This window comes from Apus apus, chromosome 7 (genome assembly GCF_020740795.1).
Source record: "Apus apus isolate bApuApu2 chromosome 7, bApuApu2.pri.cur, whole genome shotgun sequence".
NCBI classification, from domain to species: domain Eukaryota; kingdom Metazoa; phylum Chordata; class Aves; order Apodiformes; family Apodidae; genus Apus; species Apus apus.
In genome coordinates this window covers 2,667,592-2,807,614 of record NC_067288.1, presented here as the reverse complement: position 1 = coordinate 2,807,614, position 140,023 = coordinate 2,667,592, and the positions used below count along the sequence as shown (strand labels likewise).

Here is a 140,023-nt window from a genome sequence, read left to right as displayed (position 1 = left end):
CAATTTCTCTGGCTTTTTCATAGATCAATGGGAAATCTGTCCAACTGTTTGACAAACAAAGCATCCTGATAACACCTCATCAAGTAATCATAGAATCTCAGAATCACAGAATCATTAAGATTCTCCCCCCAGCTTTCCTGTAGGCCCCTTTCAAGTACTGGAAGGTGCTATAAGGTCTCCCCAGAGAGACCATATGGAAGAATTTCTCAACCTAGAATCTGTATTGTGACTACACTCAAAAAACAGGTTTGTTGGTTTGTTTTTTTCCAACAATCAAAACACAAGCAAAATCCTGGGTTACTTAATTTATAATTTTTCCTTATAATCTTTCCTGTCCTAAAATTTAAACTGGTCACCTTATCTGTGACATGTAACTGTTCCTTGTTTGTAATTCACTTTACAGATTGCTTCCTGCTGTGGGAAAAACCTGTCTCTCATGCTTCTAACACAACTAATGAGGGGACTACTCAAATTCAAAAGGGAGCTATACCCAGCCTAAGAGTCATCAGGAGGAGAGAACCCACATTTCAGGAAGATGTGAGTAGGGAGAGCATAGGAAAACTGCTGAAATGAAGAGACAGGTGTCAGGAGGAGGATGAATGTCATTAACCAGTTTAGTCAAATGGATGGGTCAGCATGTATGTCAAGGTTATACAAAGACCATGAAATATGAAGGCTGACAGCTGGCTTTCCCCACTCTATGGCATTTACAGCTTATTCTTGACTCAACAGTCTCCTGCTTTATTCAAGATGGATGATATTCCAAGCCAGCGAGCATTTGTCTTTCATTTTCTCTGGTTTTTACCTCTGTCCAATCCAAACAATTGCAATATATTTACATATATAGATGTTTTTGGTTGCTTTTTGTTGGGTTTTTTTAATAACATTTTTGCCTTCTCTTCAATATTGATTGGAAACAGGCTGACAGAGTTTTTGATGAGTTAACAATGAAATATATTTTGTTCAGTTTTATGAGCTAGTTAGTTACACTTGGTAAGCCTGTGAAGATAATCAAATCAGGTCCAGATTTTTCCCATATGCAAGCACTGCCTTTAATGCCAGTACCACATCCTTCTCAGCAGTGTCCAGTGAAAGAGCTGTGAGCAAACTCATGAAAATCATTAGATTCCATTGCTGCCATTTCATTTTATATCCCCAAGGAGAATGCATATATGAGGACAGCATATTTCTATCATACGTATGTATATATGTTCTGAGCTTCACAAACTGAAGACACAATAGCCCGAATGGAGACTATTATACAGGAGAATAAAGCAAACCTCTCTCATTTACTGTACACAGATGGTTTCCTGAAACCTGAGCACACAAATGTCTGGTTCTGATCATTCACCCATGTCAGAGTGTGCAAACCAGGCTTTATCCAGGAAACGATGAGCATAACCCCAAGAAATTTATCAGTGTTACTTACCTACAAATAGAGCCAACAGAGTAAAAATGTTGTAGAGGAGACACAGATATGAACTGCCCCTTCCTTCCATTGGGCTGGGAGAAGTCAGGAGCAAAAATGCTTGACTGCATCCTGAAAAAGGGGACAAGAAAGGTCCCAGGACAGTCACCCTGCAGATCTGGAAAAGGACTTTTGAGCACTGCTGTGATTCCAGGAAGGCACTGAAAGAATAATCTCTCTGAAAGGAGGAGAAGTGAAAGGTAAATCATCAAAAGACTATGACAGCAGGATACTGTGCATCAGCATTGTTTAGAAAGCAGCTGGTGTGTTTTGAAAGTTAAAGGACTCCAAAAGCCTTGGAGAGGATCATGTTGTGGCCAGGAAGACAAAGTGACAAAAGAGAGGGACGAGCAGAAAGTGCAGAGCAGCAGGTGGCACGTGACAAGAATACAACACCAAGTGTCCCACTGCAGGATGAGGCACCACATCTACATGCAAACCTCACTGACAAGGACAACATCCTTCTTCTCACCTATGTCTGCAAAAACAAGGAGCAGGTTCAGTGACATAAACTGTTATGACATAAACCATTTCACCTCAATAGTGACACAAACAGCTACTTTCATGAGCTAGACCTCCACCAAAGCCAAACAAAACTGCATTTTCTTTTAGAGAGAAAGCAAGGCAGCAAATCATGCAGGTGCTTTAGATGACCAGATAGTTTGCAGTGCTGCAGATAAATCCATGACAAAAGCAAAAAAGCAATGGCAAAACATAATGAGTGAGGTGGAAGAGGAAGCATGTGAGCATAAGCCACCCAAACAATGCAGAATTACCTTGGACACCTTAATGTTCTCACATCAGGGATGCAGTATAACAACTTTGTCCTACCTGAAAGAGAGACATAGAAGCATGTACAAAGTACAGATAATCACACTCTTGGACAGCAAAGCTCACACTTTGCCCTTGACATAGGAACCCAGCTAACAAAACAAGATTACTGCTGAAGAACATCACTTTTCCAGATTTTGAAAATTTCTTCAAAGTTTGAAAGATTCAGTGTTGGAAGGAGATGAGGCCTTTCTGTCAGTAAACAGGGCTTAACCTTCACCTCAGCCTCATGAAGTGCTGAAGGCTGGCAATGATACCAGTGCAAATCTTGGATCCCAATTTAGTTGGGGTGTACACAAAGAAAATACATCATTTGTAGCTGCTGTTTGACATATCTTTTTGCTAACCTCTATTTACATGTTTTTCATCTAACATATTGATCTAAACTCATATCTGTCAGAGTAACAGCAGGTACCAATTTGACCAGTTTCATTAAATGTTAACCCCTATTCTCAGCAGTCAGTGACTCCCTCATACAAGAACTAAATCATCTTTGGCAGCTCTTACTGTTTTAGTCCCATACCCTCTTTAATTGCCACATCCAGGTCACCAGCACATACCTAAAGAAAAACAGTAATAAATAAACATCATTAGTGCAAATGATTCTGGAGAGAGCAAACACTGAAGAATGAGTAGTGGTGGAGATGTTAGTTAAGACTGTCTGGCCTTCATGATTGGATATTATGCAGTTTCTAGTTGTAATTATTTTCCTTGGCCATTTAATCTACTGCCTGTTTTAACTGCTGTGACTACCGGCACATGAGGTGAGGGGGCCTAATTCTCAACTCCTCTAATACTGCAAAAATAGAAATTACAGAGCTGAAATGCAAAAATATCCAGCATCACTTAGTGGCCCTCTGCATGTTAGAGATCCAGGCCATTACACCTTTGTGGACATGCCATCGGGGTCTCACCAGCTTGCATTTTCAAACACATTCAATTTAACTTCCACATTGTAAAGTTTACCCCATCTAAAATTCACATAATAAGTGGATATCTAGTACAAAGAACAAGTCTGTAGTGAGTTGAGGTGCTATAGCACCCAACAAATATCATCTTCAACAAGATTCAGCGAAGTTTCCAGTATTTTTATATTTTTGGCTTTCTTAAGGCAACTCACACTGAGACCTTCTGACTCAGAAGACATAAAATAGGCCTGTCTCTCCTCTTTTTTGTTTATCTATCTATCTATCTATCTATCTATCTATCTATCTATCTATCTATCTATCTATCTATCTATCTATCTATCTGTCTGTCTGTCTGTCTGTCTGTCTGTCTGTCTGTCTGTCTGTCTATCTATCTATCTATCTATCTATCTATCTATCTATTACTGTGGTTTTTAGGGTTATTACCCTAAAATCCTAAAGAAGCAAAGTTTATGCAATCTGTCTGTCTGTCTCCTTTCTGCTCCATCCTGGGCCATTTCTGAACTCATTAACTTACTTGAACCCAACAAATCCAGCTGAGAAATGAACAGAGGTCACCAACATGCTAGGCCCCTGCTAGCTGCTGGCAAATCAGCAGATCAATAGAAACAGAAGAAAGTGCCCCCCACTAAGGAAAATTTGTCAGTGCAGCTGATCTGGGCTAGTTGCCCACCAGCTGGTCAGGTTATCAGCCAGCTCCTTTTCCTGCCCAGCTAACAGAGAACTGAGAGACTGGAACAGAGAGGAGCAGCTCAGAGGTGGTATTGGGGGTGAGATGATAAGCAATGCCAAAAAAAACCAGCCAGCAGTAACCTGCAGGCAAAGAGGTGCAGATAAACAGGACAGCCATAAGACACGGAACCCTGTGGCACTTTACAGACATCAGGAGGCCTCCTGCCCATCAAACATGGTTTCCTACCGAGGTCTCCAAGATGACAGACAGTTTGGGTACAGCAGAATGCCCTGCATGCCCAGCAAGAATTTAATTTGGATCATCATGAGTCAATCTACCTGCCAATGAAACAGAAATGGAAGTGAAGCTGGTTTTCATTATGCTGTTCGTTATCAGAAGCATCATAAATTTATCACTGGATGGAAGATTTAAACCTGAGCCTTCTGTTTTTAAACTCCACTCTGAATAGACAGACAAGGGAAAAATACTTATTTTTAGATAGAAAGAGAAAGGGAAACAGACCGAAAAAGGAGTGAAGACTGGGGAAAAAAATCTCTGAAAGTGAGGTGATAATTTAACTCACTTCGAGGCTGGACAAGACAGTTGAGGAAAGGTTGGTGTAACAGTGTTGTGAAGGTCTGACTTTCACATGAGGAAACATTCCAAACTCAGGACCTAAATCCTTGCTAAACTTTATGGCCTGGTGGCAGAATGCCAAATACCAGGGCTCTGCGCTGGAGCTGTGAGCCAGTGTTCCTGCAGTACTAGATATCCCAAACTCATGTGTTAAATGAATTGAGATGGTTAAATATGGAGGCAAGTGATGGTACAACAGCCCACATGTAAATTGTTCTTGTGGATGTGTCGATTAGCAGTTGTGGAGGGCATTCTGCTTCTTCCTTCACTTCTTATTTTTAAGATCTTAAGACTGCAGAAGAACTTCAAGTCTCTGGCTGCTTAAGGACCATGTGACTCCTCTGGACTTTGAACTCAGATAAACTTCTTACTGAATGAAGTCATGTGTAAAATGCTTTCCAACAGAGATTATTTTGAACCAAGCTGTACTAAGAAATGCAACAGAATTTCAACACTCCTATTCCAGCAGTGAAAAAAAAAAAAGAACCATTCTTGTACTGAGTGCAGTGCTTGGGGGGAAGCACCAGATCCCCCACATGAACAAAACTGCACTTGTACTAGATTATGGAAGTAGATCATGGTTTAGTTCAAGGAATTAAAAAAATTGTCATACTTCCATATAATCACAAGTCAGAAAAAACAGGTTTTGCCTAATTGGTGTATGCATAAATCTCAGCATCCCATGTTTTAATCAGTAAAACCAGTACCAGCTCCAAACTGGCCATGTTGGCATGGATCAGAATTTCTATATTTTTAGCCTGAAGAGATATCAGGTTTTAGCTAATATTTGGATTTTTAAATGCCTGATCATGATGCTTTTTTTTTCCCCTAGGAGCAGAACATATGGCTTGTATCTTGGCTAACTTCCAACCTCAGTAATTAAGTACTGGCTACAGGAGCTTCTCTTGCAGTTTTAACTGGATAAAACATTCCTCTCCAGTCCCTCCTGTGAACATTTATACCTTGATGTGAAGCACTGTCAAACAGCTACTGCCCTCTGTTCCAAAGATGTCTGCATTTTAGTAGTAAGTGAAAAAAAAAAAGAAATCTTAAAATTATAATTATATCCCTGTCCCCTCCAAAATTAAATGTTAAAATTTTAAATACAACTGTGGGGGATATGGATCTCTTTCATTCCTTAAGACATTTTGAATTCCCAGTCCTACCCATTAGTCATGATCTACTGTATCAGGCTGATGTTTTAATGCAATCAAATTGATAAATTAAGATGATATTTTTCCTAGCAACTTCAAGTGTTAAAAGCCCTACTCTTTGGTCCATACAGCATCTTAAAAATCAAGCATTTCTTCTGAGGGTGTGGAATGGCCTCTGGGCTCAGAAAGGGCTGGGTGTTGAAAAAGATTCATATCAGAGAAGATCTGGACAATCTCGCTCAAAAACATGGGACAACCTGACAAAGCAAAAGAACCATTCGGATATCTTGCTTTTATACCAGGGCATTTACTCTTTTGATTGGTGTGTTGTGTTTTAAGGATAAAGAGAATCAACAGAATGAGCTGTACATCATCACACAACACTGCAGTCCACCATGTACCCTGGAGATCTCATAGAATCGTGGAATCATTAAGGTTGGAAGGGACCTCAAAGATCACCAAGCTCCAACCCCCCTGCCATGAGCAGGGAACCACTAGATCAGGTTGCACAAAATCTCATCCAACCTGGCCTTAAAAACCTCCAGGGATGGGGCATCAATGACCTCCCTGGGCAACCCATTCCAGTTCCTCACCACCCTCATAGCGAAGAATTTCTTCCTAATATCTGACCTGAATCTCCCCTCTCTCAGTTTAAAACCATTACCCCTTGTCCTATCACTGTCTTCTCTGATGAAAAGCCCCTCCCCAGCTTTCCTGGAGCCCCTTTCAAGTACTCAAAGCACTTTATAACTGATTAGTGCCAAAAAGGGAGTACAGGAGACAAGCATCAGGAGAGCCATCTTGTAATGAAATACAGAACCAAACTAGCCACCTGATCAGGTAAAATTCTTCCCCAGCCCCCAAACCAGAATTGCAGACACTGAAATCAAGATGAAAATTCCCAGAAGGAAGAAGTCATTTGGAGTACCTTAAGTTTTTAATTCCCAGCCTGAAATGATCTGAATTCCAAATTTCCCATTTATATAAACTATTCACTTGAGCTAAAGTCTGCAACATTTACTACCTCTGCAGCTACACCAGGATCACTGTGACAAATTAGGCTCTCTGAAAGCCAGAAGCTACTTCAACAATTTCCCCTGCACAGGAAGTAGCAGAAATAGCAGGGAAAAAAGCCAGTTAGACCAGTCTATATTTTAACCACTTGATCAGATTTATAGACTACTTTGAAGATGACAAATGCTACTGAGCTGTTCAGCATCACTAAATAGTTCTGCCAGAGAACAGAATTTTTTCTGCAAGAGAGCTGAATGATAAGTGGTCCTATTAGCTGCTCAATACATACATGTATACATACACATGCAACCATATGTGTGTGCCTGTATACATCAGTTTAAGAGATTTTGTGTAATACATTGCTCCTTTTTCTTTCTACTTCAGAAAAAAATCGTTGGGAAAAAAAAAGAAAGTTAAAAAAAAAAAAAAGGAAGAAGAACCAACTTTCTGCTTTCTCATAAACCAGAAATGGGTCCATTCTGAGAGTATGATGAGTGGTCAGTTTTCTTCCATTTTGCTCAACTTGTCCTTCTTGTAAACATCCTTCCTCTTTGCACCCCCAAGTGACCAGTCAGAGGACTGGTGTAGGTAGAAGATGAGAAACGTCTGACATTTATATTCGCAGATTCATTGGGATTCTGCTCCCTGGTCCTCTCTGCTGGTCAGAGCTGGCAGAGGACTGGGACTGATGGGGAGGCTGGAGCCTGCAGGGGCAGAGCTCTGGCCGAGGAGCCAAAGGCTCGTGCAGAGCACACAGAAACACGCTGGGGTTGTGGGAATGCTCTTCCAACTCATCCATAAAACTGGGTAGTTTGTGATTTGACTCCCATCCTGTAAGGATATGACACTGAATTGAAAAGACTGAACATTTGCTGGGTTTTCATCAGGCCAAATGAGGCAGGCAGGCAGGCAGGCAGGCAGGCAGGCAGGCAGGCAGGCAGGCAGGCAGGCAGGCAGGCAGGCAGGCAGGCAGGAAGGAAGGAAGGAAGGAAGGAAGGAAGGAAGGAAGGAAGGAAGGAAGGAAGGAAGGAAGGAAGGAAGGAAGGAAGGAAGGAAGGAAAAGAGAAAGAGAGAGAGAAAGAGAGAGAGAGAGAGAAAGAAAGAGAGAAAGAGAGAAAGGCAGGCAGGCAGAAAGAAGGAAAGAAAGAAGGAAAGAAGGAAAGAAAGAAGGAAAGAAAGAAGGAAAGAAGGAAAGAAGGAAGGAAAGAAGGAAAGAAAGAAGGAAAGAAGGAAAGAAGGAAAGAAGGAAAGAAGGAAAGAAGGAAAGAAGGAAAGAAGGAAAGAAGGAAAGAAGGAAAGAAGGAAAGAAGGAAAGAAGGAAAGAAGGAAAGAAGGAAAGAAGGAAAGAAGGAAAGAAGGAAAGAAGGAAAGAAGGAAAGAAAGAAAGAAAGAAAGAAAGAAAGAAAGAAAGAAAGAAAGAAAGAAAGAAAGAAAGAAAGAAAGAAAGAAAGAAAGAAAGAAAGAAAGAAAGAAAGAAAGAGAGAAAGAGAGAAAGAGAGAAAGAGAGAAAGAGAGAAAGAGAGAAAGAGAGAAAGAGAGAAAGGAAGGAAGGAAGGAAGGAAGGAAGGAAGGAAGGAAGGAAGGAAGGAAGGAAGGAAGGAAGGAAGGAAGGAAGGAAGGAAGGAAGGAAGGAAGGAAGGAAGGAAGGAAGGAAGGAAGGAAGGAAGGAAGGAAGGAAGGAAGGAAGGAAGGAAGGAAGAGAAAAGTATTTTTTATAAGACATTAAAAAAAAATATATAAAATTTTAAGTGTCCCTGGGGACATCCCTTTAAACACACCGCGACAAGGTTCAAGCCATTGCCTCCACCAACAGCATAAAACGGGCTCCATCTCTGGTAGGCAACATTGCCATCATGCGGCCATTCCAGATCTGCAAAAATGCCAATTGTGACAGAAGAGATAGGAACCTCACCCCAAATTTGAACCTTTAAAACTTGTTTTTAATAATATTGGCAACCTACAGGAGGACTGGCAAGGCAGTGATAACTCTGTCATAACAACCCTCCACAAAGAAAAACACTCCCTTCTTCAGACCTGCTCTTTTTTTTGTCAGGTAGCAAATGCATTTTTCATTTTTTGAGACACACGGCCGCCACAACTATGTTGCAATGCACAGGATAGTGTACAACTGAACATCAAAAATGTACAGAAACATCCAAAATGACAAATGGAGTATTCTCGGGGTCAGGAAGCCAATCTTCAGCAGTAATCTGAATGAGAACAGCACAATGGCCTGGACCAGGAAAGAGCTCCAACACGGAAAAATACATGGAAGTTGGCATACAGTCAGGAGTAGAAACAAAGCAAATTAATCAAATCAGTCATTTAAGAAGAAAATGAAGTACTGACAGCCAGAGGGCAAAACAACATGCAATGCAGAAGCAAGCTCTCATAAAATATGCAGATGGAAAAGTTGTGCATAGTCAGAAAAGCAGCAACAGAATTAAACCAGATCCAGGGAAGATTATCAGTGGCTCAATTAGAGCAGCAATAAAGAATCATAATTATCTGCTTAAGTCAAAAGTTGTGCATCTACACAGAACTTTGCACCCATCTGGAATCCTGCCGAAGCAAGGCAGAGATGATTTATGACATTACTCACGACATGGCAGTCGGCCACGTGCCTCAGTGGGGGACACACATCCTTCTTAATGAAGGGACAACCTTGTTGCCTGTGAATGACAGAAGAAGCTGGAACCAAATTTAGTAACATACCAGTTAAAAGAGCACCCGTCTTTCGGCTATAAAGACCTTGTATCAAAACAGCACTAAAGGTACAAGAGAAACTTAATAAATAGGAAACAAATATTGACAGGGAAAGAACAGAAGCTTCACCACCACAGGTGGCTGGCAGTACAAAAGAACTAATCCTATTTATTTTCTTGTTTCCTAGGACTTGGCACCTGTAAACACCTAGAGGAGCCCGCCTGCCATCACCATGACAGCAGGAGCAAAGACTCTGCACTTAGGAAAGAGCCTTCTGCAGCTCAGCTGCCAAAAGCAGGGAAGAAATAGTCACTTTCTTCTGCACCACCTCATTTTGACAAGAAAGCTTGCAATATTCACTTCAGTGGAAACTCTGAACCAATCCTAAAAAGCCACTGAAGGAAATGGATGGTAATTATACTCTTTCATCATCATTATTATTATTATTATTATTATTATTATTATTATTATTATTATTATTATTATTATTATTATTATGTGGTGTTTACTTGTTTGTTTTGCCAGACTGGATAAGGTCACCTGCTTATCTGTTCCTGAAAAGCATCAGTGGTTTTGTTATTTAGTTTCTCCTGTCTAGGGTAAGAGAGCAGAAGCCAGAGGAATATTTTTCTCTGGCATTTTTAGCAAAAAGGCTACTTTGTGAAAAGTAAAAATGCTCCCAGGCTGCAAGAGAGCTTTGTTCTCCATGTCATCAACCAAGTTTCTATACCCCACTGCAAGTTTTGGTACATTTTCTAAGAGACTATCCCCCCATTATTTTTGCAGGTTAAATGCAAAAGAAATTGAAGGGTTTAATTAAAATGTTGCTTTCCTTTTTCATTCAGGACTGCCAGCTACATAGCACAAAACAGAGATTTTTCAACAGACCATGAATCCAGGACAGAAAACAATTTTCCAAGAATACCTGACAAATCAGGGGACTGTGGTGAAGCCCTATTGCTGGCAGAAACAAAACCACCTGTGTGCCAATTGTCCTTTCCATATACGGACTGGTGAAGAAGCCAGAGTCCCTTATGAAGAGTTTTGCAGGGTCTTTGGCTTCCCGGGCAGATTGACAGCAACACTCAAAACCAAACACCTTCTCTTCTATGAACTGAGGAGTTTCTCAGGGGGTTTAGTCCAAAAAGGCCGTGCTACAAACTGTACTGCCCGAGACAGCCATCCAGAATCGATGCTGTTTGAGGTGGGTGGATATCTGGATGCAGTTATAGATGCTTATGAAAGCATCAGGTGCATCATCCTCTATTCAAGTTACTCTCCTTGTAACGAGGCTTACCACTGCTGCATAACTAAAATCTACCGTTTATTGCTGAAGTATCCAGAACTTACCCTCTGCATCTATTTCTCTCAGCTTTATCATGCTGAGGATGGTTTCCCCACTGCTGCATGGAACAAGGCAGCTTTGCAGAGCCTCTCCAGCCTGTGGCCTCGGGTGACTCTGCAGAGACTGCCCAGCAGGACACAGCATTACCTCCTCTGCAATTTTGTGTATGGCATCCCAGGGTCAACCCTTTATCACCCAACTCTGCTGTCAAGAACCTCAGTGGATCGACAAAATCCACATCAAACTAATAATTTAAGGGGAATGAAACCCTATTTCAGGAATGTCTTCCCACAGGCAGTGGAGGGAAAGGCTGCTGTGCTGCAGAACTTGGAGATCTTTACTTCTCCTAGCCTGGCCTCCCAACAGCCTTTTGAAGTGACCATGAGCAGTCAGCTCCCTCCCATGTCTCAAAGCCACTTGGTGTTTTTGCCCAGCACATTCCTGCCCTTTCAGAGGAAGCACCTATACCCCAGACCTCAAAATATTGTAAGGCATTTAAAAATGCCAAAGGAACAACCTAGCGAAACTCGTAATTCTGGAACGTTTCCGAGTGGCAGGCACCTGATCTGAAGATGATACAAACCAAACTGCTTTCAGGCTGTAGAACTGAGATCACAGGTGGCCTGAAACACCACCACCACCAGTAAAACTGCCTCCTGCAAAAGTTAGACCACAGAATAACTGTGGGTCTCAAATAACTGACTTTGAAGATAATGTGCTTTCATTAGATATGCTGCTTAGAGACAGGGTTTAGTGGTGGACTTGGCAGTGTGCTAGGTTAACTGTTGGATGAGATGGTCTTAAAGGCCTTTTCCAACCAAAACCATTCTATGATTCCATCCATAGCAGTAAACTCAAAACCTCAGTATCTCCTGATTATCTCCTGAAATTATTTGTTACCCTTAAGCCAAATCCTACTCAAAAATATATATATATAAACCATCCACAAGCTACAACCACAACTGTAGCAGGATTGTTCCTTCCCAGCTGAGGCAGCTCTGGTGAAAGACATGACATGGTCTAAATTAATCCTCTGCTGAGAAGGTGGTTATGCAGGTAAAGCTGAGGTATGAGCAATGTTTTTGCTGCAGCTATTTCCTTAATAATGGGTGTGTGTGGGTGTGTGTGTGGTGATATACACATATGTGTGTGTGTTTTGTTTGAGTTTTTTTTCTAGGGCTGCTGGAGGAACCTCCCAAATCCGTGTGATTTTCTAGTTAGTGAGTCTGTAATACGACAATATAGATGAGACAGGTGTACACTGTCCAAGCATAACTGGGGAAAAAAAAATAATAATCCTGCCATTTAGAGAAGAGTTTTCGCATTGTGATTTAGCGTAATAACCAATAATAGTATGTTATTATGCTAAACGCTTTTAAAGGTGAAGTCGAGAACATGTCCCACAGCAAACGGGGGGTCCCTTCCCAGGTAACGTTGGCCGTGACCTAAACACACTCGCTGGTTGTGTAGAAGCCAGTGTTTCTGCTCTCTTTTTTTGCTCCTTTTGCGGTCAGAGCTACTCTGTATTGGGGTAAAAAGAGGCTGCTTCGTTTCTGCTCTCTTTTTTGCTCCTTTTGGGGTCAGAGCTACTCGGGATGGGGGCAAAAAGAGGCTGCTCCCCAGCGCGTCCCTCAGCACCCCGCACCGCGGCAGGGATGACCCCGCCGGTGGCAGCTGAAAGGTGGGCGGTGTGAGCTGCAGGCTGCGCCCCCCATCCCGCTCCGTGCCCCCCGCAAGCCTGCCAGGGGGCCGGACACGCTCCCTGCCTGCCTCGTACCCGTCGGAGAACGGAAAAACGGCCGATCCTGAGCATGGCGCGCAGCCGCGGGGTCCGCCCGCTCCCGGGGTCGGGCATGTCAGCGCAGCACCTCCGGGTCTGTCTGTCACGGGGGCACAACAGCCGCGCTGCTCCGGGTCTGTCAGGGGAGCGAACAGCCGCGCTGCGCCGGGTCTGTCCGTCAGGGGAGCGAACAGCCGCGCTGCTCCGGGTCTGTCAGGGGAGCGAACGGCCGCGCTGCTCCGGGTCTGTCAGGGGAGCGAACAGCCGCGCTGCTCCGGGTCTGTCAGGGGAGCGAACAGCCGCGCTGCTCCGGGTCTGTCCGTCAGGGGAGCGAACAGCCGCGCTGCTCCGGGTCTGTCAGGGGAGCGAACGGCCGCGCTGCTCCGGGTCTGTCCGTCAGGGGAGCGAACAGCCGCGCTGCTCCGGGTCTGTCCGTCAGGGGAGCGAACAGCCGCGCTGCTCCGGGTCTGTCAGGGGAGCGAACAGCCGCGCTGCGCCGGGTCTGTCAGGGGAGCGAACAGCCGCGCTGCTCCGGGTCTGTCTGTCAGGGGAGCGAACAGCCGCGCTGCTCCGGGTCTGTCAGGGCAGCGCCCAGCCGCGCAGTCCCACAGGGGGCTGCCCGGGCCAGGGGAGCGCCCCGCGGCGCCGGCTCTCTCCCAGGACCACCTCGCTCTCTCCAAGGACCACCTCTTTCTCTCCCAGCACCGCCTCTCCTCTCCCAGCACCGCCTCTCCTCTCCCAGCACCGCCTCTCTCCCCTCCTCTCCGCTCTCTCCTCAGCGGCCGCTCCCGCCCAACGCCCGCTCTCTAACGGCCGCCGCGCGCGCCCCGCCCCGCCTCTCCCGCCGCGCCTGCGCGCCCCGGCCCCGCCCTCCCCTGAGCGGCCCCTGCGCATGCGCGGCGGGGCGGGCGGGGCGGCGGCGGCGGCGGCGGGGCCGGGATGGCGAAGCACACGGTGTCCTCGGCCCGGTTCCGCCGGGTGGACGTGGACGAGTACGACGAGAACAAGTTCGTGGACGAGGAGGAAGGCGGCGACGGGCAAGCGGGGCCCGATGAAGGGGAGGTGGATTCGTGCCTGCGGCAATATCCTTCCGCCGGGGCGGGGAGCGGCGGGGCGGCCTTGTATGGGAACATAGGGCGTGGGGACATGGCCCGGGCGTGGGGACATGATATCCGTGTGTCGGGACATGATATCCGTGCGTGGGGACATGGCCCGTGCGTGGGGACATGATATCTGTGCTTGGGGACATGATCGGTGCGTGGGGACATGATATCCGTGCGTGGGGACATGATATCCGTGCGTGGGGACATGATCCGTGCGTGGGGAGATGGCCCGTGCGTGGGGACATGATCATCCGTGCGTGGGGACATGATACCCGTGCGTGGGGACATGATCATCCGTGTGTGGGGACTTGATATCCGTGTGTGGGGACATGACTCGTGCGTGGGGACATGATATCCGTGCGTGGGGACATGGCCCGTGTGTGGGGACATGATATCCGTGTGTCGGGACATGGCCCGTGCGTGGGGCTGCCGGGGAACCGAGAGGGGAGAGCCGGCCGGGCTGGCGGTGGGAAGGGAAGGGGCTGCGGGAGGAGGGGAAGGGGCTGCGGGAGGACGGGAAGGGGCCGCCGCTTCCTCCCTTTCCCGGCAGAGGCCGCAGGGTCCCGGGGCTGGACTCCCTGCTCCTGATCAGGGAGGGAAAGGGAGGAAGAAGGGGTTTCCCGTGGCGGACGGAAAGGCACCGTGTGGCCGCTCCCGGTGCCGGCTTCCCCCTGCGGCTGACCCCGCAGTAGCGCTTCCTCCCCCCGTGCCTGCTCGTAAGGGCTAGAAATGGCAGAAGTGTGGGGGAACAGCTTCTTTTACTTGGATCCTCATTCAGCAAAAGGCCTGAGGAGTGTTCTCCAGCGCTGGAGCTTGCAGTTGGTGCTGCTCCTTCCTCAGAGGGCCTGCGTATTGATTGCTGCCTTACAGTGTAACCTGTGCTGTCGCTGAGGGAGTAGTTGCATCCACTGAAGCTTGAGTATTTTTAGTCACTGACATGCCAGCTGCACAGATCACTGTTCTGGAGCTGGTTCTCTTGCTTTCCAAATATTTGGTACCTGGTCCTTAACTGTCTGGCACAGGGAACATGATGGCTGCACTACAGGCAGCTCTGAAGAACCCTCCCATCAACACAAAGAACCAGGCAGTGAAGGTGAGACAGTAACAAACCCACCCCAGGGTTACTCCTCAAAAATCCTTTCCTGTTTCTATAACCCCTACCCCATCAGCCCTGCCAGGTGCACCTTGAGGAAGCCAAGGTTTTAGGGTATTCCCTGATGCTGAAACACCCATGACCTGCAGTGCTTGAATCTTGTTCAAAATGCTGTAGTTGGGGTGTCACCCATCCAGGTACCTTTAACTTGGTGGTAGGTGTGTGTTTCTCCTGCCTGCCTTGGCTGTAGACTGCATGCCCTGGCAGCAGCAGGTAGATGTAGGCAGCACTGAACCATCAAGGAGCCACAGCTGCAGCAGTCACCTCTGACTAAAGAAGCTCTGCTAGCACCCCTAGACCCTGAACCTGCAAAAAAAGGGAGAACTGATGGTTATCACAGCCAAGCTAAATGAAGCCATTAATCCACACTCCCCCAGTGGCAGAAGACAGGAGCCTGCTGCATCTATTTCTGAATCTCCCCAGAATAAACCTTGAATGGATCACAACTGCAGCGAGGTTCCCCCTGTGGGGGGAACAGGCAGATAGGGTAGGATGTGGAACTGCCCTGAGGGTGAGCACCTGCAGAGGTTTTTTTTTGCCCTAGCCCAGGGCTTTGAGATCCAGCTGGTGTTTGTTACAGCTAGTGCTGTATAAAACACTGAACAGTCTGGTCTTCCTACTACTGACTTAGATAAATACAGAAATAATTGAAGTATTCAAGAATACACTTTGAAGGCAGGGGAACTGCAGAGGGCAGAGTGAATTTTAATGTTTGCCTTAATTTTTAGTTGATCTCATGAAACTTTTATTTTTTTACCTATAGTTCTTCATGTGAGCCAAGCAGCTATGGGATATTAAATTGAACAAGAAAACATAATTTCTGAAGAAGGAAGCTGCTTGGCTTATTTCTATAGTGGAATTATTCAAGAGTGCAACATATGGGAGACCTTTTTCTTTTATCTTCCCTCAGTTAGTATTGGATGAACAGGAAGAGCTGCTTTTTGCTAATTACATGACTAATCTGCTGCTGTAATCATGCCACACACATTCCTGGGCCTGAAATGATATCCAGATCAACCTGCAAATGGTTACTAATGCAGTGTTGCCAGTTTGCATCTCATGGGCCTGGGACAGAAGTTGACTGGACTGAAAACATGTGGCTTCCAGCAGTCACCTCTTCCAGGCTGGCCAGTGGCATTTTCCTGGAATATAATAATTGTACCCCCGTTACACAGTACAGAGGCATGGAAACACTGGTGAAAAGGGAGGCCAGTCAGTTCTTAAAATTCTTTTGGAACATGCCAGACCTTCAGTTTCAACATGAAAGTTTAGTATTTAGCTACAATCTCATTGAATAGGTGGAGAATTGCAAACACAAGCAGAGGCAGAAAACCCTGAGCAGGACAGAAGCATTAAACTCTCTCACATTGTTTATAACTGGGAGGCTGTGTATGTTGCCACAAACCCTTTTCACAAACTGCCCTGTTCAGACATATTTTAGAATTGTTGAGGAGAAGAAAATTCTAGTTTTGTCAGTTGAAGGAATGATTAATGTTTGAATGCACCTCATGCAAGAACAAACTGATCTCTGTTGTCCTTATTTGTTGGCAGGACCGTGCAGAAAGCATTGTCCTGAAGGTCCTCATCTCTTTCAAAGCCAACGATATTGAGAAGGCAGTGCAGTCCCTGGACAAGAATGGTGTTGACCTGCTGATGAAGTACATCTACAAAGGCTTTGAGAGCCCCTCTGACAACAGCAGTGCTGTGCTGCTGCAGTGGCACGAGAAGGTAACGGGTTCCTGGGGCTGGGGCACGTTCACTGAGCCTGCTGAGAGCCACCTCTGCCTGTTCAGACTGAAATGGGAGGAGGGTACAGTCCTGCCTGCTGCTTCTGATTCCTTGGGTAAAGATTCTCCAGTCAAAATTTGGTTTTATCTTAGACTGAGGCAAACAAAATGGTTCAGTCCAGGGATCCAAGCAGAGGGAAATAGAAATTCCTTCCCAGACAGAAGCAGCGTGAGCAAGTTGGTTACGCAGGGGTTGAAGTGAAGGTGATTCTCCTTCCCTGGCACCTCGAGAGCCAGTTTTCCCTCTGGCAGGGAGATGCTCCCTTGACATAGAGAGTTGGGAAACATTTCCACCGAGTCATCTCAGCCTGTAGCGACCTCTGCCTGCTGTTAATTGCCGTGTCTCTCTCCCCAGGCCCTGGCTGCTGGCGGGGTGGGCTCCATTGTCCGCGTTTTGACTGCCAGGAAGACGGTTTAAGCCCAGCAGCGGGTGGTTTGTCTGCCACCCACGGCAGGGAGTGCTGGTACAAAACCCAACCACCAGATGCCGTGGCTGCCCCGTGGGCAGCACCTGTCTCTCCCAGCTTGCCTTCTTGCAGCTTCTTTCCTACCTGACGAATAATGCATATCGTGTCTTCTTTTGTTCAATTCTGGAAAATGATGAAGGTGCAATGTTACTTCTAACAGGAATATTTGGTACTTGTGAACGTTTCAGTGACAGGTATAACGACACATACAGCTTCATGTTTAGGATGATTTGCATTTGTGTATAATTATGGCAGATTTTGACCTGACTTTCTGAGCAAGTGCTGAGGGACATAGGGCAATGTCTTAATTCTTTTTGCTAGCCAAGCAGTGCTTTGATATAAGATCTATATTTAAGAAGTGGGGCAGCTATCCTATAGGTAACTGGACCATGTTTCCTTTGGTCAACCTCTGAACCTGCATCCGGGAACAGGACAGAAAGGAAAAGCTCCCTTCCAACCCCCATTATCATTCCAGAGAGCTGGGTTTTTAATTCCTGAACCTCACATCTCACAGCCTGTTCTGGTTCCTTGTGATTGGTCCAGTGCTGGGACCACAGAGGGATGAAATCATCCATCATGCAGTTGGGATGGCAGAATTTAAAAGGTTGATGGTCCATTTACACTGGAGCCCAGCCCAGTGATCTCTTCTTATCTGGGGGAGAAAAGATGCTGGAGCAGAAAAAGCAGCTTTCACACATCAAATCACCTTCCAGCAACTTGAAAGGGATTTGATTTTTGTCAAGCACAACAAAGCAGCTGCCTGGCAGCACCTAAGAAACGCACACTGGTATCCACACCAAACTTCCAAAGCTCCCATATTTTTGTGTTCTAGATCTACAGGGTCTCAAAGGATACCAGACAGTTCACATTCCTGTTGTGTTGTGCCACAGTGTGTCAGCTGGTGGGTGAAACAGCTTCCAAAATAAAGAGGAGGAATTCTAAAGGAATTAGGAAAAGCCCAGGGCACCCCAGATCAGCATTGAAGGTTTAGGACCAGGACTAAAATACATGTCTTTTACACTTACCATTTTACTGCAGCTCAGTTGTGTAAAACTGTTGGGGAACTTGTGAAATCTTTGCTGGTTTTTGATATCTGCTTTTTTTGTAATAATAATAAAAGACCAGACAATAAATTGTCACTGAATATTTACTCACTGCCTGAGCTATTTCATAGCAGGCTGCTGTTCAAGGACGGACAAGAATAAAAAAGCAAGCCCTAAAACTTCTCCCCTCCATTATTTTTCTCTATAGCTTTGCTTTCTAGCAGTGATTTGTACCATATTTTGCCACATGTGTAATGGCAAATCCAACTAGAAAATCTGGGATCATTACAAGGTGTTTTAAACAAGAAGAAATGTTCCAGACTAGGGCGACTAGAAACGTCTCTGCCTATAATTGTAGCCAGGGAGTGAGATCTTCACAACCATTAATGTTAGAGGCTTCCTCAAGAACAAAAGGAGGAAAAGGGTCGTGGCTTAGCAGGGTGGTTGTGTGGAGCAACACTCCTGATTTCACACTTCATCTGCCCAGCTCCAAGAGGTTAAACATTTAGTCATGGATACAGTCCTGGGCCTGACCTACGGGTGGGAGGAGACAACATCGCTACCGCAGGTGTGCTCAGCTTGGACTTCTGAAGGGTCTGAGCCTACAGAAACCTGTTGCTGAGTCTTCTAACATCTGCAGGACATCTGTTCATTACCCAGGTCATCACTTTGGAGCTAATGCCTTCAGGCAGCTCAAACCAAAGCCTTCCTGCTGCACCCGCCTTCACTCAGGGATCAGAAGACAGCTCCAGCAACAGCCTTTTGTTCTTCCATCCCTCCTCCTTCCTCAGTTTCCCCAGGACAGTCCAAGGCCTGCACAGCCACAGCTGCCACGTGTTGCAGATGCAGGCAGCCCAGCCTTGCAGGTTGTGCCTTTCCCAGCAGGGCAGTGCAGCCCTGTCCCCCAGCCTGTCCCACCCCATCACCCACTCCCCCTCAGAGGGCACAGCACCCCAGGGCCTCAACACCACCAGCAACTAGTGTGGTTACCCCACAACCATTTGGTGCCCTCCCTCCCTAGGCTGCTTTTCCTTGCTTAATTTCTTCTCCAGAACACAGGGCACAGCAGGGGGCACTGGGCACATGCAGCACAAGACCTGGCTCTGCTGCAAAACCCACAGAAAAAATGCCAGTTTTGACCCTGGGTACACCCAGGAGCCTCACCCTCCTGGCCACGTGCAGTGATGCCTCTGTCCCAACAGCTCTCCCAGGGGCTGTCTTCGGCCTCTCCCTTCCATTCATCCAAATTTGGTTAAGTCACCAACCCATCCTCAGTTTAAAAAGTAATAAAAAAGCTGTAATGCCAGGTAAGTGAAAAAATGTTTTCCAAAACGACTCATGTCAAAGCAGGTTGGCTGCCTCACAGAATGCTGGAGGTTGGAAGTGACCTCGAAAGATCCTCTAGGTGGCATTAAATAAATGAAGGCAACAAGAGGAGGAATCTTGGAGGTTCTCCAGTTTCCCCTCATGCTGGGCTATGATGTATTTAGAATAGATATGGACCTGCACCCATCCACCAATGCAGGGGTAGCAGTGGAAGTTCTGCAGGCAGGCACTTCTCTGGTAACTGATTGACAGGAAGGTTAAAAGGTAATTAGCTGAAAAAAAAGGAAAAAAGAAGTAGTTTACCTCTTTCCTCCAAATCCCACCTTGCTTGATTTTGTGGACCATACAAATATAAAGGCAGGGAGCAAGTCCCAGCTGTGCTGAGCAGCGACTGGTGCTTGGCTGCTGTGCTCTTCTGTGGGGGCCACCACTGGCTGAGTGAGTCCAGAGCAGCAGGAAATCCTCAGGCACCAACTCCACAGGAGGAGGCACAAGCTCTGGGACAGCAGAGGAGCTGTTAAGACACCTGTAGTGCCATTATCACTCCAGAATGAAGAGGAAAACAGAGAAAGACGGGCGGGAAAGAAAAAAAGTTCCTCGACAATTTCATTTTGCAAAACACATTTCCCTTCCTGTGATGCCTTCAATGAAAAATAACTGCAGACTGGAGCTCACTGAAGGGGAAGGGGGTTTGCAGAGCTCTGTGAGGAAGGCTCAAGTGCTTCCTGAGGGTGGCTTGCAAACCTCCCACCTCTGCCTTTGGCCAGAGCATGTGGCAAAAGCACCTTATCAGTCACATCCTGCTTTTGCAAGAGCCCAGAGAAACTGCTGCCCTCCCTCTGCCCACAGCTGCAGCCCCTGCCAAGCCCTGGGCTGCCAGTCATCCTCCACTTGGCCAGAAAGAGTTCCCACCAGCTCCTGCCTTGCTCCCTGCCACCGTTTGGGGAGTGAGCAAAACAAATAATCAGGTCCTGTGCAGACAAGAGTGACTCTTGGGGAAGGTGCTGGACACACTGTCTTGTCCACTCCTCCTGCATTACAGATCTCCTCCCAAACAAGGTAAATCCCCCTGGTCTTTCCTCACACGTAATGTTTTCCAGTGCCTGCATCAACCTTTTTCTAGGTCTCCTCTCCAGAAATTATGATAAACTTGTGCATGTTGTTGCTGTACAAACTGGAAGTGGTCTGCTGCACCATAAGCTGGATTTTGGGCATTTCTATGTATTTCTTACCCAACTCTTGACTCGGATTTCAAGAATCTCCTACAGGAGGTGTCACCATCTCTGTTACTCACTTCCTCTTGGACTTCATTGTATAAGAAACTACTACATCAGCTTGGTAAGAGAAAGGGGAACAAGAGACAGGCTAGAAGGGCTGTATTTGTCACAGCTTTGAAACTGCTTGAAGGTTCTATTAAAAACAATGCCACAGAGTGGTAGCTGCTGTGTTTGCTGTGCTTGCACCTTCCAGATCCCATCCTTCCATGAAAAGCAAGGAAAAAAATCCCAACACTTGCCATGGGTGATCCTGCATCCTCCTTTAAGTTCCTTTATACAGTTTTGGGATCAACCTGACTCAGCGCTGGGCCAGTTCAGGTAACTAAGTGAGCAGAAAAATATCCCTACCCCAGGATGAACCATTTCCTCTCCTTCTGCACCGCTCTTGGGCTGTACTTCACCCTCCCTTGTGGCAGAGCAGGCAGGCAGGGTATCTCTGGCCCAGCAGCAGGCCAGGAGATGCCTGCAGGAACCATTCCACAGCTGCCTCTGTCGAGGACCACGCTTTGGAGGGCACAAGAGGCCCAGCTGCCGTGCTCACCCTGGGGCTTTGCAACCCTACATTTGACCTGGCCAACGGGCCAGCTCACCAAACCCGTGGCTCTTCAGGAAAAACCCAGAGGAGCACAACCCGAAGCGGTGAGGAGCTGCAGAGGAGCCGCTGCGCGGCTGGCGTGCAAAGCCCGGGAGGAGCAGCCTCAGCCCCACTTCCCCATCCCAGGGCCGCGTTTCTCTGACGCCGCTGGGGCCACTTCCTGCCAGGTTTGCAGCACAGGCAGCAGAGGAGGCAGAAGCAGAAGGGAGCAAGACAAGAGGCCGAGCGAGGAAGGACGAGGAGAGGGGCAAGACCCACCAGGTGTCCCCGACCACGCCATGTCCCTGGTGGAGACGATCCGACTGTGGCAAGAGGGGGTGTGTGCAGCGGATGGGAAGGATTGGAGAGCAGCCCTGGAGGCCTTCCTGGCTGTCCAGAACCCCCCTGCCAAGATCTGCTTCAACATCGGCTGCATCCACCTGGTGCTGGGGCAGCTGGCCGAGGCAGAGGAGGTAAGGAGCAGCCCCCGGGGTCACCGTCCCGCCCGCACCACCCGTTTGCCCACTGACCGTGGCGGGGAGGGAGGAATTAAGGGTGCAGCCTGACCGAGGGAAGGAGTCAGGGCCTTGTAAAGCTGGGATGAAGGGGGACAGCCCTGGGCTGCTCCTGCTGAACGGGTTTGCCCCGTGAGTCAGAGGGAGGCAGCAGCAGAGGCTGCTCCCCCTGCCTCCGAGCGGGGACTGCAGAGGCGCTGAGCTGCAGCCACAGGGCGTGGAGTCATTTTGATTAGACAAGATCTTTAAGATCATCAAGCCCAACTGTCAACCCAGCGCTGCCAGGGCCACCACTGACCCATGTCCCTCAGCACCACACCTACACATCTGTGGAATCCCCGCAGGGATGGGGACTCCACCCCTGCCCTGGGCAGCCTGGGCCAGGTCCTGACAGCCCTTTGGGTGAATAAATCGTTCCTAATATCCAATCTGAACCTCCCCTAGCACAACTTGAGGCCACTTGTTCTTGTTCTGTTGTTTGTTACTGGGGAGACTGACCCCTCCTCTCTCCCACCCGCCTTCAGGGAATTGCAGAGACTTATTAAAGGTCTCCCCTAAGCTTCCTTTTCTTGCCAGTTCCTTCAGACACTGATGGTTTCAGGTCAAAAAAATCAGGATCCTGGGACAGGCTCCACCACCCAGTGCCACAGGGAGCCACTGCCCATCTTAGGCCCCTTGGCTAAAGCAGGACAGGCAATAACTGCTCCACAGCCTCAATTCTTTCAAGGTCTTCCATTCTCACCCCCTTCCTGTCCCCCTCCTACCTCCACGCAGGCGTTCACCCGGAGCATTGGCTGTGACAAGCACCTGGCAGTGGCTTATTTCCAGCGGGGGACGGTGTTTTACCGGAGGCAGAAGTGAGTGGAGGGCTTTAACATTTCTCTTTTGCTGCTCGTGGAGGTGCCAGCCTTCACCTGAGGATGGCCCCAGGTGGGTTGGGGCCCCAGGGGCCAAATCACAACCCCTCGAGGTAAAAGAGAGTGACGTTCTCGGGGTTAACACCAGCCTTGGAGCATCTCTCCTCCCCCTGTGGTGTCTGAAAACCCTCAGAAGAGACCCAACTGAACTCGGTTTAAGTCCAGACACAAGGGGTACTGAGCAGGCAGATTGCCACCACCAGGTGGTGACACCTTTGTCCTCTGGTCCACAGCCATGAAAAGGCAGTCAAGGATTTCAAAGAGGCACTGGCCCAGCTGCGAGGGAACCAGCTCATCGACTACAAGATCCTGGGGCTGCGATACAGGCTCTTTGCTTGCGAGGTGAGAAACCCTTGGCTGGCAGGTCTGATCCCACGAGGCTGTTCATCATCTCCAGAAACCCAGGCAGAGGACGGCAGAGGTCTCTTCATGCCTTGTGAAGAAACAAGCCAGCAGGTGCAAGCGCTCCGTGCAGGGTCACCACCTTGCTGTCCTCTCCTGCACCCCTGCTCCTGGCAGGGTCCAGCTGCTCCAAGAGCTGGTTCTCCTGCTCTCGTTCCTCTGGCAGATACTCTACAACATCGCGCTGGTGCACGCCACGATGCAGGACTGGGGGAAAGCTGAGGAGCACCTGACTCTGGCCATGAGCATGAAGACTGAGCCCCAGCACAACAAGATCGACAGGGCAATGGAAGCCATCCTGGTAAGGAGGGGCAGGTCTCACAGCTGCTGTCTTTGTTCACAGCAGCCCCACGGGGAGGGAGAAAAATCCCAGCGACAGAGAAACCGCCTGTTAGCTGCGGTGTTAGAAGAAAAATGCAGTGGGTTGAGCAAAATGGGGGTGTCACGTGGAGAGAGGGGCTGGTGGGAAGAGCTTTGCATCACTGGGGAGGCAGGGACAGACAGATTGGGTTAAAATGGATCGCTTCAGGGTCCATCTAATCGGGCTGTCATGGGGGTGTTTGACTCTGTGGAGTGAGACCTTAACCTCAGAGGCAGAAGGAAGGAGACGTGAAGCAGTCCCTGCTCTCACCTCTGAAGAAGGCTGTGACTTCTATGTGCTACAGAAGCAGAAGCTCTGCGAGCTGGTGGCCATTCCCGCTGGGAAGCTGTTTAGACCAAATGAAAAGCAAGTGGCTCAGCTGGAGAAGAAGGACTACCTGGGCAAGGCTATGGTAGGAAAGAAGTATCTTATTGATTCAGGCCAAGCCTGTGGGTTGAGGAGAGCTGCTGATCACCCCTCTGAGCTGCTGCTGGGTGGGTACCCAGAGATACGGAACTGGCCCGTGTCTCAGGGATCCCCCCTGGGTGGAAGGGATGGCACGTGGGGTCTCACGGGGAACAGGCCACCTGCAGGAGCAGAGGAACTAAAAGCATGTTTCTGCAGAGCGTGGCCTCTTTTCACTTTCTCTCCTTAGCCAGACATGAGGGACAGTCAGTCAGCTGGAAAGGTCCCACTGGAGCTTCAACTTGAGCCAGCATTTGATCAGGGGGAGGAAGAGAAGCTGTTTAAAAATTGGCACCCAGAAATTACCTCCAGTTCTTCCCCTGCTCCGTTTGAAAGGGGCTTTTCAGCTCAGATAAGTGAGCACACTTTTCTCCCATGAGTGTCCAAAGTCCAAGCTCAGGGATATCACCCTCTGGAAAGTGACCCACGGGCCGTGCATGCACTGGGGAATCAGACAACTGAGAGCCAAACAGCTCCCCAAGTTTCAGGTGATCCCCAGAAACTTGCACACAAACATTTATGAGCTTCCTAAATGATGCTTAAAGTCACCTACAGGAGGTAAGGTCTCCAGCTGGCCATTTTGACTCCCTTCAACATTTGTGATTAAAAGATAAAGGGAAACTCTTCTGCAGGTAGAGTCATTGTGACCTAAATGTTGGGCTAAGACCTTGCCAGGGATGAGAGGTGAGCTTCAGTGCCAGAAGCACTCACAGCCTGTCGTCAAAGATGCTTAGCCTGAAACCACAGCCCCTCTTGAACCCAAGGCACGCCTCAGAGCTTGGCTTGGCCCACAGCAACAGAGGGTTGACAGGTGTCTAAGGGAGGTCTACGAGCACCAAGTCACAACCTGCCTGTCTTTGGACATAGGTGGTGGCATCCGTGGTGGACAAGGACAGTTTTTCAGGATTTGCTCCACTCCAGCCACAGGTAAGTCACCACCAATGAACAGCCTCCTCAGGAAAAGTTCAGGAGGGTGTGGGGATTGGGTACAGTCCTGCAGCTCACCAAGGGCTCTGGCTCATGGTGGGGAACAAACAGCAGCATTGCCACTGTGACCCTCCCACTCTGGCTGTGGGGAGGAGGCAGACCCTGCCCACACATCTCAGCTGCTCTGACCATCATCAGGCAGTGCAGCCCAAACCCACCTATGGCTGTGGTTGAGGTTAAGCCGGTTCCCTGAACAGGGAAGTAGTGGCCTGGTGACACATCCTCTGCCCCTGCCATTGCTGTGGGGTGGTGGCTTTCAGCAGGCACTGGTCACAGACCCTCTCTGTAGGATTCAGGTTCATTCTTCATCTCCGGGTTCATCTGCCCAAGCACGAGTGGAGAAGCAAGAGCAGTTCTGCTTTCATTCTCCATCCTCCTCACAGTTCCCAGAGCCCTTCACAGTTTCCCTGCTGCTTCCCTGATGATGATGTAGCAGCATCTTTCCATCTCTAAAGGCACCTGAGAGTTTTAGCTGGAGCTTTTCAAGGGAATACAAGGACATGGAGCTGCTGCAACCTACAGCACTGTTAGTCAAACTAAAATACACTTGTCTTAACGTAGCCAAGTGTTGACACCTAGAGTCAGGTCTATCTCAAGTAGCTTCTTCAAAGGGTTGATAAAATTCACCAGAGACCTTAAATGAGGAGAGACCACAAAGCACCACAATGGCAGGTAGGGATTTTACAGGCACGAGACAGAGAAGACACAGGGAAGCACAACTTGCTGCTTCAACTGATCTCAAATCCCTGATCTCAACACTCTTGAGCTGAAACCAAAATCCCGGGTGTGAAGAATCCCTGAAAACCAGCGGCTGGGAAGAATTTACACACTGCTCGTTCGAGGGAGCAAAGCCAGGGATATTCCTCAGGGCACTTTTGGCAGCTGTTTTATGGATCAGGGTGGCAGGGAGATGAAAACCCACCACAGCTGCCTGCAAAGCCCCAAAATGCTCCCTTCAGATTCCAAACACCTGACCTGGTGCCAGCACAGGGAGGGAGGAACTGTGTAGGAGTGAAAGCTGTAGGACATTTCTGCAAAGTAACCAAAATCCTCCAGATTACTGATAAATTTCTTTTTGTCTTCTTGTTGGTAGGCCTCTGATCCTCCACCCAGGCCTAAGACCCCAGAAATCCTGAGGTGAGTTGGGTGAAGAATGGACAACACCACTAACCCTGGTCCAAGCTCGTCCTGGACTGTCACAGACAACTCTCCAGGTGGCACCCAAAACTCTGGTGGGGGGAAATTGGGGGGGTGGCAGGGAACAGATTGTAGAGGCAGAGGTCTGGGTTCTCCCTATCAAGTAAAGAAGCAGTATCACCCACCTTCCTGCCCCGGCCACTGCTCCCACCCCAGGGCCCTTGAAGGGCAGCCACACCGTGTCCTGTACGAGTTCATCCCCGAGACCGATGAGGAGCTGCCGGTCCTGCCAGGAAACATTGTCTTTGTCTTGAAGAAAGAGAAGGACAACTGGGCTACAGTGATGTTCAATGGAAAGGTACCAAGGGTGTGCTTGGCAAGAGGAGGTGGACAATGGGGTGGATGCTGTGAGGTTCTGCAGAGAATCAGCAGCTAAATGAGTTTCTGACTTAAGTCACAGAATCGTAGAATGCCAGGTTGGAAGGGAGCCCAGGAATCACCTGGTCCAGCCTTTCTAGATAATAATAATATAGGCTAAATTAGATGGCCCAGCACCCTGTCAAGCTGAGTCTTTAAACTGTCCAATGCAGGGGAATCCACTTCCCTTGGGACATTATTCCAATGTCTAACTGTTCTTATGGTGAACATTTTTTTCCTGGAGTCCACCTGGAATGTCTCCAGGAGTAACCTGTACCCATTACCCCTTCTCTTTTCCCTGTGACTCCTTGTAAAAAGGGAGTCTCCATCTTCTTGGTAAGTCCCTTATGTCCACCCTGGCTTAGGCCACAGGGTTCAGTGAAACCCACCCAACCTGCAGCAACCAACCTTCAAGCCTCAGGCACTCACCTGGCTTCAGGGCAAGAGGAGGACAAGCTCAGCTGCATCCCCCAGGGGCAGGTTGCTTCCTTGCCAAGCAATCCCCACTCCTCTCCTTCCCCTGCAGAAAGGGATCGTCCCCTGCAACTTCCTCGAGCCTGTGGAGCTCCAGAACAAGCTGCACGTTCAGGTGAGGAGGCCCAGGAGGAGATAGTGTCCTGGGGAGAGAAGATCCCCACACATTCACCCACCACCTATTCTGGGTCTTCAAGTAGGACCCACACCTGCAACTCCCTTCCTCTCATAATGCTGGGGTGGGTTCTTCTGGCTCATGGTCACCCTCACACGAGCTGAAGGACCTGCAAAACCAGTGTCCCGGGCTCCCTCAGGAAGGGTGGGATTGACAGCACCACCTTCTTCCCATCGGCACAGGAAGAAATCCCTGCTGAAGCTGAGATCCCAGAGCCACCCAGCTCCACCGCTCCCGAGAAGCCGCGGCGGCCACCACCAGGTCAGTGAGGGAGCTGGAGGGACAGGGGTGCCTGAGGGGCAAAACCCCCAGCAGCAAGTCTGAGGGGGCCTGCTCAGTGCTGTGTCCTCACGCTTTGAGACCAGGGCTAGAGCTCATCTCCACCTCGGTCCTGAGCCTCTTTGCAATCAAGGATGGAGAAGAGCGAAAGCAGGAGGCAGAGATGGCACCTGCAGTGCTGAGGATGGAGTAAAATGGAGCCCACGGGTCCCTGAGGAAGCAAATCCCTCTTAATTAGCACAGCACTAATGGGAAAAAAGGCTTGGGGATAGGAACAGGGCAAGTGACCCAGCTTGTCCAACTCTTGGAGTAGAAGGTTCCTTAGAGGCCTCTCCTAGAGCAGGGCCCTTGCGATGGTTTCAGTGCTGCTGCAGGCTGGGCTAGGTGTGAAGGAGCTGTGGTTGCCCTGGGAAGGGGATTCCTGGCCCAGTGCCACCCAGTGTCACAGGCCTGGGGCAGGCTTGGTGGCACTTGGGCCACCACATGGCCCCAGGGGAGTTGGTGCAGGGTGCTGGGAAGCTGGAACAGGGCTGCAGGGGTGCTCAGGGACTCAGGCTGACATGGTGGTTGAAAGCCAAGAAGCACACACATTTCAGCAAGATGAAACCAGGAGCCAAGGGGAAGCAGGTGGACAAGCAATTGCCCAACCCCTCTGAGTGGGCTCGAGCCAGGGTCTGGTGGGGAAGGGTGGACCAGGTGACTGCTAATGACAGGACAGGGCTGATGTCCCAAGCACACATTGGCTTTCAGTGGTCAAGTTGGTAGAGAAGATGGCTGTGGCTCATGAGAGTTAAGGGCAAACATCTCAGGGACCCTTAGAGCATCTTCATGGCACCAAAAGCCACTGCAGCTCCAGCAGTGGGACTGCACCCAGGAGCGTAGCTCTGTCCCTTCCCATAATGAGCACAGGTTTGTCAAAGCACTGACAAAAGACACAACAGATCTTTGTGATGGGGCTTCATCAAACCTGCATCCCATCACACTACCTGGAGGTCTGAACTTAGCTTCCTGACCCCAGGAGGACAAGAATCACCTCCAGTTTTCAGTGTGGATCTGGGAGACCAGAAGAGCAAAGACACTAAAAATCCACTCGGAAAATCACCCCAACTCCTAAAGCTCCTGTGCTGACAAGAGGGAAGGGGCAGAGCCCAAACCTCTGCTTGGTGTGGTTACAGCTAAACCTTAGGGATGAATCCTATCACAATGGATGCTGCCTCCATTCAAGGGTCCACCACTGGTGCCAGGGCTGGTCACTAGGTAATGACAGAGGTGAAGGAGAAGAGCTGCAGGAGATCTGAATGCATATTTAGGCCCAGAGCAGCAATGCTGACCCCGTCCCACCTGCTGAGCCACCTCTTTCTTCCTCCACAGACTATACTCCTGCTACTGCAACGCAGCCCAGAGAAACAGAGAAGGTAACATCTTGCAAATCCCAAGATCCATGTTACAAACCCCATGTTACATGGCACATGGAAAGGTGCTGGCATGACCAGCAAGCATGCCAGCCCAGGAAGAGTTTCAGGTTTTCATCACCCAAGAGCCTCTCCAAAGCAGGATGGGAGTCAGAGGGGCCAGCAGGTCATCCAGACCCAGCTGGGTGACTCAGGCTTGTTGGCCGTCAGCAGAACCCTTGTGCAACTCACATGGCACTTGTGAAGGGAGAAACAGGAGAGAGCTTGGCTGTTACACACCCACTTGTGGGCAGGGGCAGTGAATCAGAAGGTCACACTGGGCAGAGAGATGGGAAAACATGACAATCCAAACTCAGAAACTAAGAATGAGGGGGTTGATACACCTTGGATTTGGTCACCAAAAGCTACAGTTGGGCTGTGAAGTGCCTAATCTGCTCCTGTGCTCCCTCCTGGGACAGGGCTGCCAACCAGCCACACAGCCAGCCATAGCTTGGGTGGCCCGACCACTGAGCTGCCCTGAGGGAAATGTCAAAGGCTGGATAGGCTAGCACAGATTTTTCCCTGACCAGCAGCTCAGATCTAATTCAAACAACTGCCATTTCCATGTCCTGGTCCTTTTCCCTGCCCTCTCCAAGCCACACAAGCTCTCACACCCAGTTTACCCCCCGCAGGAGGCTGAAGCAGCCATCTCCAGTCCCCATGTCCTCAAGGTACATTACAAATACACAGTGGCCCTGCAAGTCAAGCCAGGCCTCTCCTACATGGAGCTTCTGGACCTGGTTTGCAAGAAGCTGGAACTCCAGCCCGAGCACACAGAGCTGAGGTGAGGCATCACCCACTGCCAGCACTAGGAGCCATGTTTCTGGGGCTCCCACCCTTACCCCATGTTCTCGGCACACCCAGGTACAAGCCTGCAGAGAGCCAGGAGCTGGTGGCCCTGAGCACAGAGAACCTGGATGCAGCCTGGAGCCAGAGCAAGGACAACTGCCTGACAGTCTGGTGTGACATCACGGAGGTCAGTGACAGCGAGCAGTGATGGCCACCTCTTCTGCCCACTCCTGGCAAGGAACCTAAGCAGACCTTGCCTTTGCTCTCCTTGCCAGAAGCCCAGCCCAGGCTTTCAGAGCCAGCCAGCAACCTCTTGAAAGGCAGAGGAGCCAAGGGGGGAGGAGAGGAGATGCAGAGCTTAGAATCAAAGAATCAATTTGGTTAGAAAAGACCTTTAAGATCACCAAGTCAAACTGCCAACCCAGCCCTGCCAGGGCCACCACTAAACCATGTCCCTCAGCACCACATCTAAAGGGCTTTTAAACACCTCCCAGGGATGGTGACTCCACCACTGCCCTGGGCAGCCTGGGCCAGAGCTTGACATCCCTCTGGGTGAAGAAACTGTTCCCAATATCCAACCTAAACCTCCTCTGACACAACTTGAGACAGTTCCTTCTTGATCTATCATTTGTTCCCTGTCACTCCAGCCTCCTTTCAGGGAGTTGTGGAGAGGGAAAAGGTCTCCCCTCAGCCTCCTTTCCTCCAGGCTGAACACCCCCAGTTCCCTTCAGCCACTCCTTGCAAGACTTGTTCTCCAAGAGCTAGTCTCTCTTATGCAGGTACAAAGGAACAGGAGAAGTAAAGAGGTGTCCTCACCAGCTTATCTCCTGCCCTAGGGAGAGGGCTTTTTGCTGGAAAACAAGCCAGAGGAGCCGCCGCAGGAGGCAACGCTGGAGGAGACAGGACCAACCCAAGTCATAGCACAGTACAATTACAAAGCCACCCAACCTGAAGACCTGGAGTTTCAGGCAGGAGATGTGATACTTGTTTTATCCAAAGGTAATGGTGCTCCTCTGGTGACAGGGGAGGGACCTCCCAGCTCTGGTGAAAGCAGGGGCCTGACCTCAAGGTGCCCAGTGCTTGCAGCAGCTGCAGCCCAGTGGTAGTTGTGGCTTCTCAGCATCTGCCCAGTCAGCCCCAAAACTTTTGCTGAAAGGACAACCTGAGGGCCCATCCAAGATTTGCCTTCCTACATGCTGTTAAGAGCTGTGTCACCAGGCTTCCAGTTTCCAAATTCACAGGGCAAATGTGCTCCATTCCCATAAAGAGCAATAAAAAAATAAGTATCCAGCCTAGTGAGGTGTTTCCACCCTCAGCTGTGCAGGCACGTGATGAAGGGAGGGTTGGCAGCTCACCAGCCAGGTCTACAGAGCCACAAGACAAGAAGGACCCAACATCTGCAAGATTGCTTTCCACAAGTGCCTCCTGCCCCTGCAATTGCCACACTCACTTTGTTTCCACTACCTGGTATTCAAGGCAGCTTCTGAGCCCCTTGGTTTCTGTTTCGATCTACTTCCCTCAACCTGGCTTGGCATTCTTCCTTACCTTACAACTTTGCTCTCTGCCTCATTCCCCCTCAGCCCCTTTTTCCCCCACATCCCACTCTCTACCAGGCTTTGACATAGAAAGTTCTCAGCAGAACACCTGCAAATGGTGATCTTGGGCCTGCCTGTAGCACGTGGAGATCATTATGTTCCTGTACATCCCAAGGGTGACAAAAATTGTGTCAATTTTACCTTCCAGTGAATGAAGACTGGTTAGAAGGTCAGTGCAATGGGAAGATTGGCATCTTCCCATCTGCTTTCGTTCAGAAGTCAAACACTAAAGACCTGGAGATGTGATTTCAGAAGAGTTTAAGGTCGTGGACACGGAAAGAAATGAAGAATTCAACTGCTGCAATTAAAAAGTTTCCATAATAATCACTGCACTGGAAAAAGGACTTAAAATAGTACGTCTACTTGTATTAAAAGCTTTATCTTCTATTTTACCCTTTGCACTGCTCTCTAAAACAGGTACTGATTAAAAAGTTGCTAACTGTCTTCCTGTTAAGCTTATATTCAGTCCTAAAAGCTCTGCTTACCAACAGATCTGCTGGCAATAGCTCTGCCTCACCTTCACCCTGCCCTCAGTGATGCTTTTCTACAGAGAAGCCAGGGGCTGGGAAAACCCAGGAGTGGGTGGTGCCACTTGCACTGCCAGCCCTGCTGACAGAGCCAGGAGAGGAACAGGCACTCAGGAAGCTGTAAGACCAGGAAGGGCTGAATTTCCACGAGGTTAAACAAGACACGTTGTGCGGCCTCGCCCGGCTCCGATGGACAATGCTCTTCAAACCCACCCACCAGTACAAACACACATACTCTTCACCTTTTGGAGCTGCATCTCAAAGCTTTTTCTCAGCAGTCAGAGGAGACAGGAAGTTAGAAAGACACTCAGCAGGTCACACAGCAACGCAGTGGTCACCTCTGTCAAAGCCTACACCAATGTTGATGCCCTCTTCCCTATCCAAGAGGTTTGGGCCCCCCTGCCTCTGGCACTGCTCTCAAACCATCTCCCCCTCCCTGGCTGCTGGCAGCTGCTCCTTCTGGCATTTTAAAATGGTCTGCCCTGCTCCATCCTCGACACACACAAGCTGGAGCTTGAGCCAGACACCTACAGTTATTTGCTTCAAAGAGGCCAAGGGCAGCAGTTTTCCCACTTCTGCTCCTATCAGGCAAGTTCTGCAGAAGCCTGCTCTCCCAACAACCTAAACCTCACTTGTTTTTGAAGGAACTTGTTGTTTGGACCCAATAAAAATCCATCCTTTAAAAAACAGCGCATCTCCGTGGTTTTCTTTTGACGGATTTGGAAAGATGCTGCTGAGACACCAGATGCCAAGAGCCAACATCCTGATCTGCAGGCAGGTTGGGGTCAGAAGGTTCCATCTCCTCCAGCTCCCCTTGCCTGTGCCCTGCCAGGCTCAGGTACCCCAGCCCCCAACAGAGGCAGAGCTTTGCAAGCTCCTCACCTCCCAGGGTTTGGCTTCCCTAGGTAAAACACATGGCACAAAACCACACATCCAACTACCTGCACTGAGCCCAAGCCAGAGCCTCTTGACTTATTATGTTCTCTTTCAAACAGAAAACCAAACCAACTTCAAACCTTCTGACTTCTCCAGAAAAATAATGCATTTTCAAAAGCTGGCGGCCAAGTGACACAGGAAGTAAACGCGACACACAGACCTGGATGGAGAGAACATGGTTTAATTAAAGGCAAAGCTGATTTCAGCAGCTGCAGTTCTTGCACAGACAGACAAAAAACACAAAAAAAGCTTACGACACAAACCAGTTTCTGTTGGAGGCCCCTTCCCTCACTCCCCCGGGGCATCGGAGGGTGGGAGGGGAGTCCCAGCCCGGAGTCGGAGGCGTTCCCGAGGCCGGATGCTCATGCACAAGTGGAAGGGTGCAGCTGGGACCCTGGCACTGCCGGGAGCGAGATCTGGGGGGGCTCAAACACTGGAATGTCGCAGCTGCCTGGGGGCACAGCTCGAGAGACAAACCGGGAGGGCTGGGGGAAGTACAGAGGGGCTTGGTTCATCTTGCCGCTGGGTGGGAACGTCGCTTTTTGGACTTCTTTAAAAGGAAACAGAGCCTTGAAATGCAACAAAGAAGAGGGATGTTGCTAAGGTGGAGACTGCGGGGGAGCTGCTTGTACCCCCAAAGGAGGACTGGGTCTCCTCTGTCTTCCCTTTTTGTGTTCTCTGGGGCTGCCCAGACTCCAGTGTCACCTCGGCTCCTGTGTGTGCTTTGCTCTGCCGCTGATCTCCAGCTCAGAGATCCTGAATCATCACACAAACCCCTACTGCTAAACACAGCAAATGGACATTGAGATTGTTTCTGTAACTTCCCTGGGAAACCTAACAAAACTCGTCCTTTTCTCTTAACGAAGCTTCCAGTCTTCCTTCCCCCTAATAAATAGCAAATAAAACCTTTTCCTCTTCCCTTCTGCACCTTTGCATCTATGAACAGCGCTACGCTCTTCTCCCGTCTGTGGGTGACACACGTGTACCCACGGGTGCTTCCAACTTCACTCCAGAACTGGAAGTTTGGGGCTGCAGCTGGGGGCAGGGAGGGGACAGGTTTCTGCAGAGTGGCTGCATGCCCGGGGAGGGGTGTGTACACTCCCCACAGCCCAGGCAGACTGTCGGTGTTACCCAGCCCTGCTGGACCCCTGATTCTTTTCTGCAAGATGTTGCACGTTGGAGATGAAACTACCAGCGTCCAGCGAAGATGGGAGGATGGAGAGAGAAAGAAAGAAAAAAAAAAAAACAAAACCCCAAACAAAAACCATTGAAAGCTTTCTACCTACCTATTAAAATGAGTCAGGCTGTGAATGCACAGACTAGCCTGGCCTTGGAGGGGCTAGCCACTATGCTACAGTAAAAGTACAGGAATCAAACATTAATTTAAAACCCCATAGCAGTTTACTTGCTCGTCCAGCAGAGCGCTGCGATGCCCCGCACCACCCGTTACAGCTCAAACACCTACTGAGAGGAGGGCATTTCATGCTGGAGTCTCTAACCCACCCACCGGCTGGCCAAAGCCTTTGGGTGCAAGGTGAAGTGGTGCCAAGTGCCAGACTCTCCTTCATGAAACTCGTTTGCTAGCCCAGGAGATCGAGCCCCACCTTGTCACCAACCACCTCTGACCAGAGCAGCACCTGGGGCTTTCATTGCTACACACTGACTACGAAGCACGTCTGTGTACGGAAGAATTCAGTGTGATCTTACTACTGAGATAGTAATAAAGATGTTTAGGAGTAATTTCAACTACATTCTCAGTCAGCGAAGCAATCATTAATGGATTCCTATTTTATCTCCCCAAAGAGAGGAAAAGGATTGAGAAGTTCTCATTGGCTTCTCCCATCTGCCCTTCGTTCTCAGCTTTTGCTTCCCATGTGGCTGGGGACATGCACGATGGAGAAGGTGAGAGGCGGTGATATCGGGTTACTGAGTGAGACAAGCAGCAGTTCCTCTCTCCCTCCAGAGGGCCCAGGGATGGGAGAGTTCCTGATGTTGTTTTCTTGCACTGCGGACGTTTTTTGTGCACACTCAGTGGGTTGGTGGAGCACTTACACCCTCCTGACAGCAAGGAACAGAAGAGAGGGCTGCCACCTGCACAGGACCGTGTGGGCCAGTCCTGCAAACCCAACATGCCATGGTTTATGGAGCCTTCGTTTGCAAGGGTTGCCACCTCTGTCTCAATGCGGCGGGTTCATGGTGCCTTGTCCACGTTGCTGCTTCTGCTTCTGCTGCATTAACAGCTGCTCCAGGGCTGAGGGTCCAGGGTGCATCATGGAACTGGACCAGATGGACTAGAAACAAACAACCAACACTAGCACCTCCTTGTGTCAGACAGCCCCCCTCTTATTGATAAGAAACCACAGGCAGTTTTTCAATAATCTCCCTCTTTGTCTCTCATACCTGGCCTATCATGAAAGTTAACCAGATTTCAAAGGTGCCCTTCTTAAGAGAGGCTCCCCAGAAGAAGCTTCTCCTCCAGAATCATCATTACCATAAAAATTCATCCCACCTTCACAGTTACTAATTTTAGACTACTCAAAGCAAATGTTATCGTTTCTTCCAGTTCTGCCAGCCTGGTCTTGTTCTGCAAAAAATTCTAGAACAGCAAGATCTGGAAAACCAACACCTACCAGCACTGGTCACCCCTCCCACACTGCCTGTGCCAGAGAACCTGCAGGAAAAACCTTCCCCTTCTGACACTGAACTAACTCTCTGACTCTTGCAATAGGGTAACGCCCATCACCAGATCTTCTGGCCCCACAGACAAGGACTCATTCCTGGGCTCAGTTCAGTCAAACATACCTTCAGGCTCTCCATAAGCACAGCGGAGGAGTCCTCCATAGTGGGGGGACCTTGGGCTGCCCAGGTGCCACTGGGAGTGCTGGACTGGTGCCAGCTGCTCTCCGAAGACGACGATGTTGCTGGGAGATAGTCCAGACCAAACCCTCCCATTGCTAGAACACGAGAAGGACAAGTTCAAAGGAACATTGCAAAACCACCACGGAACAAACACCAACAACTCACTCCACACAAGCTGGGCAGGCAGCACTTGCCTGGCTTATCTGTTTTCCAGCGGTCTGCGACTCTCCTGTCTCTGCTGTCCGGGGTCCCAATAGGTCCAAAGTTGGAGAAGGGAACAGAGTTGTGGTTATGGGTTGGAGGGGAGCTCGGCAAGCTGCTGGGGTTGGAGGAGTGAGGAGACTGGCTGGCTGGTGTTGAGTGATCTAATGATTACAAGGCAAGAGGAAAAAGGTCAACAGCAACGGCAGGAGCCTCCCAAGTTTAAATGTCATGGTGCTGCTACAAATTCTGCCAAAAACCCAGTTTTTGGTCAGTTTTTATTCCCTCCGTTATATGAGATTAATGCTTAAGTTTTGAATGAAAACTGGTGTGCTATACAAGACAGAAGGATTGTGTTTAATGCACACATGTGCTTACCAGAAAAGCAAAACCCAGGAAACCTCAAGAGGGCTGGCTAGCCAAAGCCATTTTCCCCATGTTTCTTGAAGAACTTTGCTCAAACTAAAAAAAAAAACCCCACAATACATGTTCTGTCTCCAAGCTTGGCAAGCCAATTAAAAAAAAAGTTCAGCCTCAAAGAGTTTGCAAGTTTACCACTTGAACTCTCAAGTCTGTGAATGTTTTACACTTCTGTGAGTTTTCAAGCAATTCAGACCAGAACCCAAGAGTGAACCATTGAGGAGAATGAGGATGGAGAAGCCTGTCTGTGGGCAGGAGAGAATGATGGCTGGAGACAGCCCAGCAGAGCCAGGTGGCAGGAGATGATGCAGTCTCAGATGAGGAGGTGAAGGGAGAGAAAGTGGAAACCATGTGAGCCATGAATTCTGCTAGAATAAAAGCACTTGGCAACTCCTTCCTTTTCACTCACAACCGTTATTCCTGGTCAGTTGCTAAAGTCTCAGTATGACCAAAATTCTGACCTGGTGCAGATGTTGCTTAAAATCCACTCAGCTCTTAGATTAAACTAATTCCTCCCCTCATGCTCTTCTGGGTTTTTAGTGAGAGTAAAATCATGACATAGTAGTTATGGTTTATGCCTTTTAGATAATTACTAAGGAAAAAGCTGCTTTGCTTTTCAGCTGCTGAACAGTAAAAAAACCCAAACAAAACAAGAAACCAAAACACAGATAACCCAAAAAAAACACCTGTTGTCTTTTTTTCCTTCACACTCCTCAGTCATGTAATTTCTTTCTCTTTCAAATATCTACACTATGAAATCCAGTTCTTCCTGCTTTTTCCAAAGAAGCAACACAAAATATATGGATGTTTGAGCTAAAGCCCTACTCCCAAATATGCTTGTTAGGAATCTACCTTAAAGAGCTTTCAGGATTTAACACCTCCTACAACTTTTATCCTGCTCAACTAATTAAAATCCAGGCTCTTACACTATAATAATTACAGAATTCCCTCATACTTCTGAGGACAAGAAAAACAAACTAAACCTCCAGAGACCTTGTCAAGCAGGTTTTTGTTTTGTAATTTCCAGTTATATTTAACTTGCTGTAGGTTCAGTATTAACTGAAATCTTCTTAAATCATTAGACAAAACCAAAACAAACCACACCAGGATTACCTGAGCTGGCTGGAAGGGATGGAGACCACGGAGTCCCTTCAAAGAGAGAATATAGTGAAGTCTCCTGATGGGCAACTGAAGGGCTGACTTCTGTTTTTGTGCTGGTATTCATGTTTTTCCCATAAACCTCATTGAACATGCTGTTATTTGGATATCTTTCCTGGAATAAAAACAAAATTAAAGACATTAGATATTGGATTTATTTCAAACACTGGGACTGTATAAAGCAAACAAACAATTACAGACACAAATATTTTCCTAACTCCTTTTCAATCCCCAGCCCCCTCTTCTTTGACCATTTTATTTGAGATTAAATCCATCACACTGAATAAGGACAGATTTCTCCTGGCTGGACTACAAAGCCTTCACAAGAACTTTACATTCCAACTACCAAAGAAAACTGGATCAAGACCCTGCTCAGTTCTTTGGAAGAGAATGGGTAATCCAGTGGTCAGGAACAATAACCTACATGATTCTACTAAAAGCAAGGGACCCATGAACTCAGCAAGATTCAACAGCACATGTGCAGAACCACGTTTAGGATTAACTTTGTGGGAAAACAACTGATAAAGGCAAAGATAATCTCACTGATACAGACTGAGTTTAGGCACATGGATTCCTTGCAGGTCTACCATTGGTTTGAACTAAAGGATATCCCCCATATTTCTGTCACATTCCTTAGTTTCATGGCTGCAGATTCTGGTCCTCACTTACCTGATTAAGAGAAAAGCCACTGAGGGAGAGGAAAGACGATGACTGAGACATCAATTCTGATGGTTTTTCCAGCAGAGACTTCTTCAAAAACCGAAAAGGGGAAAAAGAGCAGTTAGTGTTCAGTTTTGCAGGAGGGAATTACACTATCAGAAACTGCCAAGGTGGTTTTGATCACATTTAAAACCTTCCTTGTAAAACCACCTCCAGCACCATGGAGGATGGGGGGGGAAAAACTAACAAATGCAGAAAATCAGCAGTTTCCCTACTAACAGTAGCTAATATCTAAAAATCAACAACCATGACAGCTGAGAGCCTCAGGCAAATCCCCTGCCAGAATAGCTTTTCAAATCCTAATACTCTGATACATCTACAGGGGAGATTCCTGCCAAAAAATCTCTATAGTTGTGTACAATCTTGTACAAATGAGACAGGATCCATCCCAGTGATCAGAGGATTCCTCCAAACATTATGAGACTCTTGTATGTTGCTACTGACAAGAGTATTTATCAGTTCTAAGAGCATCTCTGCTGTATAGATATTCTTAGACAGCAAGAGTAGCCAACTGCTGTGATGTTTTAACTGGGTTCAACAGTCCAAGTTTCATTTAGCCCTCTCTCATTTTCATTATAAACTACTACAGAGAGGAAGGGAAAAAAAAATCCCAGTGTTTAAAACAGAGGTCCCAAAACTCCCCTGGGAAGTTAAGATATTACTATGTTAAGGTGTTATGGACCATGACCTTTTCCATTGTCTATACCCCCTCTCGTGCAGCTGTTATTTTCAATACAATTTTTCCCAGCTTTTGCTTCAGTTCTTATGATTAAGCAAGGCAAAGTAGTGTCTCTGAAACGAGCCTATTTAGAGAATAAACAGGATCTGTTATCACCGATACATAACCCAAAACAAAACTATAAACCTCAGCTGGTGGACAATGAACACCACCAAATTTAGGATCTGGATCACCAAGCCACAGAGCTGGTGAAGCCACAAATGAAAACTGTGAGTGATCCAAAATGAGTGCTGCAGCCTTGTTCCAAATAACAGCTCTTCTGCACTCACACTGGCTCAGCATGACACATGTTCTTAAAATTAGTCGTTCAAACAACAAAAACCTGAACTAGCATCCCTCTCTCTTTAACATGGTCTCAGTATCTGGAATATCTCTGCTTTTATCCTGTGAACTGAAGATAAACAGGCTCCTTTTCTTGGCAAGTGGCTCTCAGCTTGCTAGATTTTCAAAGTGACAACTCATTATGTTGAAAGGACTTTTTAGAAGGCAAACAAAATCCATGCTTTGCATATCCATACAGCTTGCACAGAGAAGAATTTCCTTCCATTTGTCAGCAGAAAGCAACTGCAAGAGCTTCAAAGGAAACTACTGAAGAAGCAGCTATTAGTTTCTTAGCAAAGGTATGTAAAAGGAGACAGAAAGAGGTGTCTATTTTGCTGCTGGCTGCTCGGGATGGCATGTCAAATAACTAAGGAATAGACTTAACCAGAGACTTTGAGCACTCATAAATAACTCTTTCCTGTTACCACTACAAATCTGAAATAGTATTTAATGAACATGCTTGCAGCCATACTGGAAAGGCATGCTGCATTTTCAGAGGCAACTTACACATTCAGGAGCTCTAAGACCCTCCAGCTATTGAACTAGGAAGGTTTTAATACATGAATATAGATAGAAATCTCTCTCATCGACTGTAAAAAAATTACTATTATTTCTATAGGAGATTATTATTATTTAGCCAGTTGAGTAAAACTTTCTTCCAAGGTCATTTGGCTCTTCTAGAATCTCTTCAGCACTTAGTAGGACAGTTTCCCCCATCTTAATGTAATTTTCATACGTAAGTGATAATAAGCCCCACTTGTTCTGATAACTTCCCACAGCTGAATCTGTGCTCCCCTGTCCCCTTTTTACTCAGCCCATCCAACTGCAGAAGAGCAAGTGCACTCAACGATGCATCAGTGTCACTCCTGTAGTTTGTACTGATAAAAAGCCCACTAATTGATTTCTGAACAAATTAGCAGGCCTGGATTTAAGTTGAGAGCTGTACCATGGGCCTTCAGCTGGTCAGAGCTCTCACACGAAGCCTGGCTTAAGGGTGAGGCAGGGAAGTGGACAGAGGGATGGGGAAAGGAATTTCACATTTCTTATCATTTCACAGAAGAGTGGGATGCCAGTTAAGAGTGAGAAGCAGCAGAATTATGTCAAATACATACAAAGAGGCTTCGTCCAGGAAGAGAGGCGAGAGGCCCCAGCAGAGCTGGGTAAAGATCAGGAGGATTAGAGAAAATCAGCTCTTCCTCCTCCTCCAAGGCAGCCAGACTCTTTAACAGGTCCGGAGGAAGCAGAGGGGAGCTCTTGGGGTCCTAGTGACAGAAATGAGCACAGTGAGACAACAGAAGGCAGAAAGGGCAACAGCCAGAGGCAGTGAGGAGAGGCCAAGTGACTGCAGGACGAGAGAAGAGAGCGTGAGAGAAAGGCAGAAGGCAGCATGCAGGGGTGCCAGGTGAGGACGCAGTGCACAGGGTGTTGAGCTGCACAGAAAGTGCTGAGCAGAAAACAGAGCCAGCCACCTGGCCCAACGTGTTCTGGGAGGAGCAGGGACAGGCAGACAGTTTTAGTGGAGCGTGGGCTTCCCGCTGCATCCATGCAAAACACTGAACCTGTTTTCACATTCAGGGAACACAAAATCTTACAATTATCATTCTTCTATAGCTGGACCAGTGGGTAATTTAGGTTTCAAGTAAAATTCCGGTTGCATCTTCTTCCCTCCTCTATTTCTGGAGTTTAAATCCCACAAGACTGATTGCTATTCCTAATGGCTCCTAGTCCAATGTGCAGCTGACCAGACCACTGGGCCAAAAAACCCTGCAACGTGCTGGTCAAACCTGACATCTCAAATTTTGAGAGAGGGGCTTAAAACACAAGCATCATGGGCACAGCTTCTGTCCGTGCTGCACTAAGGCAAGGTCTCCCTTTTAGGGATGAGAACAAGGCTTTGACCCTGTCTCTATCTGAAAACCACAACCTGCCATCTGGGAAGAGACAGACTCCTATATATTGCCTGGCTTTTTTTCTGAAGGAAAAAGCCAGGTGATCTGAGCTGACCTCCTGAAAATCCTGTGTGTTTACAGAGGCATAGCTGACCAAAGGTTTAAAGAGGCCTCTGTTTAAGTTTCCTTATAAACATCACCAAAAGCACTCACGGACAACTCCAGGACTGTTAATAAATAACAAAGACTGCTGGTTTTATACACAGCAACACCAAGCACCACTGTGTGAGTAGAAGCAGAGTGTTCCATTAGCACAACCCGCAGCTAAGGAAGTTGTTCAGTGCTCTCACAGTGCAGTGGAATTTGCAAGAAAAACCAAACAAAAATCATTCAAGACAAGACTGCAACTATCATCCTCAACTCCCACCTTCAACCTGGCTACTGCAGCCTCAGCCACTCAAAATGCTACATGGGTGTTGCTGAGAGTTCATCTAAAGGGTAACGTAATAATTCAGCTGCAATTACTGGATGGCTTTTATGGCTTTCAATTGCCAGAGAAGAACTTTCTCCAAAACTATCAGCTGCCACGACCTGACAGACCCAGTGCAGAGATCAGTGTCACATCTACAAGGAGCAAGACTCACACCTCCTTGATACCAAATCTTCAAGAGCCAGATCCCACAACCAACTACAGTGGCAAATCCAGCACCGTTTGCTGGAATCCCATTTTACCAATAACCAGGACCTACAGGGCACTCCTGAACTGGGGAAAACTTCCTAGAGTTGTCAGGAATATCAGAGCCTCGCTGGTTTTCACCGCTTACAAGATGGATCTTTACCTCAAAGGTCATCCTGGAGACAGCATCCTGCTCTGGGCGGAAGACTCCTTGCCGCTTTCCCCTGCGGTCCACGTTGGACTGCTGTGCCATCACCCTAGTGTCACCCATGCTGTAGGCAGAGTCCCAGTAATATTCTGGCACCTTGACTTCTGAGGGGTTCTGGTTATATGGCTCCATTGGGAAAGGCTTCATTTTTTTCTCCAGAGGTTGCTGTTGCATCACAGGGGGCTGTAACGACTGTTCAAATAATTTTAGAGGGTCCTGGGCCTGCAGGTAATAGGGCTGCTTGACAGGCATGATCTTCCCCAGCGAGCCTTGGACTTGAGGTGGGCTCCAGAGCTGCTTTGATGAGTCTGTCTGGGGATACTGAGGCAGAGACAGGTGATTTCAGCAGGGGGTATGAAGAATTAATACTAACCGAGTGCCTAACTCCATTCACATTGTCCATCTGGTTCCCCTGTGACAGGCAGGTCACAAACAGTCTGATTTGCTGCGTTAGTCACCCAAAATTCACAGTCTGGATATGCAGCTCATGCTCCCTAGAGTATTACACCACTAGCACAAGCAGAGAAGCCTAAGAGAGAAACACCTGAAATACCACCTCTGTATCTCATCTATTAACAGAAACAACACAAAACACATTCCAGGAGACACTAAGATCCTCTTAGGTAAGAATTATGTGTTTGTAGCAACTAAACATCAGCTCTCTTTCAAATCTGCCCAGAATTTCACAGATAAAAGACTCCACACTAAGGTCTTGAACAACAGTTTTTAAAAGGTAATCCAGGAATGCTGCCATTGATTTTTGGACCTGTTGGAAAGAGTCCAGAGGAGGCCATGAAGATGATCAGGGGGCTGGAGCACCTCTGCTATGGAGACAGGCTGAGACCTGGGGTTGCCTGGAGGAGAAAAGGCTCTAGGAAGACCTTAGAGCAGCTTCCAGTACCTGAGGGGGCAACAGGAAAACTGGGGAGGAACCTTTTACAAGGGCATAGAGTGACAGAACAAGGGGGAATGGCTTTAAATGGAAAGAGGGGAGATTTAGATGAGATATTAGGAAGAAATTCCTCACTGTGAAGGTGCTGAGACACTGGCCCAGGTTGCCCAGGGAAGCTGTGGCTGCCCCATCCCTGCCAGTGTTCAAGGGCAGGTTGGATGGGGCTTGGAGCAACCTCGTCTAGTGGGAGGTGTCCCTGCCCATGGCAGGAGGGCTGGATCTAGATGATCTTTAAGGTCCTTTCCAACCCAAAGCAGTCTGTGATACTATGATATTTTGAAATGAAGCTTAGCACACTGCATGAGTCAAGTTTACCTGCTGGAATCCGGAGTGGTGTGGCGGGCTCTTCCCCAACCCCTGCACGGCTTTCGTCGGGGACTGTTGCTGCTGTTGCTGGGCCAGAGCTTGGACCTGTAACTGGCTTGTGGACTGTGCTGTTGCCTGAGCTGGTAAAGATGAGAGGGGTTGCTGGGAAGGAGGTGGTGTTTGCTGAGGTCCCTGGGTCATTGGCCCTGGTCCAGAGGGCCGTTGCTGGCTGTAAGGAATGTGGGATTGTTTCCCACCTTGCACCTGGTTTCCTGCGGGCGAGTGAGCTGTGGGCTGGAGGAAGGCTCCTGGGACAGAAACACCACCTGGGAAGGTGTATCCTGTGCTCATGGAGAAAGCCACAGGAGGGGGGACGACGTAGGCTGGAGGTGGAAACCCTGGCAAAGATAAAAATGCACCTTTCATCAAAATTTGGCAAAGCACGAAGCTCCTTCAAGAAAACAGGTAGTGTAGGGTTCTGGTTGGTTGGGGTTTTTTCCTGTTTTGCTCATTTAGACCACAAGGACAGGAGGCACCAAACAGTTTCTATACATGCACCATAAGGTCCTCTCTCACCTTTGCATGTATGTGGCTGCCATCAAAGGGTTATTCAGGGTTTTTTCTAGAGTTTTCTTACGATATTGCAGGCACTGAGAACAGTCAGCCAGGGCAGCATCTGGCAGGGTTCTATGCTTCCCAACACACACATGCACCTCAATCTCCCAGCTTTCTTTTCCCCCAGGACCTTTTTCCTTAACTGGGGTTTTTGATGCTTCACTCCCCAAGTTCCTCTCCCTCCAACACAGGCATTTTCAGGGACTAAACTTCTAGACAGAAGCAAACATTAAGTCTGTTGCCTCCTCCCAGGAGATCACTAGTCTCAGGATCAATTCAGAGAGAGACAGATGGTCAGCAAACAAATCCTCCTATCTGCAAGATCAATTTCTCTCCTGTAGCTGTTACTGAAAAGCCAGGTTTGGAAGGCAGGCTTTAATTCTTGGTCTCACAGGCCAGGTTTTTTGCTGATTTTTGGACAGGGAAGGTGTCCCTCTGTCTTACATTGAGCAACTACACCTAACAGCTGCAGGGAAGACACAGCTTCCAGCTATTTTGTGAGCAAACACAGCGAGGTGTGACAGGAACACTCCACAACAAAACAGGAACACGCAGCACAACAAAAACAGCAAGCATGACCACATGAATTACAGCTTGAAACATGAGCACCACCACAAAACAAAGTGAGCTTTAAAGAAGAAAGCAGTGTGATTGATCCTCTGTAATGGAGTCCTGTGCACAGAGAACACTTCCTCCTCAGCTAGCAGAAGACTGTCATGTTTTCACTAGCTACAGAAACAGCCTACTGTGAGGTTCCTTGATCTCACACCCACTAACCAAGAAGGAAGGTGGCAGATTTCATGACAGACCTAGATCCCAAAGCATAAGGAATTTTATTTATCTCTTTTCAGTTCAACTATGGCCCTTCTTTGCCACTTGGGAAGATTCTCAACGTGAGAAAGCATGTTCATTAAATCAGCTCCTACCTCCAGAGGCTGCAACAACCACTATTACAGGGTTTCCTTTGCAGTCTGCAGCAAAGCACACTTCAAAAGAGCAATGCAAATTACCTGGCCGGCTAGGAAGGGGAGGGAAGGCTCCTGGGTGATGAATGGGGATGAACTGAGAACTGCTGGCCTGACTGGGAGTCTGAGTTACAGGTGTTTTCCTGGCTTCAGACACCGGAGTCTTCCTCATCTCCGTCTGGGATTTCACCTAATGCAAAAGAAAGCAAGAAGAAATTGGGTAACTTTTCCTGTGACCACCCACATGATGTCTCAAGCTAAAAAAACGAACTCCCAGATTGTTTGAGAGATTTTCTTTTTTCCCCTAAATAACTGGGAGAGTTCTGGGACACAGGAATGCAGTTCCCTCCTCACTGACCTGCGTCAGGTTGCCCTGCCTGTCCTCAGGCACTCCTTGCCTCCCAAAAGCACTCAAAGGATATCGACCTTGAAGACTGCAACAGGCACCTTCTCTAGCAAGAGAGTGGGAAGTGAACATGCTCCTATCCTCAGACCATACAAAAAACTTACCAGGCTGCTAACCTGCCAGTGCCTTAGAAACAAAACAAAACGTGCAGATGCTATTACACTTCTCCTAGGGCACTGCTTCAACCTCACTCGTGCTACTTACCTGCAGCACCTTAAAAAACAAACCCTACCACGTTCTTCCTAGGGAACTCTTTCAGCCTAATCCACGTGGTGATGCAGATCCCAAACTCCTGCATACCACAAAATTCTTTTGATCAAGAGCATACAAGACAAATAGCAGAAGTGCTTTAACCTGTTTCAGTTTACTGTGTAACTGCTGTATGTGCTGTTAAAAGAGCTGCACCAGTTAAAGGCAGAGAGAAGAATGTAATGTAATGTTTACCTGATTCTGAGTCTGCTGCAGTCTGGGTCTTCCTGGAGAGGAAGACAGAGGGGAAGACTACTTTCCCTTTCTGTTCAGCTCAGCAGAACTGCCTGGAATGCAAGATGGAGCAGGCAGGAAAAAGACAGCAAGCAAGGAACCTGGGCAATACAGAAAGGACCCAGGAGCAGACCTGATGCCAAGCTTCAAAGGTGATTGAAAGAAAGGGACCAAATAAAAAAAATCCAAACCAAACAAACCAAAACTGTGCAAGGTTTATTTCAACATTTAGTGCTGCTGAGTTAGCAGGAGTTAGAGAGCAGCGTTTTTTCTGCCAAAATCAGGTAATCTTAAGTTTGTTTTCAAATAATTCTGACTTTCCCCATTTAGAAATTATGGGAGTGTAGTTAATTTTTTGTGTTTAATTAAAAAAAAGTAGATTGTAAGACTGGAAGGTTTGGGTGTATTTTTGATGTCCCAGTAGAAATCGTGAGAGAACTCCACCTCAAGGTCTGGCTGATGCTAAGTACCATGAATGATGCTCATGCTGCATCTGCTCACTCCCCACCTTCACCCTTCATCACATTCTGTATATTCAGCTTACATTGTGCTGTCCCTTTTCTCTCCACAATGAGCCAGACATTTTTAGAACCCATACTGAGAGCTATGCACTCTTTCATATCCATGTCAGAAAATTCAAAGACACCTGTCCTGCCATGGGATCTCAAACTATGACCTTTAGTCCATCATAAACACAAAGCTGCTATAACACTTTTCAAAAGTTGGCTTCCAAAAGACACCCCTCCCCCCCATGAATTATAGTTAATTTTAACAGCTAAATAACTAAACTTGATTAATCAAGACAGACAAATTTCAGTTGCTTCCCTGCTCCTACCTGCCCTTGCCTCAGAAGTGTCAATGCCACCAAATCTCTGATGCCCCAGTGGTCTCGAGGGCTCCCACACGATGCTTGGGAGAGGCACCATTTCATGACAGAGACTTCTTGAGAGTTCATTACACCTCAAGCAAACCTGCATGGAACCTTCCCAGCACCTAAAGTTATCTTCCCTGAAGAGCAGAGATTCAACCTATATCACACTTCCACGATCCTGTCTGAGTGTGCAAGTTATTCACTTACCTGCAAAACTGGACTGATTACTTTTGTATAACATTCTTCACGTTTTTGCTAAGTAGGAGTTGCAATATTTGCAGCATTTAAGCTTTTGAAGGCAACGAGCTACAGACAAGATAAAGCCTGAATTTTCAAGGAAGGCTAAAGCAGAGGGCTAACAGACCACCAGGGAAGTGCAAAACCAACCCTGGTTTCTCCTCTGTAAGCAAATCTTCCCCATCTTCCGGAGCAGGTCTGGATAAATAACCCCAAACTATATAAGACAAAAGGCATTTCATTGCAATAGCTGCCCTAAGAAATACAGCTGATAAAACTAAGAAATAAAATATAATTTCTGTTCAACAGATGAAGAGTGACCAATGCATCAGAACAGGTTCTGCTACAAGCTGGGTTTGAAATCAGTTTTTCCCAGGTTTATTATTTCTGAAGACTAAGACAAGCAAATTTCTGATAAATCAGGTGGGTTAAAATTAAAATATCTTCCCTATGGAAAAATCTACACATACTTCTCAGAGATCTGGTGGCCTTTATCAGCCTCAAGTCCTTATTTTGCAACCTAGGGACACGAACACTGAAACTGGCAGTTATGCTCAGGCCTGCAACCACACTCCAGACATGTTCAACAAATATGTAAGAAACTTGCTATGCTAACTCATCTACCTAAGTTATTTTTCAGATACCAGACTCTTCTTTGGTGACCCATGAATGATTGCCACATGGCTTCTGTAGACCATTTCCCTTTGTCCCCCTTGGTAGGACCCCTTGCACAACCAACTGAATGGTACTACCAGTTCAGACCTTCCCTTTCATAATGATGATGCTTAGCAGCAACTAATAAGGAGAACCAGAAAAATAATTCAAGGGTCTTAACAGCACAAGCCAGAAAGACTGAAAGAGCTGGTTTGTCCAGCCCAGGGAAAACAGACCTCAATTACACAGGCCTTCAGAGCCACTGCAAAGAGGAAGGCTTAAGTTATTTTGCAGACCTGTCTTGGGAAGCAGTAATAGGCTTAGACAGAGGCAAGGGAGATAAAAGTACATTAGGAAATAATTTCCACTTGCAAGAATGGTGAAGAACTGACACAGTTTCTCCAGGGAAATAATAGAGTCTTCATCACCATCATTAAATAGCTCCAGACATCATCAGGGAATGATTGAGATGCAGCCAAACTATCCAGGCACAGGTCAGATCAACCCTGAAACTCTACACCCTTATTTACAACAACTCAATGGAAGCCAGAGCAGTAAATTCACTATCAACTTACGATGGGAGCATTTTTGTACACAATGCTCACAGAAATAGGGGGGAAAAAGCATGCCTCCAAAATATGACTGAGAAAAGAGCAGCTCATACGAGAACCAACAATTCTGAGAGACTGAGTACAAAATCATAGCTTAAGTGCAGTGTGGCTTTCCTCTCTTCCATGGAGCCCCACCTGACTGCATGCACAGTACAGAGAATCTAATTCCACATAATCAACCCTGTGGCTTTTGTGATCGGTTTAATTTATTGAATGTGCACAAGTCAAGTGAACCAAAAATACAGAGTACCCACTTCCTTCGCAACAGACCTCAGCATGGGTGAGAGCATGACCATGACCTGGCCATGGGAACTGCCTTGGCAGCCTGTATAATTTGTGGAAAAACAGCTAGAGGCCTGTTTTTAACTATCCTAAGCACATTAACAAAATACCCTGTCGGTGCTCCCTATCTTTTCTCCCCAACAAACTGAGAGAGCATCAAGGAAAAGGGCAGAGACCCAAATATGACTAATACCTGGTCTTTGAGACAGATGTGCACTAGCTGTACCTGCAGGGCCCACAGTGAGTCCTTGACTCTGCTGTGCTCCCCACGAGCAGTGACTGCCCTGACACCAACATGGTGCTGCCTAAGCCACAGCATCCCTTTGATCTAAAGGCTTACCTGAACTGCCACGTTCTGCTTTCCTGCTTCCTGCATCTTGTCCAAGCTGCATTTCTTGATCTCTGTCTTTCTTTTATTGTTATCCTTCTTCCCATCATTCTTACTGGCTACTATTCCTTTGATATAGTCCCTTCTTTCCCTGCCTACGTCTTTAGGGGGATAGATTCGCCCTTGCTCTCTGTTCAGTTCCCGTGGCTTGATGTTCTCTTTGAAAGTGACCATTGGTTTTTCTCCCGTGTCACAGTTGCTGTTGAGGCTTCTGCCAGAGCACAGAACTGATTTGAGTCCAGGGCTCCCATCAGTAGATAGAGGTTCTGCAATAGATGTTTCTTGCAAGGTGAGACTCTCTTTGGCTTCACTAGGGTCCTCTAGCAACAATTCCGGGATTTCCGTCAGAAACAACAGCTTTCCTACCTCATTTTCACACTGAATCAACCTGAAGATAAAAGACAGAAAGGAATTGAAAAGCAAGTAGGAATAGTCTCTCACAGGGTAACCCCCTTCCCCAGATTAGAAAAGCAGAAAGCCACCATATGCACCACCCTGCCTCACCTCACCCCAGCAACAAGATGTTACATCCCATCTCCCAGCTAAGGGCATCCTCCAGCACAACCTAAGCTCACGTGCTAACACTCTTGATGCCACTTCAAATACTGTTTCCACTTGGCTGTGCTGCAGTATCCCCAAAAAGGCCTCATCAAACACGCTGCTCTGCTCCAAAGACATTCCCTATCACAATTAGGCTCTGACCAGTGGCATGCTGACCCACAGAACAGGTCATCAGCACTGTCAGCATCAGGCATTCACATGATACCTAACTGCTGTGTCAAACAGTGAGAAAAACACAGCCCAGCTCTGGCACTCATGTCACCTCAGCTTACAGCAGCAAATGAAACACCCAGGTGCTGCTGGCAGTCACCTTGGCTGGTTATCAGCAATCCATTTGCCTGTGAAGATCAGACGTTGTTCCCGTATCCGACGCTGCTGCCCTTCCTTGTCTCCTGTAATCGCCTGGTGGCCTTTGGAAAAATCCAAGTTCCTAGTGTTGACAAAGGAGAGGGAATGATATTAATTAGACAGCCTCTGCAACCTTGTGTTTCTTTAGAAATACAACTGGGGCAGCATTACTCTATCACAAGCTGTGAAATTTCACCTGATCCCACTCAAAACCTGGCTGTCTGATTTTCAGGTGCAACATGCATCTGTATTGAAGAGGTTTGGGGATTTTTGAACAAAAAGACAACAGCTCAGCTGTCTGATAGCTGAAAAATCACAAAAATAAGTGAATCCACTTAATATTGTCCATATTTGTGCATGATGCTGAGTACACAGTAAAAAACAGTATAAAAACCAAAGTAACACCACATGAAGCAGTTTTCATTGAAAAGCATTCCCTTCTTCACTACTTTTTTTTTTTCCCCTTTCAGTTTACAGAATAAAAACAAAGAAGTCATAATCAATATGATAAGCTCAGGACTTTTCCCAGAGTTTTACTGGAGATTTAACTAAATGGAGACTCAAGGCCTGTGCTGCCTATTACAGGTCTTACTCAAAGATACCAACATCAACCCATCCAGCAGTAAGCACGCAGAAAATAAGCTATTGGAGAGGTCAGTGTCTATCAGAGTAGTGACATCAGCAAGAGTACAGCTCCTTCAGCTATCACCCACCTGAATGAGGGCCTCAGAGCCAAGAATCCTTGCAACTCAAATTCTTCTGGAAGGGGGGTTGCTGGTGAACAGACAAGAAACAGCGTAAGGAAAGCATGAACACATTAAGCACAGCACCATAAGGAGACACCTCAGCAAGGTCACTACCTAGCAAAGCCTTTTATTAAATGTGCTCAATTGTACTGGGCCACCCTGCAATCTGAGGAGCTCAGGAATGATAAAGTACAGCAAAGTCTGCTCGGCATGAGAAAGGAGCATTTGCAAATTATTCATACACACTAACGCTAGAAGACAATTTGTTCCCTATTTGCTCTTCAATTACAACTCCCCATAATGCCAGAAAACCTCCATGCCTTGTTCCCAGTTTTGTACAGCACAGACTACAAGTGTCCTTACCATTATTACTGGATAGATCTTCTTCATGAGGCTGGAAGCTGTTTAGAAGAGAAATCAGCCAGGGCCATATGCTTCAAATCAGAAAACAGACAAATTGTAAGTGAAAACTACAGAACATGGAATCTCTCCACCTTACCAAAAAAACATTGAACTCTGTTACACAGGCATGGCTTCTATTAATCCTCTGATTCCCAAGAAGAGCTACAGCTTCTCTCAAGTGTCAGGGAAAAGATCACTTTCTTGAAAACTTCATGGGTTTAAAAATCCAATCTAAGTTACCAAAGAAGCCAGGCTCTCACAGCATGGTGAATTTAAATAGACAAACCTACTGCAAATGTCCAGAGCTCCTGTTTGCAATTCACATTTTCCAGTCCCAAACTGCCTGCTCTCAAAGCCACAGTAAATTAATCAGCTGGGAAGCAAAGCAATTTATCAAAATACAGCTGTGCAGAAGTACTTCTGTTCTGTGAACATCAACACTGTACTGTAGCACTGGAACCAAGAAGGTACCAAGAAGGTCTGAGCAAGGGTTGCACTAAGACTCTTAAACCAGAGGTTAACTGGCAGTCTCCCCACCTTGCACTAGCAATAGCAGTACAAGCAACAACTGGAAATTCTTAACAAAGCCCTGAGGCAAAGAATTTTTAAAATCACAAAGATCACTGCACAGGTGGTTAATATTAACTGCCATCAACTATCTGCTTCCTCCTATTTTTTTAGAAGCTCCAACCCAAAAGTCTAAGCATCCAGGTTTGGCTTTAGTGACAGGCATGAAACCCAGACACAGAGTCCTTGGAGGCACCAGGTTAACTATTTGAAGGAGCCCACTGTGCTCAGTGGCAGGAAAATGAATCTCCACCCTCCCTCAGCAAGGCTTGCAGCCATCAGTCAGCACCTGGACTGGAAAATGCAACATGCACCCAAAAGCCTGAGGTCAGCCACTTCCCTGCACAGCCGCAGGGACTGGAAACATGATGTTTATGCTTATTCTCTACACTTCACTGAGCTCCTCCCCACCAGTGAGTGACACGGAACAGGAGGAGAAAAGTGAGAGTGCAACTGTGTTGCAACCTGCAGTGACCTGCAATCTTCCTGTAAACATTTGAAATAATGGATTTCATAATAAGAGATCTCGAAGCAAGACAGTGATGCAGTGACACATGTTACAACCTAAACCTAATGTGGTTTCCACAGGGCAGGTTTGGAAAACTCATTTCTAGAGAACACACAGTAGTAGTGACATATATATATATAGACACTTCTGTCCTCAGTTCTTGTCTTCAGATTCATCTACTTTTCTTGGTAAACATATTTCATTCCTACTTCAGATGCTTGTTCAGTTTGGGGTAGGATTAATTATCCACAGGAAAATGATAAGCATGGAGTGGGGACAACTGAAAGTTTAAAAAGGAGTACGGGGTTATTTCCTGAACCAAGTCCACCATTAAGTATGGACTCAGAGTAAGGAAAATTTTTCAATATAAAACAGACATCAGGTTATTAAACAGAGGTTGATAAAAGCACACGTGTGTGTTTATGTAGTCTGCAAAAAATGTCAGAAATAAAAACTCTCATTCTACAAGTATTTGGGAAGTTATCTCAACTTTTTAGAGCTGACAAATGTAAAGGCTACTAACTAATGCTCATTTTGACACATCTAAGTGGTACTTAGCCTTCTTTTCAAGTCCAGCTATGAATTTTACAGCTGTTTGCTGCCCAATTCACAACTCTGTAGGATGAGTACCTAAGAACACCACTGTATCACTTCACAGGTACAAACACCAGGCATGTTCTTTCAAGAGATCCTGATAGAGTAGGTCCTTCTGCCCATAAAGCTAACTCAGAATATATATTCACACCTGAAGATCCATTTTGTTACTCTATGCATAAAGTACCACCTGCATCTCCTCTCTGCAAGGACTACTCTGTATCAAGTAGTAATCTTCCCTATTAAAATACTGGTATAAAGTCTTCCTTCAAAACATGCATACATATTACCCTCTCAAACCAATTTGTGAGCTCTTCTTTTCCTTAACCTTGTTTTCAGGAACTCAGGAATTGAAATTCCCAAAGCTCCAGGGCATTAGGTTTTGCACATGTTTGAGCAAATCTTCCTACTCATTTAGCAAAGGGAGGTTCCAGGGATCCCTGCTCCTGATCCATCAACATACAGAAAAGACAAGCCTTGGCTAGAATCACATCTTACAGCACACTGTGCCAAAAGAGCTGAAACCACCACGGAACATTGCACAAGGTCAGCTGAGCACACTGGTTTAAAACTGATTTCCTTACAGTGGCCATCCTAGGAAAAATACTCATCCAACTATGTCAGCAACAGTCACTCCGGTCTGAAAAAATGTCTTACAGGTCAGAAACACCTTACTGGCTTGCTATCATTCATGAAAAGTTAACAGGCTACATAAAAAGTTGGCAAGTTTTGAAATATCTAAGCCTAAACTTGTAAGAGTAGAGGCAGAAATGAAAACTCAGAGCAACAGCCCAGAACAATAATGCCTATGCTGACATTTAAAGACCTCCTCTACTAAATTTAATATAATTCCATAATGTTAATAATATGGATGATGAGCCAGGAAAACTATTCCAGCACTGCCCAAGAGATGGCCTAATGCATGAAATTAAGGCAAGTGTTCTGAGACTCAACAAGTCTCAGAAATCATTACAATAGATTAAACTAAGGGCACAATAAGTAGTTCTGATCAAGTCAGACACTAAAGCTGCTACATGCAAACCCAAAGCAAATTAAAACAGTGAATTTCCCCATGTAGCCCAAAAATCTCATGTTTGGCTTTATTAACTTTTCAGCACATATATTCTCTATCATTTTGATGTCTGTAATAATGAGTTATACAATCACTTTTCCCATTACTAATTTGCATATCATCAGTTCTTATTACTTTATGCAATTAAATGTATCAAAACCAAAGATGAACACTCACTACCGTCTCTCATCAACCACCGCCTCCTGGAAAACACTGGGCCTAAGTTTCAGCCAGTCCATTGAAACCTTCACAGCTGGAAGAGGATATGCAGCCCCAGAGTCCTCCTGGTAGTCATTTTGTAAAGGACACTTGCACAGAACTCCAAGAAAGGACACTAGGAAACAGAGAAAAAAAAAAACCACAAAGCCAAAACCAAATGATGTGGGAACGACACTAAGTTGGCCAAACAACGTCATCAAACACACATCCCACCCATAAGACCTTATTTCTAAGAGCCAGCTCTTTAGAACAAAGCAGCCCAATTACCTAAACTTAAAAAAAAAATAAATCACCAACAGATCATCTTTTTTCAATAGTTTTCTACCATGAAGCAGAACTTTGGTGGCTTTTTCATCCCCCTCTCCTTTTGTTAGTGTCATGGCAAATGATTTTGGTAAGTTAACAAAACCTGGTGAGACACACCAATAACAAAAATATTCATTGATTTATTTAATTAGAGCTATCTGCACTTTAGAGGGCACACAAGCTGAGGAATAGTAACCACACCAGCATGACCAGGGTGCTTTCAAATCAGCTCCAGGCTGGAACCTGCAGAAATTCAGTTCATAAATGTAGGTGTTTATGAACAAGGCCAAGCTGATCAAGCTGGATCAAGTTAAGCAAATCAGCATTATGTGGCTGGAGTATAAAATGTTCTGCACTCCCACTCATTTTCTAGTTGATATTATCAAAAGCACAGAAGCAGTTTTGCTCCTAGTTCAGCTAACTTCAATTTCAGTCCTGTCAAATCAGACATAGCTCCATTCAAAACAACTCCAAACACACTATGGTCAACTGCAGAGCAGTCCCCCCAGCAGGGTAGTACCCTCTGCTAAATTGGATCCAAAATTAAAATGTTCCTTCAGAACCAGGAAGAAGGTGCAAAGTTCTGTAAAACTTCAAACAGAACAGGTCCAGGGCACAGAAATCCAGTGCTAGTAAGCACTGCTAGACATAAATGATCCCACACAACCACATTCCCTCTCAACTTCCTCCCACACTGCCTATCTGCATCACTTCCCTCTCACACAGCCATTAAGCCAGACACTGGCAGCAAATTACTAATGGATTCCGTAGAAGACCAGAAAATAAACACAAAAATCAATTTCCTTTCATACTTACTGAAGAGAGCCAGTAACTGTGTCCAGCAGAGCTGCTCATCCTGGCTGTAGCTGTGCTGCTCCGTTTCGTTGCTGAAGTCTCGTAGGTGATGTAGTTGAAAGAGATTGATGACAGTTATATGTACTAACTGCTGAGAATTGAAGGCCTTTTGGAATAACAACCTCTGCAACAAAGACACAAACACAGAGCATGTATTTTTATATGGTGAAGCACACACGTGAATGGATTAGCTGCTCCTTCACTGCTTGACTAATGCTTCTGCCCCTAAGGCAACACTCACGCAGAGACCCCTGTTAGCACAGCCCTGGGCTTCCCAGGAGGGCACGGGCAGGTGCCCACTGTTAAGCCCAAGGTTTTTTCTCATACACCAACCCCCCATGCACAACAAATCAACACCCTCTTGGCTTCCTTACAGAGCCAGTGTGACTCTACTGGGCCATGACAGCACCACAAGGATCACAGAGGCATGTACAGCCACTGCATTTCTCAGTCTTGCGAAGAAAGAGCATGGAGAAGGTGACACCTTAAAAAAAAAAACCTGGAAAATTTGAATACTGTGTGGTTATGTATTAAAGGCTACTTCCACATCCGACTTCATGGGTCATGGAATGCCACTGTGGACTAAAACAGGGCGAGCTATTTACAAATGCATTTCAGTAACTATGCTGTAAAAGCCACCTTTCTCAGAACAGGGAGAGAAACCTTGATGCTTTTTTCAGAGCATTGTTAAAAAAGAAAAGATATCCCAAACCACAAGCAGCTTATCATCACACACATCAGACAGGGAGGCAAGTGCATTAATCAAAAGCATTGGGAAAAGGTTTGAGCTCCATGTTCAACCTTGACTTTTAGTTACAGGCATGAAGCACTACAGAGCCAACAGCTAGAAGTGGCAGAGTCCTGAGCAGCAGAATCGCGGGCCTGGCTGCACACCCTGAACCCTACCACTCTCTCCTCATTCCCAGGAAACATCAGCCACACAGTTCAAATTATTATCCACCATACTGCCACTTGCACATCCACCTTTCACCCGTTCAAGTCAGAAGAGCTGCTCTCTAGTAAATTAAGCCTCATATTGCATAATACATAAACAAAAAAGTAACCAAAGCTACAAAGCAGGGCTTAGTCAGCTCTCTTTAAACACACTGGATCAGTTCAGAAAAATAAGACTGTTCCACATGCCTGAGCAATGCCTATAATTATTGATGATAAGCATGGAAAGAGCAGTACTTGTTCAACAGCCAACATCACACACAGAAAGATACAATTATTCACTTTTGAAACAATGTTACTTTAGTTCACTGTGTTCAAGCAGCTCACTTCCAAACATACAATTCACAAGTTGGGGGGGGGGGTTTGTTTGCTTATTTGTTTTACTTGAAGGAATGTTTGGACCTAGCTCTAGCAACCCAATTCAATGCAAAAATGCAAATAAGGACTGTAAAGAATATTTGTGATTCCTTAGATTTCTAGGATCACCTCCCCCTTCTTAATTTGGAAAAGCATCTACTACACTTGCTCTGTTGAAGGTGTCCATACTACCTTGCTTATTCTTCAGTGAAGATGCTGAAGCAGAGCAGTTCCCAGAGAGCAGGTAACAGCCACTATGAATGCTCACTTCAAAACCATACTACTTTATATAAACATCTTAAATAACTCTCTTTGTTTCAATCTTTGCTACATTATCCAACTTAATGAGCTGGCTACATAATTAATGAGCACTCCTGGATTTTCCAGAGGAAACGTGCTCTGAATAGTTCTAGTCTATACACAAATTAAGGTTGTAAGGAACACTGTTTTTAAAAGGCAAACCACTGACAGGAGAAGCAAGCTGTCTGAGGAAGATTAAAAGTAGTCTTAATAACCAGTGGGAGTGAATGAATGCCATCCAAAATTGAAGCTCTCATAGTTCATCACATAACTAAGCCAAACCTTCACAGATGAATCAAGTGTTTTTCGCAGGTATCCAAGAATCATCCAGGTTAAAGAGCAGAAAATCAACTGTAGTCACTGATTTCTCCTGCATTTCCACCAGTAACACAGCAAATATCAAATGGCAAAAAAAATCCTACTCTGTGCAGAAGTCAACAGAACTATCCAGTGTTAGCTGAGATGCAAACCTTCCATTACTCAAGCTTCATCAAGTCATGGGAAAAAGTTATTACTGGACTGTAATTTCAGAACTCAGCTGCTAAAAATACTCTCCTCAATACACTAATTAATTTATTGTTAGAACTAACCTTGAACTGCTCTTCCAGCTTTTCTCGAAGAGGGCTCAGCTTCTCCAGGCTCTTACTCAGGTACACATGGCCATGGAATTTAATAAATGCCTTGATGAAGTCAGACACGCTCCATCGAGTCTTCACCTCATCACGACTGCATTTGGAACAGAAATACACAACTTCAGGCTTTGGAATTAGACACAGCTGCACAGAACATCACAAATGTGCTCCGTGGAGTTCAAGAAAGGAGGAATGTCCATGCAAAGCTACTTTTTCACATTGGCACGATATACTTATCTCCTGCAATCCCCACTCACACTCCAGAGCATCCCAGACACAAACTATTCTTTGTTCCCTACACGTGTAAGGATGTTCTGACTTGAAGGGGGTCAAGGAACTTCCGTTTCTACTAGCAAATATCAATAACTTGTGGAATAGGAGGTACATCTGGAAGAAGTCTTTTCCATCTTATCCAAGCAGAAATACATCATGCTTAGCCTTACCTTTCCAGTGCTTTAGAAAGTGCTTTTTGTAGGTTAGTGGAGGCAGCTGGGAAAGGAAACTTCACAGCAATGCTTCTGCAGTAGTAGAAAATTGTGGTCAAGTGGTCTCCTTTGGAGGAAGCTAGAATAGCCAACTGATTATAAGGCTGACCTGAGGGAAAAAAAGACAAGTTGTCTAACTAGTTGTCATGGAGTAAAGCTTGCTAGATTTCAGAATAAGTATGGTTATCTTAAAAGGGAGCACAAAGTCCTAGATCTTCAACTGACAAGATTCAGATTCACATGTTGAGCCTTTTACTCCAGCCTCATATCAGCAGAACTCAAAGGAAAAAGCTTTGAAATTTGTGGTGTAGGTGTTTGGTGGGGTTTTGTTGGTTTTTGTTTGTTTGTTTGTTTTGGTGTGGGGTTTTTCAATAGAGTCTAAGATTTTTCTCTAAATAAGAAGACACAGTCAACACAAGGCTTTCACCACCAACATTTATCTTCATCTGTTTGGACAAAATCCAGCCCAGTTTTACCTCATGAGGCAAATCTAACTGTCAACAGTTGTTCATATTTTTTACCTGCAGAGTATAAGTTTCTACAGTTATGGATAATTTTTCAGTTAGAAAATAACAGGCTGCTGGAACCAGATATTCAATTTTGCAAGCAGGCTCAAAAGTTACATATCCTTCTCTCAACATCCCTGTGTTTTGGACCACTGTAAGCTTACAGCTAAAAAACTAGATTCCTGAACTAAAGAAGCTCTTAACCTGCATGAGCAACATGAAAAATTCCATTTTAGCTACTAAACTTAACCAACTGGCATGTGAAGAAACAAATTGTTCTTTATAATGTATGAATGTCATACAGTATGACATAGCAATAGTGAAGCCTTGGAGGGAAGTATTCCCTTCTTTGTTTTTAAATCTACACAGAAAGGAGACAAGTGACACGAATCAGGCCAACAGCTTTTTTACATACATCACATAACTGACTTACCAACAGGTCAGGCTTGATTGTTTGGGGTATTTGGGGAGGGAGGTGTCTATAAAACTGCAAGTCCCCAGTTGTCACACAAGAGAAACAATACCTTAGATGTTCCTTTGGGATTATGGGCCTAGAAGGTATCCCAGACTCACCATTAGAAGGGACAAGCTGAGCTGCGTGTCTGTAGTAAGACTCTGCCTGGCTGGTCTGATTCCTATAGCGAGCTAAGAAAACAACAACAACAAAACAACACAACAAAAAATTTAAACTCTCCCATACTTATTTTAATACAACCCAGTTTACCTGAAGAACACTTCATTATCATTTTAGAAACGAGCATCAGGAGAACATCAAATTACACCAAGCAAATAAAAGATTCAAAAACGTTGAATGTTCAGGTGTTGTTTTTTCCTTAGATCCCATTGTCACAGCTTATCAATTTGTATGTAGAACAATGTTGTGCCAATAGCACCACATCCAGAGAGCTACAAATATCGTTCACACTTCTTTGCACAATCAGCAACTAAATCTACTTTTAGGTTATTATAAAAGCAATTGCAGATTCCAATGAAGAAAGGACCTTCTACAACACGTAGTTGTGCTCTGATCAACAAAGAAATTAACTCATTGAACTTACTGTGAAAAAAGAAACCTCACTTATGAAAGGCTGGATTTCTAGGTATTGCCTTTGTATACAAGATTGAAAAGCAATGTTCTGAAACAGAGAAGCATGCCAGCCTGCTGCAAAAGCTTTCATCATAGCCACCATTTTCAACATTTCACTGTGCCTACCAGCTACAGCATGATTAGCAGGCTGGAAGACAGACTCTAGCAAATCACTAGAAAGCTAGTGATTAACTGTCTCCATGCATTAATGTGTAACACACATTAGAAAAGTCTAACAGCTTTGCCTTCCAAACCCTTCCCCCTGCAGCAACCACCAAACATACCATCAGCCACTAGCTACTAATTTGGAGCACACATGGCCCGAGGTATGTACAGATCCCTCTTCATGAGGGCTGAACACAGGTAGAACTCTGTGTCCCACCTCTTTTTTCCTTCAAAAACTCACCAATATCTCCAAGGTGGACAAGGCAGTGCTGGCAGATGTAAGAGCAGGAGCTAGACTGCGGCTTCACTATGGCGCTGGTGTGCGTCTGTTTATTGCTAATGATTCCCAGTTGGGAAGACTTTACACGACATGGCAAGTCTACATTAAAAACTGTGCACAATTCCTGTAATAACTGGAAAAACAGGTCTAGTTTAGTGGCAGCTAGAGACAGTAATCAGGAAAGCATTGAAACAACAGGCAGAACTTAACAGAGCGTCACTTGGAGGCACAAAGTACCCCAATATGTTTGAAGTGAACAGGCCCGGGTTACTGAAAGTGAGAATTTAAATTATGTTCTCCCTACAGAAGTCACTGAGCTCCATGCTGCATTTTTCTGCCCAGAACCATGAAGAGAAGCTTGACTTCTGTAAGAAAGAAACCAGTACACAGCTCAAATCCCATTACACTTAAATTACCAAGCATGCATCTGTGGAGACTCACTATCAGAGTCTGGGCTTTGTGGTTTTGTTTTGGGGTTGGTTTTTATGTTTAGTTTTTTAAGTAGGACACTCAAGAGGAATACAGTCCTTTTCATACATTTATGAAATGAGACCATTCTGAAAAATAATAGAAAGGAATGCCACTCATCCTCCAAATAAGTTTGTTCCAACATCAGAAGCAGCACTACCCTGACTTAAACTTTAGAGAGAAGCCAGCACAAAGCCCAGTTTGTAAGCAAAGCAAGGCTAACAGTTTGGTGGCTGAGTTGTCAGGAAATGTGTGCTAAGCTAAGAGTGAGACTCTTTCAAAGAAGAGGATCAAATATCTCGAAAGCTAATTCAAGACAAACCTGAACTCTGCCATTCTAATGAGGGCTTTTGAAGTTTTTCCTAATGAACTGCAGCAAATATTCCGGGAAGTCACAGTCACCACGCAGAGATGAAAAGTGTCTGTTCTACTGTGTTACAGGCTTCAAAATGCAAGTAAGAATTGACAGACTCTGTCCCAGGTGGGAACAACCTCAGTCTCCAAATAAAACAGACCTGCAGCAGGGTTCCACTTCCAGACAAAGGTATCTAGAAACTCAGGGCTGATAGAAATGCACTCTGTCAATGGCTGAACATGCACTGCAGTGCTTTTGCTTGCTGCAGAAAAAAGCTTGTGTTACACCTCCCTTTTTGCTCTGTCTTTTATAAAGTAGATAAAAATCCCCAAACAAGAGGGATCTCCCAGATGAAAGCTGGATACAAGAGAGAAACTTGACATCTTCCAACGTGCTGAATTATGAGAATTCATGCTCTCTTTCAAAGGTGTCACTTCCACAGGCCTCACACTTGGAGAGCAGCTACCTTGCCAGGGCAAAATCTTTACACTCAAAATGGGACAATTAACAGCACAGTGAACAGAGGAAGATGACCCAGTTTGTGATTTCATCCACAAAAGGAGCAAAATTCCCTGATACACTGCAGGGAAGAAGAAGGCTTTTGGAGGACAAACTGTGGACCATGGTAGAAAACCCTTGGCAACTATTGCACAGCCTGTCAAACTCACTGCTTTGAATAAGCTTTCAAAAAGAAAAAAAAAAAAAAAACAAAACAAAACACAGCAAGCAAAAAACCTCAAAGGCCAAGGAAAAAAAAATAAAATCACAGATTCTGGAAGAACCTGGGGTTGCCTTGAAGAAGTTCAGAATCAAACTAGGAGCTGATACAGTAAGAATGCAGTATTGTGTATGTGTGCTGCAACCCAAAGCCAGAGCAAACTAGCCATGATAAAAAATTTAGGCAAATCACTATTTTAAAGAGAGGTTTCAGCAGTGACAATGTTGCTGCAGCAAAAACCAAATGGGGAGAAAAGAAAAAAGGCAAATTATCTTTCTTAAGGTCATTATGACTCACTGACCCTGATACTCCATAATCTACAAGCTGAAATCTAACCTTGGAAAGAGTACAGGCAAAAGAACTCTCAGTGAGGAACAAATAAGTGAATAGGAATCAATTAACTGAAAACCTCACAAAAGATACTTAGCTCAAGAGCACTCAACAGTAGTTTTGCTTAAGGGGAAGAAAAGTTCCTATAACTGAAGCTTGTGATTCTGAGTAATTGTTGACAAAAATAGAGAATTAAGACTAAAGATGTGCTTGTAAGTCTGGGAATCTTGATCAAAACACCAGGAAGACATTATGTGTTGTAAATGCTACATAATACTCTTGGGCACAATCACCCTACTTAAATGCACAGTGGTGGTGGGCACTAAGTTAGAAAAAAAATCAGAAAAAAAGCTGGTTTTCAGATGTGTATGTAAGTATGTACATAGACAGTTCTTGGAAAGCTCAATGCTCAGCATCAGCATTAGGAGTTACAAGGACAGGACATAGAACCAAGCACAAAACATGAAGGCATCACACACATTCTCAGTGCATCTGCACTTTGGAATTTTGCACATATTTCTGTTCTTCAGTAACTGGAGCCAAGAACAAAACTGATTATCTTTGCTTATCCTTTGCTATATAGGGGAAGTCTTGTGTTTTTCAAAATGAGAAAGATTTATGACAATGGCCCAGAAATGCATATATTGTAATGAGAAGATGAATGGGAATTTTTTGAGAAGTAGCAGAAAAAAAAATAGCTATTAGTACATTGAAATCATCAGTCAACAGGTTTATCTGGCTTAGGGTTTTGAGTGTCATTGTTTCTCTTAGACATTACAATTAAAATACAGAATTCTTCACCACAGATCACTGCAGAGACCAAAGTAAATGGCTTCAATTGACACTGGGGAGGCAATTAAGACTTCCTAATAGCTAGATGGTTCAGACACAAATGAGCTCAAGAAGGCAACAAACGTGCAGCCAGAAAGCAAGAGAAGCAAGAAGAAGAAGCAAGGAAGTACCATTCTACATTTTCCTGCTGCTTAATTCTCTGATCAGCCACAGCAGACTACTGTAAGAGGTAAAATATGGGGCTAAATGGACCTTTGATCCTACCCAAAGTAATGCAATGGATTTTAGACTTTCAAGCACATTCTATTAGAAGGGAACTTAAACTTTTGCCATGGTTTTACAGAGCACCAAAATAACTACCAGATTCACAGAAATGTCAAGATGACTGGAGGCTGTGGCTGATGGAAGGAAGGTACACAGCCAGCTTTCCTGCTGAAAGCACCACTGCTTGATCTAGAACAGCAATAGCTTCCTAACCAAAGGGAAATGAACAGCTTTTACCCACTTAAAACTGACCCTCCCACCTTTCCTCAAGGAGATTACATGCTGGTATGATATTAGAGCTCATCTCATGAGCAGCTGCTGAAGCAGCACAGGAGATTTGACAGCCGAAGCTTTGCAAAGAAACCACGCACAAGCAGCCTAAGGCTGAAGCATGTTTGCTTCCAGACCATGCCAATATGCCACAGCCAACATGTTTTTTTGCAACTCACCTGTGTGTAGAAGCCACTAGCTGCCTCTAAGAACAGAGAAAGGTTGGCCTGAACTTCGCTCCGATTTGGATTTGCTCTGTTTTTCGCCTGACCCTGTAGCGTCGTGATCTGATTTTTAAAGGCATGATTCCAACTGAAAAGAAGAGTTTCCCTTTTTACTTTAGAAGCATCTTATGCAGGTGGCATAAGTAACAGGAAAGAACTGTTTAATGACATAGCTTCAGACATGGAAATGAAGAATATTCAAATTCAGACAGCATTCAGATTAGAAATAATGCTAAACACAGAAGAACTACCTTTTCTCACCTCTGGTACCGAGTGAAACAGCTCCTGATACTATATAGCTAAAACTGTAACAACACTAATATTTGCTTGTAATTGTTGCTTTAGGCAGCACAGTGCTTGGTCCCTCCCTGAAACAGGATAAGGGGTGTAGAAATCAGGGTTAAAAATCATTCAAAACTGGAGGCGTAGCCAGGACAACTCAGCCAGCCTACTCCTCTTGCTTCCCTAGTGCTGGAAAAACTACATGCTTCTCTGAACTAAACCTGTTACAACTTATGTCTGCGTCTTAAATAACAGGGAATGGACTCAGGGCATGGAGAAAACCCAACAGAATTTCCCCTGATTCTTAACTTGCCTTGAGCACCCCATAAAATTCTCCTCCCTCTGCCCAGCCCTACCTGAGAGGGCTTGAAGTGAGGGCTTTTAGCAGCTACTCAGCTCCTGCCAGACCTCACTCAAAGCTCCAGCTGGTTATATCAGGCAAATTTCCTCCTTTCTGGAAACTCCAAACTTCAGCACTTCCCTGACAGCACAGCAGACTGATGTTCCCCAGCTCTTTCCCTTCCATCTGGCTCACCTCCTGCATGACATGACTGCTACTAAACTGCCAGAGGTAAAATCCTAACCTACTGAATGCTCTTCATGGGTCTGTGGTGCACTCTCATGTTTCACCCCCAGCACAGCTCACATTTTAAAGAAAGTAAGACAACAATTTCATAGGATTCAAATGCTTTTCTGGAAGTCTCACAGTTTGCTGCTCATCAGTCCAGATTATTTATATACATACAAATTTATTGAAGTACTTACAGGTCTTGCTCCACTTTTTTATCTAAAGCATATTCCAAATCAGTCACTAGCATTTTCTGATACAAGTCCTGGAGAGCCTGTCTGGATGTCCAGACTTCTGCTGGACCCAGCTTCGAATCTGTGCAAGAAAAATAGAGAATAAAGACACATCAGTTTTTGAAATACTCAAACGTACAGACTTACAAATTAACTGACTTTTTACTCATTTACCAAATGAAAGAACACAACAAAGTGTAAGATATCCAATGCTGAACACCCTCTTTTATTGCAAATTTATCAGAACAGTGAAATACAACAACTAGAGAGGGATCTGGGATTAATCGATCAGTTTCCTACAACACCAGAACTACACATGAGCAAATTCAGCAGCTGGCTCAAGTTAAAAAACCAAAACAGATACAAGGAGGTGATTCTCCATAAGTCATTAAGCTGCAGAGCTTCTTGACATTGGATGAATTTTGAAAAATTTCCAGAGTAGCCAAAAAAAATGAGCAGAAAAGAAATCCATCAAGGGATGCTAAATCAGACAGGCCGTGGAGCCAGTGCTGTTGGTATCTAGGAGAACACCGTGGGCAAGCCCTACTGCATGCTGGCCACTTTCTAACTCTGGTAGCCACCCACTTCCCACCAGGAAGGGTGAAGGTTTGGACTGCTCCCTGCTACCCAGAGTCACAGAGTGCCATTTCCCACGCCTCGCTGGGGCTGCAGGAGAGGGAGGGATGGGCCTCACCCCAGGGGCACCATCCTGCTGATGGGGCAGCCACTCCTGCTGGGGCAGAGGGATTCAGGCAGCTAAAATGTTCCTACAGGGACTACACCAACCTGCTTCGTGTACTAACCCAAGGCAGTAAGCAGGGCTGAGCACAGGTTCATTAGGGAAGCTGCTTGTTCTGCGTGGCTGATACGTGAATATGAAACATTTCCATTTGCAGTAAATACATACAGCTTAAAACAGCTTGTAGGACTTCAGAGCATCTATGGACTGCACTTCCATAACACATGTGGTAGCATTCAGATCAACATTTCTATCAGCCAGGTTTCCCAAAGCAGTCAGATCCCTGCTAATCCCAAGTAAAGCAGTTCCTGTTGTAGTCTGGAGAGGAGTCTCTTTCTCATCCCCAAAAGGAGAACACAATGGGAAAGCAGTAGGAGTGTGACCTCCAGTGCTTTAAAACACCCAAACTCAACTTTAAAAAATACATGTATTTTAGATACAGGAAAGAGGGGCAACTTGTTACAATGCTACTTATTTATATACAGAGGACAAACCTTAACATAGCATCACACACTTTCCAGGGAATTCTTAGGAACAATAAGCCTAAGAAACACATAATAGGAAAACAAAAATAGGAATCAAGTATTAACAACTAGATCAACTGTATAATAATGGCAATTACCTGTCATGTCAGCCTTCAGGACTTCTGCCTGCCTGTAAAAAAAGAAATACAACAATAAATTAGAAACAGACTGATCAAAGTAACTGAATTATGCTAAAGCACATTCATGCAACAGTGAGTACAGAAAGAAGAGCCAGCTCCACGGAGGCTGCCTACAACTTCCATGCAGTACAGATTTAAGCAACTGTTCAACAGAATTATTTCCTCTAATTCATACCATAACAAAAGTCAACTACTTACTTTCCCTGCTTGGCTTAAGCCTCTTTCAGAAAACATACAAAATAAAAAATGTTTGTGCTGTATTTTAAGCTGTACCTGGCAGTAGTGTCCTGCCAACATCTGTGATACCTGCTTACCTGTGAATTTGATATTAACCTTAAGTTGTCACACCTGAAATGTGGTAGCCAACACAGTCAGAGCAAAGCAAACTCCCACCAGTGCCTGTCACCACGTTGCTACAAGCCCTCCTGCCCCTCCGTGCTGCACTAGCTTTCCCTGAAAAGAGGCAAGGAAAGGATTATGGTTTCCCCATAATCCCCAGTTACCTCTCTTCCTTGAACTACCTCCCTAGAGTCATGGTTTGATCAGCATTCCAAGAAAAAAAAAACAAACAAAACCACATAGAGAAAGAACTACAACTACAGGTGACCAACTCTGTTGGCACTACAGGTGACTCCTTTGCTGAACATCCTCAGCAAATCCCCGCTGCTGGTGGAACCTGGCAAATCACTTCTGAACGAGAGGAACACTAGGACACAGCCCTCAAAGAAATCCTAACAAATGGTGATCAGTGGCTGGATGGAGCAGGCAATCAAGCTGCTGTGCCTAAGCACTGTATCAGTGGCACGTACAACTGACACAGGGCTAACAGGCTGCCTGGTTTGGGTGTCTTCTGGTGGAACACGTCCCTTTTCCTTTTGCTACACTCTAATGTTCACATATCATCTATTTGCAAAGAGTGCAAGCTTTCCATACCAAATGTGGAATCCTCCTAGAATATGAAACACACACATCCACCTGCCTCCTTCAGCAGCAAAAACAACTAGATGGAAGTTGCACAGTGACTAAGATGCAAGTCAAATGCCAGCTTGGGAAAGAATGGAGAGCCAGGAGAAAGCACCAGCTACGCCCTAAACAGGCTTCAGAAACAAGCATAAACTCTCTCTTGCCAACACAAACTTGTGGTGACTGTAAAAACAGTTTTTCAGGTTGTTCTGGGTTCTACCGACTGGCCACAAATTATAGGGAAGTTTTTGAAATCCACATCAGGATTAAAAAGATGTAATAGTGGAAAAAATGCTTCACTAGGAACATGTAAGTCCTTTTACAACATTTCTATTTATTAAATGCAATAATCATTTATAGCAACTCACTTCAATTAAGAATATCTTAACCGGTGCCAGAAGTAAATCTGTATGTTCCACACCTGCTTCACAAATTTAATCTACTTTTTAATCTACACATTTAATCTAAAGATATCTTTTTTTATTTCTCCCAAGAAGGCATTAATACAGTTATTCAACTCCTAACAACAGGGTACACTGGAAGAAGAGATAACCTGTCGTTACTGATGTGTAATGGAGAAAGCTGAATGCCCGAGAAACGTGTCCCATCCACATGGAGGCAAGGAGAGGACACGGATGCCCTGCAGCTCAGAGGATGGGAAAGAGCAGATCTTTTCCCCCACCCAGCTAAGGAAAGCCAGGAGACAGCAGTCTTGGCATTGACCTGCAAGTCTAGTCAAGCACAAAGCCTAGCAAGCACAGAGCTGCTCCCACTTGGCAGCGGCAAACGCTGCCACTCCGAAGGAAAAGCTGCCTTTGCTCAGGTGGAGGAGTCTCTTTTTCTGAACGGCCAGCCAAGTTAACAGTTTGGCTCGTGCTTTAAACACCTGCTGGTTGTGCAAACTTTTTCTTGGAGTTGAGAAGATGATCTGCAGCACCAAAGCTGTGAATCCTACCAAGAAACATGCAGCACCGCTCTGGCAAACAGGAGCCCAATGTTCTCCTCCAGGGAAAAAGGTTCTGTCCTTCAAAAGCCAAGAAGGGCTCCGTGTGCAGAACCTTCCACTATGTTACATACTAATCTATAAATGGGCAAATACAAGTAACACCACTAAAAAGGCTCTTTTCATCAAGCTTTAACTAGCCTGGAGAATTTAGGAGAAGAGAGCCAGAGCTCATGCTCTGTGTTGGCACAACTGCTGACAGATGCTCTGTAAATGCACAGCCCTAAGAACAAGGCTGGACGTGAGCCCTACCAAAAATATTATTTTTTAGAACACCTTTTCTGGAAGAAAATACTCAGAGGCTTACAGAACAAGAGCCTTTAGTGCTAATCTCATCACTAGTTGTAAAGCAAACAACCCTTTATATTTTGTCAGCTTGCAACAAGCTACACTAAGGGGATTATCACTATATTTCTTAATAAAATGCATAGACATTATTTCAATACTTCTCAGGGGCCAAAGGAATTTGTAAAGTAGGCCTAAAATTAGCATGCTCCTTCCCTCATTTCCACCTAAGCCTAACTTGTATTTAAAACAGCTGCATCTACTGTGGCTAAGCCAGGATAAGAGAAGGCAGCACCAAACATGTTCTGCATCAGTGGCAAAATATTAGCATCTCAGAGAAAAGGTGTGTTGCCTGTTCCTTCAACAGGCTTTACTGGAGAGCCTTTGCTGGTGCTCAGAGGCTCACAGTGAGCACAAACTGGAGTTCACTGATAACAGCAAGAGTTTCTGATGGTGCAAATGGTTCCCCACATTTCAACAAACGTTTCGGTCCATGTATTTTCTTGCACCGCCTCATACTGAATTTGCATTAGAATGACTCATTCTGGTGCAAAAATATATTGTCTGCCAGCAAACTTGGTATAACTTGCTGACATATTTTATCATTTCAAGAACATTCTCAAGTCCCTCCCTGCCCAGTTGGACTCAGCAGTTCAGCCTTCAAGTCAAGTTTCCTCAAGTTTGTTGGTCCAAAGCCAAATATGCAAAAAACTGTATTTAAAGCATCTCTATTAAATTATACATGATCTTGATATATCATTATAGCTTCTCTTTCTAATTTCTTTACTAAATATGAGTTCAGCTCCATGCTGAAACACAGCAGTCAGGACTTCCCTTTGAAAGGCATAACGTATTAAAATGTAAGTACCTGAGGATGGCAAAGGAAACTTTTTCTAAGAACCTGACAGTACGTAAGGTCCTGATTTGCTGTCACTCAGGAACCCAGACACTACGTTTAGCCTGGAACAAATCACCAGGTGTAGCAAAGGAAGACAAGACACAGGCATCTCAGTTTTCCATTTTCCAGTTTTTACCATTCTTGACCAATTAAGTTTTTCCTAACCAGAAAAAGAATACAAGTTGCCTCCCTTAAGCTGGTAAACACTAAGGAAAGGGAACCCCACAAATAGAGGGATGCCTCTCCCATACACACTTTCAAGTGTTTAAACCAGCACATTGAGAGGCTGAAAGGTACACTGGAAGATCACATAGTCCCACTTACACTTTTACACTGGGACGTTTGCTTAATTTGCTCCTAAGATCCTATAAGAAAAGATCAGCCTCTCTGGTTAACTATCCTATTGCTCAATGATAGCCCAGAAATTTTCTGCAACACCAACTTAAGGCCCCTGTGCTGCAAACCAAGTCCCCCCACAGCACCACCCACTGCCATGGGCAGCTCCTGGTCACTGTCTTTGTACAACAACCACTTGGAAAAGGCTTAAATCCATACTTGGAACCATCAATTCTCTCTCCCAAGCTAAAACGTCAACCTTCACAAATAAAGGTTTTTAATCCTCTTATTGCCACTTGACTTTGAACTCCATTCATGTATCACTAAACAAATGAACCTAATTTACCCCCCACACAGTTCATCTCCGTTTCAATAGACATTCTTCAGTTCCGTTACAATCCAAACAAGCATAACACCACATTTTCAGTTCTGCATACACCACCCTGCATCTCTAAGAGGGCAATATCAGTTCTGCAGAAGCAGTTTTGCTAACAAGCTTCATCACCCAGCACGGAAAAGCAAATAAAATCATGGCCAAGTTTTCAAAGCAGCAGTCTTGTGTCACCCAGCTAGCAACCACTCTTTCTGAAAGCCCAACAGGTGAACATCAAGCTGCACTTAGACCACACTCCCCTGGTTTACGCAGCCAGGATGAGCCAGGCACATCAAGTTCTACAAAAAACATGGAAAAACCCCAACCTCACAAAAATAACAAAACATCACTGAAAGCAACAATCTGCTTCCCACCATGCCTAAAGGGGAACTCCACTTGGTTTTCCCCTGGCAGCCCTGAAGCATCAGCAGCTGTATCAGTTCCCTTATCAAATCTCTGTAACACAAACCCCCCTGATAAGGAATTGAGGCTTTTCAGTACCAAAATGGGTAGTGAGGGCAGGCAGCTGGGCTTATAAAAGCAATCCCAATCCCAACACTTGTTCTGTGAATACTCTACAAACTAAAAACCGTATTAAATGGCCAAGGTGGTTTCAGTGCCAGCAGGAATTTATACTCCTGCACTTCTCCTTCCCTGAATTAAGTGCAGAAATTGTCCCCAATGAAAAGGGCCCACAGCCTAGGAAGCCTTAGCAGGAGTGACTAATCAAAGGGCACTGCCAGGACATGTTCCTTCTATCTGAAAGGGAGTAAGAAGATACAGAGTATATACAGAACAAATGTAGGAAATCTCTGATTTTAGGTAGGGAAGGTCAATTTTCTATGGTAGCATATTAAAAATTCAAATACACTTAACACACTTAAAACAAGTTATTTTTTTTTAATCATTCCAAGATGTGGCAAGGCTCACATCCAGCAGGAACTCCAAAGCAACACCCAAAACCTACTATTTTACATTTTCCCCCAAATAGGAGTTAACTTAAAAAAAAAAAAAAGTATAGTGGCTTAATAGCTCAGTGGGTTTTTTGTTTATTCACATTTAAGTACACCCCTGCTGACTCAGGGCCAGGGCAAGAAGCAGCAAACACAACCAGCACGGGCACTGAACACTGTACAGCAAATTTAGGGGAGTGCACCCAAGACAGCATGCACATCTGGAGCTCAGCACTGAGGAAAAATTACTGACTGATTTAAGTGGCTGATAATTTTATAGGAATAAGCATTGTTCCTCCTAACCACTAACATTTGCTAAAATATAAAGCTTTATTAGCAGTTTTTAGAGACTTGCTTGGCACTACTCCTTTGCAGCTGGCATGCCTTGCTAATGGTTGGATTTTGAAAGACACAGAAATAACTGACTTCTCTGAATGATTTTGTAGTCAGCAACTGTATCTCTAACTACCACCTGTCAAAGGGAAATACTCTTAAAAGCAATCTTAGGATTGTGTGCAAACCTAGATTTGCATACCCAAACAGCAGTACTGGGATAACTTCACCTTTAGTATTTTCTTCACCCATTAATTGGACATCACCTGAAAAGAACAGTCTTCAGACTGCAGCCCCAGTTAACCACCTGACACATCTTTTCCCAAAAGGGTACCTAGTGGAGTAAGGATTTTGCTGCAGCCTGACACAGATTTTACTTACTTATTCGTGTATAGACTTTACTTACTCGTGCATCAGATATGTAAAGTTGAACAATTTTTTTAAGCTGCTTTCTCTGTATTGAACAAGTTCTTAATGTTCCAAACTTGTGAGTATTGCCACTTAATTTAAATGAGGGTGGTTTCTGTAGAGCTGGAACCACTCACTTCAGAAGCAGGCAGTTTTGGTTATGTCAGCTCTTACTGACACAGCAAAAGACCTTCAGGCTGCCAGTCACTGAATCAAATGCTCTATGTGCCTTTTACACTGACAGGACAGTCTTCACCACATGGCAATGAAAACACCTTCAATGGTACCACCTTAGTGTCAATTTTACATGTTACCGTTTAAAGCTTATTACTCCTGTTACAGCCAGCTGAAGTTAGGGTACAGACCATTTCTCTGATCAGTGCTTTTATCAGCTGTAGACCAAAGCCATGCAACCAACTCAGCATCAGTGTAACTCTGCAAGTAAATAATACACCTCTGAAAGCAGATGCTAAAGAAAAGCAATCATCACCTGAACCCAAACCCTCTCTACAGGGAATCCTGCTCTATTGCCTTCCTGTTCCCACCTCAGCTGAGAGGAAGGGTAAGAAATGAATGGGAACACAATTTTTTATCCCTTCTCCTTTCTCCTAATCTAGGCTCTATTAAAAGCAAGTCAAAATAATTGTCCTCAAAAGGCAACCATGAAAAGCAACTCCTTCCAAGCTTGATCAGAACTGACAACCCTCCTCCATGGATAAGAGCAAAAGTTTCCTTGCAGTCAGCTTCATTCAAACTCATTTTTTTCCTTCAATACCATGGAAGTAATTTCCTTTGTCTCAAGATTTGAAAAAGATGCAAGTAAAAGCTCCCCTAAGGGAAGTTTATATTCTCTGATTGAATCTACAGGGAGGGAAATACAAGTCTCCTACCCTACTAAGGCTTCTAGCATTCAGCTGTCTCTACTGAAGACTCCACTTTCCATCTCATAACAGCCTAGAGCCTTGCAGAGGCTTGTTAGAAAAGCAGTGCTGCAAACATGAGTTAAATGCCTCAGAAATGGGATCTGATCCCTAGGCAGTTGCTCAGGATCAGCAATATACCTGTGTTTATTCCATAGATTTCTAATATTCAAGCCAGGAGAGCAACCTGCAAACTAAATACCCAACAATCTGTATTTTTCAATGCAAACAAAATAGCTTGGACCAAATGTACAGTATTAAGTCGAGCTCAGAAAAGCTCAGCTGCATTTTCCACAGTTGCTGGTTTGTAAAGATGTTTTTTTAAATATTGACTATGCATGTTCTTTAACTTTTCATCTTCATTTGCAACTTATCTGGAATTTTACTGGAGCCATAAGGGAGAAAACTAACTTTTAAATGGATGGTGCCTATGAAAGAAAAGTACAGGAACTCCAGTTTATTTTGTTTACCCTCCAGGAGCTGACAGCGTAGAGCTGCAGGTAACCCTGAGAGTGTTCTCAGTATAGAAACATTAAGAGCAAATTACCAAAGAATGAAAAACAATTTAATAACTACATTAAAAAAGGCACACTCAGGACAGAACAAATGGGTACTTAGTATGGGTGGCACTTCAGAACATGGATCTCTTTTCACATTTTAAGGAATACCTTTAAAGTTTCTAATAGGAAAGAGTCAACAAACTCTGTGGAATGCTCTGTTTCCTTATCAGCATCCATACATTAACACCTTCACTGCCTTGGCTGACAATGCATGGCTGACCTGAGAACAAGTCAGAGGCAAAAGGTTTAAGACAGGACACACCATTTATCTTAACCTTTATAGCAGGTATATAGGACGAGCCAGTTTTTCAAAACTAAAGCAATCTTAGATGTGTGATGGCCCAAAAATCAAGACTTCCAATCCACTCAAGCACTGACAGCCTGCTGCCTTGAAAGGATAGATATCATGGATCAAAATCATAAAGCTTTGCTCACTCACTACCCAGAACGAGGGCTTTTTGGCAAGCACACAGAAGGGTTATTAGTTCTTAGGACTATGGCACTAAGCAGGATGCAAGAGGTTTGCACCTGAACTACCTACGTTCCCGTGGTAATTCCCACAGTTTTTTGAGACTAAGCATGGAAAAGCAACAGAATTACTTTCTGAACAAAAACACTCAAATTATGCCTTTGTAACATCACTCTCTTCTGCTCTTTCACATACACCTTGATTAGAGTGCACACAATACCAGGTTTCAGTTGTGATAAACACACAGCAACACCAATACTCATTGGTTGTGTTACAGCTCTTGGTAAAACCTGCACTTGTGTTAAGGGCTGGAAACTGCAGACAATCAATGTTAAAATAAGTGAACATTAATTTAACTTCCTTTAGCAGCCTTTGTATTATGAAAGCCACGTCCAGAATTATGGAAATAAATGATGCAGAAATCTGAGCATCGAGCTCAGCTTCAGAGGGGTACCAGCACATCAGCTTCAGAGGGGTACCAGCACATCAGCTTCAGAGGGGTACCAGCACATCAGCTTCAGAGGGGTACCAGCACATCAGCTTCAGAGGGGTACCAGCACATCAGCTTCAGAGGGGTACCAGCACATCAGCTTCAGAGGGGTACCAGCACATCAGCTTCAGAGGGGTACCAGCACATCAGCTTCAGAGGGGTACCAGCACATCAGCTTCAGAGGGGTACCAGCACATCAGCTTCAGAGGGGTACCAGCACATCAGCTTCAGAGGGGTACCAGCACATCAGCTTCAGAGGGGTACCAGCACATCAGCTTCAGAGGGGTACCAGCACATCAGCTTCAGAGGGGTACCAGCACATCAGCTTCAGAGGGGTACCAGCACATCAGCTTCAGAGGGGTACCAGCACATCAGCTTCAGAGGGGTACCAGCACATCAGCTTCAGAGGGGTACCAGCACATCAGCTTCAGAGGGGTACCAGCACATCAGCTTCAGAGGGGTACCAGCACATCAGCTTCAGAAAGTGATGCTATTTCAGCCAGCCCTGCAGAAGCCACACCAGCTAAGGTCAGGCAGCAGATGCCAACCCTGGACATTGCACACGTCTCCCAGGCAAACGTCGAGTACTCACTTCAAAGGCTGGTAATTACAGAGTCAATTTTGTGCCACGCTCTTGCACTGCAGGTAAAATCTGCCCTCTCACCTGCCTGTGGAGCTGGAGAGCACAGGGCCTGCAGCCAGGAGCCAGCTCCAGAGGTGACACACATTCCCCCCTGGCAAGTCCACCCCACTTGGCGTGAGGAGGACAGTATTTGCAACTCTCTACATCCTAACTTTCAGCTCCTGCTGCCTCTAGCCACCACCAATAGCTCTGGATATGAGATATCTTGCTGATTTTTGGTGTCTTCTATGGACCCCCTTCCTCTGAATACCCAGCTCTGAAATTACCCCTTGGCCAGTGCCAAGTGCTGATCCTCACTCTCAGTAACACACAGGAGGTAATTACCATTAAAAAGGAGTCACTTATTAGGAACTAAAGATACTGTCTTCCTTACTAAGCAAAATACATTAGGTCATAACCAGAGGTGGCAAAACTAAAGCATATCCCCTCACCCTGTGCTTGTAATTAGATAGCTATGACAGATAAGGTGGAGTTCAGCATCTTTAACACATGCTCTCCAAGCAGTAATACCAGTATCTATGCCCAGATAGTCAAGACCTTCAAAAGCATAAGACCTAAAGCAAAATTACTGATATTTAAATTATTCATTGTGATCATTCAACGATCCTAATAAGCTGGTTTTTGCCCAGCACCATTCATTTTATAAACTCACCATTAGTAAACTTCACACATAACATACATCCATGCACAAATGTGACAAACCAGAAGTTTTTAATAACTTTTCATAATTAAGAGACATTCCAGTGTTAAAAGACACCGTATAGTTTAAACAGGCTTTCACAGACAGCACTCTGATTACATCCAAGTATGATCCTAATTGCAAGCTGCATCTTGGGAATTATTTTCAATTCTCCATCTTGAAATTAAATGCAAGGCACATACTGAAAGCACACCAGTGGCATGAAGGCTGAACACCAGTCAGGGAGAATTGTACTGTCCATTTATGATAATTAAATGGCTACTCAGTGCATCATTGCCAATAGTTTACAGAAGTGTCATTACCTGCTCCCCATTCTCTATCAGAAACACACAGGCAATGCTGTTCTGAAATGTACTTATTTTTCAGCTAGAGAATATTTGAAGAATTATTTTCCCAAAAAAAGTATGGAAATAAGAAAGAGTAAGAGGTGGAACCTTCTGCCACACCAGGTTTAATGCAGCTCTATTATATACTGCAATTTCTAATTAAAACAAACAAAAAGGCATTATCACTAAATTCTCATCCCAAACCACTCAATCAACAATATTTACTACGTATTTCAGCAAAACCATAAACATGACACAAGATACCAAGGATACCTGTTTGAGCTGAATGGGGCTATGGGAAGGAGAGTTTGTTGCTGAACCTCAAATTTGATTTCTAGTTTACTGACACACAACTCTCCTGTAGTCCTCTGCTCATAGTACTACTCAGTTTGGAAGTGGCTCATCCTGACAGGATGTCCACTGCAATTCCCAAGAGTCCAGAACCAGAACACATCCTTCTGGAATATGGACTCTAATCCATGTTCAGCTGAAGGAGAAACCTCTGACTGATCCAACCAGCTCAGATCTAGCACATTGTATTAGCTCAGCACACATGTGCTACTACAAGAACTAAACCTGTCGAGGAAGGGTGCAGCTTGAAGCTTTTGAGCCCTGCTGAACACAAATGGGTCCTGAGGAAAACCAGCCTGGCCAAGCAGTGCAGCTCAGTTGGCCAAATCCAGCTGACCTCTGCAGCTCTGCTCCCAGCAGGTCCAAACTGTCTCCAAACAGAGCTGCCACCAACGCAGACGTCACCCTGCAGAGAGCTCTCAGCTACTGCTAGTTAACCAGTAACCTGCCCTTCCCATGTTAAGAACTAATGAATTGGTTAGGAGTAAGCATCTGAGCAAATTTATAACTTCCAAGGTTAATCCTTCTTTTGGGGATTAAACATTTTTATTAAAAAAATATTTTTTTCCCCAATGTAAATCTCAATACCTTGGCTGCAGAACTAGAAAGGTCTTTAAAGAAGTTCACACCCCATCCAGCCAGCTAGAAATCAGTATCTGCTTTAAGAATCGTGTATGGAAATGCTCTTGGGTTTAGCAGATCTTTACTGAAGGTGAACTCCATAAAAACCACAAATCTGAATGCAGTTATCCAGTCTGCAGTCCCTGTTCAACAGTCAGACCAGAATTGTTTTGTTACATTCATTCTACCTTCTGCAATGGTTGAGGAAAAGGCTCCATAGCAATGGACTAACACATCCAGCCTGAAGATCCAATCTTCAGGTTGGAAAGGACCTCAAAAGGTTACGCAGCCCATTCCCTCCATCCTGATGTTATTCCTGACGACATTTGTGTTGCTTGTTGTTGAAGTCCTCCAGAAGCAGACACCTCCATATCCCAAAGCAGGCATGTCCCAGCCACCACAGCTTAACCCAGCTAAACCACTTCTGCACAGCACTACGTCTTGCCCTAAAGGATGCTAAGTATGCCTGGGGATCACCCACTCTGGCTCCTTCCTCCCACCAAATCCCTCTGCAAACATCACCACCCTTGCTCAACTCACTGTTCCTTTCATACAGTGGTGAAGGGGCTGGGACTGTCCTCACTCTGTTAAACTGGAAAGACATTTTCCCAATCTTTGCTGCAAAGGAAGAAGGGATGATGCCAGGAAAAGATCCAGCATGTGACTGCACAATTAACTGGTTAACAACTCACCCCTTGTGCATCACTCAGGTTGCACAAGCCAACTCAGCCCTGAGTTCACTTCACAACCACAATAGCTTGGGCCCCACCATCAACTGCTCTGTACAGTATACCAGTGTGCCAAAAACATTTTAAAATACAATAATTTTGGCACTGCACTTCAGCATTCAACAATAAAGCATGGAAACTAGGCAAATCACTCTGCTCTAACCCCAAAATCTGTAGTCTGTACATTCAACAGCATTTTCAACTGTAAAAAATACAGTTTCCTGCAGCTGAGTCCTTACAAGCCCAAAGATCTTCATGTCTTTCTGATCTGTCATTCTTAAAGACAAGACACTCTTGGGCCACACCACTTAACATGCCAGCATAGCAGTTTCTGGTTTTGTAGTCCTCAAAGAATTACTTCAGGAATTAATTCAGTTCAGGAATTAAGATAATCGGTTACACATGACAGAAAATACACTTTTTAACCACCTTTAATGCAGAATTTTCCCTGATTTTGAGATTATCCCAAAATTCTGACTCCACAACGTAATGTCCCAGGTAGACACCACTTTTTTTAGTGTTTACTTTTGCCTAGTCATCTATAGTGGAAGCTACCAAAATAGTCTGTAGCTGCACGAGTAGCATCAGCACAAGCATTTGACATCTTCATTAGAAAGATACCAGAAATATCTTCCCAGATAGTTTCAAGCTTTAGAGGTTATTTTGGTCTTTGATGTCAAGATCAGGAGAAGAGTACTTCAGCAGAAGCTGGACTGTATGCCTGACAAGCCCCAAGCCCCTACAAACCATCTTTGCCCCAAGCCCTGTAACTCCAAGTTTACCTTGAAACAAAACAGAACTCAGAAATGAAATGGTGGGGAGGGTACCTTAACATTGTGGGGGAAAACTGATGAAATTCATGGCAACATGCTTCTAAATTAAGGCCTTCTGTATTAATTTCAATGAATGTCGACAAAGCCTATTAGGCAGTTTATCACTTTTTTTCTAGTTGAAGATTTCACTTGTATGTTAAACTTTGTGCATGTGGATGGCATTAAGAACATCAACTTCCAGATTTTTGTGGCAAGTTTACTCTCCATCTACAGAAAAGTAGCCTTCCTTGAAGCTCACCTTTTTTTTCATATTGGAAAAACATTTCCTCTATGTTCCTAGCAACTGCTGGACGTTGAAGCTCTAAGAGCTTCAGTTTTTGTGGGTTTGTAAACTTCTGGGGGGTTTAGGTTTTTCTTTAACACTAAAAAATGTGGCTTAAATCCTCTGGACACTGTTCTTACTGCCCTTTCACAAAACCAGCTCCACTAGCAGATTGGGTTTTTTTGGGGAATAGCTGGCTAGATGTTTTGTCCATGCTCAGATGTTTTGTCAAGGCATTGCCCTTGATGAGTATTTACCACACTTCAAGAGAGACAACTAGTGTCTATTCAACAGGCTAAAGTCTTGTCCCATCCTTCTTCCTCTTCATAGGTGCAGATGATTAGCATGACTATTTTTAGCTATTATCAGGCTAGTCTGGAAAGACTACCCTAGAAACTCCTCTTGATGGTTCAAGTGTACCTCAAATTAAGAGTACAACTGCTCAAAGGCAGTGCCAAAACCAGCCCTGACTGCAGAAGGAGCTGAAGCTGAGCACTGTCTGAGGTTCCTTGCTGGCTACAGGAAACCCTGGTTTAAAAAAAGATTATCACACAGTTGCAGCTGTTTGACACATAGCAATATCCACGTGCTTTCATTACACCATGGTGACACCAAGGCAGGAGACAGCAAAGCAAATACCAGGAGACTTCCATTGCAGCAGAAAATACAGGAGCAGAATTCATAGGATTACTGTAAAACGAAAGGGGAAAAAAGGTTTTCCCAATGGGTTTATCAAAAATTAATTTATTTCTATTCCTGAAAACACCCATAGGAAAAATAACATAGCACAGACTATTGGGGAGTCCATGGCTGGCTCCAAACAAACTGCCCTTTGCTGCAGCCTGATCAAACAACAACTATCAAGGCCTCATTAGATCAGGGCACCAAGAAACACCAAAGTATGTCTTAAAAATAAAGACTCTTCATGCCCAAAAGGTCTGTTGTACTGCATCCAAAAGCAAAGTCTCATCTCTGCCTAAGGTTGTGTGAAGTAATTTCAGATATTTTCTCTGAGTTCACTTGGCAGAATCAATCTTAGAAAATTTAACTGCAAATACATTCAGAACTAATTTCTCCCTTCCTAACAGCTAGAGAGCAGCTCTCTGAGATAATTCAGCCATATGACAGGTAGGACCCACAGACTCAGAACAGACAATGCTGCAGAGGGTGAGGGGGGGGAAGGAAACAAAATAAAAACTAACTTACACACACCAATATTAGATGAAGCAGAAAACAGTTCAATAGAGCTGAGGACTGAAGGATACTTCCAACAACACAGACAATGAAATTAAAATATGAGAAACAGACTGCTGATGTGTTAGAGACATCATAAGAACTTCCAGAAAATTGACTTTTTTTTTTCCCTAATGGTGGAAGAGAAAATTAACTCTAGCAGGACTCCCAAGTACCTCAAGGGTATCTCTGATTTGAGTCCCATCAGTGAAATTCAGTCTGTCGCCCACGGCTGTGTAACAATCCCAAGAGACTCCTCAGCCTTCTGGTTCCTTATGATAATCCCTGGAGCGCAGAAGCCAGTGTGAATAATCCGAGAAAAGTCCTACTGGAATACAGAAAGAAGAGAAAGCAGGCCTAATGTTACTCAGAAAGCTCTGGTTCCACCCCAGCTTAGAGATTACATTGATCTAAATGGGCAGATGCTGATTTAATGCAGAGGAATTGAAACACACTACATCAACACACTGCTTAAGCCATTTCCCCCTCATTTAGTTGTCTAGGGAGTTCCCAAGTTCTTCTTAAATTCAAATGGGAAGGAAAGCAGCAGCCAGACAAGTCTAGAAATGTGGCCTAAAGGCAGGACTTGGAGCAAGGCTGCACAAGTGGAAGCTGGTGAAGGAACCAGCACAGCTATAAAGCTACATTCAACAAGAGGCACGTACAAAAAAAACCCAACCACCTGCCCTTCTTTCTGGATGAAATAGGGAAAAACTACAGCTTGCAAGTCAGCTCCAAGATTCCTCATGTCACTCCACAACAAACAGTAATTTAGGTGTTATTTTCAATGCAGTAAGATGGGGAGAGAGTTCAGATGCCATTCCCCTCCCTGAGCACAGAAAAAACTTCCATTTTACCAAACACTGCTGAAACCCATGACCTCCCTGGTAATACATTAAGAAGTACAGGACCAAAGCATGCAATTCTGCTAATGATTTTAAGGAAACAAATCTGTGGTTTTATCCCCCTCCTGCCTGACAGCAGCTCTGCAGTTTTCAAGTGAAATGAGAACAAGCCTCAGGTTCAAAGCAACAAAAGCAGTAACTCATGTCCTCCCACATGTACTCCTTATACATCACAGCTGCTTTACCTCACTGCTCTTCCACCATTCCTTACTCTGAGGAGCCTGCTTCTCCCAGTGAACTTCTGCTGCTGTTGTGAAGGACCCTTACAACTCCACAACCCTCAGCAGCTCCTTACCCAAAACAGACACTACAGCAAACTATCCTCTCCTCCCTGCCCAGCCACCATGCACCCGATCTGCAATTCCTGCTTTTCCACACTGATTCTGGCTGGCTGAGCAGGACAGGGAAGATGCCAAGGCATCTATCCATCAGTCACTGTCTTCTCCTGTCAACCCAAATGATCCTCAGCAGCGACTGCAGCCAGCCTTTTCTTCTCAAGTGGGAAGCATCAAGACACCTGAAAACATGTCCAATAGCCAACGTGGCAAACTGAAAAGCAGGACAGCTTCACGTTCCATGCAGATTGATTTAAATAAAGCTTTTAAGTTGCCTGAGGTAAAAGTTAGCAATACAATTCAGTGCACAGATCAGCTTACTTAGAGGCAAAAAACCATCTCACTAGAGCAGGCTGGGGATACTTGTTATGAAACTGCTATATGGAAGATGCACTCTTAGGACAGAAGAAAGATTTTTACAAGTAGCTTTAATATCACTGTATACTTGACATTGACTACTTAAATAATCAGCATTCACCAAGCCAATGTATCTTCCTACCATGCACTGGAATTAAAAAACTCAGCAAAAAATCTCCAAACCCCTATGTTCAGGGAAGGCACTGTCTTCTCAAAACGCTTTTGGTGCAGCTTACAAAACTTCAGAGAAGCATCACCTGATTTCACTGCCACAACCAAAACGTCTCCTTTTTAATAAAGATCAAACTGCATGGGAACACACACGTCAGATCAAGAACTGATGGCTACAAGAATCATCCCTGCTGTCAAGAATAAATAAATAAACACAGCTGTAACTTTACTTACACTAACCTGCACTTCTAGGTCACTAGAACACTGTTTTGCAAGTAACCTCAAAGCAAGTGCAGCGACAGCATTCACAGCAAGTTGTGTTCTGCAGCAACAAAAAATAAACGTGAGACTCTCAGCCCAGACCAAAACCAGGGTTCTACTTGTGACAGTGACACCAGCTCCACAAGGGCATTCAGGGATTCCTGTGTTCTAGGAAATGGGGCATTATTTATTAGTGCTATGGGTCAATGAGTTACCAAGGGCTATCACTAGAAGAAGCAGTCGCACCCTGTCCTCAGGATTAGTGCCTCATTCCTGTGGCACACAACCTCACCCCTTCTGTCACCACACGCATGGCAACGTGATGAATGGGATCAGGAAACCAACTCAGGTAAAAAGCAAAACAAAAGCAGTTTTAACCTGGTGTAGTTCCTCAGTCTAGTTCACTGAAGACCTGGCCATAAACTTGCACCACCCAATCAGGACTGAGCAGAGCAGGGCAGAAGCAAGAGTGGGACATGTCTGTTGGGAGCAGTTCAAGCTTAAAGCTCATCCTTTGTCTATATAGTCAAGCACTAAGCAAGAAGGGTCAAGTTCTCTGATTATCACCACCCTCTTCCTTCTAGCATACATTCACAGACCCTCCAGCAGAAAAACAGGCTCACCACCCACTAAACTGCACCTGCATCCAAATCCTTGCTGCTACAGATGTGTCTGTCCACTCTTTCAAGGCACTGCACCACCCCGAACCAGGGAACAAACTCAAACGCCACACCCAGCAGAGCACAGGTCACAGCTGGTTTGAAGCCCTGCATGTGCTGGTTTCCACCAGCTGAGCTCTGCTCATTTGGGTGGCTCCTCTACCCAGCCAGCTTTCACGAAGTCAGTGACAACAATCACCTTTGAAACTTCTACCCCTCTGCAGAAACCTGCTAAAATTCGTTAGAACCATTTGAGAAAGAGCAGAAAAAAAGTGGTAAGCAGTACATTCCCACAGACCTTGCTTCCTTAGGAATCATAAATATCAGTTATGACAGCACATCCAGCCAACCTGTGACTCCAGCACAAGTCATCCCTGGGTGGCAGGAGGATGCTCAATAATCCAAATCCCTGTGACAGGAGGAAGGGAGCAAGTCAACAGCTGCTGGGCTACCACTGCCTGGCTGACCCAGATACCAGCTGCGGTGCCTGTGGGTGCTGGGAACCTGCCCAAAGACCCAAGGGCTATGGAGTGTGTCCTGGGGCTCGCAGCAAGATGAATTTCCTTCATCAGAAAGCTCACAGGGGAACTGCTTAAACAATTTTTTTATTTTAATTCTTTTTACTTCACAGGTCGCCACAAAAAGCTTGTTGATCAGCAGTTAGTAGCAAACATCATCAGTCTTAGTTCCCTTTTTAGACCGTCAGCCTTACACTTAAAGAATAACAAGAAGTGTTGTTCTTACTAAATACTGGCAGCAATTTGAGTTATCAAATGCTGGAAATACCTTGTATGGAGGGGAAAAAAAAAGAAAAAAGATAAATAAAATAAGAGACACTTCCCCTTTATGTTCCCCCAAAGAAAACACTGTACTGAGAGGGGTCTCCTGAAAGGCCAATGCAGTATTTGATCTCCCCACTACTCCTCCCCTGTTTAAAATTTAAGAGTAAACAATGCATGAAAGTAGCATTAATCATTGCAGAACACAAAAAAGCTGGAGGGAATACTTTCCAAGACTGACTGGTCTTGTTCAGATATCAAGACAAATCAAGGAAGATGCAGATCAACTGGAGCGAGGTCAGCAGAGGCCCCCAGGGTGCTTGGGGCTGGAGCACTTGCACCCAGGACTGGAGGAACAAGATGGGGCTTGGTCAGCCTGGGGCAGCTTCAGGGCACCCATAGCAGACACATGCCTGCAGGGAGGGGATTGAGAAGATGGAGGCAGGCTCTTGGCAATGGCATGTGGCAGGAGGATGAGAGACAACTAGCTGAGTTAAAATACGAGAGGTCCAGGCTGGATGTAAAGATGTTATTTTCTACCGTGAGGACGGTCAAGGAGTAGCCCAGGAGGCCTCAAAAAGCTGAGCTGCTTCTGTCCTTGGAGGTTCTCAAGACCTGAGTGGAACAAGCCCTGAGCATCCTGGTCTGATTGCCCCTACTTTGAGCAAGAGGTTGGACAGGGACCTCCTGAGGTCACCTCCAGCCCAAGTTACCATGTGATCCTACCCACTGCAGGCAGGCACCACAAGACTCTCTGTTAACACTGAAGTTACACTCATTCACTTGTTCCTCCATCTACTCTCAAGACAATTAAATAACTGACACTGCCTGTCTTGCTGAGATTCTCTGGGTTTCAAACATTATTCTAGTTTGTGCCTTTTCAGCACTGACCAACATCAACTGCTGACCATCCTGGTCAGGAATCAGCCCCAGAACATGCTCACACCCCAAGACTGCAGCACTGAGCTACCTCTGCTCCACCCTCCCCCACTAACAGCCAAGAGACCCTGCAAGGGGCAGGTCAGAGGGGCTGGCAGGCAGCAAAGGAGCAACCGTGAAGACACGGCAGATGCAGAAGTTAATGGAGCCACCGATGAGTCTTTTTGAAAAGAGAGCCACAATTTAAATTATTAAAGCAGCCAAACCTTTAATGAAGTTGGTTACAGCCTCGCTGTAAGACTACAGGAAGTTACCTACTGGTTTGTCAGCACTAGGATTTCTAAGTGGTATTCAAGCCCTGTAATTCAAACACTTTTTATTCTATGTTTACAGAGCACTAAAAGCCACAATTTGCCAGGGTAATGGCACATTTAACTAGTAACTGAGTTCACAGCTTTGTGAGATGCAATGGAGACACTCATATCTCAGCCAAACTGCCCGACTCCTGAATCCAAACAAACTATGTTTTGAACATGAACATCTAAAATTTGCAATGAAGATCATTGACTTGAAGTGAACAAACATGGACTAAAGCTTGACAAGGTCTTATAAAAAGGACGTGCTCAGAAGTTCCTGTGGTATGATGTTAGAAATCCTGTCCCTAGCATTATTTTGCTTAAAATTTATTCCAGTACCTAGCAGGATACATGAACTGTTTATGGTAGGATGGCTGCCCCACGAGATTAATTTGATTTCTGGGGAGTAATTCTGGATTCCCAAAGCAGCACCAATGATACTGAACACAAATCTTTAGCCAGATGAGACAAACATGATCACCTGAACAGGGAGCTGTGGACCACGCCTCTCTTGCCAGAGACCTCTTTCAAAGAACCTTCTGAAAAGTCTACTCACCTGACCAGGTGTAATGCAAATCTTTAAGATGCCACTCAAACAATGACCAGGTGGAAGTATCTAGGAAACTAGATGGGACAAAAGACACTCCAGTACTCTTGAAAGGTGACCTTGAAAAGAATAACAAGACTAAGAAAGCAAAAAACCCCAACACCTTCCTACACCCTATGAATAGGAGTCAACAACAGACTCTCCTGCAACTTTTGAAAGACTCAGCACATGGTCTGACCTTCCTTGTTCTTTCTGGAAGACTGCTGCAGGAGTCTCAGGTTCTCAAGTTCTTCCACTTTGATAGAAGAGGAAATCTTTTAAGGACAGCATTTTAAAACATTTGATTAGTTTACCTGTACACAGAAAGTGAGAGCCTGGTAGTGGAGGAGTTAAGGCAGCCCAGCTAAAAAGTCCTTTCCTCACTGCTCATTTTCTCAGTGTCTCAATTCTTGCAGAGTCATTATTTCACTAGTTATTCAACCATTACATGGTCACCTGAGAAACACAGCTCTCTTCTGGCTAAACTTCAAATACACAGAGAAAGATTTCTCACAAAAACTTGTCTGTCCTTCCTTACTTTTAAGAAGATGAAGACTAGCAGAGATTAATTGCTCCACATCTTCATTTGCCATGTTTTGATAAGCTCCCCTTTCATATAATTCAACTTTTGTCTATTTATTTCTTCAGATTACACTTGGATTGTGCTTGTGATGATAGAGAAAGAAGGAGGAAGCCTTCCTCCTTCAGGCAAAGGACTAACAGAACTGGCTCTGAGAGTTTGAGGCTCTGTTCCCAGTTCTCTTTATGAGCTTGGGCTGCAGCAATCTGCAGCTCAATTTCTGCCCTATGCAAATCAAACAACTTAAATACACACTCTGTGGGTGTCACAAGCATTTCACAGCTTTTAAGGAAACCGTCCCCAACCTCACCTTCTGCACTGAGGAACAAACCCAAATGTTCTTGAAAGGGAGAAGGTGAAGATTACAAAGACTACAAAGTGCCTGAATGGTTGGGGAGGGGGGAGTATTGGATTCTGTTTTGTTTTTTTTAAGGAGGAGATATGGTTGACAAAGACAGGAGTCATTACCTGCCACACATGAGTGCCCAGAAGCTTCAGACCAGTTGTATGAGGCACAGTGAAAACAAAGCAGCCAGGAAAAAGTGACAAAGGCCCAGGATGAGGGTTGGAGAAACAAAGCTAGGAGAGCTAGGTGATGACTGCACACAGGAAGGCAAGGAGGATCTCAACAGCTTGGTGCAGCAGAAGACAGAACACTAGGAAAGAGCCTGGTGGTGCAGGAAGGTGGCTGGGGCAGGACAAGCACAACTTCAGCAGTGCCACCTGGTAAGGACACAAGGCAGCAGAAGACTCAAAGTCATGGGGAAGGAAGGGGGAGCAAGAGGTTACAACATGATTAAAACATAGTAAAATATAAAAGCAAGTCTTTTACTGGTAGAGGAGAGCTAATAATGAGGCACTTAAGAGCTTTTTTCCACAATATAATGGGAAAGAAAGGATGAGGAAGTTTCTAAACCAGCAAAGGTTAGCAGCCTGAAGGAGAAAAAGGCTCATGAACTTGCTATTAGAGAAAAGGATCACCTTCTTCTTTCCTCTTTTTTGCAAAAACAAACTTGAGAAAGGACCTGGACTATCAGAAGGAGGCAGACAGAGATACAAGACAAAATGAAGAGGGAGAGGAGGATCTGGAGAATCAGGAAGGGGAGCCAGCTGAAGTGTTTCAGAACCTTAGACAGAAAGTGTTTAGGAAATACAAAAGCTTCCTTGAATTCACCCCTTAGAAATCCTTCCCAAGGCCTGAACTCTTCAGGAAGAGTGTGCACACCCCCTTGGCATGCCTACACCTTTTCCATAAGGTGCTCTGGGAAGGCTGGGGGAAGCAACATGTCACAGGCAACAAGGTATTTTGCATTTTACAGGTACTGGAAAACCATTTGTGTCTCACTCTGCTCCTGTCCACCAACCACAGGAGGTAGAGAGCTTCACACCCAAACGGTAAGCTCCCCCAGAAGCCTGCCCAAGCTCTGCCCGTATCACCGCGTGGCATCTCACTCCCTCACTCCAGGGAGCCGGGAATGTCTCCACTCAGTGCAGCGTTTCACAGCAGCACAGCTCAGGCAGCCTCTCTTCTCTACCCATCCCTCAGGTGCCAGTCCCCAGACTCGACGGCCCACCTCAGTCGCGAGAGGACTCGCAGCAGGCCGAGGGCAGAGACACGAGTCCTGCTGCTCCCCTTCTCCCAGAGCTCCCCACAGGGCCGGCAGGGCCGGTTTTGCCTCCAGCGCGGGGGTCACGCCTCGCCGTGGCTGCGGGTTATCCTGGCAGGGGCTGGAGGATCCCAGCGGGGAGCTCTCCCTGCCCTCCCCACGCCTCCGAGGCACCGGCTTGACCTTGCTGAGGAGCCCTGGCCGCCCCGGGGGCCGCCCTCAGCTCAGCGGCAGCCCGGCCTCGCCCGGCCCGCCTCGGCCCCCGCTCCCCGCCAGCGCCGCGGGGCCCGGGAACGCGGCGGCCGGGTCCCCCCAAAACCCCTCTCTCCTCAGGGCTCACATCCCCCTGACCGCCCGCGGCTCCTCGCTGCCTCCCCACGCCCGAGGGGACGCGGTTTCCCCCCGCAGGGTTGCGGCCTCACCTCAGGACAGGCGGCGACCCCCCCCCCCCTGCTCCCTCCGCCGCTTCCCGGCCGGCTCTCACCGGAGATACTGCGCACACAGCAGGCTCATCCTCCGCCGCTCGCCGCCCCGTCCCGCCGCGGCTCTCACAGCCCGGGCCGGCCCGCCCACCCCGCGCCGCCGCCGCTGCCGCCGCCGCTGCCGCCTCCGGCCGCCGCCGCCATCTTCCCGTGCAGGGCCTGCCGCGGGGGAGGGGCGGCGGGCGGGCAGGAAGGAAGGCCGGCCCGCCGGTGTCCCCGCTCTACGCTCCGGCCGGGCACAGACGGCCCGCGCCCTGCCGGTCCCAGCAGCGCCCCTCCCGGCCCCCTCGGCCCCCTCCGCCGCCCCGGCCGGCCTCGCCGCCGCCGCCCCGCTCCGCGCCCACCCTCCCGCCGCCCCGCTCAGCCTCCCCGGCCCTCCCGCCGCGCCTCCCGGGCTTCCGGACCGAACCCACTTCCGGCGGTGTCACCGGCAAACCCTTCCCCCCCGCCCCACCGCCGCCGCCGCGCCGCCGCTTGGCCCTCCCGCTGCCATGGCAACCGAGGGGGCAGCGGGACGTCGCCATGGCAACCGCGGCGCCGGCCGCCCGGGGCCCGCGGCCTCCCCGCACGGCCCGGCCCGGCCCGGGGCCCTCCCGCGTTCCCCCCGCGGGGCCCGGCGCGGGTCAGACCCTCCTCCCGGGTCCCGGCTGCCGCCCGAGGATGAACAGGCGAGGGGCGGGCCCGGCAGCGGGGCCTGCGGGGCCTGCGGGGCCTGCGGGGCCTGCGGGGCCTGCGGGGCCTGCGGGGCCTGCGGGGCCGGGGCACCGCCGCCTCCTCACCTCCCGCCGGCACGTGGAGGCCATGCGGCCCTGCCTCCTCTGCTGGCCCGGTGGCTCGTTGTGCGCTCCAGCTTGCCTCGCTGGGCCATTCAGTGCCCACCCGAGTAAGTGGGGGCAGCCTGAGGACACGAGGCCCGTGGTAACTGGGGGTCCCCAGGGGGCTGGGCTGATGCAAACCGTGTCACCCCAGCACACGAGTGACCCCCGAGGATGAAGTGAAAAGTCACATTTCGGGGAGGGGAAAAAAAACACCAAAACAAACAACCTTGGCTTTTTTTTTTTTTTTCCTTTTTTTTCTGTTTTTCTTTAAATGAGGAATGATTCCCCGGGGCCCCACGCGTTGGGGCAGAAGCCTCAGGAGGCTGCAGCGCTGGGTTTCCTGGCTTGGGTGCAATCAGGGCTGGGGCAGAGGGCCAGGCCACCCAACCTGGCAGCCCTGCCAGCAGCTCAGCCTCCCCGGCCCTGAGGGCTCTCGGCTGCACAGCAGGAGCCAGCTGGTTCCCTGCTGGGCAGGCTGGGGCTGTTCCTTGCCTGCCCAGGGCATGTCCTGGGCTAAAACAGGCAGGTTGAGCCTGCAGAGCTGCCACGGGGACTCTGTGGGGCTGTATCTCCCGTAGCGATGCACAAGGGCAGGGTTGTTGAAGCTGCAGCTCTCAGGACAAGTTATCCAGGGCTCTCCTCAACCCTTCCTGTTGTGTGGTGTGGACCCTTGTCCCTCTGAGTCACACTCTGGGCAGCCTGCACCTCGGAGGAGACCCACCAGGCAGCCTGGATACCTCCCACTTGCCTCTACTCTCCACGTGCTTTTCCATCCTTTCCTTCTCCTGAGGGAGGAGCTGAATCATCTCGTTGTTGAACACAGAAGCACCTGAAGTTGGTGCCACTTCCCTCTCCACCAGCCCCTCTCTTTCACCCCCTGTTTGCAGCCAGATCCTTTGCCACTCTCCCACCTGCAGCATCCCTGTGCAGCACAGTGGTGCTGACTTGGGATTTTCCTGCCCGTTTCCTCCACCTCTCTTCCCCCAGGGGCTGTTGCAGGGGTTCTCCTTCCCTTCTTTAGCCTTGGCCGAACAAACTCTCACTTTTCCACCTTTTTCCACTGTTTTTTGCTGGAGGGAATCCCTGGCTAGAGGCTTCCTCCCAGGCAGGACAATGCCACATGGCTTGACTGTAAGGCAGCCACCCAGGAGCACTCTGGTACCTTCATGCCCCCCCTGGCAGCAATGGAATGACTTAAATGCTTAAAATAAAATCAACCTTAACCTGCACTGTTGTTGCTTAAAATGAAAGGTGATTTATTTATTTTTTTTTAGCACTGTGCTGGACCTCAGACCAAGCCACTGGAGCACAGGCCCTTGTCCTCTGCAACTGTGAGTGCCCTTCTGAGCTCAGCAGGTTGGACCTGTGCAGAGAGGAGCTTCCAGGGCTGCCTCACCCTGACCCCTGCGGTGGCACGCGGGGAGGAGAGAGGAAATCTGAAGGCAGAAGCTCAGTTTGGGGGGCATTTTAGCCAGGAAATAGGGTGGCACCTTCTAGCTTTCTTGCAGTATCTCTTTGGGTGGCAAACACAGATCTCACCCAGGAGGCCACAAGCCTTGAGGCCCCTGCTGCACCAGGCAGAAGCGAGGAGCACGCAGGGTTGAATCAGTGGCCCTGGTGTTTTGGTCCTCTCTGGTTCCAGCCCACTGCCCCAAAAACATCTGAGAGGTTGGAAGGGGGCAGAACTCAGTCCAGGGCAGTGGGAAACTCTGGGCATTTGCAAACGAACCTGATGTGGTTGTTGCCAGCATGATTTAGGCCATTTCTTGCCAATAAAAATGCCTGAGCAGAGCTCTTCCTGGGGATATTCCTCCCCTGCATGAGGGAAGCTGTGGCCCATCAGGGCAGCCTGCCCAGCCACAAAGCCTCCCTTTGCCTTTTCTCACTCCTCTTGAGTATCTTCCAGCCACAGAAGCAAAGGATGTCAGGGCCTTTGCAGGTTTTTCAGGGTTTTTCCTCTGAATTGTGAAGCCTTTTGCTTTTCTTGGGGGTTTTTGTGCTGTTGGAAAGGTGTCCTGTAGGACAGCATGTCCATGACTTTACCTCCCTGCCCACTCCTGTATTTCAGAGAGCTCTTCTGCATCCCCACACCTCCAGACCTGGCCTCAGTTTCCCCCACACATGGCATTTTTGAGGGCTTGGCATTCCTGCTGATTGCTCTGCTCTGTCTCTTGGGAAGTTCTGCTCCAAACATTTTGGTGCAGAGGGGGCTAATTTCCTTCCATTTACAGGGGAACCTCAAATCAATCTTCGCTGAGTTTCTGTTTCAAGGGAGTTCTGATAAAAGTCTTATCTTCAGAGAAGCAGATTTCTCATGGAGGTCAGTGCATCTTATCATTTTTGTCATTAATGGGTCAATAACTGTGGCCTACCATTTCATTAATTACACAGCATGGGGAGGGATTTGTTTGCTGGGGGAGGACAGTGGACAGAGACTTTGTGAACCCAGGGAATGACAGAGCACCCCTGTCAAAAGGTCGAGGAGCAAAGCTGCTCTGCTCCCCAGAGGGAAAGTCCTGTAATCCTGGCTGTGGATCTGTTTGACATCCTTCAGCAGCCTCCCTTGCCACAGGAGCTCAGCATTTCACAGCCCTTGGACCTGTTCATCCTCAAAATGCTGATCAAGGTTGATCTAAGAGGAGAGCCAGTGACCATCGAAGCTCAACAGTCAGAGGAGCAGAAGATGTTTCCTTAGGGTCAAAACAAGAATGGAGAGGTGGGCCAAGTCAGAGCCTGAGCCCATCCTTCTTCATTAACACTAACATTTTTAATGACCCAGGAGCATGCTGTGAGCATTGCAGAGGCCAAGATCTCCCTTTGGTAAACTTTCTCCCTGCTTCCAAGCACAGACATGGACTCTGTCTCAGTGCCAACCCTTAGGTCTTTGAGACATCACATTTTCCTGCTGCTCTGGCTGAACTCCTAGGAAAGATCAGAGTCCAGCTAAACAACTGAATGACAAACCCCCAGATCCTCTGCAGCTTCAGGGATTACTTCAGTCTAAATATTGTGAATATGGAAAATTAGAACTCAAAGGCAATTGAAGAACTCAAGGGAAATAACAACTTATGAAGATACCTAAAAAATCTTAATTTTGCCCCGTATTCATCCCTCTCAGCGATTATGCTGCTGTGATTATTTGTTGTCATCCTAGGTTATACTCCTTAGGTTTTTAATTGTTAGTGATGAAAGCATCACCTTACTCTACTTATAACCTCATTTCTCCAAGTATAGCCTGTATGCAAAACTGCAGGAATTTTGTCTGTGTACAGGTTTGTCAGCTCTTCATTATTCCCTCTCAAATATCATTCAGGACAAAGCAAAAATGGCAAAACAGGCTCCATCCCTTAGAGAAATCCCTTTTGATCCTTCCAATTTACAAGGCAGCGAAGGGATTGAATCCTCATTCCCCCAGAGCAAGCCCTGCACGTTCTGGGAAGAAGTGCCCTTTTCTACCAACTAAAAGCCAAATCCCTCTAGGAAAGAGAAAGCAGTTGTTGCAGGGGAGCCATCCCAAGTGCCTCTGCCTCCCGTGCCCATCCCACATAACCTGGCTTGGATCCCAGCTGCCCGGATCGACCCACCCTGCACGGCTGAGCTGTCACCTCAGGCAGAATTAGAGACATTGAAGTGCCCATGGAGCTGATTGCATCTGTGGCCAGTGCTCTGCTGCTGGGTACAGGCAAGAGAGAAGTCTGTTACCACGCTGCTCTTCCCAAGGAGGTATCTTGGAAAGCCAGGCTGGTGTCCTGGGAATGCTGCTCAGCGCTTGGGATGGGTTTGCAGAGGCCACCGTGCCCAGTGTTTGGTCCCAAACCTTGACACACCTCCAGGAGATCACAGGAGCTTTGTCCCACGGTGCCCTTCAGCAGCCTCTCCCAGGGTGTGATGAACCCTGGCTCCAAGGGAAAAGCTCTTCTTGAGCTGGAAGAGGCCACCACTAGCTGGTTCCTGGCCACGCTCTCCAGGTTAATCATGAATTCTCAGACCTCTCTTGTAAGTCACCTCCTTCCCTGGCTGCTCTTCAGCCTTGCTTACTCCTTCCTCATTCAAATGCCTGCTCCTTGGTTCATCAGAAGGTTTCTGCCTTTGGGCCAGGCTGTTTGCATTCCATGTGGCTGCAGGTTTGGCAGCTCCCTCCAGCTCAAGCAGGTACCACTGTCACAAGTAGAACCCTGTGTTTGGCCCGGGCTGAGAGGCTCACATTTATTTTTTGTTGCTGCAGAACACAGCTTGCTGTGAATGCTGTCATAGCAGCTATCCCTGAGCCTGGCCTGTGGCCTCCATCATCAACTGGTTCAGCTCAGCCAGGCCAGCCTGGCCCAATCTGCGAGGCCAGTCTGGCTTCCTTAGTTTTGCACATCCCTTCCCTCCCAGGGGCTGGGTTTGCAGGCCTGAGTTGGTTAGGGACATCCAGGTTACAGCTCAAAACCAGGTGTAAATTAAAAACCTGCTTTTGTGGGAACCAGGGGCTTTACTCCAGCTGGGCCACAAAGTGAGTGACTCAGTTCAACATATTTTTTATCCTTAATTCTCAAGGAAAGGCCTTTTTTTTTTGTTGGGTTGTGGTTTTTTTTAAATGGGGGTTGTTGCATTACAAAAATGTCTTAGAGCTATATGAGGGGAGGCAGACTGAACCCCCTTGTTAGCTCTAGGCAGAATCACACTCAGGTGGGTTCATGACTGGTCTCAGCTCCTTGGCAGGACCTCACAATTGCTTGGCTGTGGGTAGCATGGCCAAGGAACTGGATCTGATTTGCACTTGCTGGGTCCAGCAGCAGAGCAGGGATCAGTGAGAGGTCTCCCAGCTCAGGGTCTCTTCCCCTATGGCAGGTCCCACCTGGGGTCAGGCTGCAAGGGAAGGGAGCTGGTTGAGATGCAAGGAGCCTCCTCCCACTGCTCAGGAGAGGATTTTAAGCTCAACCCTTGCAGAGGAGTCCACTCCCACTGCCCCCACAGCAGGAATTACCCTTTTCTCCAATACATTTGGCTTGTTATAAATAGTCTGCAGACTGTCAGTTTACAAGCTGGAAGGTTTCCCTCCTTCCTCCCGAGTCCAGGGGGAGAGATGAGGCAAAAGGCAGTGCTGGGAGGACCAAGGAGTCCCACCCCTGTGCAACCCTGTGGGGCCTGGCTGTCTGCCAGCAGAGAGCTGGACAGATCCATGAGCAGAAATACCCTTCGGTGTGAACCACAGGCAATGTTTTAGGTGAGCTTAACAGGTCCAGCCTGGCTCCTCAAGTCCCAGAGGCAGCGATTTGGCAGCGCTGCTCCAGCTGCCCGTGGCGGGGCAGGCAAGTCGCTGCTTCCCTCTGTGCTGTTTTCCCTCCTCAGAGGCTAGAACCGAGTGAGCCATCCTTCTGCCCTCTGTCTGGCTGTCCCAGCTCTGCAGATGGCTGCTCACCACCTTGTGCCGGCTTGGAGCCCAAACCAGCTGGGGGGTCTCGGGGCTCTCCAGCAACCCGCCCGGGTGGGGAGCAGCTGGGATGGACACTGCTAGGAGAAGAAAAATGAAAGGTGAAATGCACACAGAGTGAGCTGGGGGCGAGGAGCCTCTCCCCGTGCACACCAGTGCCTCTGCAGCCCGGTGAGATCCCGGCTGGCCAGCCCGCCGCGCATCCCTCCCGCACCACGCGGCAGCGTTGCTAAGTGACAGCTGCTTTACCCCCTCCCGCACCCAGCCCCGAGAGGCTCAGGAAGAAGCTCGGGCAGCACTTCACAGACCTCCTCCCCGCCACAGCCAGGCAGTGAGGAACCCGCATCTGGACAGGCCGCCTTAACCTGTCGCTCTCCCGCTGTTTAAGGTCACACCCCAGCGTGACACAGAGCGGGCAGGAGCTGGGAGGTGCACACCAGGAGATGGGTTGCAGTGGGGATCATCAGGCAGCAGGAAAGCTTGGCCACATGTGGGGTTTTCCCCCCCCTTTGTGTCCTCCTCCTGCAGCAGCAGCAGCACCTGATGCTCCTACAGACGTAGGTGGTACAAGCTACAGAGGAAGGGTGAAGGGGGAAGATGCCTCCCTGCAACATTTCCTAGGCAAAATTAGTGGGGATTCGGGTCAGGATTAACAAAAAAAGTTGTTTTCAAGGGTCTCACCTGAGTTTCATTCTCTTCTGTGTTAAAGGAATCAGTGAAGGAGTCTTCTAGTAGAGGGCAAACCCCCACATTGCGTACTGGTCCAGCGTTGTGCACCCCAAGGGAGAGAGGGAAGACACCAACTCAGGTGGGAATGTGCAGGAGAGAAGCACCATGTTCCTCACTGACAGGACCTCTTGCAGCTCTGGGCTAGAGCCAGACCAGTGGTGCCACAAAGGTGTTCCCTTCCAAAGCTCATGCTGATGTACCAAGCCAAGGAGCTCTGGGCTCATCACCAGGGGAGATGGCTGAGCCAAGAGGACCATGCACCTTACTCCATCCCTTTACCTGAGCAAGGTGCTATCTCTGGATGAAACACTGGAGCCTCCACAATGGAAAACAAGTGCTGTTATCCCCACCTTGCCAGTGTGGAAACCAGCTTACCCAGAAACATCTTGTAGTTCAGCACCAAAACCATGGCACTTCTGGCCTCCCTGCTCTCCACAGTAGAAGAGGTTTCTGTCTTCTGGTGTATGTGACTCCAGCTTCTGAGCTTTTTAGCTAAGGAGTGGAGAACAAGCCTTGTGAAAGCAGAGACACATGTATATGTGCACAGAGGACCAGTTGGTGGGCACAGACGTGTGACTGAGACAGGCTTGAAGAATGTCCTCTTTCCCTGCTGTCACCCCAGGTGAAGATTTGCACGTGTGTGTGTGCACACTTGTGTGTGTGTGTATGTCCAGTTTTGAAGCCCCAACACAAGAGGGACATGGAGCTGTTGGAGTGAGTCCAGAGGAGGCCACAAAGATGCTCAGAGGGCTGGACCCTCTGCTGTGCATATAGGTTGAGAGAGTTGGGGTGTCCAGCCTGGAGAAGAGGAGGCTCCAGGGAGACCTTAGAGCAGCTTCCAGTGCCTGAAGGGGCTCCAGGAAAGCTGGGGAGGGGCTTGGGACAAGGGCAGGGAGGGAGAGGACAAGGAGGAAGGGATTAAAACTGGAAGAGGGAGATTTAGGTGAGACATGAGGAGGAAATTCTTTGCTGTGAGGGTGGGGAGACCCTGGCCCAGGTTGCCCAGGGAAGCTGTGGCTGCCCCATCCCTGGCAGTGTTGAAGGGCAGGTTGGATGGGGCTTGGAGCAACCTGGGCTGGGGGGAGGTGTCCCTGCCCGTGCAGGGGGTCAGGACTACATGATCTTTAAGGTCCCTTCACGCCAAGCCGGGGGCTGATCCGGTGCCGTCCGTGTGCGCGCCCTCGGGCTGCGCGGGCGCTCCCAGCTCCTCTCCCGCAGCCGCGGCGCCGCCCCCGCTCCCTCCCTCCGTCCCTCTTTCCCTCCCTCTTTCCTTCCCTGCCTCCTCCGTCCCTCCCGCAGCCGCACCGAGCCACACAAAGCGGCGGGGCCGGGCTGGGCAGGGCCGGGCAGGGCCGCCACCATGACGGAGACCACCAAGACCCACGTTATCCTGCTGGCCTGCGGCAGCTTCAACCCCATCACCAAGGGCCACCTCCACATGTTCGGTCAGTGCGGGGGTCGGGGGCTGCACCCTGGGGGTGTGGGGGGGGGGGGGGGGGGGGGGGGTGGGGGGTAGTTTTAGGGGGTGCAGCCCCCGAGAATGGGGGGGGTGGAGGAGCAGTTTTAGGGTGCAGCCGCCTTCGGGTGCCCGTCGCGGATTGGGGGGAGGTCGGGGATGTCTCTTGGGGGGGGGCTGTTTTGGGGTGCAGCCCCGGTCCGAGTGTGTGTCGTCCCCCCCCCAAACCCCAACCCCGGGATGGGGGGTGCGGCGGGGCCCCCATCGCGGCCCGGAACTGTCCGAGGTGCTGAACCCGCGATGGGCTGAGATCCATCCCGGGGTGACGCTTCCCCCTCGTCCGCGCTCACCTTGTCACCCTCCCACCGCCCCCCAAAACCCCGCCGGGCTCTGTCCTGGCAAGGAAGGGCTCCCGGCCCCTTGGGTCTGCGAGGCTGTGGTGGCTGCAGCGCTTGGATATCGTGTCTGGCTGGGGAGGGAGAGGGGGGGGGACACGGCCAAGCAGCTAAAGGCAGGTATGGCAGAAGGGACCAAAAAATATGGGGGGCTAACTGAAAGATTGGAATACCCCACCTTTGGGCTGAGAGTCCAAGGAATTGGCGACGTTCACGCGAGATGGTTGTTGTTGCTGAGCATCCGTGAGCTGATCCAAATGGTGGGGAGGCTGGAATCACTGCTCCAGCCTGCTCAGGCAAGGAGAGAGGGAGGGAGGGAGGGATGGGAAGAGGGAGGAAGGGCAGGCTCTGTCAAAGGCAGCCTGACGTGCCATAAATACAGACAGTTCGGGTGAAGCTCAAAATGCCCGGAGATCCCTCCACAAACAACCCCTTACCTGGGCTGGGGAGGAGTCCTCCGAGGGTGCAGTGTCCTCTGAAGACCATCGAATAAAATGGGAGTGTAAAGATCAGCTCCTCTTCTGGGAGTGCAGACAGAAGGACCATCCCCGCTGTCTGATAGGAGATTTGAGGCCAGAAGGTCCCGTGCTACAGCTGGAGAAGCATCCCTGAGGTTGTTAAAAGCTGTGCCTAAGTTTCTGAGAGGAAAAATAACTGAAATCAGCTCGGGGTGTTTCTGCGTCAGAGGTTGTTTTTGCAGACCATAATGACTTGAGCAGCAAGCTAGGAAATGATGCTTTTCTAGGTGCAAATGATCATATTGTTTTTCCATTTCATTAACGTCAGCAAAATGTAGCCCTGGGCATCCATATACCTGGAACTTAAAAAAAATTAAATTCCTCTTCCCTATGGTAAAACAAATTGCAAACGACAAAGAATAAGAGGAACTGTTTCAAAAATAAAACCAGTAATTGAATGAAATTGCAGGGACCTTGGTTGATGGAAGCTGCTATTGGTAAAACAGATGTCTGTGATCCACATTGTTTAGTCCTAGATAGTGTTTTGATTAAGAAAAATAACACTAAAAATATCAAGGTGACCCATATTCAGTGGACTAAAAACCAGGAACAAGATAGATTTTATAAAACAAGGGTTGATGAGATGGTGGGTTGTGATAGTCTAGAACCAGCTGAATATAAACTCACCGTGTGACGCTGTAAATAAAGCAGCAAACACAGTCCTTGTAGCTATGAGCAGGGGAATAGCAAGCAGAAGAAGGGAAGTTGTATTATTTTCATCTTCATTAGCAAAACCCTTCTTGGAGGAGCAGGAGAATTACATTAGCTCCGGAAATCGGGCTTTGTGGCAAGAGTCTAGAGAGACTCTGTCTAGATCCATCCCTAGAGATGTTAAGGAGCAACTTGACCGTGGTTTCTGTGTATCTCCTCGGGGGAGGGACGTGTGGTACATGATGGAAGGGGGCTCCTTCAATCAGCAGGAGAAGGGCTGGTGGGGATGCCAGGAGCAGGTTTGGATCCTGCACGACTTCCAGCTACAAATAGGGTGTGTGGCTTTGAGTGAAGGCAATCGAGGAGTAGGAAAAGGTGTTTGGGCACCTGATGGATTCTCTGCCACCTGAAGGCTGTCAGTCAAGACTCAGACACCTCTGAGGAAGACATGTTTTAGCTCAAGCAGGAGGGCTTGAGGTGGAAATTTTCTATCCGTATGTCCTTTGGAGAACCTGAGATATAAGGATTGAGATAACCAATAGGGACAAATGAGTCTTCTACAAGGAAAGGACCCAGAATTTAGCTTCCAAATCCCTGTTCTTTTTTGTTTGAGGAACCCTTCCCCTGGGTCTAAAAGAATAATCATGTGAAGCCATGGAAATCTCAACTAACATTCATTACATTCCTTTAGCTCTATGCAATATGAGTCCAACTCCATCTTGTAAGTGTTGCATTTCAGAGAGCTGAATTTGTGCCAAAAGATTGACTTATCTTTCAGAGAGAAATTGGGGCTTCACAAGCTTGACAGGAGGAGTTTTGCTTAACAGAGTGAGATGCAGTTTATGTATTTCACAGGTGGCACTAACAAAGCCAAAAGGAAGTAGAAGGTTTGCACCAGGATGCCATTGCAGACAAACCTTTGGGTGCCACCCATGGTTTTTCTCCCTCTGGATCTTACCATGCTTCATTCAGGCCCAAAGCAGACCTTTCCCTCCAGGATTTTTAGCCAAGTAAGAGATGGGTTAATTATTTTGAAGTCTAGCAGGGTACAAGGTTCCCACTGGATTGTTATTTCCACCAGCCATGTTAATTGAAGACCCAGTATTGTTGTTATCCTTGGGCTTTCAGAAAGCTGGGGTTCTTACAACCTTCAATCACAACCCACCACTGACCCTGTGTGGAGCTGAACTTACTGCTACAGGGCTCCCTCCATCCTCTGCCAGTGACAAGGCTGGGGCTCACAGAGTGAGCTTGATTCATGTCTGTGCATATAAAACAAATACCATACATATACATTCATATTTACCATCTGTAACATATAAGCAAGAGAAGGTGAGGGACAGGCTGTACAGCCATGCCTACCAAGGGGTTGAGGCAAACACCCACATAGCCCTGAAAACACTCTGAGTTATTTGTGGCATCAGATGTGCTCTGAGATAGATGTATGTTCTGAGTCACAATTTTGAGTTGTATTTTCTAGCTCTACGTGGCCACAAGAAGTAGTTTTGGGTGCTCACGTGGGGGGCAGGCAGGAGGACAGAAGAGAGCAGAGGTTGTTTCTGAAACGACCTGAACATGGGTGGCCTGAAATGCAGCTCCATTGAGATCCAAAAGAGGTACAGAGAAGAAAATGCAGATCTCATGCAAAAAGAGGGCTGAGGATGAAGTCCTGCATTAAAGCCACCCGAAAACCCCACCAGCTGCTTACCTCAGTGGCATGGCCAGCAGACAACCAAACTCCACTGAGTTAATTCACTTCAATTTCCCACTGACACTCAAAGAAACAGTCAGCCTGGGGTAGATGCTTCAACCCCATCCCCTGCAGGGGGATTTGCTGCCCAAAGGACCCCTCCCTCCATCTCACTGCAGCTTCCTTCTCCTCACAGCGATGCCACCCAAGGTGCCAAGGAACCAACATCACACCCACCATTGGATCCTCACAGCCCCATGAAGGCACTGGAGACACTGGAGCTCTTCCAGCTGACCAGCTGCTGCTTGCTTTGCAAATTAAATCCTTTCCCCTCCCTATCCCAGCTCAGGGAACTCCAACCCGACAGTGTCCCCCTCCTACCTGAGCTTCAGGGGCAGCCCTGCACAGCCAGGCAGAAAGCCTGGGGTTTTAGTTTAAAAAACATAAATACATGCAGTTCTCTTTGGCCTTGGCTAAAATACTGGGAATAAAAGTGTCCCTGTGCAAGGGCAGAGGCTCCAGCATTTGTGTGGTTCTCCCTCCTGGTGTTGCAGGAGCAGAGAGGGAACCAAAAAACTGCTGGAGCTGGAGGGAAGATGTTGGGTGAGTTGCCATGTAACTCTTTGTGGGATGAGGCTTGTCCTGTCCTGTGGAGAGATGTGAGACTCAGAGGCTTGTTCTGGTGAGTCCTGCAAGCTGAAACATGAGGGGCTTGGTGGGGAGATGGTATCAGGTCCACCAAGATGCAGGGTTTTGCTATTGATTTTTTTTTTTCCTGTTTTCTTTTCCTTCAGTGAAGCAAAGGCTTCACTGTAAATGCCCACATTCCCCATTTTGTCACTGGAGGGATTTTTTTTCTTGCCTTTTCAAATTTCTGGAATTCCTCACAACCAATCACCTTTCACCTGCAAACTTCTGGCTTCCAGGACACAGCCTGGCTCACCAATCATGGTTTTATTCCTGCACAGCTCTAAGAGCAGCTTGATCCCGGGAGCTTGGGTCACCTACCAAACCCAACCCTGACACGGCTGTTTCACCTCTGCTCATCAGTGCTTTCTTGGCCATCTCCCTGCCCTTGCAAGAGGAAGACTTCTGACCATCCTTCCCCTCTCCCACTGCACAGTACCCATAAGATGCAGTGACCTGGAGGCTGGGGATGCTCAGAGCTGAGCTGGGAGGTAGCAGTTAGGGTGACCCCCAGAAAAGGGTCAGAATATTGTATTTTCCCTCTCTCAGAGGCACTTGGCATTTTAAACAACTATTTTTCTGGGCATTATTGAGCATTTGATAGCACATAGGCAATTTTAAGCATACCTTTTATGTCTTTATCCCAGCTGTCTCATCTCCTGGGCCTTGGTTTATGGAGTGATGGGTTGCTCCAGGTCAGCTCCTGCAGGAGGAATGGGTTTGCAAAACATTTTAGGGCCATGGTTTAGTGGCAGGCTTGGCAAGGCTGAGTCAGCAGTTGGACTTGATGATCTTAAAGCTCTTTTCCACTCAAAACAGTTCCATGCTTTTATGTCCTTCAGGTACAACCTTCCCATCTGGAGTCTTGGTACCATAGATGTTTAAAACCTGTTTGGCCCTAGAGTTTCCCACCCACTTCATTTCAAACAGTGTCTGGACCTGGACATGTGCAGGAACAGAAAGCTCATGGGTAGGATGGATCCTGAAATTCAGGGAATCTCCCCCATCTTTGCTTTCCTTGCCCTCTTTGTCTAATTAGAATGAAATTGCCCCTGTATCCTACATGTATCTGTTATTGAGAGTTTTCATCCCAACCAGCAGCTGGGTAAAATACATGTCTGATGTAAAACCATGAAAGAGGACTCTGCCATCAGAAGTAAAACTCACCATTATATGGCTTCTGAAGAGAATTTGAGCCATTAAAAAAATCCCAGCAGGCAATTCTTTGATTATTCAACTCAGCCCCTCCAGAGAAGCAGCACCTGTGGTCTGCTGTGTCACAGAAAGAGGGTGCTGAGATGAAGGGTTGGACTTTTGGAAGTAAAGAGGGAGGAAGAGGCAGGAACTGAGGGCTTTGTTCCTAGTAGGTTAGAATAATAGAATAATTTTGGTTGGAAAAGACCTTGAAGATCATCAAGTCCAACCATTAACCCACCACTAACCCATGTCCCTCAGCACCACATCTACAGGGCTTTTAAATCTCTCCAGGGATGGTGACTCTACCACTGCCCTGGGCAGCCTGGGCCAGGGCCTGACAACCCTCTGGGTGACGAAATTGTTCCCAATATCCAATCCAAATCTCCCTTGGCACAACTCGAGGCCATTTCCTCTTGTCCTGTCACTTGTTACTTGGGAGAAGGGACTGACCTCCTCTTGCTCCAGCCTCCTCTCAGGCAGTTGTGGAGAGCAGGAAGGTCTCCCCCCAGCCTCCTTTTCTACAGGCTGAACACCCCCAGCTCCCTCAGCCACTCCTCATCAGACTTGTGCTCCAGCCCCTTCCTCACCTCTGTTTCCCTTCTCTGGACACGCTCCAGTTCCTCCATGTCCTTCTTGTCTTCAGGGGCCCAGAACTAACCCCAGGATTTGAGGTCCAGCCTCACCAGCGCCAAGCACAGGGCACAGTCCCTGCCCTGGTCCTGCTGGTACCAGCCAGGACACACTGAAGGTCGGGAATCACTCCTGGAATCACTCCTGTTTGGACAGGACTGAACCTCAGGGTGGTTTAACGAGAGCGTCGCTGCCTGGGACAGAGCTGGGAGAAACGGAGCAGAACAGCAGCTGCTCCCTTCCCTTTGAACAGGAGCATATCTGCAAAGGTCCAGAAGCAAAATTCCCTCCAGCCCCAATGTAGAAAGCTGGAGAGAGGCTTTGCCTCTGCTGTCTGCAGCACGAGGAAGGAGTCAAGGCCCCTGCAAGGCTGCTCCGTGTCTCCATTTCATCCCCGGCCTGAAAGGCAAGTGTGTGATCAGCTGGAGTGATGGATGGAGTGAGCAGTGGGTGATGGGACCCTGGGAGGACAGGAAGGACTGTGAGGGCCAGGTTCAGTCTCAGCTCAGCTCCACATGGCACAAGCAGAGCAGCAGGAAGGATCCTACCTGAGGCAGGGCCAGAACAAACACTGCTCCTAGCACCCTGGGTGATTCATTGAACACGGGGAGTTGGAGCTTTTAGCTTTTCAAGTTAAAGCTGGCCAGGCTCTCCTCCTGAAGAGAAGCTGCCACTGGTGCCCACAAGACTGAAACAAACAGCTGAAATCTTTCACAGGTAGCACCCATGACTCTTTTGAGTGCCGTGATATATCAGTTAATGTCACATTCCTTCCCCTGCACCCTGGGCAGCCTCTTTTTTCATGGCTGTCATCACCAGCTTCCTGCATCTTGAGCATTTCACCTCCTCTTTATGACCCACAGAGAGCACAGAGAGGAAGAATTTTCCCAAGCACCAGATTAAACTCCATCAATAACTACTCAGAGATTCTCTTAAAATATTTATCAGCTCTTAAATATTTAGCAGTATTTATTACAGGCTGTGGGACATGACATTGTCTCTGTGACAATGCCACCTCCTAAAATTCTGTGAGAATGTGCCACATACATTCTCTTACTTCCTCTGACTATAAACAAACCCAGCAGTGAGAAATCCAGTCCTACAACCTCATGGAAGAAAGAGACCGGTTGTGCTCTTTGAGATGCTCACACCTCCTGCATTGTCTTCTCTGACACTTTTTAACAGCAGCCCCTTGTGATGCTGAGGGGACTGATGAGCTGAATGCTAAGCCCCAGCAGAGGCAGCCCACAGCTCCTGCCTGACCTTGGGCAAGACACTTATCTCCCCCAACTGGTGCCGTGGTGGGGAGGGGCTCACATCTTGGCTTCTCCTGCCAGGCTGCTGTGGGTTTGTGTCAGGTACCACAGCAATGGGGGGCACAGATCAGAGCATCTGAGCAGCAGCTGGTCCAAAATAGCCATCCTCACTCACCCCTGCATGTTCCAGCCTCCCTGCTGGCAGCAAGGCTGGGGGGCTGCAAGGGGTCCCCCGAGCCAAGGATGAAAGTGTAGAGATGCACTGGGGATGGGTCTGGGACTGTGTCCCACCACTGGCTGCTGGGGAGCAAAGGGCAAGCAGAAAAATCCAGCTCTGTTCAATGTACAGCACAAGCAACCCTAACCCTGACCCCACCTGGGCCCAGGAAGCCCAAAGCAGCTACAGACACCCAGCAGTCTCCAAGACAGACAGATCAGCCCAAGACAGAGACAAAGCCAGGGCATCTCTGGCCTTTGAGTTGAGCACATCCTCTCTGGCATCTCTAACATGGATGACCATGAGCCAGCAATGTGCCCTTGTGGCCAAGAAGGCCAATGGCATCCTGGGGTGCATTAGAAAGGGTGTGGTTAGTCGGTCAAGAGAGGTTCTCCTCCCCCTCTATTCTGCCTTGGTGAGGCCGCATCTGGAGTATTGTGTCCAGTTCTGGGCCCCTCAGTTCAGGAAGGACAGGGAACTGCTGGAAAGAGTCCAGGGCAGAGCTACTAAGATGGTTAAGGGAGTGGAACATCTCCCTGATGAGGAAAGGCTGAGGGAGCTGGGTCTCTTCAGCTTGGAGAAAAGGAGGCTGAGGGGTGACCTCATCAATGTTTACAAATACGTAAGGGGTGAGTGTCAGGGAGATGGAGTTAAGCTTTTTCCAGTGATGACCAGTGATAGGACAAGGAGTAATGGGTGGAAATTGGAGCATAGGAGGTTCAAGGTGAATATCAGAAAAAAATTTTTACTGTAAGAGTGACAGAGCCCTGGGACAGGCTGCCCAGAGAGGTTGTGGAGTCTCCTTCTCTGGAGACATTCAAAACCCCCCTGGACACGTTCCTGTGTGATGTGCTCTGGGTGACCCTGCTCTGGCAGGGGGGTTGGACTAGATGATCTTTCGAGGTCCCTTCCAACCCCTAGGATTCTATGATTCTATGAACACCTGAACCCCAGCGTTCTCGTAGTGCCAGCAGCACCCAGCCAAGCAGGGCTGCATTGTTGGGGTGCCATGCATGGAGAAAGGCAGGCACGGCGCCCGTCACGGCCCTGAAAACAAACTTGGGCCAGAGCAGAGCTCCCATCCCACCTGAGGCAGCAATGCATCACACCTGCTGACGGTGTGCAGTCACACACCCAGAAAACCACCCAGGTTGGAAGCACTGCCTTTGTTCTCTCCTTTCCAGCACCAGCTCCTTCCCTTCAGCAAGCTTGAGCTGCTAGATGCAGCCCGATTGTGGCAGCAGAAAATGACTAGATCCCTATTTTGGCAACAGAAAAAAACCCAGAGTCTTTAGAAATGCATGTTTTTGAGAGCCACTGCAGGGCTCAGCACAGGAAGAGAGACCTGGGATGTACCAGGTGTGGAGCTGGAGTAGAAGGAGGCACACTCAGAGCTGCTTCCCACGGGATGGGTGTGGAACCCGTCTCTGAGCTGGGCAAGGAAGAATTTGCTCATCCCCTGCTCCACAAAGGTTTCTACTTTCCTTGAAGATCCCTGATTGAGCTGAAGCCTTCCCTAAGGAGATCACGTTTTGCTGGAGCCTTTTGGCAAGAGAAGAGAGAGAAAAAAAATCCAGTTTTCCCAGAGATCTCTGGAGCTGGGCTGGGAATGCTGGAAGGCAGAGCTTTTCTTCTGGTGCTTTTGTGAAAGAAGCATTGATGCTTCTTTTTGTTTTTTTGGGGGGAGGGGAAGGGGAGGTTGGGAATAGATGGGTAGGGGGGTGCAAGCAGGCAAGGCCTGGCTGCGGGAGGTGCTGTCCCTTGGGTGTCACATCCTCCCTGGGCTGCCCCCATCACCAGCACCCCCTTTGGCCTCTCAGCCACCCCTAGGTGAGAAGCTTTCTGCCCATGGGTTCCCAGTTCATCCAACACTGATCCCAGCAGGGCCTTCGGATGCTGTGCTAACAGAGGTGGTGGCAGGAGGTTAAAGCCCCACGTAGAGGCAACCCAAGATGGATGAAGAGCAAATGCCCCCTGGGGAGCTGGGGATGGTAAATCCACTCCTGGGTCAGCCCAGAGGAGCAGCACTGCCTGTGGCAGGGTGAACAAAGCTGCCTTTGATGTGTTACAACAGCTTGGAGATGAAAACAAACCCAGTGCTTGCACGGGAAATTAGGGCAGCAGGAAACAGGCTTGGAAAGCTGGTTTGGTTTTTTTTTTTTCCCCCTACATTTTTTAAAAAAAGAAGGCACTGGGTGACACCAATTTCCCAGCCTGTGGCTGGCTAAGATGGGGACCAGGACCACTCCAGGGACAATGATTCAGATGCTTGTCCTACTTCAACCTAGCCACACACAGCCTGGTGGAAGCTAAATAAGAACACGGCAGGATAATGAAAATATTTGGCAGGTGCCTTTTGCTGCCACCCTTGCCCTGTTTATTGAACCACAGATTTTTTTGGGGTTGGAAAAGAGCTTTAAGATCTCCAAGCCCAACTGTTAACCCAGCTCTGCCAAGGCCACCACTAACCCATGTCCCTCAGCACCACATCTACAGGGCTTTTCAATCCCTCCAGGGATGGGGGCTCCCCCCCTGCCCTGGGCAGCCTGGGCCAGGGCTTGACAACCTGTTCAGGGAAGAAATTTCTCCTGATATCCCATCTAAACCTCCCTGGCACAACTTGAGGCCATTTCCTCTTGTTCCATCTCTCGCTCCTTGGGAAAAGAAACTGGACCCCACCTCACTACAACCTCCTTCAGGGAGCTGTGAGAGAGGGATAAGACTCTGTCCCTGGGCCCAGGGTGATAACGTTTTGAACAGAGCAATTGGGGCTCTCTGGAAGGCTCTCTCTCCCCTCCCTTTACCAAACAGTTTCTTCTCCTGATATTTAGAGCCTCACTGAAGCTGATGCAGCCTCAGCTCAGCAGCTCCAGGCCAGATTTGTGCTGCAGATTGATGTCACTCTACATCACGTTTCCATCACTTTACAGCAGCTGGAGAGCTGATGGCCTCCAAAACCCTTCCAGGAGAGGGGGATTTCAGCCAAAATCACTCCGACCACTTTCTGCCCCCTCAGCTGCAGTGGTGGGTCACTCCCCTGGTTTGTAGTTAAATAAATCCCAGTGCTTGGAGGGGCATTTTACACCCAGCCCTGGCAAATGCACGTTTTGGCACATTTCTCTCTGAAAAAATGAAGAAAATGCTGCACTGGAAGAGGAAAACCTGCTCCTGTCCACCATGCACCTTCCTGCAGGCCTTGCTGATTCTCATGGTGTTCAGCTCAAGTGCCAAGGCAGGAGAAGTTACACCACCTCTCCCTTTTCATTTCACCACCCTGCATGCAGACTCTCATCTTACCTAGAGATGCCTCATCCTTCTCTGAGAGCTTCTGAGCAAGGTGTTTTAGTGCTGTCCTGCAGCCAGGTGCTCAAAAGACATCTCTCTTATCATGAAGCCATCTTCTTCATCCATTCTTATCTGCTAAGGCTTGCTTCTACCAAGTTAGATGCTTCTTCTCACCTCACTAACCCCAAGACCTCTGAGGTGCCCAGGCTCTGGGTGTTAAATACCAGGTGGAGGGTGGTCCACCTGGGCAGGACTCAGCTGCCTGTCCTTCAGGTGAGAGCCAGCAAAGTGCTGAGCATGTTCCTCCTCTCACTGTGCTGCCAGGATGGAGACCTCTGAGCAATAAATTATACCACTTCTCCTTAGAAGTGGTGACAGTGACAGCCCTGTGCTAATCACCCACCTGACAGAAACGTGGGTCCAGTCCTGACCTTGAGGAGATGGTGGCAGCTTCAAACCAAGAAGGAGCTCCATGTGGTTTTCCTTACCTTGCTCACCTGATGGGCATTGCCTGCTCCCACTTGCTCCATCACTTCAGGGTGGGATTTTCCAGGGGGGGAAAAACACTTTGGCTTGAGTTTCTTTGCCAGGCTCTTACTTAGATGTTTCTCCTCAAGCTCTGGGTCCTGGAGGGTTTCTCCCCAAGCTCCTCCATGGTTTCTCACACACACATACACCCTTGCAGTTCTGAGAAAAGTGGTCAAAACAGGATGCCTAGAATTTAAATTTCAATGATGATGATAAACAGGCTGGTCTTCTACAGCTTTATCTAAGAAACACTGATCACCTGGGACCAGCCAGGTACCCTGACAAGACCACATCTCCTTGGGTCTTGATAGGTCTCCATCAGACCTCCTGCTATTTCTGTCTTCAGCCTTTCTTGTTGCTTTGTTTTAAACAGCTCATTTCACTTTTCTGCCATGAAGCCCCCAGTGATCAACAGATGGTGAAAGCATGAGCCTCATCAGTCTTCACTCAGGTGGCTCTTTGAGCTGGGCACTGGTGAGGTGGGAAGGTCAGGGCCAGGTGATGCACCATCACTTCCCTGGGACCTTTCATAGCTCTGCTTCCACCACGAATTCCCAGGTATTTGGTGGCCACTGCTTTTTCATGCTCCTGAAAAGGCTTTGAAACACATTTGCAGCCCTGGCTGGAGCTGCATAGTGTGGAAGTTCCTTCCAGATTTTAGTTTCTACAAGGCCTTCCTGCAGCTATGAAATAATGGGGTGGGGGAAGAAGGTGTAACAGAGCAATTAGCTCGGAGGTGAAACTCATTAAGCATCACAGGGTTTAATGGAATATTTCTGCCAACTAGAAGTCTCCTGGGAACCTGCTTGAGATTGTCTAAGGGGCACTGAGCTCCAGGCAGGACAGGCTGTTTGGGTCAGTGGGACACACTGGGATCTCCCCAGGCTTTTCTTGGGAAAGGTACCACCACAACAACCAACCATGCTCTGCCCCCTCCTCCTTCTTCTTCCCAAAAGAGAAACCTGCTTTGAAGGGTGCTCAGGGCTTGTTTTTCTAGTAGAAATGTTGCCTTGTCCCTCCAGGAAGTCTAGGAAATGGAGATGTCAGTGGTATCCCCAGCTCAAACCAAGGTGTGGCTGTAGGCCATGGGTGGGTGAAGATGGCAGTCGGGGCAGGAGAAAGTGGCCCTGGGGCAGAACTGAGCACATTGTTGACAAATACATCCCTTGTTTGGCGTTTGGAGTTTTATATCTATATATATTTACATAAATATAGATCTACACACACACCACTCAACTAGACTTAGAACCTCTCCTGGCTCCTTGCCCAAGCTCAGCTCAGAGTAGGGAGCAACATTTAAGATTTAGGTTAGATATTGGGAAGAAATTCTTCACTGTGAGGGTGGTGAGGCCCAGGTTACCCAGGGAAGCTGTGGCTGCTCCATCCCTGGCAGTGTTGAAGGGCAGGTTGGATGGGGCTTGGAGCAGCCTGGGCTGGTGGGAGGTGTCCCTGCCCATGCAGGGGGTTGGAACTAGATGATCTTTTGGGTGCCTTCCAGTCCAAACCAGTCTGTGATTCTGTGATTTAGGTCCTGCTGGTAGCTTGAGGATAAAACAATGGATGCTGGCATATCTGGGTCACCCACCCCTGCAGGAGAAGGTGTTTCAGACAGCAGGAAAGCTCCTGCCTTGCCCTTGGCACCTCATGGCCCCGTCCCACCTCCCAGCTGAGGATGCTGGAGGCCAAGTTGCTCAGAAGAATGAGGCAGGCAAGGAAAGGCTTTTGCCTTCTCCATCACTCCTGGTGATGCCACAGCTCTTAGGGATGAGCAATTACAACCACACAGAACTTCCCTCCCTCCCTGCTGCTGTGCGTGCGTTTACAGAGGGCGGGCGCAGAGCAGTGTCCACCCCCCTGGGCACAGGGGCATCAGGCAGGCTCAGCCAGGGGTTTTGCTCCACAGGGGGGGAAAAAAAAAGGAAAAAAGGGAGTCTCGGGGGTGTGGACAAACCGGCTCGAAAGGCAAAACAACCACTGCTTGAAATTACACCTTGAGAAACTGAAAATGGGTGAGCATCAGCTGGGGTGATGGAGCAGGTGCCAGAGCAGCCGGGACGCTGCGACTGACTGTGCTCAGTGGGACTCACCAAAAAAGAAACATCTCCTTAAATTGCCACTGATTCCCCACTGGGGAAGCTGGACGCTATTTTTTGATGCAATCTGGACAAAACCATCACTCACCATTTTTAAGGTCCTGGAGCAGATCCTTGGGTCTGTTTCCCACCATCGTCTCGCAGGGAAATGACAGAGCCAAAAACGTTTGGAGCTCATTTGCAGGGGAGGGGAGGAGAGCAGGCCTGGGGCAGCAGGGAGGTGTCACTAGCACTTGGGCAGGCTCCGAGGTGTCATCCTTGTCATTCCCCAGTGTAGCAAGGCTCAGGTCAGCCAGCAGGCCAGGCACAGAGCCGGGGAACAGGAGCTAAAAGCTCTCCACCACACAAAGCAGGCAGCCCGAGGACTAATGTGAGTCTTGGCAGGACCCACCACTGGTAGTTTCGTTTGTGGCAACAGTGTTTGGAGAGCCACGTGAAGCTGCCTAGAGCAGATGCAGTTGACATCAGAAAATAAACCAGCCTTTCTCTTCCAACCCAACACCCTTGCCTTGGCGTAAGGACGAGTTGGGCAGCCGTGGTGAAGCCCTTTCCCTTCATCCCCATCCCCGCCTGGTGCTGCCCGAGCGGGATGAGCCGTTTCACAGGCATCGGGCAAAGCTGGTGGGTGGCAAGAGGGGCTCTCTGGGGGTCTGTGGGTCGGGCTGCACGTCCCTGAATCCTTCTCCTCCTCCTCCAGAGCGAGCCCGGGATTACCTGCACAAGACCGGCCGCTTCATTGTGATCGGGGGCATCGTCTCGCCCGTGCACGACTCCTACGGGAAGACGGTGGGTCTGTCCCCGTTGTCCCTTTCTGCAGCCTCTCTCTGATGCTGTCTCAAGGCAGGGCTGAGCTCTGGGCAGCACTGTCTCCATCCGTGGTTCTCTCATGGATTCCCCCCTTCCTCGGGACAGCCCCTGCCCACGGGAAGGTCCCTGGGAGGAGGGAGAAGAGGAAACCACTCAGTCTTTGCACAGAAACCGCAGCAGGACCCTGCCAGAAACCCTCTCCCCCCCCCCCAGAGGGTGGTGGCCATCTGGTTGGGTTAGGGTTTGTTTTTTTTTCCTTTGAATGATTTCAAAGCTAACTTCATCGTGGGGATGATGATGCAAACAGGAACCTTTCCATGTGCTCTCTGGGGTGGGGGATTACCTAAATGAGGAGAGAGTTCCCTCCTCTGCTGCAAGCGGGAGGACTTTCCCCAGGAATCCACCACCCCTCTGCAGGGGGCTGAGCGTGGCAGCACTGAGCTGATCTCAGCACTCGGGTTGTAAGAGGCTGAAGCAAGGCAGGGCTTGCTTCTCTGGCCAAGCAAGAGGAGCTGAAAGAACCTTTTTTGGCAGGAATGACTCTTGGTGGCCTGTCTCATCTGAGCGAGCCTGATGCTCTGCCCTGGGCGGGTTTGCAAGCCCAGGCTGGGCAGGGCAGGACACTTGCCTCCCCACCATGACTGTCCCTCCATCATCCTCTCTTGCAGGGCCTGGTCTCCAGCCGGCACCGCCTGACCATGTGCCAGCTGGCTGTCCAGTCCTCCGACTGGATCAGGTGAGTGGCAGATCTCGCACCCGCTGCACCCCCAGCACTGTGCTGGCCAAGTGCCACATGCTAAGTGGAGATGCCACCAGCTGCTGGAGCTCCAGGATGGGCTTTCTCCTCTCCCAACCAAAGCCTGGGAGCCCTTCCTCTCCCCACCCAGCAGAGACCCGGGCAGGGGTGTGACACCACTTGGGCTTCATGGGGTTTTGCAAGCCCCTGTTCACCCAGCCCACCGTGGCCCTCAGCCATGGCACCTTCCCTTTCTACACCTGCAGCACCAGCCCACGGGCTCTCCTCTTCCCAGCATTGCCCTGGAGGGGCTGGTGGCTGAGGTGGGACCAGAAACATGCCCTCAGGAAGCAGGGTCATAACACATGTAGAGACCTCCAAGCCAAAGGAAAGCCAGTTGGTTGGGTACCAAGAAAAGAAAGGTGTCCAGGAGCGTGTTCAGGTCCCCAGAGCAGTTTAGGAGTGCTAGGTGGAAGGGCTGGAGGCAGGACAAAGTCTATGGCAGACCTGGAAAAGTGAGGGTGACTGCTCCTGGCATTGCTGGCCAGCCCAGCCAGGAGGAGCATGGCCAGGAGGTCCAGGCAGTGGCCACTGGCCAACACTGTTGCCTCACTGTGCTTCCTGCAGGGTGGACCCTTGGGAGTGCTACCAGGACACCTGGCAGACCACCTGCAGTGTGCTGGAGCACCACCGTGACCTGATGAAGGTGAGGCAGCCCCCGTGCTGTGGGGGGGCACAGGGGGGTGCAGGAGCAGGGCTGCTCTTCCACCACCACGGACACCAGGGACCAAAACATGGCAGGGACAGACAGATAAAAGACTTGCAGGAAAACACATCAAATCCTGAAGGGAATGGGATGAGAGATAGATACCTCATCACAGCCACTTCAAGCTCCTGAAGTGCTGCAGGAGCCCACGGGAGCAGCTCAGCAAGGTGGGGAAGTTCTGCAGCTGGGAAGTCCCTGGGGAGCACAAAAGCCAGGAGAAGTCTCTCTGAAGCCCAGGCAGACCTGAGGGCCAAAAAAAGGAAGGTGACTGCCTCTGGGTGACCTCAGGGGTGGGGAGGGAAGGGCTGCTGCCAACGCTTGGACACAGCCAGCAATCCAAGGATGGGAACCCAACACAACCCCTAGGCAGCCCAAAGTTAACCAGCAGGATGTCTGGTGGAGCTGGGGACCACGCTGTGGAGCTGGAGAACCATGGTGTCAAAGCCAGGGATGCTGACCTTCTGCTGGAGGGTCTGGTGGAGGAGACAAGGGGGTGTTTGGCCCCCCAGGATATGGTGTAAGGCACTGGCTTTGCCCCACTGATGGATCAGCCACAGTATTTATATTTATTCATCAGGATTTTTGAGCACCTGAAGGCAACGAGGGCGACGACTGCCCAGAGGCAGCACTGCTGCAGCCTTGCCAGCCTCATGGGTCCACCTAAAAAGCTAATCCCATTGCCCCCAGCCTTCACCACGAGTCATTATCCACACGGTCATGCAGCTCCAGGGGTGGGCTTGGGTGGGAGTGGGGTCCTTAAAGTGAGCCTGGGGGTGCCTGTCACTGAAGATGATCTTCAGCCCGGGGTGGGGAGACTTGCTCTGAGGGTCATAAAGGTGTTGGGAGGCAGCTGGCATGAGGGCACTGTTCCAGCCACATCTCTCCCTTGTTGCAGAGAGTGACTGGCTGCATCCTCTCCAACGTCAACACCCCCTCCATCACCCCAGTGATTGGCCAACCCCAGAATGAGTCCTCGCAGACCATCTACCAGAACAACAACAACATCTCCAACAAGCCCACGGCGGGTAGGTGGCAGCAGGACAGGGAACCAACCTGTTAGGAAATAGTGCTCCATCACCTTATTTTTGGGTCAGGTCACTCGTCTGGCTCCCTGCAGCAAGCCCAAGGTCAGGTGGAGATGCATGGGAGGAGGTAACATCCAGCACAGCAAGGGGAGCCAAGAACGGCTCAAAGCGGCTGTGAAATCTCACCCAAACGGAGCTGGATCATGTCCAGGCAGTGAGAGCAGGTCAGAGAAAAGGGTAACGTGGCTGGATCCCCCGTGAGCCAGCAGGACGTGGAGGTATTAGCTGGGGAGAAGTGGGGGCATTACTTCAATCCCACCAAAATGAACACCCTGCAATTACTTTCTCTTGGGTTTTGGGGACTCCAGCTGGTCCCTTCCAGGCCCAGTGCAGCACCCTTGGGAGGCAATACCACGAGAGGAGCTAGTGGCAGATGCTGAGAGCAGCTCCTGCCCAGGAGCACAGGAGGATCTCACAGGACCAGGGTGTCCAAAGCGCTCACGTGGGTCACTCTGCCAGGGCATCCTCAGCTCCCTGGTTCATTTTCCTTCTCCCTCCACCTTTAGCAAAGATCCTGGGGAAGGTGGGAGAAAGCCTGAGCCGGATTTGCTGCGTTCGCCCGCCCATGGAGCGCTTCACCTTTGTGGGTATGTAGAGGGAAGTCCCAGCTTTGCCTGGGCTCCAGCACCAGCCCCCGGCCTTCCTCCCATCCCCCTTGCCCAGGCTGGACACCAGCATCTTCCTCTTGCTTCCCTCCCCCAGACGAGAACGCCAACCTGGGGACGGTGATGAGATACGAGGAGATTGGTGAGTGTGCGGCCCCCTCCACGTTGCTCTGGCTCCTCTGGGCCTGCATAGGTTGCTCCAAGCCCCATCCAACCTGGCCTTGAACACTTCCAGGGGTGGAACAGCCACAGCTTCTCTGGGCAACCTGGCCTTCAACACCCTTACAGTGAAGAATGTCTTCCTAAGGTCTAACCTAAATTTCCCATCTTCCGCTTTAGAGCCATCCCCTGCCCCCTTGTCCTATCCCTACATGCTCTTGTAAAAAAGTACTTCCCAGCTTTCTTGCAAGCTCCTTCAGGCAGGTTTAGGGCTTTCCTTCTGTGGTTGTGCAGATAGATTAATCCTCACCAGCCTATTGGAGCAGAAAGCTCCTACCTGCAGCACAGCCTTCTTACTGAGCAGTGAAGCCAACTCTCAAAGCAAGCTTCCAGCAAGCACCAGTCCTGTCCCAGGGAGAGAACAGGAGGTCATGGAAGTCCTCCAAGTTGTGCAAGCAAAACCTCTGGTGCTTCTTGATCAGCTGTGCTGAAGCAAACGTGGCCGTGGCCAGTCCCCAGGGCTCTCTGAGAGCAACCCAGCAGCACAGGAGAGGACCTGAAATATGGTGGGCTGGGGGTATGTGATGTTTGGCACCAGCAGGGAAGCAAGAGGGACCACACTCCCTTAGCAGGGCTCGTTTGGGCAGGGAAGGTCTGTGGGGAAGAGCTTCCCCACAAGCAGTGCAGCCAGATGGTAGTGATGGGGGGATCTGCTCAGCCCCCTTCCCTCCCACCTCTGACCTTCTCTGCTTCTTTTCTTCAGAGCTTCGTATCTTACTGCTCTGTGGCAGTGACCTGCTGGAGTCCTTCTGCATCCCTGGTCTTTGGAATGAGGCTGACGTGAGTCAACACTGCTGGGTGACCCTGTGTGCTCCTCCACTTTGCCAGGCTCCCTTCCTCCTCCTCTGCTTCCCAGATGCAGCACTCCTGGGAGCTCAGGATGCCAGGAGTCACACCCACCATTCCCACCTCCTACTCCATCCCCATCCCAACCCTGCCCTTGACCTCCCCTATACACAGGCAGTCTGAGGGACAAGGTCCCCTGCTCCTCAGTCAACAACCCTGCCCAGTCTCCCCTTCCCCAGCCCTGCTCCCACTCACCACTGAGAACAGAACCCAGGTGCCAGGAAGCTGGTCCCAAGGGATCTCCAGAAGCTATGGTCCCACTCCTTGTCTAATGGAAGGAGTCAGCATCAAGTAGACACGAGTCCCAGCAGAGTGAGGTGTGGAGGTGGGAGATAAGAGGTTTATAAAAGTGGGCCTGACGTGAGAAATTAAACACAATTACAGCCAGATCAGTAGCTTAAATAAATAACATTTGCTGACCTCGTGTTCTTTTGGGTGAGCCTGGTTTGCCCTGAGATGGGTGAGGCAGTGGGATCCATCCCCCTGTTGTGGGATGCCTCCCAAACTTGGCCACCAGCCTTGGCACAAACTCAGGTTTTCCCTGCTCCTCTTCCCAGGGTAGAACCACCCCACAGGACCTCTGCTAGGAACATCCATCCTGCCTGCAAAAAGCCTTCCAGTGAGGCAGAGGTGATGTCCTCCTTGGGCAACCTCTCCTGCCACCCTCTTCCTACCACAACAAGCCCTCCCTACAACGCAACCTCAGCACCTATCAATAGGATTTAACCCCCTGCCTTTTTATTTTCTTCACCACAGACCACTCACAGCACCTTGCTATGTCCAGGTTTTGGCCTAGGACTGTCTGGGTAGCCTCAAATTCAACTCCTGCCTTCATCCAGCCCACGGCCCAGCTTGCACGACACCGGGGGGGGGGTCGGCAGACGGTGGCAGGTTTTGCCCGGGGTGGTTACAAAAACCTCTTCCCCTTTTGGGTTGCTCCTAGATGGAGGTGATTGTTGGGGAGTTTGGGATTGTGGTGGTGCCCCGGGATGGAGCAGATCCCGACCGGATCATGAACCACTCCTCCATACTCCGCAAGTACAAGGTGAGTGGACACACGTGTGGCCAGGGAAGGGTGTGAGGATCCACAGACCCTCCTTACCCAGGGGAGCACTTGGGCCACGGGGCACACAATCATAGCATCATGGAACTGTTTTTAAGATCATCAAGCCCAGCTGTTAACCCAGCACTGCCAAGGACACCACTAAACCATGTCCCTCAGCACCACATCTTCTAAATGGTGACTCCACCCCTGCCCTGGGCAGCCTGTGCCAGGGCCTGACAACCCTATGAAGAAATTGTTCCCAGTATCTGATCTAAACCTTCCCTGGCACAACCTAAGGCTGTTTCCTCTTGTCCTGTCACTTGTTACTGGGGAGAAGACACCAGAGATCAACCCCCTCTCCCTCCAACCTCCTGTCAGGTAGGTGTAGAGTGAGGTCTCCCCTCACCTCCTTGTCTCCAGGCTGGGCACCCCCAGCTCCCTCAGCTGCTCCTCATCAGACTTGTGCTCCAGCCCCTTCCCCAGCTCCATTGCCCTTCTCTGGGCACACCCCAGCCCCTCCATGTCCTTCTTGTCATGAGGGGCCCAGAACTGACCCCGGGATTTGAGGTGGGGACTCACAGGTGCTGAGCTCAGGAGGATGGTCCCTGCCCTGGTGCTGCTGGCCGCACCAGTGCTGGTACAAATGTCTCAAGGCCAGATGGTCCCAACTGGTAGGTGGTCTGAGGAACAGCACCACCATGCAGCAGCCCCCATGAGGCCAGCTTTTGGGCCAACCCCTCTCTCTCCCTCCTTCCTCCACAGAACAACATCCTGGTGGTGAAGGACGACTCGAACCACCCCATGTCGGTTGTCAGCTCCACCAAAAGCAGGTGGGTGATGCCGGGTGACTCCTACAAGGCAGGGAGATGGGTGCCCCCCCCCCCCCAGCCAGCTCCTCCATTCCCGTGGACACCAAAGTGCCACCCAAGCAGACTCTGACCCCCTTTCTCTCCGCCCCTGCCCCCAGACTGGCCCTGCAGCACGGGGATGGACACGTCGTGGATTACCTCTGCCAGCCCGTCATTGACTACATCCTCAAGAGCCAGCTCTACATCAACACCTCTGGCTAAGTGCCAGGGGCCTTGCAGCGAGACAGCCCTCCTGTCCTGCCTGCCTGCAGCTCTCCATCACTCTTTTCTCTCTCAGTCTGTGTCTCCATCTCTCTCCCCACCCCCCGTGTCTCCTGCCTGTGTCTGCCTCTCCCTCCCAGCCCAGCACCAACGCTCCAGCACGCAGCCGTGCCTGGGGAGCCGTGGCCTGGCCCCGAGGGGAACAGCTTGGTCTCTCTTTGTGGAGAACTGCCCTTCCCCTCTTAGCTGGGGAGGGAGGGGGGGGGACCAGTGAAAGGGCAACGTGCTTAGTGGGCTCGAGGGAGACAACTCCAGAAGCCCCTCTCCCAGCATGTCACAGGGAAATGGTCCCTCTGGTCCATCCTCCCAGCATGCTCAGAGCAGGGGCTTCCTCTTCTGCATCATCTTAAGCTAAATAAATCTAGAGGGACTTTGGTTTTTTGTTTTTTTTTTCCTAATAGTTTTAGCCCGAGCCCTTTGGAGCTCTCAACACAGTGCCCTGACATCCTGGCTGGCAGCAGGCAGTTGTAACCCAGCTGCCTTGGTGCACCACAGCGTGTGGACCTCCTCAGGCCAGCAGGAGGACAGCCCAGGGAGCCAAATCCTCCTGCTGGCCCTGAAAAATCAAGGAGAGGGCATTTCTGAAGGGAAGCAAGGCCTTGGCAAGCATCTCTGCCAGTGCATTACAGGGTGGGGGGCATGACATAGAATCACAGAATCACAGACAGGTTTGGGTTGAAAGGGACCTAAAAGATCATCATCATCATCATCATCACCATCATGGGCAGGGACACTTCCACTAGACCAGGTTGCTCTAAACCCCATCCAACCTGGCCTTGAATGCTTCCAGTTGTGGAGCATCCACAGCTTCCTTGGGCAACCTGGGCCAGTATCTCAACACTCTCATCTCTCATCTTTCCTTGGCTTCAAGTGAACCCAACCCACCCAGAGCCATCCTGTAGGCAAGCAAAGTTGAGGTGGTGCTCTGTTCTAACCCAGTGTTGGAGGAGGCAGCCCACAGCACCTGGAAAGGGCCCTGCTATTTATGAGATCAAGAAGCAAGGGAGGAAGAACCAGGTCATGACCTTCTAAGGAGTTGCCTCAAACCTGGCTGAGCTTTGTAGGGGGTGGGTCCATCCTCTAGCCTCCAGATGGCCATTTTTGCCTGTAAATCTACCCCTTCTCCCTCTGCTCCTCCCTTCTTCCTCTCCTCAAATTGTTTATTAAATGCATGAGACTTTCCCCCTTCCAAACCACCTGTGGCTACTTCCCACATCCCTTGGACCCAGCCAGGCTCCTTCTCTCCTGCCTGTGACATGCTCCCTGATGCCAGGGAAGGATCCTGGTGGAGATGCTCACGTTGAACCTCCAGCAGGGAACATGGAACAAAAGAAAAATGACTGAACTGCTGTAGGGAGGAGGGTTGCTGCAGGGGGCTGTTGTCCTGCTGAGCAACCCCCATAGGGTGCAAGGACCCTGCACAGCCCCTGGGAGAGGTCACAGCCACAAGGAGGAAGGTCATGTCCTGCTTTACTCCTCTCCTTTTGCTCCATCTGACCTTGCAACGCTTTGGGTTGAGCTCTGCTCTCTACAGATTCTGGACATCTGCCCACAGATGGGCTAACCAGGAGCAGGCTAGAACCCTGCCCAACACACAACCACTGCCTGTGCTGGCTTGGTAGCTTTCCTAGGAGCAGCTGCTGGTCCCCATCAAGGGACAACATCGGGCTGAGACACCTGAAGAGAGAGTCATAGAGTGGATCAGTTTGCAAGGCTCCTTAAAGATCATCCAGTTGCAACCCCCAGGGTTGGAGTCCTCCAGAGTGTCTCAGGGAAAAAAGTCTGAAATTACCTTTTTTTTTTTTTTCCCTTTAGCATCTACAAAGGGTCAGGAGCTGCTCTTGTGGGAGCTGAGTGTGGTGACCTGCAGGATGTTGCTGGCATCTCTGCGACAGCAAGCATCTTTGGGCAGAACAAGGTGGCCTACACCCACAGGCCCCTTGCAGCTGGCAGGGCCTTAGGGTTCCTCAAGGAGGACATCACTGCTTCCCAGAAGGAAAAGCAAGAGAGAGAGAGGTGATGTGATTGACCCAAAGGCCAGAAGAGGTATTTCCTTTCTCAGGATTTGCCTCCACATGGAGAGGCTTGCTAGGGTACTGTTAAAATTCAGCAGCTGAGTCCCTCAGCTCCAGCTCTGGTATCTCCAGGCAGTTGCATATGTAGCCCGTGGGGGTGGGCAGACACAGAGACAGCAAAGCAGAGAGGATGGAGAAAGTATGCAGGGCTTGGTGTGCAGGGGTTCCTCTTCTTCAGGGATGTCATCAACCAGTTTGAGCTGCTCACCAACACCCCACTGAGCTCCCTCAGCCAACACACACAAGGCAGGTGCCCAGGGTGGGACATCTCATCCATAAGACCCCCAACATGCCCCAGCAGTAGCTGGACTCCATCCATCATTCTTGCATGTATTTTTCAGTCTCTCCTCCCTCTCCACCCCAACACAGAAGGTATTTCAGACAGCAGCCTCCTCTCCTCGCCAGGCACCACCCGTGCTCCAAGCTGGAGGAGAAGCAGCAACGGGAGCAACCAGCCTCCAAAACACACACAGGAGGGTTTTGAACCTCCCGGGGAGGGAGTGAAGCCTCTTTGAAGGGGGAGGAAGGACAGTGGGGTTTAACTGAGGAAAAGACAAAGGGATACAAAACAAAGAAGGTGGAGAAGGAAGGCAGGTGGCACATCGGAGGACCATCTCAGATCTTCCCTCAGGTTCCCAGATGGGATGCAGGGGAAGCTTCCCATCCCATCCCACCAGAGTTAGGACAGCATGCCTTAGGGAGGGATGCTCTGTCCTACCTGCACCTCTGTGTGCCTGCTCAGTAAAACTCACTGCACGGGGAGGGGGGGGGTGGGGAGGGGTCTTTGTAACACGTAGTTCAGCTCCAGGATTGGTTTGGAAAAATGTCTTTGGGTGGGTATGTGAAAAAAAATAAATATAGAAATTAACCATTCCTGAAGGTCCATGTGACTGGCAGGGAGGTGAGGTGGGGTTTGCAGGGGAGGGGTGGGAGGAAGCTTGTGGGTTTTGGTCTTTGAACCTCCACTTCTAACCAGTGCTATTTGCTGAAAGAGAAACAAACTTCCAGAAATGTCCTTTGGGAAAAAAAAAATAGCAGGGGGGAGGGAAGGGGTTAGAAGTTTCCATGCCACCAATTTCACCTTTGTCAGAAGTTTTGGAGCCTAATGATTATTTTTGGTTTCTCTTCTGTTGCTAAATGGAAAAAAAAAAGCCCCAAACCTTCATTGACAGAAAAAAAAATAAATCTTTATCAGCAAAAGGTTTAAATTATGTAATAAACAAACCAAAACAAAACGATGTTGTCGGTGTCATTTCAAAAGAGCCCCAAGACCAGGTGGGCAGGAAAAGATGCTGGGAGAACCAATGGCCAAACTCACCCAAAATGGGGAGCTGGAGAGAAAAAAAAAATCAATCAATAGGCAAGAGCCATCTCCAAGCATTAGTTATTTATTGACCTTCTGCCCTTCACAAAACCCAACTTGTGGAAAAATAATGGTCAGGTCCAGAAGAACTGTCCCTAGGCTGTACAATGGGAGAAGGAAGACATGCCAGGGGCAATTAGACATCTCATTAAAGAGAAGTAGAAGGCAGATGAAGAACCTGGGCTATCCTCATGAAGCAGGAGCACGGGCACTGCTTTCTCAGAAAACCAGAGCTAGCAAGGGGTGAGCATGTCCCCCAAAGTGTCTTCCTCCTCTTTCACCACCACCCAAGGTCAGGGGGGTTTCAGTGGAGTTGACTTCCAGCATCTGCTGGCTTTTTTTGGCCCCTGGAATGGCATCTAAAGAAAGCTGGGAGCAGTGTCAGGCTGGACCTAGAGCCACAGGTAAACCACGGGGGGGTGAAGGGAGCACTGTGGTCTTCAGCTCCTCCAAGCACTGCTCAGGCATAGGGTGGGAAACCCTGCAGACAATTGCTTGAGCCTCTGAGAAACATCCAGCACCACGTGGGAGGAAGGGGAAAACTGGCAGCACCGATGAAGAGGTGGAGACACTTTCAAGACATCACATTTTTTTAAATGGAGGAGACAGCACCTGGTTCTTCCTGGGCCCTGAGACAGCCAGGAAGCAGCCTGGTACCAGACTGAGTGGCCTTGGAAAGGTTGTGCTTCAGAGCGTAAGGGGATGGTAGGGAGACCCATGATTGCCCAGGAGGAACTTTGACAAGAAAGCCATCCCTCAGGGGCTTTGGGACTCAGGAGGAGGCATGGGAGAAAGAAAGGGGGCCTTTCCTGGCTGAAGGGAGCAGGATCATCTTTCTACTTAGAATCACAGAATCACAGACTGGTTTGGGTTGAAAGGGACCTCAAATATCATCTAGTCCCAACCACCCTGCATGGGCAGGGACACTTCCCACCAGACCAGGCTGCACAAAGCCCCATCCAACCTGGCAGCTGAGAAGCTTTAGCAGTTCTCTCCTCCTCCTCTACTAATCTGCTAGCCTGGGACCCCCCTCTTCCTCCATCCAGCACATCACCCTGAGCTCAAAACCAGTTGACATCTGTATTCTTTTTCCCTTTAGCAGTAACCACCTCACTGAGAAGCACCAAAGAAGACTTGCATCTTTAAGAAAAGAGTCAGCAGCAGCATCTGATGCTGAATCTCCAAGCCACAGAAAGCCATGCCAGCACCAACCCCACTGGGCAGGCTGGGAGCAGAAAGCCACATGAAGCATCACTGGTGTCACAGCCAAAGCTCATCTCCCCCAGCTGCCACTTCATGCTGCTCTCTCCCTGCCTCCTGAGCTACTGAAGACAAAGAAGATCCCACAGAGAACATGAGGAGGTGGTGGTGGCAGTGTCAAAAGCAAGAACTGACACTCCAGTTCTTCTGCGTGTGCCAGACCAGGAGAGGGGATCCACAGAGGATGGAGAACCTCTCAGCTGTGAACTTCAGGCTCTGAACTGTGCAAACTCCTGAGGTTGACACCAAGCAACCTCCATCTGCATCTCAGAAACCTTGTAGGAAGGGGATGTCATGCAGTCAGTAACACCTTCGTGCAAGCAGGCATCTCCTCCTTCCTGTGACTGAGGGACGGACCTCTTTGAAAAATCAGGGACTCTCCAGGGCCAGCATGATGACAGGAACTTCAGCTGCCGTGCTGGACTTGAGGGTAAGGGCCAGCTCAAGACAACCAAGTTCTGCTGGTCCTGCTGGGTTTGGGGAGGGCAGCTGGGCCAGGCTCTCCTGCCTGCACAGCCTGGCAGGTGCTGGAGCCGTTCCAGAGCTCACTCATGGCAATTCGATGGCTTTTGTGTTGTAACAGCCCAAAGGAAGGCTTCTCTGGATGTCCTCCAGGTTCTTAATATCCACCAGGATCTCATCAATGCTGCTCTCCAGTGTCTGCACCCGGGCCTTCTGCAGTGCAGCTGTCTGCTCCAGCTCCAACATCTCATCCTTCAGCTGGTTGCTTCTGGTTTTGGCTTTGCCAAAATTCTTTTCAAGCTGCTTCAGGCCATCCTCATCCACCGCACCAGGCTGGTCTGTCATGCAGGAGGAAAACAAGGAAGAAGGAACCATTCATGGAGGCTGAGGACTGGATCTTTCTAGATGCTTCATCTCCACCCCCCTGCCTGGCCTGTTTCCAGGCATCACCTGAGGCAGCTTCTTGCCCAACTCCCAGCACCCCTGCCTAGACACCAGGGGGGACCTGTCTCCATCCACACCCCAGAGCAGCAGCACAAAACCTACTCATCAGACGTAGCAGCTCTTCCAGGGCACTCAGTGTCTCCTGCACGGCCACTCCTGCCTGTCCAGCCTTGGCGTGGACCCTCTGAGCCTCCTGAGCTGTCTGAAGAAGGGAAGGCAGCAGCTGTAAAGCAAATTCTCACCAAATTCAACAGGGTAGGGGGCAAGGGGAGGGAGATGGGGACCCACCTCCTCCAATGCAGCAGCATCAGCCTCAACCTCCGAGAGCTTCCTCTCAAATTCACCATCCACTTCCTTGGACTCACGCTGCAGGGTGGCCACTGCCTTCTCTAGGGCAAGGACACCATCAGCTGTCCTGTTGGCTTCCATCCTCAGCCGTGTGATCTCCTAGGGAGGACAAAGGGGCTTTCAGAGGGACAGAGCATGGCTAGAATCAGTCTGGGCACTCTGGGAAGCGGAGATGGTGGAAACTGGTTCCCTCCACGAGGTCACAGAATTATTGCAGGCTTTCCTGCCTCCTTCACATCCTCCCACCAGGTGCTCCAGAGTGTTGTCTCTATGATTACAGTTCCACCCCTCCCGAAGACATCAGCTCACAAGCCTGCCAGCACCTCAGATGGTGGAAGTGATAAATCCCCTTGGTCACCAAACAGTGGCTAGAGAGAGGTGCCATGGGGATCCCCAGACACCTCCTCAGCTACAGCTAACTCCACTATCTCTGCAGGTTCCACTACAGACAAACATCAGCCATAAAGTCAATGCATCAGATCCACCACTAAGACCTTCCAAAGCTGCCAACTGACTCCTCTTCTTCCTTGGTTTTTCCTTCCAAACCCTTTTCTGCCAGGACTAGCACCAGGGCTGGCCCTCACCTGCTGGATCCCCATGGTGATGTCCTTTGCTTCCCCTGCAGCACCGCTGGCTGCCTTGGATTCGGAAGCTGCGCTGCCCAGGGTGGCTTCAGCTCGGTCTGTCTTCTCCCTGGCACTTGCAACCATGCTGCTGATGATTGGTAGCCTCCTCATGGCATCTTCGGCTTCCCTTCTCTTGTCATCGGCTTGCAGGTTGAACTCTGAAAGAAACACAGGTGAGAACGATGCTGGGCCAGCTTTGCGAGGCCCCACAAGGAAGGGTTTTCAGGACGTTACCTCGAAGGCTCTTCAGGATCTGTTCCACCTCATAGAAGGTGGCATTGCCAGCGCTCACGGCTTGCAGGGCTGTGCTCCTGGCGAGGTTGGCTCGAGACAACAGCTGTGTCAGAGTCTGGAACAGGCCACAGGGACACAGGGGGCAGATGAAGCACATGGTACAGGAGCAGGGGACAGTCCCTCAAGCGGCTCCAGCCACCATGAGTCATCTGAGTTCTGATCTTTCCCCGAGCAGGCACCCAACCCGCCCCGCATGGGGGAGGCGTGTGCCGAGACCCTGCACCAGCAGCTCTGTACACACCACGAGGTCTCCCACTGGCTCCAGGAGTGGGAGGCACCTCAAGCGGCTGCATTTCTGAAGAAGGCCAACAGGCCAGGACACGAGTGGTGCCACAGGCATCCCACCAAGGCTCCAGCTCCCACCCAAGACAACTCAAGCCCCAGGTCTCCCAGCCAGCCTCTTACCGCTCTCTCACCCTCTCCCTTCCGCAGCAGCTGCTTGATCTCCTCCTCCCAGAGCCCCGTGCTGCTCTGCAGCTGCCTGTACTGGGCCATGTAGGTGTCCACCAGGCTCAGGAGAGCACTGGCCTCCTGCTTCAGCCGGGTTGCCTCCCCCTGAAACACAGAGACACGATGGCTGCCTGGGGGTCCCCGTGTCTCCCTGCTGCTTGCCGGGACCCACAGAAAGCAACGACGGCTGCTTGTCTCCCAGTGCTTGTGCTGTGGCCAGCTCCGGGGGCAAAAGGGTGGGAAGAGGCACATCCAGTGGCTTTCCAACAGGGACGGAGCCCTTGGAAGGGATGAGCAGCTGGCAAGGAGGGTGCAGGGGAGAGCAAAAGGTGTTCCTGGTTCTCCAGGCACAAGGTCCTCACCTCAAAGGACCCGATGTCAGACTTCACCAGGCGCGACAGAGAGCTGAGGAGCACCAGGCTACCCTGGTAAGCCTTGTCTGCCTTGGAGGCCATCCCATCTGCCTCAGCCTTCAGGCCTCCAGCCAGGGACTTCAGCTCCTCATACCTGCACAGACGCAAAGCTGAAGAGCACGGTGCCAGCCAAGCTGCCACGTCCCCACTGTAGCACTAATGCTGCTCCCTACGCCAGCTTGTTCATGCCCCCTGTGCCCTCCCCAAGGCCCCATGCAGATGTAACACATAGAAAAAGCTAATTACAAACATGCCCCACATCCCAGCCCCTCCGCCAAGCCGGGTGTCTGCTGGCTCCTTGCTCCTGCTCCAGAAACCCAAGGTGTCTCATGGCAGCTGAAGCTCCACAGGGGCTCTGCTAATCCCTGCCTCACGCTACTGGATGTGTCCTCCTGCACATCCCCATTCAGCTCCTTAACTTCACTCAGTGCTGTTGCCCACACCCCACCGGTGGTCTGCAAAGTCCCAGCCCTGTGGTGGGCTCTGGAGAGGCATCAACCAAGAGAGCCACCCAGGCAACACGGAGCTAAACCCACCCTGAGGCTAAACCCAGCCCAGATCGGCAACCAGCCCTGGAGGTCACCCCGGGGAGCCTGTTCACCTGCCCCGTGTCAGACCCTTTCCCCAGCTGCAGCCTGTGGGGTGGGAAGTAGACACTCTGCAGAGCTGCCAGCCCTCCATCTCCCCCCCCCTCAGAGCTACCACCAATCCCCCCCCTTCCCCCTCAGAGGGTCCCACATCCAGGCAAACCTCCGCCTGCCCAGCTTCCAGCCACGCACTCCCGCCGCTCCCGGGGGGACACAGGGAAGCGACACGGACGCCTGCCCCTCACCTTGTGTCCCCCCCCCCCCCCGGAGCCCCCTGCCCCAGCCAGCACTCACTTGCCCAGCAGGCCTGCCAGGGAGCCCGAGGGGACCCCCTCCCCGCCCGCCGCCCGCAGCAGCTCCAGGACCTGCCGCCCGGCCCCCCGCGCCGCCACCGCCGCTCGCTCCGTGGCGTGGGCAGCGTCCAGGTGGCTGCAAAGCAGAGAGGGGGCTGGTGAGAAGGGTTCCCCAGGCCCGTGTCCTCCAGCAGCTTCCCTTCCCGTTGCACTCGGTGATGCTGGGTCGGACCCAACACGTTTGAGAAGGGTGCACATGCTCCTCATCTCTCCTGCGTCGCCCAAGGGTAGGGGAGGGCCAGGGGGGTGAGCAGATACTGCCTGTTCCAACTGGACTTCCCCGGGCCAAACTCTGACCTCAAAGGTACTTTCAGAATACGCCCAACACCACCCTCAAAGGTGACCAAGGACAGCTCTGTAGACCAGCAGACACATCTTCCTCTGCTCCAGGACATGGAGGTCCTGGAGCACAGAGGTCATGGAAGCTGCAGACTGAGGGTGAGGAGAGAGCCCCTTCTGGGTGCCAGCATGATCTGAGTCCCCCTCCCTTCTCTCTTGGCCAATGGCAGGAGTGACTCACCTGTTGGCCAGTCTCAGAGCCTCCTGGGCCAGCATTAAGAGCTGACTGGAGCCCCCGGGAAGGTTTGAAACAGGAATGTTCTGTGGAGGGAGGAGGAGAGGTGTGAGTCCTCCTCCCTGCCCTCCATCCCCTTCAGCAGCAAAAGAGGCACCTACATCACCTTAAAGCTCCCCAGCCTCCCACAGACCCCCAGCACCACCTCCCCAAGCCCCAGCCCTACAGAAAGGGACACCAGAATGTCTTCTGCACTCTCAAAAACAAAGCAACAACTGGAATATCTTACATTCTTGCTCCCTTCATGGATTTTTTCCAGCCCTGGCCTAGACTGGGAGCACATCACACGAGGATGCTCTTACCACCTGACGCAGAGCGGCTCCGCTGTGGTCCAGGTCCAGCCTGGCCCTCTCCAGAAGGTGCCTGGTGTCCTGCACCTGCCTCTCATACTGGCTCCTGAGAGACCTCAGCCTCTCCACTGTGGCCTTGATCTCGTCCATGCAGCTCTGGGACCTGGACCCTTGCCCCTTCATGCTGGCCAGGCGGCTTTCCAGAGACCTGTCAGAGGCTGGTGAGAAGGAAAGGAGAAGGCTGAAGAGAAACTCATTGCCAAGCAAACCCCTCCCCTGATACAGCATCAGTGGCCCCATCCAGGGGCAGTGGACAGGTGGTACCTTGCAGGCTCAGGGCTTCCCCAAGGATGGTCTGCAGCATCTCCTCAGCCAGCTGCATCCTCCCCTCCAGTTCCTGGCTCTCAGAACCACCACCAGCCTGTGCCTCTGAGAGCAGCACCTCCAGCTCTGCCAGCTGCTGCAGGTACAGGTCCACCTGCAACCAGAGCAGACCCAGCCATCAGCCAGCATGACACTGAACCCATGGTGGAAAGACCAGGATGGGAACTGGGTCCACAGAGAGTTGGGCTTGTTCAGCCTGGAGAAGAGAAAGCTCCAGGAAAGCTGGGGAGGGACTTTTTACAAGGGCATGGAATGACAGAACAAGAAGGAATGGCTTTAAACTGGAAGAGGGCAGATTTATATGAGATGTTAGGAAGAAATTCTTCACTGTGAGGGTGGTGAGACCCTGGCCCAGCTTGCCCAGAGAAGCTGTGGATCCCCCATCCCTGGAAGTGTTGAACTTACACTTTGGTACAAACCCAAAGCGCAGGTGCAGGCTGCAAAACCACTTCTCCCTCGCCCCAGGAGGTGGCTTGAGGAAGCCAGGAGGAGAAGCTCAAGGGCAAGCACAGCACTGCACCCCTCATCACCCAGCAGCCCCGGGCTGGCACAGATGCTCACCTGGCCTTTCACCTGACCATAGCAGGCCGGGCACTCGCTCTCCTCGCAGCTGGGGCCCCAGAAGCCAGGCTTGCAGATGCAGCTCCCGTCGCTCCTGCACCGCGGGGGCTCGGCGCCGGCCGAGTGGCAGGCACAGGCTGCAGGTCAGAGTGGCAGGGCTTCAGTGTCTCCCTCAGGTCCCTCCCGCCACCCACCCTCTCCCCCTGCTTCCCTCCCACCCTCTCCCCCTCTTGCTCAGCTCCCTGCTCTCCGCTCCCACTTCCCAGCCCCAGCTTTTCGCAGCTCTCCCCGCAGCACCACCCTGCACTCCTGCCTGGGCTCTCCCAAGCCCTCCTCAGCCCAAACCCCTGCCCGCCCCTCACCTCGGCACTTGTCGGCGGGGTCGGGGGCCAGGGGGTTGCCGAAGAAGCCGTCGCGGCAGCGGTGGCAGGAGGAGCCGGCGGTGTTGTGGATGCACTTGAGGCACTCGCCCGTCTGGCGGTCGCAGTTGCCCACGGCGTTGGGCTCCACGTTGCCGTGGCACTGGCACGGCCGGCAGGGCCGGGAAGCCGCCGGGTCTCCGAAGTACCCGTCGGCGCAGTATTCGCAGTTGGCCCCTGGGAAGAGAGGGACACGCTCTCGTCTGGAAGGTGGAGGACTCCTTCCCGGGAGTTGCGGAGCCAGAAGGTCTCTCCTCAGCCTCCTTTGCTCCAGGTTAAACGACCCCCCCCGCCTTTCCCTCAGCTGCTCCTCATCAGGCTTGTGCTCCAGACCCTTCCCCAGCTCCGTTGCCCTTCTCTGGACTCGGCCCAGCCCCTCATTGTCCTTCTTGTCACGAGGGGCCCAGAACTGACCCCAGGATTAGAGGTCCAGCGTGACCAGTGCCTGTCAGCACAACAGCATCTCCACTCTCCTCCCCACCACAGCCAGCACACGATGCTCTGGGCAGGCTCTCGAGGGCTGGGTGCAATGACTGAACTCAGGCAAGTCGTTTTCTATATTTTTTCCCCTGTTTTTCTATCCCCCTCCTTTCCCACCCGTCCTTTTTCCATCCACATCATCCATTTCAATGAAAACCTTTCCTGGGGGCAGGATAACCAATGTTTGCACAGCCCTTGTGGGCCGAAACACCCTGTTCCAGACAGGACCACCAGGCAAGCTGGGCTGAGAAGATGGGATGATCAGCCTGGCTCTGAGCATCCCAGCCTGTCGCCACCTGCATCTCCCCATACGGTGGCTTTAAGCTCCAGGGAAAGGCAGAGCAGAAGGGACCTGGAGGAGGGCATTACCAGCAGCTCCAGGAGGGCACTGGTCACAGAAGACCTCCTCGCTGCCTGGCACCACCGAGCAGCCTTGGCCATTGCTGCAGGGACAGGCCCTGCAGCCCTGGGGCTGCCGGGGGTCCCGGTAGGAGCCGAAGGGGCAGCTGACACTGTTGCCCACGTCTTCATCTCCCGAATAGCATTCGCCTGGAGGAGGAAGAAAAAGGGCTCAGGGCAGTTTGCTCTGGGACACCCTCCACCACCCCACCTCCTGGCCACGCCACTTGCTGCAGCACCAGCACGTCTGGTCTAGCAGCCTGTCCTGGAGCCCTTGCAATCCCCACGACTAGCCCAGATGCCCTTCATTTCTCTGCCCATCAGCCCATTGCCCTGCGGGAGGGACCAGGTCCTGCTCCTGCCATGGGGGCCCAGCGAGATCCCACTGAGGAATCAGAGAACTGTTTGGGTTGGAAAAGATCTTTAAGATCATCAAGTCCAACTGTTAACCCAGCACTGCCAAGTCCACCACCCCTGAGGGACCTCAGCACCACATCTACATGGTTTTGAAATCCCTCCAGGGATGGTGACTCCTCCACTGCCCTGGGCAGCCTGGGCCAGGGCCTGACAACCCTTTGGGTGAAGAAATTCTTCCCAATATCCAATCAGAATGTTCCCTGGCACAACCTGAGGCTGTTCCCCCTTGTTCTATCACTGGTTACTTGGGAGAAGAGCCCATTCCACACTCTGGAGGCTGGCTAGCACCCCCCAAAGGGGGCTGGAGCTCGTTTTTCACAGCTGCTATAGCTCTCAAGGAGCCACACTTTGCCTTTTGTCCCTTGTAATCAATGTTCAGATGTTTGGAAATTCAATCCCAACTCAGACTCGGAAAATGGCAGCAGCTGAACTTCACATTACTTTGACTTTTTATGGCAACTCTGCTACTTTAAGTAGACAGACAGGGAACCGTGTCTCCATCCCGGAGCCCTTCAGACACCACACTTACTTTAAAAATAAGAAGTCAGATGAAAATAGTTTTAATGCTCTCCAAGCAGGAGGAGATGGGTTTCCTCTCACCAGTGAGCATCATCCAAGCCCGATTTGATCCCTAGGCACCTTTCCTGCATTTTTGGCCACAGTGTTTCCCGGCTTTGGGGATTTTAACCCCTGATGCTCCCTGCATTCCAGTCCCCCAGGCCAGGGATCCCACCCCCCTGTTCTCAGGACACAAGCCCCTTACAAGCCCCATGTGGTAGCAGCTCCTCTTACCCGTGTCAGGATCACAAATTCCTCCCCCCCGGCAATTGCAGGGAACGCAGCCGCTGAAGGGCCCCAGGCTGGGAACATCCCTGTGGAACCCAGGGGCACATTTCTGGCAGAACTGCCCCCCGTGCCCTGCCGGGCACTCACACTGCTCCACCCAGGGCGCGGGGGCTCCGGCCCCCGGCTGCGCCGACCCCAGGGTGACGTTGTCCAGGTAGCCAGTGCCTGGAGGGAGCAGAGACATCCAGTCACCTGCAGGAAAAACGGCTCCACCTGCAAGTCCCTCACCCCTGAGGCATGCACAGGTCAGAGGTTTCGCCACAACCTGCTCAGGCTCTTAATAATTTAACGTAACCCCTCTGAGGACACTTTAAAAAATGTCTTTGGTTGTTATTTTTAAGACCTTCCAGCAGAGGTGTCTCCATCTGGAGACTTGGTGTCTCCAGCCATGAGAAGCCAACCTCACAAGCTCTCCCCCCACTTACTGTACTCCCCAAAGGTGGCTCGGATCCAGAGACCCGTCAGGTTTCCCAACAACCTGCGATACTCCAAGTGACTCAGCCTCGGGCTCCAGCTGCTGCTCAGGTGCTCGTCCAACCTGCCCGTGGGAGGAGGGAAAAGTGGAACCGGTTTCAGGGACATGAGATGCCTCGTCAGGAAGATGCAGCAGCCCTCACCCATCTCCCTCCTCAGCTCAGGGCTTTGAAACACAACTTCCACCCGTGCCACTGACCCCGAGCAAAGCACCCAGCCCAACCTCAGGACAGATTTTCTACTACTCCTCTCAAAAGGTAACCTCCTCATTCGGGGGAGAAGCACCAGAGGAGCATCCAGCCCAAACCAGGCCACCATTTGCCACCTCCAAGGGATCACAGCTGAATCCAGGAACTCCTTGCAGCCACGACTTTTCTTGCTCACCCTTCCCCAAATTCTCCAGCATCCCCCTGTACCTGAATGTGTAAGTCTGGCTGACACCACAAGGCAGGACCTCCCCCTGGGGCAAGAAGGGGGCAGTGACCCTCAAGCCATCTCCTTCCAGGACCACGTCGTGCAGAGATGGATGGAGGCCCCCTCGGTCCAGCCGGTAATCGAAGGAGAGCGTCTGGCTGTAGCTCAGCTGCTGGTTTCCAAGGAATTTTGCTGTGAAGAGAAGGGACCAAAAAAAAAATCAAAGGTTTGAAACCTCCTAAGTGCTCAGCTCATGGGGTCAGGCCGAGCAGAGGGGACACCATCACCTCTCCCCCTCACCCATCCCACGCCTACCGGGTGCCACGAAGTACGTCGGCTCGGAGCTGCGCGCGGTGAGGAACACGTCCCGGTGCCGTGGGGACCACTGGAGCTGGGCTGGGGAGCTGCCTTCCTGGACACCACGCCAGCCTTCGGCACCTGGACTGCCAACAGGGAGCAGTCAGCAGGGACAAGGAAGGTGTTTCCTGGACTCCAGGCATCTTTCTGGAGCTTGTGTCTAATCGAAACTTCTGGCTTCCTTCCCCCTTGGGTCTCCAAGGGGAAAATAAGCCAGGCTGGGCATGGAGCTTCCCTCCCAAGGGGCAGAAAAGACAGGATGAAGGCCATGCTCCCTTCCCAACCTTCCACCCTACGATCAAGCCATCCCATCCATCAAAGCAGAGACTCCCAGAGGGGCTTCTCCAGCAGATTGAAGAGCAGGGATGGCAAACACCCCCAGGAGCCACAGGGATGTCCTGCTTGGGGCTTCACCTTGCTGGAAGGTGGAGGTGATGTTGTGGGCACTGTAGTTGTCTGCACTGACACACGCAGCCGAGTGCCCGTAGCAGAAGCAGGGGGAGCATCCCACAGGGTTCCTGGCATCCAAGTTATAGAAATTCCCCTTGCACCTGGGGAAACACAAGAAAGTGACACCATTCCAGTCCGTTTTCTCCTGGTCAGTACAAGCAGCCCTCTGGCAGCAGCACAGACACTGTCACGGCTGGAGGTCACTGCCAGGGATGCACAGCAGGGAGGTGGAGGCCGTGCCACGCAGAGCTCCAGCAGGTCCTCCTGCCACCCACCTCTCACAGTGCTCCCCGGTCACTCTCTCCTTGCAGACACAGTGGCCAGAGAGGCAGGTCCCCAGGCTTCCAGCTGGGTCACACTCGCACTGCAGGCTCCTGCAACAGTGACAGCAGGAACCTCCACCTGGATCTCCAGCCCAGCCGGGGAGCTCAGTGCCCCCAGTGGTTATACACGGCAGCAGAGAACCCCCCAGCCACCAGTCCCGTGCTAGAAGGGGGAAAATCATCAGCAGAGCCATCTCTAAGCAATCCAGCTGCAGCCAGATGCCAGGCTGAGATGGTGCCCCAACGCTACTGCCCCAGGACACCTCAGAGCACCAGCTTGCAACCATCCCAGCTGCCTTTCTCCAGAAACCTCCACCTACAAGAGCAAAGGGAAGCTCTGCTGAGCTTAATAGACCTGGCTGAGCTCCAACAGGCAGCAACACCCCTGGGAGATTTGAGCAGGAGGCCAGACACGGCAGCATGGCAACCCTGATCCCCACCTTTTGCCTGCTGGGGGGCCTGAAGGAGCAACAGTGGGATGAAGAAGACAGCACTGAGGAAGGTGAACCAGAAGCACCTCAGAAGGTGCGTAAACAGGGCTTTGTGCAAAGGAAGGGGTCGATTTTTGCACATATGTCTTTGCATAGGGACAGTCTTTGCAAGTGGCACCAACACCACCTGCAGTCATGACACAAACTGCTGCTGCACGAGGCGTTTCCAGCTACCACGGGTTCTTCACAGTGGCTGGGAGAGCTCCAGCAGCTGGCCCTCCAGCTGTCCCCACCCCACCGGTGGCCACCAGCACTTACTGCCCACTCCTCTGGCACCCAGCCTCAGAGAGAGACTCAAAGCCCGGCTGGCACTGGTCGCACTTCTCGCCCATCACACCAGGTTTGCAGCTGCACTGGCCGTTGCTGTCACACTGTGGGCTGAGGGAGCCTGCAGGGAGAGGGGAAGGAGAAACTCAGATGGACACCTCACCCCAACCTCTTGGTGCTCCTCTGGGGCAGTCGCTGCTGCAGCAGCAATCCAACCTCAGCAACAGGCCCCCTTCTTGAGGTCCCAGCACCAGGCTGAGACAGCAGGTCTGGCTGTTACAGCTGCTCCAGCCTCCCTGGCTGATGCAGGAGACTCGGAGGAGACAAATCCCAGCAGGCACTGACCAGATGCCCAGGACAAGGCATTCTTCTCTACTATGAAGGTCATTGCAAAGGACAAGATGGACACCAGTGCACACAAACCAGGAGGAGAATGACTCCTTTTTTGCCAGCCCCTCTGCTAGTAGATATCTGGGAAACTATTTTGGTGCCACCACAAGGACCTTACGGGACTCCTCCACTTCTGACCTACCCTTGTGCACATGCAGGCGCTGAGGGGAGGGGATGTAAGAGCCACAGTCTTGCCTCTGGGCCTCCCTGCTGGGCCAGCACAGGGGGAACCCATGGGGGTATTTATCCTCCCAGCACCTCAAAACCTAAACCATATCCTGGGCTGCATCACCAGCAGCATGAGCAGCAGGTCAAGGGAGGAGATTCTCTCCCTCTACTCCTCTCTTGTGAGACCCCCCCTGCTGTGCTGTGTCCAGTTCTGGAGTCACCAACACACGAACAACAAAGAACTGTTGGAGTGAGTCCAGAGGAGGCCACGGAGATTATCTGAGGGCTGGAGCAGCTCTGCTCTGGAGACAGGCTGAGAGAGTTTGGGTTGTTCAGCCTGGAGAAGAGAAGGGCCCGGGGAGCCCTCACTGCAGCCTTTCGATACGTGAGGGGGTCAATAGATAAAGGTGAGCCCTGCAAAGGCTTTTAATTGCATCATAAAAGCAAAAGGGTCATTCCCAAGTTCACAGCACTGAGCCTCAGGAGGGCACATGCTGTAATGATGGAGACTTCTTATGGGGGCTTGTAGTGACAGGACAAGGGGCAGTGGCTTTAAACTGGAAGAGAGGAGGTTTAGATGGGAAGCGAGGAAGAAGAGTTTTATGATGAGGCTGGTGAGACCCTGGCACAGATTTCCCAGGGAAGCTGCAGCTGTTCCATCCCCGGAAGTGTTCAAGGCCAGGTTGGATGGGGCTTGGAGCAACCTGGTCTGGTGGAAGGAGGCCCTGCCCGTGGCAGGGGGGATGGAAAAGGCGATCTTTAAACGTCTCTCTTAACCCAAACCCTTCTGTGATTATTTTGAGGGGCAGGTGTGTTTTGAAGCCTGGCTGCAGCCTGGAGCTGCTGAGGGCTCCGAGACTCTGAGCACCTAACAGGGGTGCACCGAGGAGGAGGAGAAGCTCCTCCTTCTGGTGCAGCAACACAGCACCAGGCTCTGGCCCACCCCAAGATAACCCCACCTGGAGCCGAGCTGGCCCCGCTCACTTTTCCTTGCCGCGATCTGACCTGGTGCACGGGGGCCCAGAGCCTCGCTCAGCCCAGGTGCTCAGCAGAGCCCAGGGACTGGCTTCAAGCCCCCTGACCCCCCCCCAGCCCACCCCACCCCATCCCCTCCGGAGGCAGGCACCTACCCTGCGGGTGGCAGTGGCAGGGCAGGCAGCAGTTGCCCTCCCGCTGGCGGAAGAAGCCGTCCCGGCAGCGCTCGCAGCGCGGTCCCGCCGTGTTGCCCCCGCAGCCCAGGCAGCGGAACCCGTTCCCGGTCTCCTGCAGGAGCTGCCAGTCGAAGACACACTGCCTGGACATCCCGTGGCAGTCACAGGCTGGGGAGAGGAGAGAGACACCGAGAGATGAAGGCACCATCTACAAAGCCCACCTTGATACAAGGCGAGGAACAAGCCCGGGCCGTGCAAACCTCCCTTTCTTGCTCTGCTCATCGTGTTCCCCACACATCTGGGGCCACCAGCCACACACATGCCACCCATGGCCACACCACGCTCCCCATCCCTGCACTTGGGAGCAGTTTCTACAATGAGGGTGGCAAGACGTTGGCCCGGGTTGCCCAGAAAGGTGACAGATGCCCCATTCTTGGGAACATGCAAGCTCAGGCTGGACAGGCTCTGAGCAACCTGATCTAGCTGAAGATGTACCTGCTCGCTGCAGGAGGGTTGGACTGGGTGACCTTTGAAGGTCCCTTCCAACGTAAACCTTTCTGTGATCCACTGCCAACACAGCTGAGGATGGACAACCCCCCCAGGCCAAGCAGCTCCACTCCATGCTGCAGCAGCACAGAGGAGAACAGCCCATTCTCCATCCTTCCAACACAACCAAGTCTTTGAATAAGCAGAGATGGTAAAGGAGACTCCAAAACTTGTCCTGCTAAAAGGGGGGCTTCACTGATGACTTCAGGGAAAAGGGAAAGATCCTTGAGGTTATGCTTGGTCTTACCCAGCCTCTGACCAGGAGCAAGCCCAGAAGGGAAAGCTCAACTGGCACTACCAGGCCACTCCATTTAAGTCTGTAATGAAATCATCCTCTAGCCAAGTGCAGGGATGATGAGGAGTGGTTTGTGATCAGAGGACCTTGGCAGAACCATGCCAGCCAAGAGGGAGGTTTAAAAACAAAATAAAAATAAAGGTTGGGGCAGGATGACACAGGTCATCTCACCCCACCCTCCCCAGGAAGAAAAGCTGCAGCTGCCCACATCACTGCATGATGGATACCAGGGAGGACAGGTCTGAGATTTTCCATCCCACGACAGCCAGGACAGATGGGACCTCTGCAGAGCAAACTGTCAGGTATCTCCCCAGACATCCCTGCTCCAAGCACTCTTCCTCATGGCTTTGCCCAGGTGTTCTCCTGAAGCCACTACTCTCATCTACTTCTCAAGCCCTCAGCAGCCAGCCCTGGAGCGTTTAAACCTGAGGACCTTTATTTCAGACAGATCCCTCAGTGCCACCAAAGAGAGCAGATGTGCCTGAGAGAACAGTTGTCAAAGACAGGCTGGAGAAAGAAACACACCGAGGGAACGATGAGGACCAACAGGGGGGCAGAGCCTGCTAACAAGCTGCTTCAGACCACCCTGCCACAGCCATGGGTTCCTCAGTGTCCACCTGTGGGTGACCTTGTGGGACACAAGAAGCAGCCTCCAGCTGCCCATCCCCAGCTCAGGCCACTTCTGACAGCACAGGGAGGTGGAGGGAATCCAAGAGCAAGCTGAAACCTGCAGCATGGATGAGGACAGCAAGTTCTGCTTGATACACACAGAGGCTCCTCCTTCCTAGAGCTCTACTGACACAGCTTAGCCCCAGGATACAAGGTCCTTGTCCTCTGTAGCTGTGATTCCTGGGACCAGGCGAAGCCTCTTGTGCTCACCGCCCAAGCATGCACCTGGGCACGGCCCAGCACCCTCCCACATGCCCACCAGCACCCACATTCCAGAGGCGGGCGCTCAGCCAAGCCGGCTGCCAAGAAGAGAGGTGACCTCACACGCCAGCAAACAGGGAGAGAGATTTTTTCCAGTGCCAGCAAACACGGTTCTTCCCTTGCAGCACGGCTGCCAGCACACCGAGGCCCAGCTGCAGAAGGTCTTCTGCCACCCCAGCCTGCTGGTAGAGGACCTGTGGGTGCACATGTCCTGTCTCTTAGGGTGTGAGAAAGCATTGAGAGCCTCGGGGACACCAGTCACCAAAGGGCAGGGACAGGATGAACAACCCACCACAAGCAGTAGTGTGGGACTCTCAAGGTGTGTGCCCTCAGCCTCCACAGTGGGACTCCTTGGGGTCGATCCCACCCCATCCCTCTGCACTAAAGTGAGAGCATCTCAAGTTGGAAGGGACCCAGAAGGATCACCAGGTTAAACTCCACCATGCATCACCCTAAGAGTACATAATCCTGGGCTGCTAAATTACAGGCATGAGCACAGCTCCCCCAGGGAACAAAAACCTCTCTCGGGTCTGACTCCACAGCTGCAGCCCATTCAGAGCCTGCTCTCCCAGCCCTGCCACAAGTTCTGCTCTGCCTAGCCATTTCAGATGTTGTTGCAGATCAGTGCCACCAGCTTAGCTGTTCCAGCCTTGTCCTGGAACCCTGAGAGCTCAGGCAGGTTAATATTTACCAGTGGAGATGCTAAGTAGATGGACCATGCCAGAGCTGCTAGGAGATGGGGACAAAGTGAGGAGAGAATCCGTTTTGTGTTCAGGTGCCCTGGGGCTCTGCCCTGAGATCATCCATTTCTCAGACAGCTGTGGAGAAGAACAGGCTCCCCAGAGGAGCTTTGCAGCTGGATGTCTTCAGCACTACATCAGGATGGAGGAGGCCTGTGGCACAGATCCAGCAGGACATCGCTCCCCCGGCTCCTGCCCAGCAGAAGAAAGCATGAAAAATGCTTGTGTGCTGTGCTGAGTCAAATTCCCACAGCAAAAGGGCTTGGAGAAGGAGACAGGTGGCTTCAGACCTCTTAAACTGTCATCTTAAAGTAACAAAACCAGAAAACTAGGTTGGCTTTGGGTCTGAAAAGCAGGTCCAATAGGTCTGGACACACAAGGCAGCCTGCAAAGGCCACTCCTTTCCTCAGGGGATCGACAGAGCTTTGCATGCAATGAAGCCTCCATGACAAGACAAGCCATCCTCTGCTCTGTCCTTCTAGGACTGTGACCCAGGGTCAGCCCAATCTGCTACCCCAAGTCCCAGGTTTTCCCCATCACTTGTCTCCACAGCTTTCTTGCTGCTGGAAGACCTGCCTGTCTCCTGGGGCTCCATCAGCAGGGACAGACCAGGCGCCAGGAGCCGAAACCTGCCATTTGATGTCTTCTCCTTTCCAACACACCCAGTTGGACACCTCTTTGGCACAGTGGGGCTCTGACCTGCCCCGTGTCTCCCCCCCACTCTTCCCCAAGCCCTGAGAGATGTCTTCAGCCACCCCATGCAGGCACCCACACCGAGGCAAATGTGCCCTGGCTCGGGCACAGCTCTGCACAGTCCAGAGTACAAGCACCCAGACCAGACATGAACCCAACCTGACCCAAGCAGCTCATTTACAAGCAAAACAGGATTACGTGTCCTAATTACAAGCACACATCTAGTGCCAGGACCAGAAGAGGAGCAGCATGAGAGACTTATTTACACCACCAAAGCAGCTTGGGAAGCGTGGAGGGCTGCTGAGCGCTGCTGTCACCCGCGCACGGAAAGAGGTGCAAGAGTCCTTGGGAAAGCAGCAGTTGCCTCCACATTGCCAGGAAGGGGGAAGAGAAACAACCTACATCAGTAGCATGCAATGAAGGCTGCTGTAATTGTTATCCAGGAAGCAAGAAAAGCAAATAAAGTCTTTTTTCTTTTTTTCCAAAAAGGAAAACAAACCCACACTTACTCAGCAGCACTTACTCAGCACCCTTTCCCCATCACTTGCACTGCAACCCAAGAGAAACTGACAGAGGAGCAATTCCAGCCCCTTGCACGGCCACTTTTTGAAGCTGTGCACAGCAGGAGGCTCATCCCAACCCAGGGGGTGCAGAGGGGCCCTGGGCACCTCGTCAGCCCCACAGGCTCACACAAAAGACAAACGCTGCACATGTTGCTACAGCAAACTGGATCCTGGGTGCTTCCAGCTCTTCCTTTGGCTCGGGGAATGTTTTGATTACAAATTAACCTCTCGGTCCCTGGGCGATGCTCACACCTGAATCCCACCCAAGCAGCAAGGGCTGGTGCAGAAAGTGGTAAAGTACAAAAAAAAAAGTTATTTAAAGGGAGTGCCAGGGGAAGGAGAAAAGGAGAAGAGAAGGAGAAAAGGAGAAGAGAAGGAGAAAAGGAGAAGAGAAGGAGAAAAGGAGAAGAGAAGGAGAAAAGGAGAGAAGGAGAAGAGAAGGAGAAGAGAAGGAGGAGAGAAGGAGAGAAGGAGAGAGGAGAGAAGGAGAGAAGGAGAGAAGGAGAGAAGGAGAGAAGGAGAGAAGGAGAGAAGGAGAAAAGGAGAAGAGAAGGAGAAAAGGAGAAGAGAAGGAGAAAAGGAGAAGAGAAGGAGAGAAGGAGAGAAGGAGAGAGGAGAGAGGAGAGAGAAGAGAAGAGAAGAGAAGAGAAGAGAAGAGAAGAGAAGAGAAGAGAAGAGAAGAGAAGAGAAGAGAAGAGAAGAGAAGAGAAGAGAAGAGAAGAGAAGAGAAGAGAAGAGAAGAGAAGGAGAAGAGAAGAGAAGAGAAGAGAAGGAGAAGAGAAGAGAAGGAGAAGAGAGGAGAAGAGAAAGGAGAAGAGAAAGGAGAAGAGGAGAAGGAGAAGAGGAGAAGGAGAAGAGGAGAAGGAGAAGAGAAAGGAGGAGAAGAGAAAGGAGGAGAAGAGAAAGGAGGAGAAGAGAAGGACGAAATGCTCATGCGATATTTAACCTCAGCGGAAACATAAGAAGTGCCCCCAGATCCAGCCGTAACCCCGAGGGAGGGGAGAGCTGCAGCACCCAGCCGGCCCCCGGTTCCTGCCCCTCCTGGGCCCCGGGGCTCAGCCCCTGGCGGGACCCCGACCTTCCCCGGCCTCACCTGGTGCCGGGCGGGCGCGGCGGGCGGGCAGGGCGGGCAGGGCGGCCAGCAGGCAGCAGAGGGGCAGCAGCCCCCGGCCCCCCATCCCTGCGCTGCTCCCGGGGCTGCCCGCTCCTCTCCTCCGGCGCTTTTGCTGGGTGGTTTTTATCGGCTGCTCCACCTGAGTCACTCCCAGCAGGAAGAGCGTGTCCCGTCGGGCTGAGTCACCCCGGGCCAGGGGAGCCCGGCCCGGCGCCCGCCCCGTCCAGGGGGCCCCGCAGCCCCTGCCCGCAGCCCCCGGCTCAGAGGGCAGGAGCCAAAGGCTGCCGTGGGGCCCGCAGACCCCGCTCCCGCCTCTCCCGCTCCCCCAGCTCCATCCCACCCCCTCCCAGCCGCCTCCACGGGCAGGGCTGGGGCGGGCAGGGCTGCCCGGGCACGCAGGAGCTCCGTGAAACACGATGAGCTCACGGGAAGCTCGGGGAGGGGGAACGGGCTGCTCAGCAGCCGCGTCCAGCCACCCAACCCCCCCCGAGCGGGAGGAGTGACCCAGGGGGGGCTTGGCCAAGGGCTGCTGGGGGGGGCAAGAAGACCCTGAGGACATGGACATGTGCTCAGAAGATACACAGAGACACAGACTGGTTTGGGTTGGAAAGGACCCTAAAGATCATCCAGTCCCAACCTCCCTGCACGGGCAGGGACACCTCCCACCAGCCCAGGCTGCTCCAAGCCCCATCCAACCTGCCCTTCAACACCGCCAGGGATGGGGCAGCCACAGCTTCCCTGGGCAACCTGGGCCAGGGTCTCAACACCCTCACAGGGAAGAATTTCGTCCTAATATTCAATGAAAATCTCCCCTCTTCCAGCCTAAAGCCATTACCCCTTGATCTATCACTCCCTGCACTCCTTGTAAAAATCCCTTCTCCAACTTTCCTGTAGCCCCTTCACGTACTAGAAGGTGCTCTAAGGTTTCCCCAGAGACCTTTCTTCTCCAGGCTGAACAGCCCCAAGCCCAGATCTACTAGGATTTGCAAGACAAGTGTGAGTTCAGGAAAGCCCCAGGCCTAGAAATGGGGCAGAGGCTGGGAGCTGCCACACACATTTGTCTGCTTTAGCTCCTGAGATAGAGGTTAGGTGGGTCCTTAGCCTGACCCAGTACAACCACTTTCTGCTAGAAAGAGGATGAGGAGCAGAGACAGAGAGGGGAAGAGGCTTCCTGGAGATCACTGATGGAGTAAGGATGAGGATCCCAGGCTCTGCAGCCCCAGGTCCATCAGCATTTTGGTCTCAAGGGTAGCCAACAAGCCACACAAGCCATGAAGGCAAATTCCATCATGCTCCTTGCCTTTGCTCTGGAGAATGTGACCATTTCTGCAAGGAAAGAGAGAAACCTAGAGGCTGGGATACTCCTAGTCCTGCATGTGTCAGGATAAGCGAGATGCCAGCACACCCAGCTGATCTGGAAAAGCAGCCAACCAGAGGATCACAAGGAAAGACTGATCTTGTGCTGCACCACAGCATCTCCCCCTGCTCACTGCCTGGGGACACCTACTGTCACAAGTGACCTCAAGTAGTCCATGAACACCTTTAGGTGGAATGAGAACACCTAGCAAATTTGCCCCCCCTCTAAGACACAAGTTGCCTTTCAGGTCATCCTCTGCACTAGGGTTGAAAACTCAGCCCAACAAACAGCAGAGGTGATGCA

The 140,023-nt window shown here is 49.4% G+C and overlaps 6 protein-coding genes across 11 annotated transcripts; 4 read left to right on the top strand and 2 right to left on the bottom strand.

Annotated features, from left to right (window-relative positions):
• The first annotated feature begins 9,361 nt into the window (after positions 1–9,361).
• On the top strand, positions 9,362–11,416 carry APOBEC4 (apolipoprotein B mRNA editing enzyme catalytic polypeptide like 4). The gene is made up of 3 exons (XM_051624958.1): positions 9,362–9,476; positions 9,596–9,819; positions 10,254–11,416. The coding sequence occupies exon 3, from the start codon at positions 10,298–10,300 to the stop codon at positions 11,321–11,323; it is 1,026 nt and encodes a 341-aa protein (XP_051480918.1). The 5' UTR covers positions 9,362–9,476; positions 9,596–9,819; positions 10,254–10,297; the 3' UTR covers positions 11,324–11,416.
• Positions 11,417–13,438: 2,022 nt separating this feature from the next.
• On the top strand, positions 13,439–18,265 carry ARPC5 (actin related protein 2/3 complex subunit 5). The gene is made up of 4 exons (XM_051624961.1): positions 13,439–13,616; positions 14,658–14,729; positions 16,341–16,517; positions 16,932–18,265. Exons 1-4 carry the CDS (start codon positions 13,473–13,475, stop codon positions 16,992–16,994), a joined length of 456 nt encoding a protein of 151 aa, XP_051480921.1. The 5' UTR covers positions 13,439–13,472; the 3' UTR covers positions 16,995–18,265.
• A 3,213-nt stretch (positions 18,266–21,478) lies between these two features.
• On the top strand, positions 21,479–32,407 carry NCF2 (neutrophil cytosolic factor 2). Its single transcript, XM_051624957.1, has 15 exons — positions 21,479–21,736; positions 22,553–22,635; positions 22,929–23,037; positions 23,264–23,398; positions 23,763–23,870; positions 24,791–24,850; positions 26,004–26,047; positions 26,264–26,405; positions 26,991–27,053; positions 27,296–27,374; positions 28,764–28,807; positions 29,476–29,627; positions 29,708–29,819; positions 30,469–30,631; positions 31,376–32,407. Exons 1-15 carry the CDS (start codon positions 21,563–21,565, stop codon positions 31,471–31,473), a joined length of 1,566 nt encoding a protein of 521 aa, XP_051480917.1. The 5' UTR covers positions 21,479–21,562; the 3' UTR covers positions 31,474–32,407.
• Positions 32,408–32,855: 448 nt separating this feature from the next.
• Positions 32,856–87,255, bottom strand: SMG7 (SMG7 nonsense mediated mRNA decay factor). 5 transcript variants are annotated; one of them, XM_051624952.1, is made up of 25 exons: positions 87,150–87,236; positions 79,367–79,518; positions 65,461–65,492; positions 64,064–64,181; positions 62,972–63,104; positions 59,557–59,728; positions 58,637–58,708; positions 57,516–57,666; positions 57,031–57,166; positions 54,791–54,953; positions 53,627–53,783; positions 50,670–50,740; positions 50,274–50,334; positions 49,523–49,642; positions 48,604–49,039; positions 44,765–44,909; positions 43,397–43,537; positions 43,149–43,279; positions 41,837–42,202; positions 40,221–40,370; positions 37,998–38,078; positions 37,284–37,443; positions 35,744–35,914; positions 35,493–35,644; positions 32,856–34,981 (listed from the first exon to the last, which is right to left on the bottom strand). In XM_051624952.1, exons 2-25 carry the CDS (start codon positions 79,393–79,395, stop codon positions 34,868–34,870), a joined length of 3,462 nt encoding a protein of 1,153 aa, XP_051480912.1. In that variant the 5' UTR covers positions 79,396–79,518; positions 87,150–87,236; the 3' UTR covers positions 32,856–34,867. The 5 variants fall into 5 exon arrangements, with proteins under 5 accessions (XP_051480912.1, XP_051480910.1, XP_051480911.1 ...); XM_051624950.1 differs by having other exon boundaries at positions 43,149–43,537; XM_051624951.1 differs by lacking the exon at positions 79,367–79,518 and having other exon boundaries at positions 43,149–43,537; positions 87,150–87,255.
• Positions 87,256–95,380: 8,125 nt separating this feature from the next.
• NMNAT2 (nicotinamide nucleotide adenylyltransferase 2) lies at positions 95,381–121,702 on the top strand. 2 transcript variants are annotated; one of them, XR_007890039.1, is made up of 12 exons: positions 95,381–95,555; positions 109,411–109,499; positions 110,189–110,256; positions 110,884–110,962; positions 111,918–112,047; positions 112,614–112,694; positions 112,810–112,854; positions 113,635–113,711; positions 114,721–114,822; positions 115,585–115,652; positions 115,790–115,998; positions 121,693–121,702. XR_007890039.1 is itself a non-coding variant. In XM_051624959.1 (11 exons), the coding sequence occupies exons 1-11, from the start codon at positions 95,471–95,473 to the stop codon at positions 115,890–115,892; spliced, it is 927 nt and encodes a 308-aa protein (XP_051480919.1). In that variant the 5' UTR covers positions 95,381–95,470; the 3' UTR covers positions 115,893–116,581. The 2 variants fall into 2 exon arrangements, 1 of the variants encoding a protein (XP_051480919.1); XM_051624959.1 differs by lacking the exon at positions 121,693–121,702 and having other exon boundaries at positions 115,790–116,581.
• On the bottom strand, positions 119,400–138,428 carry LAMC2 (laminin subunit gamma 2). Its single transcript, XM_051624955.1, has 23 exons — positions 138,343–138,428; positions 133,462–133,650; positions 131,765–131,894; positions 130,968–131,066; positions 130,657–130,793; positions 130,201–130,323; positions 129,888–130,077; positions 129,423–129,535; positions 128,944–129,162; positions 127,705–127,884; positions 126,799–127,032; positions 126,437–126,573; positions 125,816–125,969; positions 125,504–125,709; positions 125,148–125,227; positions 124,569–124,703; positions 123,637–123,781; positions 123,230–123,379; positions 122,765–122,879; positions 122,489–122,688; positions 121,845–122,003; positions 121,659–121,758; positions 119,400–121,450 (listed from the first exon to the last, which is right to left on the bottom strand). Exons 1-23 carry the CDS (start codon positions 138,425–138,427, stop codon positions 121,200–121,202), a joined length of 3,531 nt encoding a protein of 1,176 aa, XP_051480915.1. The 5' UTR covers position 138,428; the 3' UTR covers positions 119,400–121,199.
• Between the last annotated feature and the right edge of the window lie 1,595 nt (positions 138,429–140,023).

Bases quoted from the DNA above. Each gene is read 5' to 3' on its own strand.
- APOBEC4 (XM_051624958.1), top strand. From the start codon at position 10,298: ATGAATCCAGGACAGAAAACAATTTTCCAAGAATACCTGACAAATCAG.
- ARPC5 (XM_051624961.1), top strand. From the start codon at position 13,473: ATGGCGAAGCACACGGTGTCCTCGGCCCGGTTCCGCCGGGTGGACGTG. The intron at 13,617-14,657 runs TATCCTTCCGCC...CTGTCTGGCACA, and splicing joins TGGATTCGTGCCTGCGGCAA to GGGAACATGATGGCTGCACT. The intron at 16,518-16,931 runs GTAACGGGTTCC...CTCTCTCCCCAG, and splicing joins TGCTGCAGTGGCACGAGAAG to GCCCTGGCTGCTGGCGGGGT.
- NCF2 (XM_051624957.1), top strand. From the start codon at position 21,563: ATGTCCCTGGTGGAGACGATCCGACTGTGGCAAGAGGGGGTGTGTGCA. The intron at 22,636-22,928 runs GTGAGTGGAGGG...TCTGGTCCACAG, and splicing joins GTGTTTTACCGGAGGCAGAA to CCATGAAAAGGCAGTCAAGG. The intron at 23,038-23,263 runs GTGAGAAACCCT...TTCCTCTGGCAG, and splicing joins ACAGGCTCTTTGCTTGCGAG to ATACTCTACAACATCGCGCT.
- SMG7 (XM_051624951.1), bottom strand. From the start codon at position 87,178: ATGAGCCTGCTGTGTGCGCAGTATCTCCG. The intron at 49,643-50,273 runs GTGGGTGATAGC...TGTCAACACTAG, and splicing joins GCTCTGAGGCCCTCATTCAG to GAACTTGGATTTTTCCAAAG. The intron at 43,538-44,764 runs GTAATTTGCATT...TATCTTTGCCAG, and splicing joins TCCCCTTCCTAGCCGGCCAG to GGTTTCCACCTCCAGCCTAC.
- NMNAT2 (XM_051624959.1), top strand. From the start codon at position 95,471: ATGACGGAGACCACCAAGACCCACGTTATCCTGCTGGCCTGCGGCAGC. The intron at 110,257-110,883 runs GTGAGTGGCAGA...TGCTTCCTGCAG, and splicing joins CAGTCCTCCGACTGGATCAG to GGTGGACCCTTGGGAGTGCT. The intron at 110,963-111,917 runs GTGAGGCAGCCC...CCCTTGTTGCAG, and splicing joins ACCACCGTGACCTGATGAAG to AGAGTGACTGGCTGCATCCT.
- LAMC2 (XM_051624955.1), bottom strand. From the start codon at position 138,427: ATGGGGGGCCGGGGGCTGCTGCCCCTCTGCTGCCTGCTGGCCGCCCTG. The intron at 133,651-138,342 runs GTGAGGCCGGGG...TCCTCTCCCCAG, and splicing joins CCGCGCCCGCCCGGCACCAG to CCTGTGACTGCCACGGGATG. The intron at 123,380-123,636 runs GTGAGGACCTTG...TCTGTGTTTCAG, and splicing joins CTGACATCGGGTCCTTTGAG to GGGGAGGCAACCCGGCTGAA.